This window comes from Rhamphochromis sp. 'chilingali' (assembly GCF_963969265.1).
Source record: "Rhamphochromis sp. 'chilingali' genome assembly, chromosome: 8".
In the NCBI taxonomy this organism is placed as follows: Eukaryota; Metazoa; Chordata; class Actinopteri; order Cichliformes; family Cichlidae; genus Rhamphochromis; species Rhamphochromis sp. 'chilingali'.
Window position 1 is genome coordinate 29010013 of NC_137935.1, and position 101584 is coordinate 29111596.

The 101584-nt window shown below is 40.8% G+C and overlaps 9 protein-coding genes across 11 annotated transcripts; 4 read left to right on the top strand and 5 right to left on the bottom strand.

The window, feature by feature from the left end:
* The first annotated feature begins 1025 nt into the window (after positions 1–1025).
* On the top strand, positions 1026–5123 carry phox2a (paired like homeobox 2A). The gene is made up of 3 exons (XM_080888948.1): positions 1026–1659; positions 2736–2923; positions 3060–5123. The coding sequence occupies exons 1-3, from the start codon at positions 1437–1439 to the stop codon at positions 3552–3554; spliced, it is 906 nt and encodes a 301-aa protein (XP_080745074.1). The 5' UTR covers positions 1026–1436; the 3' UTR covers positions 3555–5123.
* Positions 5124–6164: 1041 nt separating this feature from the next.
* On the bottom strand, positions 6165–33926 carry inppl1a (inositol polyphosphate phosphatase-like 1a). Of its 3 annotated transcripts, none has more exons than XM_080888947.1 (27): positions 33459–33926; positions 26452–26515; positions 25833–25980; positions 25657–25738; positions 22740–22886; positions 21966–22062; positions 21150–21239; positions 19940–20041; positions 18428–18578; positions 18143–18249; positions 17373–17475; positions 17079–17275; positions 16394–16511; positions 15890–15986; positions 15089–15227; positions 14898–14997; positions 13496–13584; positions 13321–13402; positions 13125–13214; positions 12758–12871; positions 12190–12366; positions 11945–12100; positions 11676–11751; positions 10075–10161; positions 9247–9952; positions 8805–8938; positions 6165–8697 (listed from the first exon to the last, which is right to left on the bottom strand). In XM_080888947.1, the coding sequence occupies exons 1-27, from the start codon at positions 33641–33643 to the stop codon at positions 8598–8600; spliced, it is 3738 nt and encodes a 1245-aa protein (XP_080745073.1). In that variant the 5' UTR covers positions 33644–33926; the 3' UTR covers positions 6165–8597. The 3 variants fall into 3 exon arrangements, with proteins under 3 accessions (XP_080745073.1, XP_080745072.1, XP_080745071.1); XM_080888946.1 differs by having other exon boundaries at positions 6166–8697; positions 11667–11751; positions 21972–22062; XM_080888945.1 differs by having other exon boundaries at positions 6166–8697; positions 11667–11751.
* A 4340-nt stretch (positions 33927–38266) lies between these two features.
* On the bottom strand, positions 38267–41624 carry folr (folate receptor). The gene is made up of 5 exons (XM_080889369.1): positions 41498–41624; positions 39553–39683; positions 39232–39420; positions 38783–38918; positions 38267–38585 (listed from the first exon to the last, which is right to left on the bottom strand). The coding sequence occupies exons 2-5, from the start codon at positions 39679–39681 to the stop codon at positions 38320–38322; spliced, it is 720 nt and encodes a 239-aa protein (XP_080745495.1). The 5' UTR covers positions 39682–39683; positions 41498–41624; the 3' UTR covers positions 38267–38319.
* Positions 41625–44089: 2465 nt separating this feature from the next.
* Positions 44090–46424, top strand: anapc15 (anaphase promoting complex subunit 15). Its single transcript, XM_080889627.1, has 5 exons — positions 44090–44233; positions 44461–44582; positions 45152–45211; positions 45316–45456; positions 45630–46424. Exons 2-5 carry the CDS (start codon positions 44463–44465, stop codon positions 45675–45677), a joined length of 369 nt encoding a protein of 122 aa, XP_080745753.1. The 5' UTR covers positions 44090–44233; positions 44461–44462; the 3' UTR covers positions 45678–46424.
* Positions 46425–46658: 234 nt separating this feature from the next.
* tomt (transmembrane O-methyltransferase) lies at positions 46659–49124 on the bottom strand. Its single transcript, XM_080889635.1, has 4 exons — positions 48065–49124; positions 47764–47960; positions 47475–47597; positions 46659–47330 (listed from the first exon to the last, which is right to left on the bottom strand). Exons 1-4 carry the CDS (start codon positions 48324–48326, stop codon positions 47133–47135), a joined length of 780 nt encoding a protein of 259 aa, XP_080745761.1. The 5' UTR covers positions 48327–49124; the 3' UTR covers positions 46659–47132.
* A 198-nt stretch (positions 49125–49322) lies between these two features.
* sfrp2l (secreted frizzled-related protein 2 like) lies at positions 49323–53648 on the bottom strand. The gene is made up of 3 exons (XM_080888918.1): positions 53056–53648; positions 51251–51331; positions 49323–51079 (listed from the first exon to the last, which is right to left on the bottom strand). The coding sequence occupies exons 1-3, from the start codon at positions 53567–53569 to the stop codon at positions 50664–50666; spliced, it is 1011 nt and encodes a 336-aa protein (XP_080745044.1). The 5' UTR covers positions 53570–53648; the 3' UTR covers positions 49323–50663.
* A 4979-nt stretch (positions 53649–58627) lies between these two features.
* On the top strand, positions 58628–62264 carry lamtor1 (late endosomal/lysosomal adaptor, MAPK and MTOR activator 1). Its single transcript, XM_080889244.1, has 5 exons — positions 58628–58884; positions 59736–59875; positions 59970–60047; positions 60271–60394; positions 60520–62264. The coding sequence occupies exons 1-5, from the start codon at positions 58843–58845 to the stop codon at positions 60610–60612; spliced, it is 477 nt and encodes a 158-aa protein (XP_080745370.1). The 5' UTR covers positions 58628–58842; the 3' UTR covers positions 60613–62264.
* lrrc51 (leucine rich repeat containing 51) lies at positions 61340–74935 on the bottom strand. Its single transcript, XM_080889243.1, has 7 exons — positions 74892–74935; positions 74669–74743; positions 65358–74448; positions 65012–65104; positions 64032–64237; positions 63801–63949; positions 61340–63239 (listed from the first exon to the last, which is right to left on the bottom strand). The coding sequence occupies exons 4-7, from the start codon at positions 65061–65063 to the stop codon at positions 63107–63109; spliced, it is 540 nt and encodes a 179-aa protein (XP_080745369.1). The 5' UTR covers positions 65064–65104; positions 65358–74448; positions 74669–74743; positions 74892–74935; the 3' UTR covers positions 61340–63106.
* Positions 74936–80528: 5593 nt separating this feature from the next.
* On the top strand, positions 80529–81995 carry LOC308400966 (uncharacterized protein). The gene is made up of 3 exons (XM_080889031.1): positions 80529–80657; positions 80802–81084; positions 81212–81995. Exons 1-3 carry the CDS (start codon positions 80566–80568, stop codon positions 81881–81883), a joined length of 1047 nt encoding a protein of 348 aa, XP_080745157.1. The 5' UTR covers positions 80529–80565; the 3' UTR covers positions 81884–81995.
* The last annotated feature ends 19589 nt before the right edge of the window (positions 81996–101584 follow it).

The window sequence follows — 101584 nt, forward strand, 5'->3', positions numbered from 1 at the left end:
ATCTGGACGTTTCCCCTCACATAAAGACTTCTGTGGCTGAGCCGCGGATGGTTCCAGGAGCTCGCAGGGACACTATTGACCGGTTATGGAGCATTATTATTATTATTAGTAGTATTATTATTATTATTATTTGGGGGGTGAATCTGTTTGTGCATATTTCAGTCGCCTGTGACGATATTAAGCAGACCGTTATGGCTTAAAGTCGTCACATATGTCTTAATATCGCAAAAAACGCTTCACTAGAACCTCCCAGAACAGCGAGGATGTCTATCCCGAGGGTGTGTTTCTCAAGCACGGCGCACATTTTCTTTATAAAATTAGCTTCTTTGTATTCATGTTTTAAAAATAAAATGTTTCCAAGCTTGTAGGCCTGATGTGTTGTTTGGCTACATTCGTGCTTTACTTTAGTTCCTAGAAGACCCATCCTAAATAAATAAATAAATAAATAAAAATCACAGACAAGGTTTCCAAAGCGATCATGCATATTCTGTAAGGTCCAAGTTTTTTCAGAGCGAGTGGCTTCAAAGTATAGCTAGGAGTAAAAAATGAATAAAAATGTATTCATTTAGTTGTTCAAATAATTTCCACCTGTAAACTTTATTCACCAGCTGAATTTTTCATTCAAACAGCTGGAATGAATTAAGCTAAGCACCTACATTAATTTCATTAGTAACACCTGTGTTCGCCCAGGCGACAGGTAGGCCATTACTATGACGTAAACACTGATTGTAGTGTCGCGTCAGTAAAACTCTGAAACAGAGACGTTCGGTTTTGGTCACATTACGGCTGAAAGAAAAACTCTGAACTCACCGGAATCACAAACGTCCGATTAAGGATGCACGCGCGTTATAGCGCGCTGTAATTCTTTTTAGACGCGCGCGATTTAACTCCGCTGACACCTGCTAGCTCGCGATGCTGTGGGCCGCGTGGGCGGTGCAGAGAGCGGTGGGAGGGGAGCAGAGGGGAGGGGGGCTGTCCGTGTCCGTGCTCGCTCACTGGTGGCATTGTCATGGAAACAAGACCACCGCCTTCGCTATTGTCTCGCGCTCTGCCAAGTTTATTATAAACAGCGCGCGAGCCGCTGCGCGCTGTCAAACGGAGCGCGAGCGCAGAGCGAACCTCAGTCCAGGGAGGGGAGCCGAAGAGACGGACAGAGAGAGGGGAGAGTAGGGAGAGAGAGCGGAGCTGCAGAGAAAACATCTGGATTACTTACCAGCCGCGTGACGGTGACATACAAACCTTAAAGCCCACAAAAGCCTGGAGAAACAAACCAACCGCGTCAGGAGATTCTGGAGAAAAAAGTCCAACTCTGACTGGTTTAAACGACTCACAGCAATCCCAGAAACTAACAGCAGCCTCAGACCCGACTGAAGCCGCCCTGTCCCGAGTTTCCAGCGCACTTCTTCACAGACCGGTGTCTGCGCCGGCTGACCTCCATGTATAAGATGGATTACTCATACCTGAACTCCTATGACTCCTGCATGGCAGCCATGGAAGCGTCGGCCTACGCGGACTTCAGCTCCTGCAGTCAGGCCAGCTCCTTCCAGTACAACCCGATCCGGAGCGGCCCTTTCTCCAACCCTGGCTGCACTCCCCTCAGCACGACCAGCTGCACGCTAGGAGCCCTGCGAGAGCACCAGCCCACACCTTACTCCTCAGGTACAGGAACCTCTCCTTGTGTTCCCGTTTCAAGGTCTCCGCAAGATTTCATTAAGACACCAAAAGATCGGCAAGAGAAGGGCGAAATATATGATCATATTTAACTTTTTTATATGACACAAATTTTAAACCCGAGGCCTTTTTCCAAACTATCTTTATTTTAGTGGAAATGACTAATTAAATATCATGCTTATGAAGGAGATGATGATGAAATAATAATAATAATAATAATAATAATAATAATAATAATAATAATAACAACAACAACAACAACAACAACAACAATAATAATAATAACAATAGAAAAGGCGAATCATTCTTTATTTTTAGCGGGGATAATTATATCATTATTTAAACAAGTAATTAATGTTTGTTGTTCCGCAGTGTCTGTGGATTTTAACTGACTAAAGTGCTGGAGAATCTTATAGTTTCTGTTTGCATTAACAATCTTAGACGGCGAATTATTTTTGTGGCAAAACTCTGTATAAATTAATCCAATAACCCGGCTTATTTAAGCTTATAACAAGGTGATTTTGATTTATTTTTTTTCAGTAAGGAAGAATGGTTAACACTTAAAAATGGGTATTAATAACTTTTAAAAAAAAAAGAGAATAAACAAACAGTTAATGGATTTTTCCCACTAAACATTTTATTATAAATCAACCGATTGTACAGCCTCCCGGAGTCCGGGTTGGTGTGGCCAGATGTCAGCTACGGATGGGTTTAAAACCAATTAATCAATTAATCCTCCTTATTCAGTAACCTTACAAGAGCTATTTTTTATTTATTTTTAATAACTATTTTAAGAACAGAAAATTTCCCAAAACTTTTTTACAAAACAAAAATAAACGTAAAAAAAAAAAAAAAATTATATATATATATATATATATATATATATATATATATATATATATATTTTTTTTTTTAAGTTAAATGAAAAAAAATGCGGCGAGATGAGGCGTGAAATGTTTCGTGGCCTCTGCGACTCAGTGCTCGGCCTCCGCAGTTTTACGCGCTAGTTTAGCCCTATTAAAAAAAAAAAATTTTATTAAATGGAAACAATTATTCCCTTTCAGTCCCTTACAAGTTCTTCTCGGACCCATCTGGCCTGAACGAGAAGAGGAAGCAGCGGCGCATCAGGACCACGTTCACCAGCTCCCAGCTGAAGGAGCTGGAGCGCGTGTTCGCAGAGACGCACTACCCGGACATCTACACCCGGGAGGAGCTGGCGCTGAAGATAGACCTGACCGAGGCCCGAGTACAGGTGTGCCATCAGGCTTTTAAATCTTCAGCACGACTGAAATGAAGTGAAAGTCAGGACGTCTGACACTTATATAACAAATAAAACTGTGTATCCGCCTAATGCCCCGTCTTCACCTGTGTATGTGTGTTTCTGTCAGGTGTGGTTTCAGAACAGACGTGCCAAGTTCCGTAAGCAGGAGCGTGCAGCCAACGCCAAAGCCAACAGCTCTGCTGGCACCACAGGCAGCAGCAGCAACAACAGCTCTGGAGGGAAAAAGGGCGGGGAGCCAAGATCTTCATCAGATGATGATGAGTCTAAAGAGTCCACCTGTAGCCCCACACCTGACAGCACGGCCTCCCTGCCGGGCTCAGCCAATGGAAACTTGGGGAGCCCTGCCAGTCTGAGCCCCAGTCCGGCTCCTGCCAACAGCAGCTACACCAACACCTCCAGCTCTCCGGTTCTCCAGGGGCTGAAGCCTCCCAGCTGGTCCAGTCTGGGGCCCTCCAACCCGGCCGTGGCGCAGCCCGCTGCCCAGACTCAGGAGATTCTGAAGGCCTGGCAGCCAGCGGACAGTATGACCGGGCCCTTTGCCGGAGTTCTGTCCTCTTTCCACAGAAAACCCAATCCCACCATCAAGACGAATCTGTTCTGAAGAACAGAGCAAGACAAATGAGAAACAAACTGTAAGCGAGAGGAGTTTCTAGCCTTTGTGGAGAGAGACAAGACTTGCCCATTAAAACACTGAATCCGTTGCTGTAGTCTGCTGCGGTCCAGCAAGGTTCTCAGTTCTTCTCTTACCGACTCAGAAAATAAAATCACAGGTCTGCTCACCATCTGCCGTCCAAAAATATTATGCAACAGTGCACACTGTACCTGTAAAACCTACCTTGACACGGGCAGTTTCCTCCCTTTCCTGCAATGACTCCACTCTCACTCTCCGATAAAACAAAGAGAAATACTTTACTTAATAACGGTAAACTATACAGGCCCTTAAACTGTCCATATTTGCATCGTCTTTTCGGTCTGTCTGGTGCACCTACATTCCCACACTCACTGCACTGCAGCAAACTCGGTGGTGCATGGCAGCAGCTCTGATGAGTATGGCGGTCAGGTACGAGTTTAAAGCAGAAATCTAAACATCACACTCCGAAATCTGCTGGGGAAGCAAACTTTCACCCTCAAGCACAACTTCCTCTAAGCCCCCCCGACACACAGGCTTTCACCAGTTGGAATAGGTTCCCCCCTAAATCTCTTTGCCAAGCAGAGCAGGGGCACCCAAAAATCCAATTAGACCTGCCGGGTCTAGACCAGACATCCCCAGTTCACCTCATGCTCCCCCCTCCTTCTTTACTGTATCAAGTCCTCCAGAATCCCACACTCTCGCCGTCCCATCATGCCTTTATCTATCAAACAGTTTGTCAGACTTTTGCAAGGCAAAGAGTTGGAGACTTTAAGGTGTTTCGACTCCATTTTTAGTTCATATGCTGCTACTTCCTCCCCCGTTCTTTGTTCGGAATAAAGCAGATTGTAGCCTGATTATATCTGACGTCTCTGACCGGACTGAAGCGAACAAATGAGTTTGTACAGCAGGTCGCAGTCCGGGTTAGGGTCTTTAGCAGGCTTACGAGTCATACGTTTCTCTCCCATAGGTGACATGTGGGGTAATCTGGCAATACACTGAGAGATGGAGTTTTGTACTGTATCCGCATTAATACTCAGATTTTGTTTCTTATTTCCTTTTTTTTTTTTTTTTTAGCTTGCGAGAGTTGCTTGTAAATCACCTCTATTGCATTTTGATGAAACTCACTGGTTTCTGAGGAAGAAAAAAAAAAGTATTTAATATTTTTATTATGTCAGTGAGAAACCTGCGCATTTATTTGAACTGCCCCATAAAGTTTTGTGACTGTAAATTCTGTAATTAGTAATATAAATATTAGGTAGGCTTTGTTTTTGGTTTTTTGCTTTACAGATCCATTTCATTGCAGAGCGCCTGTCTCACGGACCAACGCGTCAACGACAACTACAGACTGACAGAAAGCTCGAGTGAATGAGATGTTATAGCACTACTCTGAATATTCTAATAAATCTACATTATGGAGGCATTACCTGGCGCGCGTGGTGGTCTGGCTTCTTGTGTGTGGCATCACCATAACAGTGTTGTGTTTTATGTGCAAACATATACAGGTTGTCATACAAATCCAATTCCAAAAAAGTTGGGATGCTGTGTAAAATGTAAATAAAAACAGAATGCAATGATCTCCAAATCTCAATCTCAGTTAACAACAGAATAGAAAAAACAAACATATGAAATGTTTAAATTGTGCCTATTTTATAAAATATGAGCTCAATGAGAATTTGATGGCAGCGATGCATCGCAAAAAAATTGGGACAGGGGCAACAAAAGGCTAGAAGAGTCAGTGGTCCTAAAGAGAAACAGCTGAAGGAACATTTTGCAACTAATTGTGCTAATTGGCAACAGGTCAGTAATAAAAGATGATCAGGTATATAAAATAAAGCATCTTAGAGAGGCGATTCTCCAGTCTACAAATTGCAAAATTATTTTCTAATAATCTTCCTGAACATAAAATTGTGAAGACTTTACTATCTCACCATTCACAGCACATAATATCACCAAAAGATTCAGAGAATCTGGAGAAACTTGGGATAAAAACAGGCCTTATTCTCTCATGGAGATCACAGCATGGGCTCAGAAACATCCATGAATCATTATCTGTGAGCACCGTGCCATCCACAAAGGTTAAAGCTCTATCGTGCAAAGAAGACGCTGCATGTGAAGATGATTCAGGGGAACAATGCACATTTAAAATGTCATCACAAACTGAAACGTGAAATGCTGCATCCTCAGGATGAAAGAGAGGAAGATATTTTCCCATACTTGCATATTTTAGCAGGATGATGCTAAACCGCATACTGCTGCAAGACTGCAGGTGCTGTACTGGCCTGCCAGCAGAACTTTCACCAAATATTTAAAAAAAAAACCAAAAAACAACCCAAACAAACATCTGGAGCAATGAAACAAAAACTATGACAGAAGAGTAAGGACTGCTGATCAGCCAGAATCTGATATCAGACAAGAACAGGACAGCATTCCCCTCCCAGAAGTCTGACAAGGTTTACGGACTGTTGTTAAAGGAAGAGGTACAGAATGTTAAACGCGCGATTTGTAAACCCAGCTCTCTCTTTTTTGAAGCAGGTCTACAGCTCACAGCTTCCTCTGCTGACGACAAACCAAGAGAATAAGTTCATGTTTAAATATGTAAGGGTATTACAATTTAATTGAATAAAAATACATGGGTGAACAACTTACATTAATTTAACATAACCGACGTAGACTGCATGAAGAAACAACAAGAAATGGAGTGTCAGATAAAACAACAAGTCTCTTTTTTCCACTTACAAACACACACACACACACACACACACACGCACACACACACACACACACACACATCACTGAGAACACTGAAAAGGCTCAAAAAGACTTAAATTTAACACAACTGAACGACAGATCCAGAGTCTCTGTGCTGTGACGGTTGGGCCGTTAAAGGATTAGACACATTGTAAATAAACAAACATAAGAGGCGAGTAGAGTCAAAGGTTATAATTCAACAGTGTATTTGGGTGGGAGGGGGCTCTCTTTGAGGCGTGAATGAAGGTCTCATTCACAGAGTTAGAGATGAATGCTTTACTATGTTGACAGCAGTAAACACACATGACATTCACATCTTAGTGTTGGTGATCCCCCTTAGAAGAAGACAGGTGTTAGGCATGTGGAGGTGAAGTCACATCTCTTTAAGGTCTTTTCTTTTTTAAATTGAAATTATGAACAAATAAAACTATCCGACTTTTAACTGCTTGAAAACTAAATCTAAAACCAAATTTGACTAAGGAGTGTAACCGCTACTGGCATACTTCGTCCTGTGTTCCGCAGGTTTCCAGGGTCAGGTTTGTGGCGCAACAGCGCCATCTGCTGCTCACATCCAGAAACAGTAGCCCTGACGTCGCACCTGACCTGCAGAAACCTGAGTTTTCTGTTTTCAGTCAGTTGACAGCGTCTCCCATAAGAGTAAAAGGTGCCATGATCCTAAAGCTAGGCAATGCGTTGAGTAATTTAAGAAAAAAAAAACCCAAACTAAATGACAGTAAAATGTCAGAGAGAAAACAAATGTTTTGGTGTTGAATTAGTTCATGTATTTGGCTACCTTAACCAATTTGCCTGAACGCTGCTCCATTTATATATTTGAAAATGAAACGCAGAAAATATGCTGACATGTTTTCAAGGCAACAAACAATAACATACATTTTCTTCTGTGAATTCCAATTCAGCATCTTCACAGGCAACATGTGAGAATGAGAAATGTACTTTGCTAAAATCTTTGACATATTTCACCTTGGTACAGCATTAATTACACCATTTAGCCTCCTCATTTTATTGACCTATACTGACTGTTTCAATAACAACCAGCTGCAACAGGCCACTTAAAAAAAGGCGACTTGACAAGTTGATGGCTAACACAGTCACCTAACATGCTGCACCCAGGTGGAATACACCTTCAGCTCTAACGGGGTTAATTTGGTTTGCTCGATATTCCCTTTATCATTAAAAACACTGATAAAACCATAAATGCACATCATTAACTGAATACACAAACTGAAAAAAATTTTGAGTTTATCTCACTTAAGCCTGACTTTCTAGTTTCCTTTCGATCACCGCTTCCTGCTCTCCTCCATCACACAGGTTAAAAGGTTCCTCTGCCCGAGCTCTGGGGCGGATGTTACTTCCGACTGTTCTAATTATTCCCACTGATGTCTTGTTGTGACTATGAGTGGGAGGAAGAAAAATCTGAGACTCGGAAGAACCCAGTGTTGTTAACTCATTCACTGCCAGGGTTTTTGAGCATTTTTACTCATTTTTGAAGAGCCACAGAAAACTGTGTGTTATGATCACATAAACGCTGAACCTACCAAAATGAAGAACAGACTCTCTTCTTCCATCCAAAAAAAAAAAGCTTGTTTCTACCATTTTCCGTTTTTTAGTAATCAGCTGTAGAAGAGTGGTGGGTTCCACCAAAAATGCCTGTTTTGACCAAAAAAAGGGAGAAAACGAGCTTTTTGTGAAAAATACATTTCAAGCAGTCTGATGTTCACTGACAAGCTGCCCGAGGTTGTATTCTAGCCCCTCCCATTGAAAACGTAATTGACGTCTATAGACGTCAATGGCAGTGAATGAGTTAAGAGTCCAAAGCGAGGGTGTGCAACACAGGTGGTGTGTTTTCAAAGCCCTCTTTTCTCTTTCTCAAAGTCATCCTCTGTTAGAGGATTCTCAGGCCGAATGGAAACAAGCTTTAAATGCCAACTTGAAGCTGCAGGTTGGGTCTGACCTGATCTCCTCTCTGGATTTAAAAGCCAAAGTTATGTAGTGATGCTTGAAGGACTGAAATGATTATCATTAAATAAGGCCACGTGTATGAGGACAACACACATAAAGTACATGTGAAAATCAAAGGACGTTGGTTCAGAAAGTGTTTTTGAAAGTACAAATGGAGTGCAATTTCTCTCAGAAGGCACAGTCTGGCATCGATTGGCACGTTCCAGCTCGGTTCAGTTGAGCTGAGATTGGGCCCGGTGTGGTACCAGGCCGGTTTGGACCAGTCATGGACCAGTTTGATGCAGTCTATTTCTGCTGCTGCTGCTGCCTGAGGCTCTCAAGCAGGATTCGCTTGTGGGCGGGGTCGTGCACTCCCGCCTCCTCCAGGTCCTCCTCAGTGATGTCACTGGAAAAAGGAGGGGGGAAAAAAGGGAATCTAATGATGAAGAACTGCTTTCATTTTTATTTATTGTTGCATTATCAGAGGAAATAAAAGCCTAGATCTTCATGTACCTGAGGAACTCCAAATCGTCCCAGCCGTTGTGTAGAAGACCCTGCTCATACCGCTCCAGGCCCAGCCTCTGCAGCCACTCGCCCACTGACGATTCCCCCACAGACAGAGATGAGCTACTGCTGCCCCAAAGTGCCTGCAGAGGAGAAATGCAATGCAGGAGCCACTAAATGCAGGAGCCACATCTGCCACATCATTTATGCTAACAACATTACTAAGAGCTTAAGACTGCCTCTACTTTTCTGCACTCTAATAAGGTGACACATCTTACAGTAAAAGGCTTTGATATTTAACATCAAAGTTGAAGATATTCGTGTTTTTGTGAGAAACTGCACAAAAACTGGAGTCACCTGAAAGAAAACTACGCAAAACTCACAGCATTGCTTCTTCCAGCCTCTGAAACGGTTTTACACTGAACAGAATTACTTCCCATGAACTGCTTACCTCCTCAGGCATATCCTCTGCTATACTTTCTGTGATGGGATTTCTAGGTGGGAAGGTGCGGCAGGCATCCAGACCTAAACCCATCGGCTGCCCCCTGAGAGGAGGCGGTGCTGAGGGGGCACGAGGAGGCTGTCCAGGAAACTCACTGTCACTCAGTGTCTTTGCCATCTGGAGCACAGAGCACGACTGGTCGTCTAGTGCCCCTGCTCCAACTCCTCCTCGCCTGAAAGCATCTCCGTGGGCAGTGGAGCCAGCTGCGGGGATCCTGACCTCAGCCAGGTCGGGGTAAAGGGAGCGAGGTTTGGTGAAGGGGGCCTCGGGAACCATCTCCAGGGCTCCCTTTGGTAGAGGAGGTGGGGGGAAGTCAGGAGGAGGTCGATTCAGTGTGCTTCCAACACCTCCTCCCTGTGCCCCAACAACACAAGCACCTCCATCGTCTTCTGAGGAGCTCTCCTCGCTAATGGCACGAACCTGTCTGCGTGGGTGAGGGGGCCCCGAGGCTGTGCCGGGGGGTTTGGAACGCGCCCCGGCAGAGGGAGGAGGGGGTTTAGCTGCCTGGGGGTTGGCTGAGGTAGGAGAGGGCAGAAGCTCAGGTGAAACGGCTGCAGCTGACTGGTTGGGAACGCCCTCCAGGATGTAGTAGGCAGGATTATTGTAGCTGTTCTTGCTGATGGATGGATCGCTGTCTGATCCGTCCTGTTTAGGTCTTCATTATAAACACAGAAACTGTTGTAAAAACTCTTTTCATCTGCACACATCAACAATGCATCAGACGATCTAACCTAACGTGATAGTTAAGTGTTAAGTGAAAGTGTCTGTCATGAGTACCTTGCAGCGGTCTCCTCTTTGCTGTTCCTTTCTCCCTCTTCACTGACCTTTCCCAGCTCTCCGAGGGGCTTACGAATCACAGATGGCCTGTTTTCAAAACACATCGTAACAAGTCAGCAGGCGGGACAAGAGAGAAGTCACGACAGTTTCAGGACATTCCTAACACGATGTTTGCAGGATGTTCGAATAGATAAACGTACAAATGGAGAGACTGCACCCTACAGGTGTGTCTAGTTGCCATTCTGACTCAATGTTATAGCGTGTGACACAGCGGACTATCAAAATGTGCGAGGTCTGTTGACACCATCTTTTGTTGTTGAGGGCAAACTCTTCTAATAACTAATGTTCAATAACTAATGAATGTTGTCTAAAGGTGCCGTAGCGGTACTTCTGAAGACTGCATAAAGATTCATAGAAAACATAAAAGACCAAATTTTATAGTAAACAAAACAAAAACATGAACACGTGGTTTAAAATGTGTTTTGTGTCGTACTCAAGTCACACTGTGCAGGATAATCAAGCATCATCTTTATCAGTGTTTTTTTTAATGCAGATATTCAATATAACACATAAATACATCTAAATAGAAATAAATACTAGGCCACCTACACACTGCACGTACAGTATTTGCTCGGGTGTGGAATCCCATGCACCGAAGCTCCTGGTGCACATTTTGTATCATGATGGTAATGCCAGAGGAAGTGTAGAGTTCTGAGTCAGCAAAGTGTGTGTTTTATGCACTCTGTGCCTCAACACTTGGGGACGTGCTCTGTAACTCTGTCACTGGTCTGAGTTGCTGTGGATTCTAAAAACATCCCCACCACCCTGATCGCCAGTGTTAGGGTAAGCGGTCACACGAACTGTCTAAGTAAACACAGGGTTTCCCGATCTAGGTACCAGCACATTCACATGAAAAGGTTCATGTTGGCAACATCTGACCAGTCCCACTGATTATTGTACCAGCAGATGAGTGGCTGATTTTGCAAGGAGTAAACTATAATATGATAAATCAGGAAAAGCACCAGATATGTGTGCATGCTATAAATCTTATGGCCAGTAATGCTTTAAAAGAGGTTTAGCCTATTTGAAGGAAGGAAGAAAAGCCTCAATCATTAAGGAGAATCTGATGGGTTATAATCGAGTGTTTTTTAAAATAAGGTGCAAATTTGCATGAGACAGTTTTAGTTGTTAATCTTTCAGCTGCAGACTTCAGACACTATTACAAATCTTGATACCATCCTATTATCTGCACACAGAGGTATGAGAGCTCTTTCAGGATTAGTGATGCAACTAGATCTGTCAGCAAGTGGTGATTTTATACCTGTTGATCTATAATCAGTGCAAGTCACCCACTCAAGAAGAAACCCACTCAAGGTTAACCCTGAAGTTACCCGGCTCAGCTGTTCAAACGCATTCATCAACAAACTCACAAAAAGACCTGACTGCTACGACTCAATCCCTTAAGGTATTTAAGCATCGATATTTAGGTACATGCCAGCACATCATCAACATACGCTATACAGAAAAATCCCCACTGACGTGTGGGAACTCTAAATAAAAATCAAGTGCAAAAAAAAGGAGAGTGTACTGACTTCACATACTCATGCCCCGATCTGCATACCACAGCAGATTTCCCTTTAGGTCCACTCGTCTCATCCTTATCCACGCTGATCCACTCTGAAACACAGCAACAAAATCAGTTTTAGAACTAAACGTGACATGCTTGTAACCCTAGATCCATCACTTCCTGTCTGCAAATTTGAAAACATGCAGGCAGGAACTGTTCAAGTGATGGATGCGGCAAGCTTGAAAGACATTTAGTATCTCCTCTCTTTGTAGGTAATTGGTGTTAAGGTGTAAAATGCATTACCGTACAATCGCTCCCTGGTTCCCATTCTTTCAGAAGGGACTCTGACCCTCATTGACCCTCGGATATTTCCTGTTTCCTCCCCACGGTGAGACAGGTAGGTGTGGAACTGTTGTGCTGTGCTGCCAATCATCGACTTCAGAGCCAACACGCACTCGCCTAAAAAGAGTGGGGGAGATTTGTTAGATTCCAGCAAACTAGATTCCCTTTAAACTTCAAAGAACCACAAGCACAGACAATCTTTATACCGTAGGACTCGTATCCATCCAGTGATTTCACTGTTAGCAAGAGATGCTGATCCTGCAGGTACTCGATCTCTGACAGAAGAGGTTTGAGTGTTGTTAACTGCTTGTTGGACCAGCCCACGCGCAGGAAGTTCACGTTATCGCTGCTCTGACTGTCGTTCTCGTAACTCTTCTTAAACTCTAAGGATTAGAGACAGAGAGAAAGACAAAGAGAGAGAGATGCAGGGACGAGAGGAAGGGGAAGAGGATAAAGGGAAGACGGTGGGGAAAAGAGCGGGGTGAGGATTCAGGTACCCATTGCATTTTAATTTAAAAGTACATGGTGGACAGGTGGCAGGGGCACAACACAGGTGAAAAATGGATTTTATGGATTCTAGTTTAAAGGTAATACTGACTGCCTGAGACCAGGAGGGAGGGAGAAAGATACAAATAAGAAGAAGCAAAAACATTTTTATTGCATCCATTCTGGGTCATGTTGCTTTACTGCAACTCCTTCTGTCAGACTGCTCATTATATTTATGTCTATGAGCATGAAAGAGTCACTGCAAAGGTGCAATCACATTCACCTCACCTTCCAGACAAGTGGAGTAAAACTCAATGAAGAACTTGGTCCTGCTCGCCGTCTTTACTATGGCCTCAATGCTCTCGAACTCGATGTAAGCCTGCTCTGAAGACTTTGGCAAACCTGTGCAGAAGTATGTGGACAGGAGGGAGGAGGAGGAAGATGGAAAGAGGAGGAAAGATCTGTGTGGGTTGTGCAGACAGGCATGTATTTAATCACTCACTTTTAAATGTTACTTGTTGAACACGGAGCGCTTAAATAACATGAATAATAACAATAATGAACTCCAAAAAGATTGTGGGAGGAAGAAAAGCCAGATAAAGTGAGACCAGGAAGTAGAGGAAGTGACAGAAAGGAAACAAAATTAAATTTGTACCTTTTTTGGAGACAAACTGGGAGGTCACGCCCACCTCAAATGTAGCAAATACAGGGGAATGATCACTGGTCACAACATCATCTGTACAGCCTGGCAAAAAAAACAAACAAACAAAAATAAACAACAACTTTAATTTCTGTCCACTTAGCATTATGAGGTGAAATTATGAAGGTTTTCTTCTTCTGATGATCCTCACCATAGGAGTTGCAGACTATGTGTGTTTCTGGGTAAGACTTCCACAGAATCCTGTCGCACCACGATGGAACATTAGTCCTCATCTGGGACAGACGGAAAAGCAGAATTATCAGGACGAGGCACAAGAACAGAAAGAATTTATCAGAGGTGGCTCTGACGTAAGAAAGGGAACGTACCCCTGTGGCCTTCTGCTTCTGCCAGACATACGTATCTCTTGAGCCTCGTTCGTAACGGTAGGTGGGCGGAAACGAGATTTCTTCCTCCGCTGCACGCAAAGAGACACACATCCACTTCAGTAAAGGTTCGAAGTTTAGCATTTCATAACAATATTTATAATTTTGATATAACAGCAGGTGCGATTCACAGTATTTATGACCCCGGGTTAGCAATCATGACCAAGTTCTCAGTAATCGGTTGGTATTTAAGGATTTATTACATGGCATCATGGATCACTGGACAACATTGCAGGGCAACGGCTGATTTTTAGTTACCTACTAAAACAAATAATCCCAGTGATATCACACACTGATCACAGTGTTAGTGCAGACTTCATTGCATTGAGTTAAGATTAAATAATGTTTAAAAGTGAAAAAGGCTTCAGCAGTGAATGACTTGAATTACTCACTTCAGAAGATAAAACAAGTCCACACACCCACTCTATTGTTTGGATTAATCATTAACATTAAAAAAGGGTCCAAGTTCAATTCCAGTGTAGTAAATGACAGCAAACAGCCAACGTCGGTTCACTTTCTCAGTAAAAATCATAATTATCCAACTTTGTTTAACTCCACATTGTTACGGCCCTAGCAGGGCCTCCTCCTGAAGGTGCCTGTGTGGGCGTGTCACACTACCTCTTCTGCCTGAGGTGCCACCTTTCCCTTTTGTGCAGCTGACTCTCGTCAGTAATCAAGGAGATTTAAGCCCAGGGAAAGGTGAGCTCTGGGCCAGAGTGCCATTTTGTGTGGGCCCAGCTAGTGAGCTGAGTGTCTTGTGGTGTTTCCAGCTAGTGAGCTGTGTATTGTGGTTTCCAGCTAGTGAGCTGCGCTTTCCTTTTGACTTTTTGCCTTACTGACCGACGCCTGAGTTTTTGTTTGTTTCTTTTATGGTGATAACGGCTTGTCCGTCTCTTTTAGTTGAATTACTTCAATAAAACTGTTTTATTTAACTGTTTTGCCTCCCTGACTCCTTTTTCTGACCCGGTCACTTTTGTTACTTCCCCCTCCCCGCCTAGACCCCTCAGGGGAACGTAACACACATCCTCCCCCCTGGTTACACCCCTCCTGCAGTGGCTCTGTGCCCCACCACGAGGGCACAGCCCACAGTTTAAGAACCACTGAAGTCTGGAAAGAAAAACCAGAGCTGATGGTGAACTATTCAGGGAACAACAAGAGTGCTGAGCAGGTGCTTTTGGTAAGTGTGAGTCATCCCTTCGGTTGTGTTTATAAGACCACTGAAACTCTGCTTTAAGGACAGCAGTCTTTTGTTAGTGTTGACTTTTCACTGGTATTACTGTTATATTTCTGTACACTGAAACACATCCTGCTCTGACTCGTGAGGATATTCATAACCAGCACTAACCAAAGCGTAAAAACACTTTATTCTTCTCTCTCTCCAGGTTGAGCTGGTCCACTTTCAGCAGGGGGTCAAACTCCTTCCTGTTAATGTAGTTTAAAATCTCCTGCACACACAAACACACACGCAAAAAACAGGGTCAGACAGAAAAGTTTCATCCACGTTTTGGAGGCTGCCTGTATTTATTTCTGCTTCACCTGTATGTCCATATCCAGCCTGTAGTTAAGGTCTCCCAGCCAAAAGAGGTGCGTGAAGCGCAGCGAAATGTCAAAGGAGCTCAGCTGTTTGTCTCCCAGTGAAAGCAGCCGCAGGATATCAAGGTAGTTCTGGTTCCTCCTGCAGAGGTCAAAGGTCACACGTAAGAAGACATTTAAACAAGCTTTCACCAAATTATAATGAAAAACCAAACCAAGTTTACACTTATGGCAAACAGAAAGCACAGCCTCTTTCAATTACTATGATGAATTATTAGATTATGAATATTACCCAGTGTCATTATTGATTTGACAAGAAAGACAAAATGCAGAAACTATGCGTGAAAAACAAAGCATCTCTGATTCTGAAGCTTGTGGAGCCAATTTTAGCAGCAATGAACTTGCAGTAATTCTGTTTGTATGATTGTACACGTATACGCTCATCTCTTTAAGGTCCTGCCACAGTATTTAAGTTAGGTTGAGGTCTAGACTTTGACTGGGACATCGCAGCACCTTCATTCTTCTCTTTTTCAGCTGTTCTGTTGAAGATTTGCTGCTGTGTTTGGGATTTTGTCCTGTGTTCTAAAATAAATAATCAGAGTGTAACATGTCATCTAAGGTTGTATTTACCTGGTTCTAAGACGTGCTAAGGACCGGATGATTTTTTTGAATTATTTCCTGATATAAAACCTTAGAATTAAAAGGGGGTGTGGTTTCTTTTGCTTTAGGAATTCTCTGTTGTTGATATTGAGAGGCTTAAAACAAACAAAAAAATAAAAATAAAAATAAGAGCGTGTTGGGCACCTGGCAATCTTTTCATTCCCTGATGTCAAGTGACAGTTGACAAAGCCAAACGACGTCCCATTGAACATGAAAGACACGCCCACTGCTCCTTTGTTACCTAGAAACCATAAAATCAAACATTAAATCAAAATACAGCAAATTAGGTGCAATTACAAGCATTACTTAACAGAAACTTTTAAAGGATCACCGGGGATCTGGCTGTGATCAGTTTTATATTAAAATATGAGAAACAATGAACGGCTCCAGTTTGCTGAGCTGAAGGAAATCTGTGTTTTTTTCTCTTATGAGTTCAAGATTTTTGTGAAAGTTTAGATTTTGATTCACATTTTCTTACTAATACAAGTCCCACATTTTTTAATCAACTAACAAGTGATTCAGTCATGAACACTGCTCAAGGAGGCCATTGTTAAGACAGGAAATCAGAGCTATTTCCTCCTACATTTGAAGCAGGAAGCAAGACATAGGAAGGAATAGCAAAGACGGAATACAGAGTAGAGCCGTTACCCAGGGTATTGGCGATGCCCGTCTTGACACTGGACATCCCAACGTGGCTTATCCGGTTCTCGTGTTCAGGTTTCACCAACACAGCAAGTTTTATGTTCCACAGAGTCTGCACGGCGATCTGCAGACGAGAACGAGACACAATGAGGAACCTACAGTCATCATTTCTGTTTTCGCACCATGCAGAAATAGCCTTTTTCCCCCCTTGTCTTCAGTTTTTTTCCCCTTCAAACAGGGTCATTTTTATGCAAACCGCAAAAACTTCTGCTTGTATAGAGACAGTCCTATACTTAGCTCTATATTTGTTACAGGAACTAAAGTGTGGAGAGGATAAAGGAAAGTTGTGTAACCTCAAAAATAACTCTGTTTTTTAAGGTTTTGAAATTATTGTATTTTTTACAGGAATTTTTTTATAACTATGCATTACAATAAAACAAAAGTTTTAAAATGTTTCTTTTCTCATACTAGTCAAACATAAAAATGCAGTTCTGAAAAAACGATCAGACAAGAACTAATGTGGGAAATTTGTCTTTTTCTAAACATGATGACATTTGCATAATAAAAAAAAAATCAACTTTTTTTTCATTCAAGTACAACAACAGCACTCGCCTGAGGGTTATCCGCAACACCTCCATATGTTCTTCATACACATTCATCAAGCCATAAACAGTTGGCTTTCTTTCCTTACCGGCTTATAATCCAGTTCTGTCTGTTCTTTCAGCAGGGCGCGCAGTGACTCCACCCACTCCCGATCGCACACTGAATTTTCCTGGCTGCCAAACACATACAGGTCATGAGGGATGGTGACGGTCATCTCGTCCAGTGTCTTCCCGAGACCACGACACAAAACCCACGAGGCCACGTTTTTGGGTGCAGGTACAGAGCCTAAAGCGACAGGAAAAAGGTCAAACTGTTTCCTTTCTCTTTGAACACTTTCAGATGTATTTGTAGCCATTAAGGCGAGTCATTCAGTGTGACTAACCCATATTCCAGGTGCCTATGAAGATGGAGATCATGTCTGGCTCGTCCTGGTTGGAATGCTTGTTCTTCATCAGCTGCAGCAGCTGGCAGAACGCCTCCCGTTTCTGGCACAAACACACATCAGTGAGCGGATGATGCCACTGATAGCCGTCATTCTGAAGTTCCTCTGAACATCTTTATATTCTATACACTTACCAACCACGTCACTGGTTACACTCTGCTAATAATACCAGCTTGGACCCCCTCTTGCTTACACAACTGACTTAATTCTTTATTCTTCTCTTTTTCAAACCATTATTTGTAAACCCTAGAGATGGGTTCGTGGGGGAAAATCCCAGCAGATCATCAGTTTCTGAAACACCCAGATCTGGCAACAATAATCATGCCATGTTCAAACTCACTTAAATCACCTTTCTACCTTGCTCTGATGCTCACTTTGAACTTCAGTAGGTTGTGATTGTCATATCTACATGTATAAATACTCTGAGTTTCTGCCACATGATTGGCTGATTATATATTTGTATTAACGAACAGCTAAACAGGTGCACATGACAACATTACCTCACTGATTAACAGCAGGTTTTTAATTTTGTACAAAGAGTCTCAGTGCAGACTGAATTCATAGCAGAGAAATGCATATAAGCCTGTGCAATAACTCTGGCAATGTTACTGCAAAATCTTCAGTTTGAAGGCGGCATGTTAACTGTAAGTTATCTATGAATAGCTGTAAAATAGCAGTTTTATGTGTCCATTTGTTTCTTGTGTGCAGACCTTGGCACTAGCAAAGATGAAGTCTTTCCTCTGGCTCTTATCCTTCTCCTTCTCAAACACAATGCCCAGTTTATTCTGCACCCGCTGAGACTTGATCAGCTGACGTACTGAAAGACACAGAGGCGAACGGACAGCGAGTTAGAGATGGGAAGTTGCAGATAAATTCAGGGAAAAAAAGGTCATGTAACAGATTTGGAGGGTTAAAGAAGGTTCAAGTTGGATGGCGAGATTAAAATCCTATAATGGACATACTTTTTTCTGTGTGAATGGTGCCCCAATCCTTACTTTTGTCATGTGTGTAGGTGATCCAGTCCTCTTGATTGTCCTTCACCTTCTTCATTACTACCAGCCTTCCTCCCTCTACGTCCACAGACAGCGTGTACTTCTGACTCTTTCCGATCTTCGTCAGCTCCGCCAGGTAAACGTCGAGCTTCACCTGCAATGAGCCACAGGAGAAAGTTTAAACTCACTTAAACGCATACTGAGCATGCTTCTGTAAACCCTATGTGTCTACTGAGATAATCTACCCTCCACCAGGGGTCTCTAAAACGAAGCACAGAGCAGTATTAGATCTACTTTAGTCATACGCAGCCTCGAAGATGAGAAAACGCATGAATAAAATGTTGATGATCATAGTAAATATCCAAATTCTGGTTTTAGATTCATATCCACAAAGAGAGATGATCTGATTCTATTCATAGAGAAACTTTCTTTCACACATCAGTTATCTGGGGCAATTTGAGGATCAGTGTAATGCCCAAGGACACTTCAGCAGACAGACTGGAGGAACTGAGAAAGACGGCCACCAAACTGCCAACCTCCTTTAGCAACACACCAGCTTCTTCGCACACGCATTTTTTTTGATGTATAGGTCTTACTAAGAACCGCAAGACTGGAAAAAAGTTTAAACAGATGGCGTACACTCACTCTTACTCTGAGTCACTGAGTGCTTCTGTGTTTGGGTGTCACAAGGCAGATCAGACGCCGCATCTCCTTAGCGTAGCACTTGTGTGCAACAGGAAACTACTGAAAGGATGTCGCCACAGAGAACGCAGGCTTAGCCAACAGCCAATATTTCAATCAAGCATCTCTCGACTCATCTCTCAACTCTGTGTGTCACCTCCTTCCCCCACGTCCTCCCTGACATTTTTTCCTTCTACCCTTTTCACACTTAGTTCACCACTTTTCTCAAAGTGAAAGCCATTTATATCATCTTAACGTGTTCCTTTTTTCCCTTTTCTCAGTCTTCCTTCAGCATTAACATTTGCACTCCATGCAGCTGGTACTTTTCATAATAAAACTATTACAGTCTTATACACAGCACATCAAAACTGCCTCACTTAAATTCATGCTTTTACAAGGAAATGTGATAAAATGCTGCGACAGTGATGACGTAAGCTGGAAATGCATTTCAAAAACATTCTTTTGGCCTCACATCACATCTGCTGCTAAAATTCCTGTGCTGAGAAATGCATGACCTTTTAGCCTATTTTACTTCAGTTTATGCCATCTGTCATATTAAATACCACTGCCTGACAATAACATTTCAGAAATTAAATACAGAAAATAAATCTCAGGGTTTTCTACATACAAAAAAAGAAAGAAAAAAAAGATTGCTTAAAAAGATGCTTACCCAAATTGGCAGAAGGGAGCTTTAATGTCCACAGAGCAATTTGACTTTAAGGGCAATACTTAATTTCATTTGCCATGATATTGACCTACATCACATTGCAGTGAGACAGCCGGTAATGAAGTACAGTATGTAGGCGTGCATGTTTGGTGGATGTCGGTGCATACCTCGAAGGCCTGCACAGGAATGGATTTGCTGTGACGCATGGAGTGCAGAGGAGGGGGGGAGCATGGAGAGGTCAAACTCATGTCCTGTAGAGCTTTCAGGGCCTGAGGGGTATCAGAAAGAGGCAAACACGCAGGTGGAGAAACAATTAATTTAAAGAACAGAATAAAAAGAGAGTTGGAGGATAAGAATAAGGTACAGAAAAAAAAAAGAAAATAAAACTGTAACATTTTGAGTCTCAGGGTTTGTGTCAGCAAGGAAAAGGTTTCCTATTTCCTGGATGTGATCTAACAGGAGCAGGGAAGGTGGAACCAGTATCATCGTCTGGACATGTAGCCTTACTACATTGAGGCCATTTCCTCCCGAGCCAGTGAAAGCCCCCCCCCTCTCAAGTGACAAAGTAGAACAAAGTAGAACACAGTGCACCTTGTAAACAGGAGATTTAATTTATTATTATTATTATTATTATTATTATTCTCTTCTGGCTCTTTATAATGTGAAACGAAGGCATCATCCTTAAAACGAGTCTCAAACCTTGTGTTTGTAATATAAATAAGGGTTATTCTGAACTGTGAATCATGGACAGTTACTCTAGCCGACTCCAAGAATAAAAACAGTAACCTGAACATGAGCGTATTGGGTCCACTTTTCTACTTGTAAAGTCTCAGACTCTCATTAACACATCAGGTCTTTGCTGACTTGTAGGGCTTCTAAAGGGAAGTCGAGCGATATCCCAACCCTGTCTCTTTCCTTCTGCGTGGTTTATATGTGCTGTATGTAAAAGCCTCAAAAGGAGAGAACGTCACGTGTTGCGCTACAAGCACACCCTGCAGGGCTTCTAGACAGATGATCCATCATATGGAGAGGGTTATCTAAACAAACCATCTCCAAACTACTAGACTAAGTACATAGAGAAAATAGAAAGTAAGGTGAGAGCACACCAATCTTCACACTCGATGCTCACTTTTTCATTTAGATTTTTTACTCTAATCTCAACTACAAAGCAATAAAGTTTCATGACTTCATCTGGCACCACTGAACTCTACTGTGCTGACAAGCTTTTGTTTACAGATTGCAGAAACACCTGTCAGAGGACTCAGAGCCGTGGCAGATCCTGCTACTGTACCACATTTTTTCCTGATGACTCACAAAGTGAAAACAATAGCCGCCATGTTGTCCATCACAGCTGTTAAATGTGCCGTCTGTGCGTACCTTCTTTTCTATGGAGGACAGCAGGTCTTTGAGAATCGCCAACTTGGTCACAAGGTTCTCCAGTTCCTGGTCTCCACCCTGATTCACTGACTGATGGAGACAAAAAAAAACCCATTAGAGTCCATGTAATCCGCAAAAAGAGTGCATGTAAAAAGAGCAGCCTTAAAACTGCACAGCAAACACACTTACTTATATACAGAGCAGTCTTAAGGCTATTCAGTCTAAACCAGCCTAAAATCGGTTTTTATTCAAATTTTAGTCAAACTCATTGTCAGTCCTTGCTTGATGACTAAAGTGACTCCTGAACTTCAAATCAAGAATTTTGCTGGGCCACTAATCGGCTCTACTCTCTGTCCAACCACACGAAAATGTTTTTAATTACAAAGAATAACACATGCATGCAAAATCAGATTATATATTTTATTTGCCTGTTCTGTATACAGAAGCTTTCCTTAATACCAAGTTTCTAGCAGGAGCGCTACGGGGATATTTAAAGGACATCATGACTCACACTCTATCTTCTCTGAAACGAAGCGTAAAGCCCACCACAAGCGAGCAATCCTCAACTTTACGGGTTGGCAAATATAATAATTTTAGCTATGATCTGGAAGAAGGGCTTTAATAACAACACTGTTAAGTGTTAAGAAGTTACCAAGGCTTTTACATGTGTGTGATAAAGTAAGGGAAAAAATAATAAAATCACCGCGTGTAACAGTTTGTTATGGGATATAGGATAATAAAAAGGAGGGTAAGATTCTGCGATTGCGCAAACAAAGACACACACAACCACACACTTTTAAAAAAAGCGAAGAGTACCTGTACCTGTTGGATCATTTTGGAGACCATGAAAGCGCTTTGCTGATCAAACACTTTAGACAGGATCTCCAGGCCTGACAGAACTTTATCCACCTCTCTATTTGAGGGAGCAGAGAGAGATTCACATATTTACCTCACAGCTTCTTTCTGCACTTATGTCTTCATACAGTAACATTTCTGAAATCAAGCTGATTTCCTGCGGATCATCACAGTGTTTAAACGTGCAAAAAAACCCAAAAAAACCCCTAGAGCTGATTTAAGGAAGCAGATAGCTCTGTGGGCCGAGAGGTGTGAATCTTTGGCAGTCAGTCAATCAGAAAACCGACAGAATATAACACTACATAATATACAATGCTTCACAAGTTTATTAGACCACCACTAATGTAAGGTTTATGCCACAGATGCCCTAAATTAATTATACTCATAATCACCAAAATCATTTTTGTGTGTCTTTTAATGCACAACCCACCAGTCTGTACAAGCTCTTTAATTATAATGATATTTTTAAATAACAAAATGCAAAACAAAACAAAAAGAGGAACAGCTATTAAGTGCATTATTATTTTTAATGCCAAATTACAGATAACAGTGTTTTTTTTACAATCTTATATTTGATTAATTTCTGACTTTTTCAGGTCTCTGTGCTCAAATTTGGGTATAAAAAGGGAATTCAGTGTGTTACTTGCCTATTAAATACCAGTATGATTTGCAGTTTTAAATTCGTTTTGACAGCTTTCTAAAATATTGCACATGTGCAGATGTGCTGCTGCTTACCCATTAAGGCGTTTGCAGGAGGCCACTAGTGTCTTGTTGAGATGAGGCAGGGATGAGGCCCCCTGTTTGACTGCTTCAAGGTCCAAAGCGTAGCTGCCCTTCAGATACTCGTGGGAGATGGTGCTCAGGCCATTAGCTGCTGGAGTACTAAAACATATTCAAAGAAACCATTTATAACCACCACATGAACATCATTTCCAAATGCTGGTATGTGTATGAGAATACAAGGAGGCTTCAAATAATAACGATGCATTAGTGATTTAAAGTCCAGGAAGGCACAGATGGTTTTGGTGTGTTCAGGGAAAAAAAACAAAATAAAAAAGTTTTAGTGGCGTTTATTTAAAGTGATTGAGAGAAAACTAGACTCTTTGATGTGTCTCCTCTGGGCTCCATTTAGGGCTGGGTCATATCATACCGTTCACGGTAATACCGGTATAACGTTGGGCAACGATAAGAAAATGAAATATCGCGATAGAATATGGGTAAAACGCACATGCGCAGTGCCTTTGTTTTCATACGCACATGGCGTAAAAAGCATGGCGACGACGCAGAATGAGAAGGGCGAAAGCGGATCGTTAAATGAAATAGATGAACCAGAACTGGTTTGTAAAAATGCTGCAACTTCAGTGGTCTGGAACTGGTTTGGCTTTCATCTGTCAGATACACAACAAAGCACTATTTTTGGTAGAACGTGCTAGCGGGCCGCCGTTATTACCTTGTTTTTTGGAAAATACGGCACACTTAAAATCAATCCTTTGATTTTTCTGAAAATCGACAGTGCCCCTTATAATCCCGTGTGCCTTATGTATGAATTCTGGTTGTGTTTACTGACCTCGAAACGATTTTATGTCGTACACGGCGCTCGAAAATCTGTCAAATGTTTTAGTACGACTTTGCTAAGCTGATTGATTGATTTGATGGATTTTCGGAGCATTACGGCTATCGTAGGCAGGAGCCTGGTGGAGTGATACGTACTGTGCTTCAACATAATATTACCGTATTGTGTGTGTATAACCTTTTTTTAAGTTTTGTGGATATTATACATGGTTATGCTGAGGATATGTCAGCCAATTTCCACTGGAAATGCCTTTTGCTTAAATTGTTAGCAAAGAATTTGCATTTGCACTGTTACATTTTTATATAACTTTAATGCACATAAAAGCTGCTTGTTTAAGTGAAAATACATTGATGGGGTTTTTTGCACTAATAAAGTTGTGGAGTTGTAAAGTAATTTGTCTCGTGTCAATTATATATCGTGATAAATATTTTTGGTCGCATCGCCCTTCTCTAGCTTCATTTTCTGTTTTTTTTAAACAACAGATTAGGTGAGAGGTATAAAGTAGCGGTGAAAGAACAGTAATACAAACAGGAAACCAATGTAGGACGCAAGCTGCAGTGGAACAAAGGCCAAGAATTACTTATTTCTATCTATACCTGTGGGTAGAAGGGAGAGCTTCAAGACGGGCCTGTAAATTTCCACATTTTGTCTTTTATAAATTAACACCTACTGCAGCTTTGACGATGGGCTACACATTTTATACACACGTGTTCTCCACTGCCTTGGGCAAAGTTGCACCATAGTAATTCTGTAAAGGCATGACATAAGCATGAAAACATTTTGGGGCCTACTTAGAGCTTTTTACCGTTCAGTTTTCTGTCTGCCATATTTCTTGATTTTGTTTATTTGCTCTGTAGTATTACATTGATGCATTTACTGCTAGAAGTCACACGGAGTTATTTAAAGTTCCAGGTGATACTTAAAAAAAAAGAATAGTTGCTAAATCTGCAGATGCTCCACACCCCTTGGAAAGGAAAATAAAGATGGACGTCACAGTTTGCCAGAAGTAGGATGAGTGTGTGCGCCCGTCGGCGAGAGAGTTGGCATCTGTGTAGTCGCGACTTTGTTTTTTTTTTTTGTTTTTTTTAAAGAGTCACATACTTCCTCTGAGCTAAATTATGCCCGCCTGAACACTCATGGACACCCTGGACCACGTGAACTGGCAAAGGGCCAACCTATAAAAAATAAAACACCTTTTACAGACTAATTTTCAGCATTTACAACCCTTTCATACGATCCACACCATGGCTTCCATGTAAGCTATATTTTGCTGTACCACGCAAAGTCCCTGAGGATTTTTAAAGGACATGCATGTGTGCTCCCTTTACTTCCTCTAAACTGTAATGCATTTTATGCTCATTTTGCATTGTTGATTTCCTTCTATGGCAGCTCGAGAGAGAACAACTAAAAGAACTGAAAGGAAGATATTGTTTCACTGGCTGACACTTTAACCAAGGTTAGGTAATGCATAAGTTTCTGTTACTTCACCAACTGTTGTGTGAAGTGGTTTGGTTCCCACTGAAAAAACTGTAAAAGTGTATTTATTTATCACATAAGGGAAATGTCAAAAATTTATTAGTAGTATTATTAACTGACAGGGATTTGAAATGTACGCGTCTGTGTGCGCCCGACAACTAGAGCCCGCACCTCATCAAAGCCGCACACCATCCGTGAACGCCGTGGTTTCTAGCAGGATGTGGTTTACCTTCTTAATGCAGACAGAGAGGAAGTATGTGTTAATGAGCGTGCATGAAGTTGTGTGAACGAGTGCTTTTAATAGTTGATAATCTGTGTGCGCGTGCGTGTGTAGCCATATAAACTGGAACAAACAAAGTCACTGAGTAACGTGTGTGTTCATATCACCATAATAACGCTTCCTTATTATTTTTGTGAGCATGTGTGAGATTATGTGATTTTCAATACGTCTGTGACATAATTCACAATGAAGCGACATACTTCCCCTGTGTGACTTCCGTGACTTCCGAGTGACGCGGTTGGTGGTTGCAGGTAGTTTGTGATTAAGCTCCCTACAGTTATAAACAGGACACAATCAGATGTTTCTCTCTGTGGACTTTGTACCTGTCTGTGGGTGTGTCTGGTCCAGGGGGAGTGGAGGTGGAGGAAGAGCGAGGGGGGAGGGGCGGCTTCTCATCCTCTCCATCTACCAGTCAGAAGTACACAGAACGTCACGGTTAACATGCGATGACGAGGACACCCCATCTGGGCATGTGTGTTTGCGTTAGCTCTGAAATTACCGGAATAGTCCCTATCGTCACTGACAGCTGTCTCCTCTCTCTCCACGGGGTAAAGCAGGGTGGTGACCAGACCCTGGCTGGGCTGCAGGTACAATGACACCAGCTCTGGCAGAGTCTTAAACCGCTTAGGCTGCACGCCCTGAGAGGTCTGAGAGCGCGAGGAAGGAAGGGAAACAAGAGACAGATGCATTAAGTTCATCCAAACACCGTGGCTACAAGAAGTCACATTGCCCAACCTTCTGGTAGCCTCCATTGTTCCACAATGAATGTTTTGTAAGCAATTGCAGCCCTGTAGGCTAAATATAATTCAAACCAGGAAGAAGCCACAAACTCAATCGGATAAATTAAAATGAGACTTTTCAGCGTCACAGCTGAAGACCCCAAAACTCATACAGCAGTGAGACAAGACAGCTGTGCTGTGGCCACATGATTCGAAGCCCTGTGTTGTGTTTCGCGTGTGTGAGGTTGCTGGTAGCTGGTATTCACAGCTGTTGAGCACAAGGCACAAAGACCCTGCTGTTGGTGTGTGTGTGTAAGAGAGGGAGCTCAGAGCCAACGAAAGCATCTCTGCCTGCCAGCTGCTGCTGAAAGCACGAGTGTGAGAGTGTCTTTACTGTACCTGCACTGCCAGAAAACCTTCGTCATCTGGTAATATCCTGTATGTGTGGACGTGCTTCTGAAACCTACAGGCAAAGAAAGAGAGAGTAAAAAGAAGTCAGGGGAGCTGAATCAAAGAGAGGACAAGGGCAGAAAGTGGCAGCAAATGAAGTGGAAATAAAACACAGGTGGACGCAGAAGTACAGAGAATTTTTTTCTATTTTTTATGACTCTACGTAAATTTGAATATCTTTATTTTCAGTTCACACACACACACACACACACACACACACACACACACACACACACACACACACACACACACACACACACACACACACACACACACACACACACCACTGTACTCGACCTTAGTGGACAGCATGTGTGATTGTATGCATGGGAGTGAGGAGGGTTTAGACGGCGTAGCTTAAACCTGTTGCTGTCTGTCACAGTGAGCATGCTTTATACTTACAGTAGCACGGTACAGTAAAGCAGAGCTGAGTGTTTGTACATCATAAAGTATTGACAACAGTTAAAAACAAAACTAAAATGGAGTAGACGTCAGAATCTAAATGATAAATGAAAGTACGCCTCTGTTGCATTAAACCACTGCAAATCAGACTGATTTGACTGAACCTCAGGCTCCTTTTTCTCCCCCATCGACCAATCACAGATCAATGTTCTGACACTGCGGCTGGCCCAGGCGTGACTACACGCCCACAGCCACAAGCTAAAGCTTAATGATTTTCATGCCTGTGCTTCTGCCGGTCCAGTGGACCGACCGCAAAATTTTTGATTTGCCAAGCAAACATTGTGGTTTTTGATTCATTGGTGTTCTCAGTTCAGAAGTTTCGAAGTTTCCAGCCTAACACCAAAGTCTTTTTTTTTTTAAACTTCTGCTTCAACACCACGCTTATTTACAGTATGCCTGTGTGTGTATAAATGGAGGGAGGGATAAATCCATGTTGGGAATTCAAAACCCAGCTGCTTTTCCGGCTTTTCCAGGTCAGTGTGCTGCAGGAGCTAAAACACGGACTGGAATAAAATATAAAATGATCTCAACAACAATGTATAAGAAAGTTAAAAACTAAACTTTTTGTTTGGTGATGCTTCTCACATTCCTCTCAGACCACCATGCAAATGGTTTTGATCATGACCAGATCCCAACGAGAGTCACAGTCTGCTTGAGCTGTTGGATGTTTAACTTGGTTATTAAATAGCATTTGTAGGAAAATGATTGGGCCTGTATTGAACTTTTAATGGCATCTTAAAAAAAAAAAAACATTTTGGGAGCTTCATCATTGTCATGCTGCAGAATTAACTAATGATTTTTGATTTGCACTTGCAAAATCACTATTATTTTAAACCTCTGGACTTGGTTGTTAAATAAGCGATTTAACTTTTGTCTCACAACAAGAGAGTCCTGGTTTGAACCTGGCAGGACTGTCCTGTGTGGATTTTGCATGATTTCATGCTTGTGCAGGCGTTTACTAGGACACTCATATTCTCCCGTTTATAAAAACAAAAACAAAAAAAACTAGGTTAACGCTGCTTATCACGGAGCAGGAAGCTCTCGTAAAAGAGATTCTTTATCTCACTTCACTTCCTGGTCAAAAAATAAAAAATAATATAAACACTCCATTTAAGATAGACTTTAGTAAAAAACAGATTATTTTACACACAAGCGTAAAAATGCAAAGCTACTCTAGTAATATCCAAAAATTTTTAAATTTAGGCGCTGAAAAGGAGCAAAATGTTGAACCGAGCACAAGTTCCCACGTTGACCGAATTCATAAACAGCGCATTGTTTTGCAAATTGTTGCAAATAATAGCTCCATATCAGCTCAAACTAACGGGACCAGATAAATATTTGTTCCTCTAAAATCAAACCCACATTCAATCCTGTCACATTTTAAACACAATAGCATGAAGACCGAGTGGCACAAAATCCATACGCAAGCGTCACTGCGGTGTACAATGTGTTTGTGTGCCTCTGTGTGTTTGTTTTCCTGTTGGCAGCTGATGAGATTCTCTGCAGGTCTGTGAAGTAAATACTATTGTTTCAACGGCCGTAAAGTTAACAGAGGGGAAGGGGGTCAGAGAAAGAGAGTGAGGGTTGTCGTGGGCCAGAGATAGGCTCACAGTATACAGCTTATGAGTGTTGTCAACAATGGCCTGTGTGAAAGGATAAGGACTACCCTACTGGCTCACTCTGTTCTGTTAGTTTAGAGGGAAACCTCTTCTAAGAATATACACAGCGTGAATCTGTCTTCAAAGCTCAAACAGAAGCCTATCTTGGCAAAACCCAACTAGGTTTTCCTTGAAATACAACAATCAAAAGCTAAGATTACTCCTTACAGCCTTCTCCGTCCTTGTCGTCACGTACTACCAAAAATGCAAGAGGCCATTCCTGAACAAGCACAGTAAATACTGTGTGTATTACTGCACTACAGTGTGACTTACACTGACGATTCATTTCCTGCTATCACTGTATTGCTAACAATAGCACTATGGAGACGTTGTTTTTGATTAAGACACTTCATGGAGCATGTGATTAGCAGAAAAAAAAAATCTGCATAGAAATATTTGGTATGAGCACAAACAATAGATATATGCATACTGCTTTTTTCCCCCCTTCACGTATTTGGCAGGCATGTTGCTGCAGCCAATTTGGGAAATTACCATCGCTCTTCTGGATTTAGAAGAGCAATGAATTTAGATTTAGGGTTTAGCCTCAGTCTCTTCTGTCTGATCACGTGACCGCTAAATACATAATTAATACCCATTCATGCACCGCAGCCCTGAACTACCAAACAGAGACGTATGTGAGAATGCGAATGTCCCACTCATTCACTTAGGACATTGAATAGCCTTTAACTTGCCAGCTAGCTACTGGAAAGTCTGTGTCATGTCCAGTTGCCCCCATGTGAGAAAAGTGGAAGTAATACTGCGGTCAATTCACAGCTAGCGAGAGGGAAACATTCAATTCAATTCTGTTTTATTTATATAGCACCAATTCACAACAGCCACTTCAAAGCACTTTACAGTGTAAGGTGAAGAGCCTACGGGATTGAGAGAGAAACCCAACAATCAGAGGACCGCCTATGAGTGAGCACTAATCAATAGTGGAAAAGAAAAACTCGCTTTTAACAGGAAGAGACTTCTGGCAGAATCAGGCTAAAGGAGGCTTCTCTCCTGAGAAGTGTCTGAGGCAGACCATCTCCTTTCCTTTCCACTGTTGCCAAGTGCTCACTCAAAGGATGCCGTATGATTGTTGGGGTTTTCCTGCTATTATTCTAGGGTCACTACCTTACAGCATAAAGCGGCTTGAGGCAAACGCAGTTGCAAGTCCACAAAGACATGCATGTTAGGCTACCTGTAGGTATGAATGTCTCTGTGACACCAATGTTAAAGACTGGGGTATGCCCCATCTCTCGCCGCATGTCAGCTGGGATTCGGCACCCACACTTTACTTTAACTGACTAAGCAGAAGAAAATTAATGGATAGATGAATGTGCGTAGCCATAGTTGGTAGTAATAGTAATGACAGTTCATTTGGCAATCAACATCAAGTACAAACTGATTACCATAGCAAAACAGAAAATACATGTGAAAGTGAACTTGAGTCTTGTTTTCTGAAGAAACTGACAAGCTAAATACATTTTATAAAAGAAGAAGATGTGGTTAAGGAGAAACGAGTCTCTTTCAGAGGGATTTTTCACTCAATGACAACTGACATAAGGACAGTAAGCAGACAGCAGATATTGTTTCAAATTACTTAGATAGACAATATCAGACTAAATGGGAAGGGATTCTCTGTGTACTGGAAAGAAGTTTAGAAAAAAAAAAGGAGAATTTGAAAACTCTACAAAGAGCAAAACACACTTTCTACATGAGGAATGTCTGCACACAAACTTGTACGTTTGAAATGCACACACACACACACATACACACAGTTACACAGAGGCATCCTGAACCCTGGCAAGTTAAGACGTGTTAAACTGATAGTAACGACCGTATTCCTGACAGCAAAAACAGAAAACAGCTGAGAGACAGGGACTAGCATACACTCAAAACTATTAGCATATAAGCTCATCTCACTGCCGGCACCTTTCCCGTCTTATACAGAGTCTTAAAATGTGTAAGCCAATGATGTTACAGAACTGTGTGCTAATCATTGAGAGCTTTAACATGCTACATTGGACTCGTACTGCATCCACGCAAATTAAAACATTCATAGCTCACAAATACTAAACACGAGTATTAAACTTGCATGCAGACACACAAAATCCAAAGTCACTATAAGAGGAAGTGAAAGGCTAATGCTTGGCTAACGAAAGTATCAAGAGTCAGCCAGTCGAAACAAGTGGAAACACTTCTTAAATGCACCAGGGTCTCCTAAGACCTCAAAAAGGAAGTGTGTGTGTCCCTGTCTATAAGTTACACGTCCGACTTTGAAAAGACTTGTCAGGTAAAAAAAACAAACAAATCCTTGGTTTGTGCATTTCGTGGGTGTCCACTGTATATTCCACTGAAAGAAGTCACATTCGTACTCATTGGACTTTATTTTTAATTCTGTATAATAGAATTAAAAGCACCATTTCAGTGGATTAAGTGGGGGGTATAGTGATCAGGTGAATGTGAGATAAAGAAAACATTGAGCGGATGTGCTTCACTCACATCAGCCCTCTGAGCATCCAAAGTGGCACGCTGGCCCTGTGACAAAAAAAAAGTGTGCCGTTCGATGGTTAAACCTTTCCACACATCTGCTGATTCACATTTTACTTCCTAGAAACGCTGGTTTACACAGCAGCGAGTGCAAAACTTGACAAAGGCGACAAATAAATGTCTTGTCTGACCATCGAATCGTTTTCTCTTTAGCTGGAGGCATTACTGGGAAACACCAAGTCATCCGTGTTCTCGAGAAGTGAGCCACTTCTTTCTGGTTTTCCTAGCAGCACTGGTTCATCTCTGTGAGTGGCCTACAAGGGTGCTTTGCAAATAATGTTCAATTAATCAGTGCGATTCGCACTCACAATAACATTCACAGAGAAAATGCTTTACAGCAAATATGCTCCACCTTTATTTTAAATTGCACATTCATCTTCTTGTTTGTGGGTAATATAGGCACATAATTAATGCTCAAGCTTGGGTTTCTTGGCAAGCAATGAATCACAACAACTGTCACACACGCCACTAGGTAAGCGTAATTATTGAAAAGATATGTGTACATTTTGTCAAACTGCTTCTGACATTCCCGATTTGCACTCAGAATCAAATTACTTCTCTTTTTTTTTGTTGCTCATGTGAGTCATTGTATTCAAATACAAGGAATTTTTATTCTCGGATAGTCATCCGTCAAAGGCCTTCCTCTAAGCTGGAAAAAACCCTCTGACTTACCACTTGCTTTAATTACAGCCAACGTGGGAAACGACGGGCGTATAATGTCAACAATGAAAAGTTCATCTTTGAAGATTATAGCAGTTTCTGTTCGTGTTAGTGCCAATTCTTGCAGTAGCTGTCATTTGTCTCAACGGTACGGTAAACTGTGAAACTCTGTCATCTTATTTTTGTGTATGTGAAACCAAAACTTCTGGATTTAAAAACAACATTCGCATTGTTTGTCTGTAATTTGCCTGGAAGTTGTTTTTCGTTTCGGAGATGAAACAAAGTCAGTACTGTGAAAGGTGAAAGGGGAGAGGAAGGGAGAGGTGGAGGCACTAATAAATCCGGAAACTAATGATGCATGGATGCGAGGAATGCTGTCGGTCACAGAGTGACCCACTGAATGACGAGCACAATTAGCGGTGACATATCTGACCTACTATACGCTTTTAAAAGAGATGTGAGAACGCATGACCATAGCAGCAATCAGTTTACATAACAAAAAAAATATTGCATTATATTAGCTGCACTTTCCAAAAGCCCAAAAAGATATTTGATATTTTTGGTTGACATCACAGAGGAAGCACCATAAGCTGTGATTATTTGACTTGCTTACTTTAAAAGAAGTTAGTGTTCAAATTTTTGTGGATTGAACAAGCTCACTGTTTCAATTCTTTTGCAGTCCATCAGCAGGTGATGTATATGAGCTGTATACTACATGTGTAAAAACTACACACCCAGGGATTCAGCATGGGGTAAACTTATCAGATAGGGGATGTAGGTGAAGTGAATGTCAGGGGCCTGATATTTCTCTGAACCTGAACAGTGTGTATTCTATGTGTGTCGCTGTAAGTCCTTTTAGTCATTTGTAGTTAAACACCCCTTTGCCATGGTTCATTTAACATTGCCTCAACCACTGTTGACACTGACAGCACTGTTCCTGCATCAGTTTCTCAGGTGAATGCACTGTTGTGTTACTGTTACACATGTAGGTGTTTGGTGGAAAAGTCCCCATTGTGTAATGAATGGGCAGTCTTTCGTCATTTATTTAACAAGGTGGCTGCCCTAACTCCCTCTAAGTACAGACGCTCTTAACTGTCCTTTGATATTGTGTCATTTCATGATATACTATATTATGTACAGCTCCTCGGATAGGCCCATTCTTTCACCACATCTCCGACCTCAAATTAAAGCAAAGCTTCACCAGCCCATGCATGCTTATATTTACCTCCACGACCATTCAGTTTAATGCCACTGCTCACAGCCCGCAGGCTGATTGCAGCAGAGTCCTGTAAAAAGGGCGCTGCAGGCGACCACATCAGACACAAGACAGACAGGGACAGCCCTAAAGTTGTGTGCCATGCTGGGGTTTCACTGCAGGGCAGACAGGCAGTCTCTCTATCCCTGTCTTTGGCTTCCAGAAGAAAGTAAACAAACAACTTAACGCTTTGCTAGGCACACTTCAGCTACAGTTTGATCGCGTCTACTGCAGAAAAGTTAATGATGGAGTAAAAAAAACAGAAAGAGAGGAGTTTATAAAGTTTGCAGAATTACAGAGAACACACCATGACCCCTTTTGGTCATGTGTGCTAGCTAAAGCCAAGGTAAACAAAGCACAACGAGGCCGACGAAGTTACTTACAGTACACACAAAGCGTAAGCCCCGTTGACACTCTCACTGTCCCGCACCAGGAAGCTCCCGTCTCTACCGGCTCGGGCAAGCAGCTCCTCGGCCGCCGCTCGACTCAGGTCCCGGTGATACCACATCGGCGGTGCGTGGCCCAACGGAGAAGCCCCACTGCCGCCGCCACCACCACCCCCGGCCATGGCCACAGCCCTTCCAACCGGGTTAAACTCAAGCTGCTTCCCGTCTCCTCCGAAAAAACTCCCAGCCCTCCTCCAGTATAGGAAAATGATCCAGCGAGAGAAGCGAAGAGAGCCAGAAGAGCAGAAAAGCAGCCGTTATTCCGACAGAAGGCAGGAGGCGCCACAGAAGCGACGGCGAGCACACAAGTTGTTAATTTGTTAAGTTATGCCGTTTGCGCCTGCTTCCTCAGTTCCTGAAAGGTTCACCGCCCTCCCCCTTCTCTTCCCAGTCCCACGGAAATCAGGGTATGTAAATCCACAGTGGAGAGCAGGACGAAGTCGGTCAAGTCACCGTGGGGTCGGAAAAAAACCATTTCCTTTCGGGCGTTTCAAAATAAAACAAATTGTGGGCGAATTTCCACTGCATCATTTTATTGTAAAGAAAAAAGCACGTAAAGTGGGTTTTACCTTCATGTCTGTCACTAACGAACTTGACAAAGAAGAAGAGATGAAGATCTCATGTGATGGATAAACATAAAGAGAAATGAGGAAAGAAGATAGAGAATAAATGAGCACAAGTATAAGGTAAATTCATTTTAAGCTTCTTTGCGCCTCTCTCCACTTCAAGAGAAATATTTGGCTTTACTCCACTACAAAGCTTAAGATATTGGTTTTATACACATCAATAAACAGTATATAATGCATTAATACAGTATATTATGGCTCAAATGATCGGCACCTTAACAATCTGCAATCTTAAAGTGCTTTGTAGACCTTTGAGGTAAGTACCATAACTACTAAACACTTTGGGTACAGTATTGGCTGTTGTACTTGGATAAGTTTTTCCTATGAGATTACTAACATTTAAAATGTGGTTTAGATGTTTTTTTCCAAAGTGATGAGTAGTAGTTTTTCATTCAAGTTATTAAAAAGCTTTCAGTAACTGAAAGACACACTCCTACTCTTGTGTCCCGGTCACTTAGCCTGCATAGTCAAAGCCTTGACTAATGCCAGAGGGCTTTCCTCTTTGAATATCAGTGTGACCTACAGCCACTGAGGAGGCCCAGCTGCAGTCATTTCTCAGCCCAAGCTTAAATCCAGTTATGCAATCCTTTTCTTTTCCAGACCACACACATTCACATGCACTCCCACAAGGTGTAACTGCCCACCTAAGGGCCAGTCTCACAAACCACAGGAGTAACCCAGCATTTTGAAATATTTGCTCGTTACTCTGATTTAGCCTTTTTCCCCTGCCCAGAATCAAGTCTGACTCTTGAAGGATGTTATGGAACAAGCAAGAATATGGGCATAAAGCGAGCGAGAGAGAGTGAGAGTTGGGCAGAGCAACGTGTGTTGCCAATGACCTCAGAAAAGCTGAGTATTAATAGCCACGGGGACAGCAGCCATCCCAGTGCTATTTCTGGTTATGGCATCACACTGTGTGTGTGAGATGAATGTGAAACTGTAAAAGTGTGTGGCTTAACAATGTGTCTGCATGCGGCGATCATAAAAGCATATTGCAAGATGTCTCATGAGTTTAAAACTACACTGTCAGCAAAATGTAGCGTAAATAACTCATTCTTGTCTTTTTGGCTAACCACAATTGTCTGCTGCAGTTGTTACAGCACACAGCACACCAGTAATGGCCATTGCTGGGCAACACAGGAAAGACAACTTCATAGACACTTGATTCTTGAGATTTTAAGCCTGTGGAGGCCAAATTACTGGCTATTTCTTAGTACTCCACAATGTTAGCGTCATTTGTTATTGTAATTCACTGATGCCACACTTTTAGCTTTAGTTTCTCTGTTTACTCTTTGATATTCACATGCAGAATTTGCTGACATTTAGAGAAATGTATCTCCTTTATTATCTGTAAAACATTTTGTCTACCACTGACTGTAACTCTGCTGCTTTGTAGGCATTAATTAGCCCAGTTTAGTTGCGTAGAGTAGCTAATGGTTGCTGGTGTCAGGGGAATGTTGCAATTGGTATCATTTTTAACATGATGAAATGCAAAAACTCCATTAATATTTCAAGAATGGCTTTTTAAATTATTTCTTAGTGGACTGATTGTCTTTATACTGTCTTTATACTCACCTGCAGTCACTTTATGTACACCTGTTCCGCAGGTTGTGAACAAAATGATCTAATAAGCCATCATGTGACAGAAACTCAGTGTGTTTAGGCATATAGGCATGATCAAGTGGAGTTCAAGCTGAACATCAGAATGAGGAAACAAGGTGATTTAAATGACTTTGAATGTGGCATGATTGTTGGTGCCAGCTAATCTGAACATTTAAGAAAATGTTTTCCCCACATAAATGTCTCTAAGGTTTGCAAAGCATGGTCTGTAAAACAGGAAATATCCAGCCAACGGCAGGTCTCTGAGTGAATGTCAGAGGTCAAAGGAGAGTGGCCAGACTGAGGCTGCATCTGAGGCTTCACACAGTGTCAGCAAAATTGGACAAAAGAAGTTTGGAAAAACATTTAGATCATGGGATGGATCAGAATCTGGTCTAAACATCATGAAAGCATGGATCCATCTGTCTTGGTCAAACACTGGGTTGTTTGGTGTTTATCAGTCTCATCAGTCACTGTTTAAATGTAGCTGTTTCTGCTCCCAGCCTCCACCAGATTATCAACCTCCTCATCAGGTTGTTTTGCAACACCTTTGTTAACTTACCCTCTCAGTGTGTTAGTGCTCTTTCGCCACATTTCTAGTTCCTCCTGGCTACATATGTATGCATAATTTTCTCAGGGATTAATAAAAGTCTGATTCTGGCTAAATAAGTGGTCTTCACATGTGCAGAACGAAACTGTTTCCTTTCTGCTGGTCAACTTCTACTGTAAAACTGTTTTGGAGCTCTCACCTCATTTCACCACATGCCTGCTCTCCTCTATCAATGTCCACCTCTCCTGGAAAAGAACCAATGGGCCAACTCCCCAGGGTCCCCTCAGCGGTACCCCTCAGTTACAGATTCCCTCTGAGTGGTACTATTGGTCTGACCAGCCCTTGGTACCATCCTGCCTGACATCAATGGTTCAGGGTGCTTTTGATAACTTAGTGGTGTGGGGGATAGTTCCTTGGCACACTTTGGCATCCTTAGTACCAACTGAGCACAATTTAAACACCACACCCTTCCTGACTATTGTTGCTGACAATGCCATGCCCCTTTATGACCATGGTGTATCCATCTTCTGATGACTGCTTCCAGCTGGACAATGCTCCATGTCACAAAACTCAAGTCATCTCAAACTGATTTGTATAGCATGACAAAGAGTTCACTGTGCTCAGAGTCCCTCCACTGTCACCAGATCTAAATCCAATAAAGTACTGTTAGGGTGTGGGATGTGGTGGCACAAATCTGCAGCATCTGCATGATGATGTCATGGTAATATGTACCAAAATCTCTCAGGAATGTGTCTTTAAAGCAGTTGTGATTGAGCGGGCACTGAGTGTACTTTGTTTACCATAAAGAACCAACATAATTTGGCAAAAATTTGGCAAACCGTCTTCTGTAATTCAAACTCTTATAGAAGTTCTGTGGGTGTTGTTTATGCTGTCAGAAGAAACAGGAAAGACTAGGGTGAGATACACAGACTAAACTCGATATGCTAAATTAACAGTGGTATCACGAGGAAGGGTGTTGTTATCAGTACGTTAAACACAACAAGTTATAGTTATAGTTTTTTCAAGTACTTATATGAAGTCTTGATTAAGTACAGGGTACATAAAATATGCATCTCAGTTTGATCCTTAAGCCTCCAAAGGCATCCGTGGTTACATTTTAACCAATCAAAAGCCTTTATCAGAGACCTGATGGAGCACATTCACATGCGGCATTGATAGGCACACATCAAACACGTGTACACATGGAGGGAGTTAGGCTCTCACTCTTTTTCTCTGTCTTTCTCTCTCTGCCACAAACACACACACTCAGGGGACTGGAACCCCATAATTACCGAGCAGCAGAGCCCACTAACCACTGGCTGGCCCCGGACTGATCATGTGATGGTGCGATCACTGGGGCCCAGCACGGAGAAACATTTTCCCAGGGTCAGTTTTACAGTTTCCCTCCTGGTCATTGAGGTTGTGAAGGGGTTATTAAGCTGATCCATAGACTGCACTTAAGAGAAATATCATTCCAGAGCTGTGCAGTAATACAGAATGTGGCATGTGTCTCTTCATGGCTTCTCCAGGAGCACAAGTTTATTTTTGTTTTATTTCCCCTGTCCACACAGATCTTTGATTGTACAGCACTTGTCTGGACACAAAATTGCTGTGTTGGCTGATGAAATTATAATCTTGTTCTTCATGTCTGTTTTCTCTTTTTTTTTTATCCTGAAGAGGAAGACAAAAAAAGAGAACTGCCAGCTGCTCCCCACAGTAATGAGAGTAGATGAAACAAGTTTTATGTATTGAGCATTATTAACTGATTTGGACTTCTGATGGTGATTATGCTGCTGTTTAAACTAATTACCTAGTATATTCCCAAGCAGGTAACTTTTGTTATCAGAATATTTTTTGCATCATCAATACCTGACATTTTCTAGTTGATGAATTTTACTAGAATGCCAGCCAAAGGGGTCTTACTGTATATGAAGTGGCTCAGGGACTGACAGAAAGGTTTAAGAAATCTGTTTTAATTCAAGGTGATACAGCAATGGTCAGAAATATTAATTTTAATGAATCATTACAGAGAGAGAGATGTGACAGCCAGGAAGAGCAGTGTTGGCAGAGCAGAGCTTTGCTGTTGCTGCCCATTGTTGAGGTAGTACTCAGCAACCTTCTTGTTGGGGTTTGTGCCGGTGAACCAGAGCTGCATGCATTTCCCAGAGGTTTTGGTGTATGTGGTATAGATGTAAGAGTTGGACCAGATTTCTTCACACATGGATTTGGGTGTGGGAAAAACATCAGTCCACTTACTGCACTTGCTACCTTCAGGACATTTGTTGATACCTGTGACAGAATTGAATGCATTTGATAAATTTTAATAGTGTTGTTTCTGCATAGATGTAAATGTAAAAGCAACAACAACAAAAAATCTCTGTGTGAAAATGTTTTTGCAAAACTGGGAATATGCTTGCTGTGGTTTATAAGAGAAATGCAAGCGCAAACATGCATGTCTGCTTTGCTTTTCCAAGTGTGGGCCCCACCTGAGCTCCAGTCCCATCCCTTGTGCCAGTTAGTTTTGCAGGTGAAATCATTCTTGCAGTCTTCCCACCAGGTTTCACAGTCCTCCTTACATAAAGGCACATCTAAGATGCGCTCCTTACGCCAGCTCTGATCCACCTACACAAATGCACACCATTGGCTGATTAGTATAATCAGTAATGAACTAAATAAGCCCCTTTCCCTCATAGTTCTAACTACTGCGTGTATGTATATATATATATATATATATATATATATATATATATATATATATATATATATATATATATATATATATATATATATATATATATATATATATATATATTCTGTTTCCTCAGTTTGAACAACAGACCATTTCTGTCCTTTCAACTTCCTGTGCTGCCATCTAGTGACAAAAATATAGACAAACATTAGACACTCAAATGCACACGTGGATGAGAATACTCACTGGTTGTATCCAGGGTCCCAAGTGTGGTGAGCACTCATAAAAACAAGTGTCCTGGATGAAATGTTTTTTGCACTCCTTGCTCATAATGCCACAGTGATTCCAGTTGAAGTTGTAGAGATAGGAGGCATCGTCATGGGCTTCTGCAGAGGTGTTGGCTGTGCAGCATGCATTATCTCGCCATGGAGAGCACTGGAAAAAGGAAACCAGAATCACTTTATGGATTTAGAACTAAAAAAAATGTTTTTTCCACCAAGCTCCTTGGGGTTTAAATCAAGACAAGAAGGGAAACGTTAGCGACAGTGCTATGTTTGCAATTATCACCTGCTGGTACAGTTGTCCCTCAGGGCCAGGCTCTGTTTTGTGATGTTTTGCATCCATACACATGTTCAGTTTGTCCAGAGACATGGCTCCACCAGAGAGGGCAAGCAGCAAGGCCAGGACGGACCACATGACTGTAGGGGAGGGAAGCATCAACAGCAGGTTGTGGGAAAAATCTTAATACTGCTTATAAAGAGGCCAATAATGGGAAGAAGGAAATAGTATGGGATAGCAGCCAACTCCCTGTGACCTCTAACCCGAGTCTGACGAACAGCATTTTACTGACCTTAGTTAATTTTCTACCATCAGCAGGCAGGTGTCTGGATTGTTTGGTCATAGGTACTAATTTAATATTTTAACAGTATTTACAGTATTTAACAGCCCTGGTGTAGATCTCTTTCAGTAACAGACCTAGTGACAAAGTTTAGAGTTTATGGTAATCCGGACAGTCCTTGTTTTTGCTTTTTTTGTAAGAAGACAACCTGAATTCTCCAAAGCTATAGAACTCCAAACTGGACAAAAAATTTACAAGGAAGAACAGCTAAGCAAAGCTGATTGATGTGGTGATGACTTAATAAGGGCTGGGTATCCATTTCGATTCCGATTCACAAAGTCCTGATTCGATTAGATCCCCGATTCCATTCAATTCGATTCAATTTTGACTCAGACAGTGAGAAATATCATAATTGTCATCATTTATCAGTACATATCCATATTTTTATATCTATGTATAAAAACAAAGCTGAAACTTGTGAGACTTTACCAGAGGTGTAAGCATCACAGGAGATGCCTCTGTGTAAGTGGGGATAAAACTTAGAAAAACATGAAGGAGATTTTCTTGGCCTGGCTTTTTATAGCAGATAACCTTTAAAAATATTCTGCAGTAGGCAAAAGAGAAGAAAACCATGAATCAGCAGATGAACATTAAACTTCTTAAAATTATGCCGAATTGCAAAACGCTCTCTAATAAAACCTCTGTAACTTTGCTTTGCTTTGTTCAGCATCAGGTAAATTTCTTTATTGAACAGCAGAAATTAGGTTTTCTTGTCGGTGGTCATTTTTTAAAAAAACCCCCCAAAAATCCAAAAACCAAAACAAACAAAAAGCGGCTGACAGCACTGAACACAACGGTAGACTGGTGCATAATAAGCAAGCGAATAATGCAGAAAACAGAGATATTTCATGGTAACTGGGCTCTTGAGTACACTGAGAAAGAGCTGTGCAGGAAGTTTGATTTTATCGTGGTGGAAGCAAAAGAGCAAAAGTAAGAGGGAATTCATGACGATGTTTATCAAACGTGAAGCATAGTTTTGATCTTCTTTTGCAGCTGGTTCAGTGAATTGTGGCCAGAGAGTAATGAAACCTCCAGCTTCATAATCTTTCAGATGTCGGTTTTCAGCACCGACGGCACACACGTGGACACGATCCACGCTTTGTGTTCACTTCTTTTTGTGGAATCCGTTTACCTGCACTTTGTGAACTTTTTATCCAGAAAGGTGCTATATAAATAATACTTTACTTACTTTCTTTTACTTACTCTGTCCCACGTGTGATTTTTCTCTCTGCTAATCTGACTTTTGGGTTCTTTTAAATACTAAATATAAGACATGAGGAAGTTTTACCCACAATACCGCAACAAATAAAGTGTGGCTCCTGAATGCAGCATAAAAATGCAAAAGGACACAATGTAAGCTATAAAGTGAACTCTGTCAGAGAGCAAATGTGTCTCTACACCTTTTTGCGTTTAAAAGCCAAACATTAAAAAACATGAAAGATAAACTTGTCAACGATTTTGTAAAGCTCTAATCATCATATATAGATAAAATAATCCATATGCATGTAAATAGAAGTAGCTGTGTATTATCGTATAGTTTAGAAATACAAAGTAGATGCAGCTGTGGTGAAAATTCATTTAGAGACAAAGTAATAATGAACAAATTCCCTTTACCTTTGGATTTGGTGATGACTCCTTCTTGAAGGGATGATCCTACAAAGCTGTATCTGCAGATGCCCTTTAACACACTTCTCAAGACCAAACAAGAATTTCCAAACACAGATTTGTGCCCGACTGCGTGTTTGTGTGTGTGCACGCGTCTGACTGTGTGGGTAGAGTGTGAGCGAATGAATGTGAAAACTTGCTGTGCTTTTGACTAATTAGTTTTCAAAGTCCAAAGTCCATATGAAGTGTGCGTGTGTGTGTGTGTGTGTGTGTGTGTGTGTGTGTGTGTGTGTGTGTGTGTGTGTGTGTGTGTGTGTTTAAGATGTGACAAATTCAAAGACACCCCCACCTCCAATGATACGGGTATCCAGGTCTGGGTCCCCTGGTCCCTTCAGAGTGGTGGGTCACTTTGAATGACTATAATTACCATGTTCTCAGTTATCTCCATTATCCTATGATGAAATACTTCTGGCCTGATTGGACTAGTATTCTTCAGGTGATTATGCCTGCGTCTGCAAGGTACAAGAGGTCACTAAACTACTCTCATAATTATGAAAATGAAGTCAGTTATATTTTATGGCTTTCACAATCACATGCACTCAGTCAACATCTATGGGAGATTTTGGACCACCATGTAAGACATTCCTCTCCACTGCCATCATAAACACCAAGGGCGGGACTATCTCATAGAAGAGTGATATTGCATCTGGTCAGATAACTGTAGAACCAGTGCCAGGCTATCTATAAGCTACTTTAACACTCTTGATGTCGGATTTTTCTTTAATTTGTTACCAGTCAGCAGTTCCTGTGAGCATGTGATTTTCCAGTTTTATAACATCTGGCCATGAAGAATATCAGTCTTATCTCAAGGTTTAACCTGCTCACCACCACCCTCTCTTACACACACACACACACACACACACACACACACACACACACACACACACACACACACACACACACACACACACACACACACACACAAGCTGTTGTGACAGGGCAGCGTGACCTGGGATGACAATAAGAAGATCAAAAGGATGGTAAGTAAGTACTTTTAGTGCTCTCACCATGACAAAGAAAAAAGAAACTTTACATACACCCTCAAGAGGGTAATTTCTTTGCATGTGCATGAATGTGCTTATACTTGAGGTTAACGCTCTGAACCTACTGATAAGAATGTTCAACTTCAGCAGCATTTACAGAAACCAGCCGTGAACTACGACAAAAATTCTGTTATCTCAGCAGCTTCCTATAGTTTGAAAGAGTGTTTGTGTTATGGGTTGCTTAAAGCTGATATACACTAATCACATAATACACAATACTACTGCTACTACTACTACTAATAATAATATATGGCAGATGCTACTCTTCCAGACAGATACAGTACTGTGCAAAAGTCTTTACTCACCTCTCATTTTACTCACTACTTTTTTTTCAGTCACTTTGTTACCAGCAACATGCCACAAAAATGCATTATTTATTCCCATTTATTCAGTCGAATCTATTTGACTGGGACAAAGTAATATTTTTGCACAAGGAAGATAATTCATCTTTGAGCTATTCGCTGAAAACGTGGCATATCTCAGCTTGGTGTGCAAAAAGTCTGAGACAGGACTTGAGAGATGGTTCAATTGATCCATCTACTGTTCATCAAAGTTTCATCAGAAATGGTCTTAGTGGAAGGGTGGCTGTCGAGAAACCATTCTTAAAGAAAAGCAACAGGGAGAAAAGACAAATTGCACAAGCACCGGACTGAAAACCAGTGGAAACAGGTCTGATGGAGTGATGAATTCAAATTTGAAATTTTTAGTTTAAATCACCATTTGTACACAAGAGGTCAGGAGAGGTAAAACAGTGAGTGTCTGAAACTATCTGTAAAGCATGGTGGAGGCTATGCAAAAGGGAGCCAACATGCTGAGAGGAGCTTTGAATGTCTTTCAAGAAGCCTGGTGAACTATTCCTGAAGTCTACTTAAAGAAAGGACAAGAGCACTTGACTAAAAAAGTTCAGGCTGAAGTGCACTAAGTGGTGCAGAGGTATACGCCATGATGGATTACAGCTTGTTCAGTGACCTTCTCTCCACCGCAGCTTCAAATGTGTCCAGTTTGCAGGCATTCAAAGAGCAAATCTTTCTAATCTGTTCTTTTCTAATCTAGTTTGCTGGTGTCACCAACAGTTACTATTGGAGGGCACTGGGTGTGACCAGTTCCTGAGTGACTGAAAGTCTCCATCATTTTACTGTATAGGCTGAGGGATCTCTTTATCCTCTTTTTATATGCAGCTTCTGTGTTGGTCTTCCAGTTTAACCTGTTGTTGATGATGATGATGACATCCCAGTTCTTCTTCAGCTTGTCAACACCATGTCATAAAATTAAATTAAATAAAGACAAATAACATGTTTTATTGCATATACCGATCATTAAAATAAAAACATGGTAAATGGCCTGTATTTGTATAGCGCTTTTCTAGTCCCTAAGGACCCCAAAGCGCTTTACATAACCTGTCATCCACCCATTCACACACATTAATATCGCTGTGACACATTTTAATTAAAGCTCATTAGTGTTTCTACTTTATTTAGAACCTCTCGTGCCACAGACGTGGCTCATGCTCCGAAAAGGGAACCTTTATGGAGAGCCGCTGGAGAAAGGAGGACTCTTTATGGGTGAACACCAGCAGTTTCCGGTAAAATTTGTTTTGAATTTTTGTCGAGCCACTGACAGGGACTCAGACTGTGGATTTCGGGTAAGGTTAAGCACGAAGTTATTTTATTGTTTGATTATATCACATCATTTTCAATCCACAATATCAGGGGAGTGTTAGATTTTAGAGTCTGTGAGTCTTAAACTGGAGGACTTTTAAATCGACCGTTAATGACGTATTAGCTGTTCCTCTGTCGTTTGTTGTCTTAACGCAAACTCCGGCTTCAGTTTTCTTTCTGTTTTATGGGATTCATTTCTGTTGTGTGACAGAAATGTCCACGCTGTTTCCGTCGTTGCTGCCCCGGATAACGGAGTCTCTGTGGTTTAATCTGGACCGACCGTGTGTGGATGAGACCGAGCTGCACCAGCAAGAGCAGCAGCACCAGACCTGGGTAAAGGCTCCCCAGAGCAATTATAGACTTGTATTTTCCATCTTTATGCTATTTTTTTGCTTCCATTTCACTTACGATGAGTTTATATACTCTGCGCGTGTTAGTTTATAATTTATTAGTTTGAGTATTTGCGAATGGCTAAAAGTCATATAGAAGTCCTGTAGTCTGCTATAATTACTGGTGGCTCTATTATTTTTCCTTTATCAGAATCAAAATAATAAATAAACTTATAAATACATCTTAATCCCAGGAGGAAATCGTTCTAACTTGAGCTATAAATGTGAAAAACAGAAAGTGTAAACACTATATATAAAAAAAGAGTAAAACTAAGGCACTCAAAGTGCAATGTTTAGTCAAAATTAAATGTTACAAAGTTAAAACAATACTTTACACAGTACGGTGTGAAAGATTGTTCAGTACTTAGCATAACTTGGACAGTATTGTCCTTTCTGAAACCTCAGATCAGTCAAGCTCCACAGCTGCAACATCTCTGGCCATGCATGATCAGTCTATTGATCGTATTATGAGACTTCATACACTTTAATATGTGCAAACTGTCTCTACCGTAGCTGCAGAGCATTGCTGAGAAAGACAACAATCTGATGCCCATTGGAAAACCAATTTTTGAGGTAACGGAAAAAGATTTTTAAACACAAAATAGACACAGTGTGAAACAGACTGGTTACATACTTTGTTCCCCTCCATTCATGCTGTCTGCATTTACTGGGTGCAGGCAGGCTACGAAGAGGAGGAAGAAGAAGATGACGAAGATGAAGAAGACAGCGAGGAAGACTCAGAAGATGAAGAGGACATGCAGGACATGGATGAGATGAACGACTACAACGAGTCACCTGATGATGGCGAGATAAATGAGGTGCTTTTCTTTATGATTTGAATAATTTTTTTTCCAGGCGACAGTATCACAAACCCTACGGTCATGAGGTTTTTTAATGTTAAGACTTGGTAAAAATACATGTATCTAAATTTAATTCAGTTTCTTTCCATTACCAAAACTGCCTCTAATCTAGCTCGGTTTCTTTCTGTCAGGTGGATATGGAAGGACCAGACCAAGACCAAGACCAGTGGATGATTTAAGACAATACTGGTTTTCATCAGGCTGGCCCTGGGTTTCCACTCCATGCTTAAAATACAACTGCTGCTCTTCAGTCTCTGACATGTTTTTATGTGTGAAATTAGTGAAAGAACAATGCTGAAGAATCACCATAAGATACTTTGAGAAATCAGTGCATTTTTTCTAACTTCAATTTAATTACAATTGACAGTGTGTGACTGTGGAAAATACTTTAAACCAATCAAAGTGGCTCCAATTGTGTGGTGCTCTTAAGTAGTGTTGTTTTTGTATCAAGTCGGGAAAACCTTCACGCAGTGGTAGCAGCAGGCCCACTGATCCGTTATGTAAACCTTGAACTTTTGCTATCTACAGTTATGCAGAGCAGCGTCTGCAACCAGCAGACTAAGCATGACCATAACGTCAAGTCAGCAAAATAACTTATTGACCTATGCAAGAGTCATCCAGTTGCTTCACCATATAGTCCTGTTCTGTTTCCCAGCAGTGTTTTGTATGTTACAGAAATACCTTCAGCAGAGCATTCATAAAACCCCAGGACATGTATTCTGATCAGACACTTTTTATATTTTGAACTATGTCAGAAGCAAAAGCTGCTAACAAATATTTAAATATGAGACACAGAGTTCTGTCATGGTTATGTTGTAGAATATTTAACCATGGCATTCCCTACTTCTGCTGAAGTTGTAAATTATTTTAACTGAACCATGTTTCTGTTTTTGTGTATTTGAATTTATTAATAAAATCTAACAAGATGTGACGCGTCACTTGTAGTTCAATAAAAAGTTTGGTGAATTTTGGTGGTGGGATGGCCAAGGTTTATATAATTAGACTTTAACTGCAGGGAAGATTTTAAGAATTAATGCTTGCAGTTCAGCTGAAGGAAGACAGGTGATTAATATTAACATGTACTTTAATAAAAATTTTATTTTAATTTAGGTTTAATTTGCATTTAGATTAAATTTTGTGAGTCTCAAATTTGGGAGTAAGAAAAAAGAAGCCTTAAAAAAATTGTTTATTTGAGTCTTTTAAACAAAAGAAAAGACATGAGATGCTGAGAAGTCACAACAAAGTCCCAGTAGAATAAAAGGTGATTGGAGCATATGAGATACCTAAACTGGGGATTGTTTATATTTCTCTATATAGAAAGTGTCAGCCTTTTGTTTTAAGATTTAATTTAGCTTTGTTTTGTTTTTGTGGGTAAATGTTGCAGTAAATTATCTCTTGTGAAATCGGTGGGGCACTTGGTCAAACGGGATCTGCAGTAAACCTTGAAGCTCCTTCTTTACCCAGTATGCACTAGTGAGTTATTTTGCAAGGTATTTCTTCACAGGTTGAGCTGTATTGTTACACAGACTAGAAATTGAAACGATACCCCTTTAGATGAAGTAAGAATTTGGACATTTCTGTTTCTGAAGTGTGTGTTTGAGTAACAATATGAAATCCTGCCATGATGTCATGATCTACTTGATTCCCTGGTACACCAGCTCAGCCATCCCATCCCTGATGCCCTTGCTATACTCTAGCATGGCCCGGTGGATCTTCCATTCATACAGGCCACTCTTGCGAATATATCTAAGGAACTTTGGAGCACCAGGAAACAGCACGTTGTCTGCCAGGATAATAGATCCTTTTCCCAGTAGACCAGAGCCCTCGAGCATCTGTAACACACAGGGACAGCGAGTGAGGCAGCTGGGTGGGTAACAGTAGGAAAGCGCAAACCTTTAAGTCAAATATATAATATAATATAATATAATATAATATAATATATACAAATATCCTGTCTAGTAATTTATTCTTATTACTTGCAGGTCAGGGAGGTAACATTTCTTCCAGTGGTCCATGAAGACAAAATCCAGTCTTTCTAAATTGTAGTCAGAGCGCAGCTGAGGGATCACTTCATCAGATGGATTGACAATCAGCTCCACCTGAGGAAAGCACAGCATGATTATCAAAAGTATGAAACTCTCATTGTTTAGTAAAATTAGAGTAATAAAGCCCCAAATGTATCTGGTCTTTCAGACGGCCTGCTGCACATGAAGTGTACTGAACAAAGAACATTTTTTAAATTGTTTAGATGCTTCTCTAACTCACCGTGTCATCATCAAACCCTGCCAGGCGGATGACTTTCTCAGCGATAGCGGCATTTCTCTGGTCCATCTCGATGCTGTAGAGCCTGGCGCCCAGAGGCAGAGAACGGGCAATCCGCACAGTGCTGTATCCACAGTGGGCACCCAGCTCCAGCACTGTCAGAGGGCTGTGCTCCATCAGCAGCCGGTCCAGGATCTTTCCTAAAAATCAAGGAAACCATACACGCAAATACACACCTAAAGGTGCTTTTTACTTTTTAAAACAAACAAACAAAGATTACGTTTGCTGTGTTCAAACTCTGTACCTTTTTTAGGTCCAATGTTGCTGATGAACTCCACCTTGCTGCACCAGACATCAAAGGTGTCCAGGATACTGTCAGGGTCTCCGGGGGTGGCATGAGTGAGGACGTACTGAAAGGCACGCTCCTCTCGGCTCAGACCAGTAACGCAGTCCTTCCATATCCTGATGAGGACTGCCCGATAGAACAGCACAAAGAAGTAACGGTACCTGATAATCAGCGTCAGCAGGAGTGGAAGGAAGGCCAGAGCAATAGCAGGAGACACCATCCTAGCATCTACAGACAGAAACACACATGCACAGGTCGGTTATTTGTCAGATATATTTTAACAAAGTGAGCCCTGTATTATTTATCACAAGAAGTATAAGTAAACACTGACTACAAGGGTTTTTGAAAGATGTTTTGATTGACTGGCTCTGGAAAACCTAAAAGAGGAGACCTTTGGGAACAAATAGTCTATACACACACACACACACACACACACGTTTACAGCATGTCATTAAATTATGTCTGCTCTCTCCCATAGTTTGTGTCTTGTCTCTGTGTGCTCCTCTTTTCTCTCTCTTCTTTAACCTCACCCACCACTCGGTCGCGGCTGATGGCTGCGCCTGCTTGAGTCAAATTCTGCTGGAAGTATCTATCTTCGGCCTGGTGTTTGCCATAGGGGATCATTAAATTGGTGTTTTTGTGAACTGGCAAGTCCTTTAATACCTGAAGTATACTTGTTGCTCTCTTTCTGATTCCCACAGAATTTATGCACCTGCAACACCTTATAAAAGCACTGAATCATTTTGATTTCATGGTCAACAGCATAAACAGAGAAAATATTACTACTCAACTTCAATTTAACATTGATCGGTGTCTTAGACAACACTGGGCGTGCGTTCCTTTAAAATTTAGAAATTCCATGATTGGCACAAGGGAATTTATATTATTGCATTTTTTCTTAGCTCAGGTTCATTGAGGAAGGCACTTGTCTTTTTTAAATAAACATCAACTGATGTTCTCATAAAAGTAAAGAATCATAATTCAGGGGCAGTGGTATCACTCTCCAAACTACAAAACCACTTACTTATTCTGTTTATGCACTATGTGCTTAAACTATGATGTACTGGCACGTAAAACAACAACAGAAGGTAATACTGCACTGGATTAAGAAAAATTTCCCAAAGTGTGTCTCTGTTGTACATTTTTCAGTAACGTAGTCTGGTTTAGCTTTTAAATATGACCTAAGCTGTAAGTAAGGACAACAAGGACGCAGAAAAGCCACAATTTTCATTTAATCATTATTTCTTTACAGCAAAGAAATAAATGTACATACACAGGAAACTGTTAATAATTAAAACACTGTGATCTTTATTTGTAATCACAAAATATTTCTGAGCTGAATGAACTTCTAATACTCATGTATGCAAAATGACATCTGCACAGAAACAGGTGTAGCCGCCATAGTCTCGTGCTAAATGTGAAAGAAAGTACTGTGCCGCTCTAGATGTTTCTACTGCCCCACATAAGTGTAGACTTCACCGACTTTCTGCATCACACTGAACAGAATCCATGTTACTCGGAAAGAAAAGACAAACTTACCTGTTTAATAAAAAGCAGAGTAGACTTTGAAAGGTGGCACTTGAGCTGAGGCAGGTGCAGAAACACAGAGAGAAGAGCGTGTGTGTTTAAGAGAAGCTCAGAGACACAAGGCTGTGAATAATTTATGTATCACGTGCATGACAGTATATATATATCCTATAAATATTCCCATTTAACAGAAAAAAACTACAACTGTTTAACATCAGGTTTTGCCATTTTTCATGTGACATGAAGAAACCAGTATATTTTAAAAAAATAAAATACAAATAAAATGAGCAACAGGAGAAACAAGGGCAGTGTGAAACTGACATTTGATATCTCAAGTTAACGTCAACAGGTGTGCGTCTCTGTGCGGAGTCCAATTTCTTTCTTTACTAAGTCATGATGGAAGGATCAAGAAAAACCTTATTGATGTATCAAGTAAAATACAAGATTAAAAAAATAAATTGAAGTAAACAGATAAATATATTGCTTGTGTGTGCATGGACATGTCACCACAGAGAGGGGAGATCGGTCTCCACCACAGCGATCATTACAAAAAGATCTCTTAATTCAGTGAATAATTTGATAATGGAGACAAAATGTAACTCATTTATGTACAAAAAATATATATATAAAAATAAAATGCAATGTTCCTGCCGGTATGATTTTGGGTGGTTCAGCAGTGTACACAAACACCAGCTCTCTTATCTTTGTCGATGAGGTGATGATCATTTGTAAAGTCTCTGGCTTCTCATTTTGGTAAAAATAATGCTCCGTTTTAATGGAGGAAACTCAGTGACAATAATAATGCAAGGATACATTTTGTAACAAATCAAGATGATGCTGTGGTTTAATAAAAAAATGTTACTATTTTTTTAACGTAGCTATCTGAAACTGTCTGAACTATCAGCTGTTCACCAGTTAGCAGCTGGCTCCTTTGCTGGACTTTGTGTACATTACTGCAAAGCGCTGGTATTCACGCAGCACAATGAAAGCATCATCTGCAGGGCAGGAACAGATGTGGATGACTCGCTGTTTAAAGCTCTGCACACGGCTGCTTGAGGAGAGCTCGGATGAACTTCTTCAGCTCTTTGTCCCCTCTGCTCCACCTCACCAGTCGAGTCAGCACCAGTCTTCCCTCTTCAGCCTGAGCAAGGGAAAGGTACCATCCACCTTTCCCCACCTTTTTTCCTCTTTTTGTCAGTTTCTTATCCATCTGCACCTCCTCTTGACTTTTCTCCTCATTCTCGTCACTCTCTGCAGAGTCTAAACCAGGACAGTTACACGTGCCGCCTTCTTGGAGCCACAAAGCGCTGTGGGCCATGGCGCCTCCGACTCCTTCTGCTTTCTCAGCCCCTCCCCCCGCCCATCTCAGGATGCGACTGCTGGCCGTAGGCACCAGCTGAAGGTCACCCCCCACTGTCATCATGCTGCCCAGACGCATCTTAAATGCTACGACAGAGACACGGAGAACACTATTCAACAAGTGTCACTTCATGCATGTTGTAAATCACCCAGTCTCTGTGACTAGATAAGCTGTCCTGTTTTTGCAAGAGAAATTGCATGCTACAAAAGAAAAGGATGCATTTGGAGCCCACGTTATCTATAACACTTTGTTCTCACCATATGGACTGTGGCAGAAGTTTTCCTGGATGTCAATCTCTCCTTCTGCAGCCAGACTGCAGGCTTCACAAATAACACTCCCTGGGGGGATGGAAAACGACAATGGTTAAATGATTGCAGCAGTCTGCAGTGGGGATATAAAAATAATCACCTTGGTGGAACTTTTCTCTTTTGTTTTCTTTCGTCCATTAAACCCCAGCATCAAAGCAGGCCAAACACCTTAAGGCTTCAGTAAGAACCTTAAGTAAAAGTGGATTAAATACAACTTTACAGTCTAAAGTGTCTTGAGGTGGCTGTTGTAGTGATTTGTTGCTATATAAATAAACCTGAGTTGAAACTGAACTGAATTTTTTAAATGGATGCTGTGAAAGAGGCGTGATTGCAGTACTGTAAAAATTACATTCAGGGATGAATAAAGAGTAATACTAAAACTTAAGTAAAAGTGCCAGTATATTAATGTTTTTTTAAAAATCTGTTCTAAGTAAACGTGCTGCATTTAAAGACAAAAATAAAGAAGTAATATGAGAAAAATGTAATAAAGCAGAAAAATGGCTTCAGGAAATGTAAACTACATTTATAAAAATGAAGTAAAACTACAGCACTCCAAGTGCAATGTTATTAATTAAAATGAAATATCCCAAAGTTAAAACAATGCCATGTACAGTACAGAGAGTATATTATAAGTGAAGTGTAATTAGTACAGTTTACATATGACTGGAGTATTATTGATGCAGCAAAGTGGAAGCACAACCTTTCAAAATGGGTGACATCACAATACAATCATGTAGTTTTCTTAAAAATTACTATTGTTATTATTATTATTGGACGATTGTACTTGTCGGAGGCTTCAACAGTTACTCCATTAAAGTTAAATGTGTCAATTAAATTTCAGTTCAATTACATTTATATAGGAGCAAATCAGAAAAATAGTGCTTCGTAGTGCTTTATATTGTAAGGTAAAGACCCTACAATAACAGAGAGAAAACCCCAAAGATCAGACAGCGTCCTATGAGCAAGTATTTGATGAGAGTGGGAAGAAAAACCCCAGAATAAAACACCTTTTAACAGGAGGAGACCTCTGGCACAACCAGGCTCAGGGAGGGGCCCTGACTGGTTGGGGGTGAGGAGAGGAAGACAGGACAAAAGAGAAGAGAGCCAGAGATTAATCATAACTAATGATTAAATGCAGAGAGGTGTAAACTATGTGTAAAAGCATAGTGAGTTAAAGTCCCCCAGCAGTCTGGGTCTATTGCAGTCTGACTAATGGAGGATTCAGGGTCGCCTGATCCAGACCTAAGTATAAGCTTTATCAAAAAGGAAATTTTCAAGCCTAATCTTAAAAGTAGAAAAGATGTCTGTCTTCTGAATCCAAACTGGGCGATTGTTCCACAGAGAGGGGCCTGAAAGCTGAAAGGCTCTGCCTCCCATTCTGTCCTACGAACCACGAGTACGCATGCAGTCTGAGAGAAAAGTGCCCTACTGGGTTGATACGCTACTAAGAGGATTATGATTATGGGACAAACACTTGCATTTTAAAGACTTATTAAAATCTTACATGAAACACTAGAAGAGCTTGTGAACATTTACAATGAAAAAGAAAACATGAGAAAGTTCAGTTCAGTGTTTATGAGAAGCTTTTCTGGAGTAAGTGAGCAACATTTCCTTAATGAATGCAGTGGAAATAAAGGAAAAGGATAAACTATAAGAAAAACACAGTCTAGCAAACCGCATCCTCAGAGCTGTACTTGAGAACTTCCCAAAACAAAAGTGTTTTGGTGGAGAATGACACAACTTTGTGCACTGACCTTTGGGCACCTCCTCGTGCTTCGCCTCCTCTGTTTCCCGCCCATCCTGCCCCTCGGATACGGGGATGCAGAGTTCGGTTTCGTGTGGGAACCGGGTGCAGTTAAACATATAAGGCCAGGGGAAGCCGAACGCGCTCATCACTGGCACGCAGCCATCCCGTACGGCCTCGCACAGGTTCCTGCAGGGGCTGACCGGCCCGCTGACCTCCGGCAGACACACCGGAGCGAAGAGCGAGCATAGAAACTTCTTGGTGTCCCGGTGGCAGTGCTTGGAGATGAGTGGCAGCCAGGCTGCAGACTGCTGCTGGACCTCCCTCAGTGAATCATGGCCGAGCATGTTTGGAATCCACATGCTCCTGTAACCGATCCCGTGGCACAGAGACATAGTGCTCGGAATGGGTTTGCACACGGAGCGAAAAGTGGGCTTGAACCAAAGCGACGGTTCCGGAGGCGCGCTGTCAGAAGCGTGAGAAACTCCAAAGAGCGCAATGAAAGAGAGCAGAAAAACAGGCATCGTTTTGTCTACAGTCTAAAGCGCTTCTGCTCTTCTGTCTGGACTTGACCGGCATGTAGGTGTAAACAGAGAGGTGTGGAGGAAACAGGGGGTTAATGAGAGGCCAGGCGCCTCCCAGTCACAATCCCACCCCATCAAACCGCTGCTGTCTGCCTCCACGGCAGTGTCAGTGGGGGCGTAGGGATTGTTTACTTAGTTTGGGTTGTCAGTAATGTTGAAAACATTTGTGTGCAGCGCCACAAGACAGAAAGAATAAACTTCTGCAATGCTATTTGAACTTATAAGAAATATTCACCAGCCTCCAAACGTCTGTGTATTGACAATAAGGTTAGATTAGATGAAACTTTATTAATCCCTCGGGTGGGTTCCTCCGGGAAATTCTAATTCCAATAGCACAGCACCAACAGAAGTTACAGAATGTGAGCAGAAATATACCATATATACACATATATAAATACAGAGTATACAAAAGGGATGAATAGAATAAATAGGAATAAGAATACAAGGGAATTGCACATTTCAAGTATGTGAGTCTATTGCACCGTTGACTATTAACAAAAAGTATTGCACAGTGAAAAGGCACTACAGCTTAGTTGTTCCCCCCTGCTTTGTCCTCCTGTTTCCCCTCCCTCTCCCCTCCAGAGAGGAGTTAAAAATCCTTTGTGTGTGGGACAAAGGAGTTTTTAAATCTGTTGGTTCTTGACTTTAGGAGAAGCAACCTGTCACTGAACAGACTCTTCTGGTTGTTTATGACCGTGTGCAGAGGATGCCCAGCATTGTCCATAATGTCCAGAAGTTTCTTTAGTGTCCTTTTCTCTGCAACTGTCACCAGAGTGTCCAGCTTGATGCCGACCGCAGAGCCAGCCTTCCTGATCAGTTTTTCCAGCCTGGGTGAGTCCTTCTTTGCTGTGCTGCTCCCCCAGCACACCACAGCATAGAACAGTACTCCAGCAACCACCGACTGGTAAAACATCCTCAGGAGCTTCCTGCAGATGTTAAAAGCGCGAGGTACTTGTATGTGTTGACCACCTCCTCTCCCTCTATCTGAACTGGCACTGGACCTGCTCTGGACCTCTGGAAGTCCACAACCACTTCCTTGGTCTTTGAGGTGTTGAGTTGCAGGTGGTTTGTGTGACTAAATGTGACAAAGTTCCTCATCAGACTCCTGTACTCTTCCTGATCATCCCAGATACACAGTTTATAATTTAAACTGTTGCTTTTTATGCCATTCTGCTATGTGTTTTAATGTTTTTTAATTGCTCTTATTTGATACTTTACAAAATATAAAAAATTGGAAATGTATGTCTAAGTAACAAACAAACAAATAAAGTAACAGTGACAGTGCAGCAGTATGAAATTAATTGCTGGAAATAAAATGTAACTATCGTGCGTTTGAGAAGCTGAATGTGTTTGGTACCCTGTCATCGTACACAACCCGAGGATATATCAGCGAGCCTTTAATCTTTCCCAGCGAGTCTGCCACATGTACAATGACATGTCCTATCCTGCCCCATCATCTTACACTTTGCTACAGTAGCTTATTGTAAACGCAGGAGCAGTTCATACTTGCTTAAATATTTGTAGTTTGGTTTATCCTAATTTCCTATCTTACTTCAAAGCAAAAAGAAAGAAATACAGTGTTCAGACAAGTTAGAGTCACTCAATACAGAGCAGAGAATTAATGACAGAGGCACAGCACTTTGCTACTTCGCCTAAAGATTGTTATGGACATTAAAAAAGTACTCTTCAGGGCAATACAGAACAACAAAGTGGGATACTTGTAAGCTGATTCATCAGTAATGTAATACTCTATAATTAAATCCAACTTAACCTGCTTAGACCCAGGGAAGTCCCTTTATTGAACCCCACCTATATTGTGTCCTGTTGGTTCTATATGTTACGTAAACTTCCTAATTACTGTCCACATATACAGAACTGGGTAATAGTCTTCAGCCAACCCATATTTTTAATGCTCTGTTTCCAAAGAGCCAAACTTCTTTATGTTTATTTGTAGGCTTTTAGAACAAAAGTTCTTCAGTCTTCCTGAACATCTTCCAGAGTTTTTCTTTGTACATACAGTGGGGCAAAAAAGTATTTAGTCAGCCACCGATTGTGCAAGTTCCCCCACTTAAAATGATGACAGAGGTCAGTAATTTGCACCAGAGGTACACTTCAACTGTGAGAGACAGAATGTGAAAAAAAAATCCATGAATTCACATGGTAGGATTTGTAAAGAATTTATTCGTAAATCAGGGTGGAAAATAAGTATTTGGTCACCTCAAACAAGGAAAATCTCTGGCTCTCACAGACCTGTAACGTCTTCTGTAAGAAGCTTTTCTGTCCCCCACTCGTTACCTGTATGAATGGCACCTGTTTGAACTCATCATCTGTATAAAAGACACCTGTCCACAGCCTCAAACAGTCAGACTCCAAACGCTGCCATGGCCAAGACCAAAGAGCTTTCGAAGGACACCAGGAAAAGTATTGTAGACCTGCACCAGACTGGGAAGAGTGAATCTACAATAGGCAAGCAGCTTGGTGTGAAAAAATCAACTGTGGGAGCAATCATGAGAAAATGGAAGACATACAAGACCACTGATAATCTCCCTCGATCTGGGGCTCCACGCAAGATCTCATCCCGTGGGGTCAAAATGATCATGAGAACGGTGAGCAAAGATCCCAGAACCACACGGGGGGACCTGGTGAATGACCTGCAGAGAGCTGGGACCAAAGTAACAAAGGTCACCATCAGTAACACACTACAACGGCAGGGAATCAAATCCCGCAGTGCCAGACGTGTTCCGCTGCTGAAGCCAGTGCATGTCCAGGCCCGTCTGAAGTTTGCCAGAGAGCACATGGATGATACAGCAGAGGATTGGGAGAATGTCATGTGGTCAGATGAAACCAAAGTAGAACTTTTTGGTATAAACTCAACTCGTCGTGTTTGGAGGAAGAAGAATACTGAGTTGCATCCCAAGAACACCATACCTACTGTGAAGCATGGGGGTGGAAACATCATGCTATGGGGCTGTTTTTCTGCCAAGGGGACAGGACGACTGATCCGTGTTAAGGACAGAATGAATGGGGCCATGTATCGTGAGATTTTGAGCCAAAACCTCCTTCCATCAGTGAGAACTTTGAAGATGAAACGAGGCTGGGTCTTCCAACATGACAATGATCCAAAACACACCGCCCGGGCAACAAAGGAGTGGCTCCGTAAGAAGCATTTGAAAGTCCTGGAGTGGCCTAGACAGTCTCCAGACCTCAACCCCATAGAAAATCTGTGGCGGGAGTTGAAAGTCCGTGTTGCTCGGCGACAGCCCCAAAACATCACTGCTCTCGAGAAGATCTGCATGGAGGAATGGGCCAAAATACCAGCTACTGTGTGTGCAAACCTGGTAAAGACCTATAGTAAACGTTTGACCTCTGTTATTGCCAACAAAGGCTATGTTACAAAGTATTGAGTTGTATTTTTGTTATTGACCAAATACTTATTTTCCACCCTGATTTACGAATAAATTCTTTACAAATCCTACCATGTGGATTCATGGATTTTTTTTTTTTTTCACATTCTGTCTCTCACAGTTGAAGTGTACCTCTGGTGCAAATTACTGACCTCTGTCATCATTTTAAGTGGGGGAACTTGCACAATCGGTGGCTGACTAAATACTTTTTTGCCCCACTGTATGCTGCTTTTTCAATCACTTCTTTTGCTTTTTACATTGTTTTTTTTTTTTTTTTTAATCATTTATTTATCCAGGTAAAAGTCTCACTGAGATTCAATTTTCATTTCCAAGAGAGACCTGGTATTTTTCAGTACAATCCTTGTACCTGACCATTGTCAGAGGAATGTAAGCCACTTAATACTGACGTAGGAAACATTCAAACATAAAGTCACCTAGCTTAAGAGATGAACTAATGTTGTGTCTACACTTAACAGGCAATTTAGCAAAGAATCACAGAGATCTTATCACTGCCAGCTGGTTGCAAAAACAAATAATTTGTTCCCATTTATTAACTTAAATCTACAGACACAGTTTGATGGGCTTAAATTATTATTTTTGCAGCAATGACGGTGATTCCAAAAGAGATATTAGCTTAAAACTTGGTGTGCAGCAAGTCCTTAACAACTTTAAGGAAACTGCACAAGTTGAGGATAAAAGAAATTAAAGCAGAGAAACAGTATCTGAAAATCATAGTGAAACAAAAATCCAGCAAAGACCTGACACGGGGCCTGAGAGATACAGTAGATACATCTACTGTTCACTGAAGCCTCATCAGAAATGGTGTCAAAGGAAGGGTGTTTGTCAAGAAGCCGTACGTTCTTCACAAAGGGAGTCAGGAAGAAAAGTTTGAGGTATGCCAAATTACACATGAACTGGACTGAAAATGAGTGGAAACAGGTCTGATGGAGTGATGAACCTTTTGCGTCATAAGATTGTTCTGTGTAATGTGTATACAGCAGGTCAGGAAACAAGTACAACACAAACTGTTTATAAAATATGGTGGCGACTCTGTAAGGTTTTTGGCTGCATTTCAGCCAGTGTTAAACCTGAGATTTCTTTCTGATATACGCATTTCTAATCCTGCCAATCCGTTTCACTTTCAATTTTAAAAATCATATCATCTGCAGCTCTGCCACCTCCAGCTCTCTACTTAAAATCAGGTCTCATTACCATCTGGCACAAATCTCACAGGACGCTCGTCTTCACCCACTTCACCCCGGCTCCACTCTAACCCTAACCTCTTTTGTGCACTGTCCATTGATTTGGATGGTTAACCCCAGGTATTTAAACTCATCTACCTTCATTGCGTCTTCACCGTTACAAAAAACAGTACGTAAACAAAAAATACATAATGAAACCATCAAAAAGCAACATACTAAAAATGTCGTATATTAGTATTAATATATTATTCATTTCCTCGCGACCCTGAAAAGGATAAGCGGAAGCGAATGGATGGATTGATATTATCTATTTATTTATCATTCATTCAGTTCACGTTTAAAGCTTCCTCTTCACGTGACGAGGTCCGACGTCGCTTCTCAAAAACCGGAAGTGGTTCTTGTGTTGTTGCGTTAGAGCTACTGTCATGTGATAGCTCGCCCGAGAAGCTGCTGCTGCTTCTGACAGTAGCTCCTTACCTTTAGATGAGGTTATAATACAACCACGCTGGAGACAACTTTTATGTTTGCTAGAGAAGAACAGCACGACTGGTTTCTGACGGAGAGAAGGGACGCCGGGGTTGTGTAGTGTCGGCCGTCGGACGTTGCCATGGGTTGCTGTTACAGCAGCGAGAACGAGAACACAACTCAGGTAGTTAGCTGTTAGCAGGCTAAACCCAATATGTGAAAGCTGGGCAATTTAAAAGTGGAGTACCTAATAGTATATTATCCCTTTGGGCATATTTCCCCGCAGACGGTACACGTGAGTAATGCGTGACGACGTTAACAAGTGGTCGTTTTCTAGGGGCTAGCAGCTTGCTACTGTAAGCTAGCCTTTGGCTAGGCCTTTTGTGAAGTACAAGCCAGTTAAGTTAGCCAAGATGATAAACAGTCTGACTTCAGAAAGCTTTAACAGATCCAGAGGCAAAGAGATGTGTTTTGATGGTTTAAAAAAAAAAAGTTATTTACTTATATAAATGGTTTTAAAGCGAGGTGAAAAGTAAAGAATAAGTTGCTAACGTGTTAGATAGGACAAACGGCAAGGTGAGGGACATTTGGGATTTTACTTTCATGTAGTCATATGACCCTAAAGATTCCCAGCTATTTTTAGTTTAGAGAAACAAGTCATTTCTTCCTCCATGCATCTTTCCAGTTTAAAGGAGCAATGGGGACAGAATGAAGATCTATCTTTCTCTGCCTGCCTGTGTTGTGCTCATATATTTGTTTTAGACTGAAGAAATTACTTTTGGAGTATTTGTAAGAGCACCACAAGTTGCAGAAGTGATACTTTGTGCGTTGTTGCATTACTATAATGTAATTATATTAACTAACACACACACACACACACACACACACACACACACACACACACACACAAAATAATGAAGTAAAATAAATAAAATAAAACAAAATAAATGATAACTTTAAAGTGGTCTCAACTGTCATAATTAGCTTTGATTTAGAAGGAAAAAGAAGTAAGTTAAATTTCTTGATTTGTTTAAGGAAGAGACAAAGCCGCTCATCTCCCCGAACCCTCCCAGCAAACCACTAAATGGCGTGACCGGCTGGAACCCTGGAACTAGCTCATCAGCGCTGTCAAATGAACAGGCCCTCCTTTCATCCATCCTGACAAAGACGGCACAGTAAGACCCTCCTTAATGCAAATGTAGCCATGCCACTGACAATAACGCAAGAGTGTCTGTGTAATAAACATACCGTTATCCCCCTGTACATCAGGAACATCATCGACGTCTCAGCAGCAGACGCCATCATGGTGGAGCCGCATGAGTACATGGACAGAGCTCGACAATACAGGTGTGCAAATAGACGGTTTATGGCTTGATGGGTTTTGTTTACTGGCTCATAATAATTTTGGATGGCTCTTCAGCATGTTGTTTGATTTCTACCAAACAGAGCAGCCTCGTTTACACTAAAACACAGGTGCAGGTTAAACACTAGCTCCTCAAAGCACAGTCTACTGGTTTAAGAGAACTTAAATAGCAGCACAGCTGATTTCTTTATGTTTTTCTCTCTTCAGTACAAAGATGACTGTATTGAGCACCAGTCTGCCTCAAAACAAAGCCCTCGCTCTCCCCTCCCTCACCAGCCAGCCCCACCAAGTACTTGCGAGTGACCTGGTGCCATACTCAGATGTTCAGCAGGTATCCATCCATATGTAACATACTCTGATTGAATGGGGCTGTGTGATTCCTGTGCAGAATCCCCAGTCATGTCATTTTAAAGACAGCTAAGCGGTTAGAATTTGACTTCTCTTTTTTCTTTGCAGGTGTCTAAGATAGCAGCCTATGCTTACAGTGCAATATCTCAAATCAAAGTGGATGCTAAAGAAGACTTGGTGGTCCAGTTTGCCATTCCCTGATTCTGCAACTCTGGCCTGCATATTGTTGCTCCAGTCCCACTTTCTTCGTGTCACTCCTGCATCCTCAACTTCCAGCCCCACCCGTCATTAAACATTTTGGTCCTCCTGCTTTCTGCTTTAAACTGCTTCAAAGACGAAGACAATGTAGGGTCTTACCCCATGGCTGTCCTCGAGTGTAATTAATTTAGTGACAAATGGAAGATGGGTTTGAGCTCGTATGTACATCAGCGAGGCCTCCAGCTGTGGAAATCAAACTTTTTGATGATCTCTTAAAAAAAAAAAAAAAGTTTTCCACGGGTGTTTTTAGTTTCTTTGTTTTCTGAGAATCAGAGCTAGCTTGTCACCTTGCTGATACCTATGTTGGACTCACCTGGGATAAAGCTGTTGGATTTTTGACACAAAGCTGTTGGCTGCTGGTTAATACAATGCATTTGATAAAGTCTCCACTGAAAAAAAGGGATCACTGTGGCGTGGAATATCGCAAATAATCACTGCACCACATGTTGAATATGTTATTTACCAGGGGAATAAAAAGCAAAACAAAACCCCCAAACATGATTTAATCTTAACTCTTCATATATGTTTAGCTCTGTTTTACATCCTTGATGTCACCAGAAATTCTTCAGTCTTTATCCCTGAGCAACAAAATGTTAATGTTAATATTAGCACCAGTAAAAAGGAATGACATGCTTTTTCTCCCAAAATTAAAATGTTATCGTTTAGTGGAGTATACTGGCAACCATAAACAACTCACACTAACCTAGTTAGAGTGAATTTCAATGACATTTGACAGTGACGGTGGAGTAATCTGTTATTCCAGTCGAGGCCAAACCTTAATAACCTTTCCTTGGCTGGTGGGTGAGGATGCAGCTTTTCTTGGGTCACAATTCTGGAGTTTACAGGTGGCGCTGTGTCCTCTGCGCTTATCTAGCATTAAATAAACGAGCAGGCCAGAAGTTCAAGTGTAATATTCAAAGATGAAAGTGCGTGGTTGGGTGTGTGCGAGTGTGTGTAGGGACAGATATTGTGTCTTCATGCCTTTGTACAGAATTTTCTGCTTGAATATAAAAACTAAACATGATGGATTGTATGAAGTCCCTCCTTTTTGTAGAGACTTCACTGGTCAGAATTGGCTAAGATCTTGTGGCGATAAGTTTTTATGAAACACAAGAACCCTTTTAAGGCCTGCATTTGTTAAGCTTTTAAACAAAGAGGTTTCCCCTGCAGATTGCAATATGATTGGATTCGTTCATAATCAGAAACTAACCGTTATAGCAGTGCAGCAGGGGGCAGGGTGTTAACAATCAGTCTATAGCAGCAAATAAAACGAATTGATCCCTTTTTGTGATTATTTATTTCTGTTTCTCGAGTATATATTTGCTCCTCGGAGGAGAGCACGACTGTATGCGTGGGCAGGGAGCACGGTGAAGCGCTCTAGACACAAAAGGGATAATCTGCTAGGCTTTGATTATTTAAACCACGCAACTGATCTGAGCTTTTTGCAATGGGTTCTTGGCATTTTTTCCCCCTTTATGTTTGTTACTCAAAAGTGTAATACTACCTGAAATATGTTTGTAATGTCTTAGGCTAGTACCAAAAAGTTTTAGTTTTGTTTTTTGTTTTGTTTAATTCATTAAAGACTTTTAACAAATCGCTCCTGTCCTGACCCCAGTGTGCTCTTATGTGAGATGTAATTATTCAGTGATGCTACAGAGATGGTCAACAGCACTTTCTTTAATTTAACTTTGTTGCAAACAGTATTAAAATATTTCCAAAACCCACATTAATGATCAGATATCTGGATGTGAATGACAACATTTTGTGATCTATGGATAAAGAACACAGTAATGTACTACAACACTACTAATTCTGAAGAACGGTTATTATCAGTGGCCTCATCAATCAGCCACGCTTGAGTTAACTGATTTAAAGAAAAGTCAGGTGTCTCTTTTTTTATGCTTTTTTTGTATACTGCCTTTAGTATATTTAATAAAGCCATGCAAAATTACTATTAAACTTAGTTCTGAGTTATAGGCCGTGCTAGTAAGCAGAAGTAGGCTGAATTTTGTCACTTTATGGCCTGTTTTGAGCTCATACCTGCTCAGTACAAGAGATTACTACACAAAATGCAACACATATAAGCTCTTTTTTTTTTTTTTTGAGAAAAAGGTGAGAGATTGTGACATACCCCTTGATATTAATGCTCAAAGGGTCATTGTTTCCCAGAGCCTCTCCCTCTTCTTTTTTATTTTTCTCTCTGTGACCCTCCTGCTTTCTCTGCAGCTCTCAGTCACCTTCTCATATACTCTTAGTATTTAAGGACTGGCTTGCCATCCATACAATGCCAGATCATACAGCTAGATTTTTAATAGTAATGTCCGCCTCTTTATTCAGTGTTTGGATTAATCCCTTTATGTGTGCTTCATGCTTAATAAAGTGTGCACTTGACAAATAGGTAAAGAGTATCAGTTTATGGATGGAGACGAGCCAGCAGTCACTGGTTAACCTTGCTGCTCCTGCAGCGGCTGTTGCTCTGGTGCCAGATCTTTGCCAAGACTCGCTCCTGTCGCGTTATGGCACTGAAGTCCATTGTCTTTAACCGAGGCAGGACGGTAATCACACGATTCCTACATACAGAAAGACGCCCAATAAATATCTCAGGCACATTTTGTAGACATTTATACAGAAATAACACTGAATACTAAAAAGGCCTCGTCTTTGCAAACGCATCCAAACTTTATCTTGTGTAACCAGCACTGCAAACATGCTCTAAATGAATGAAGAAGCTGCTGTCACTCATTAGAAATCGGTTTTAAACAGAGGCGCCTCTGTCTGCAGATGGACATGAGCCTGCAGTCACTGCACTGTATGTGTTTTTTTAACCGGTGTTGCTATGCAGACTAGGACAAGTAATATGAACCCTATCTGCATTTAAGCACCTGTTACAATGTTATGAACTTAGATGCTTGCCGTGCACTCATGTCACACTTACAGACATCTGCAGAATGAGAGCAATCCCTCATTCTACACCTCTGAGGTGTCTGAGCTTCTGATTGTCTGGACTTGGTTCTGTAAACAGCAAACTATCATCAGCTTCTATAAAATATCTCCCATTTAAAACACATTAAAGCTCCCTGGGACATGTGTGATGAGTGTTTAGTGTAAAATACAGTTGAGAAAATCTCCACCTGTATGCCTTGTTGGTTTCTATGACATTTCCATGCAGAGTGATGGTGTGCAGATGTGGCAGCACTCCCAGCCTGTCCACCTCTGACAGAATAAAAATGCTGTTTCCATGAAGGTACAACACACGCAGTTCACGCAACTCACACAAGACCTGGAACACACATGTGTACACCAGCTTCAGATGTACTTCAGATGTAAAAGAAAGACAAGCAGCTGCTGATAACGACACTCACGTGGTCTATGTGTGTGATTTTGTTGAAGGAAAGATCCAACCAGGTTAGATGTGCCGGCTGAGCCAGGAAATGGCTAACAGTCTTCTGGAGGTCATGAAGCTCAGTGATGTTGTTGTTGTTGAGGCGGAGCGAACAGCTGAGATATTTCATCTCTGAATTTTTCTTTAGAGGCCGCAGACCGCTGTTGGGCTCCTCTATCCATGTGTCTGAAACCCCAAATAAAATAAAACATTATTTTATGAATATTAAGTGAATATTAAGTGCTACTAAAGTACGGGCCTGTGATTGTGTTTGACTTTGTGTGCTGCTGTATTAGTGTTGCCATCTTTTTCATTAATATAAAGGACTTGAGGCTTAACGAATCCCTCTGACGTAACATAAAATTCTCATAAAAATGGTCAGAAATTATTTTAAAAATCTTAATCGATACTCACAAATATATTTAACATTTCTCTTGGGGAGGGGGGGGGAGGGGTGCTTGTAGTGAGATAAGGACAGACTAGAAATCTAAAGAGCAACTGTTCCAAACTTCAGGCTGCCATTGTCCAGTCTGAAATGTGATAATCTTCTGAGGCCCACCCAAACCCACTGTTAGAGCTTTGATCGTCACACAAGTGGAAAAATAAGTAATTTCTTTGTGTTATTCAGTTGGATCTTCTGACAATTTACTTCTTTAACTTAAAATTCCGACAACAGCTTTCCCCCCCAACTAATGTAAGTTATGTATAAATTTTAAAGCGCCATGACCCTGTTTTATTACTTCAGTTTCTTTTCAAAACATCAATATTTCAGAGTGACTTTAAATTATACATTTTAAATGGATTTGAATTACCCCAAAAAGATTATCATTTGATTTGGACTATATAAGTGCATCCTAATAGGTTCATTAAGTCAGAGAGAACTAATAATTTATTTATTGTAAATGACCTCTTGCAGCCCTTAAGATCCTACATAAAGAGCGATATAGCAAAGAGTATTACCTGTTAAACTGCTGATGTTTTTAAAAGATAAATCCACTGGAGCTGCATACATAGTCACCCGCCAGCAGGGGGAGATGATGTTACGGTGAAGTACTGCGTTTAACAAGAACGTCTTTAAACACAGCACGATCATAAACACAAACAGCACGAACGAAAAGTTTGTGATATGAGTGAATAACACACACTCACTGCTGCAGATAATGAATGAAAGCCTCTGTAAAAGCACCATAAACGTGTCATGATCTGTCAAGTCATGCTAAGTATGCTAAGCAGCACATTTGAGCCATAAACGATATTTCTAACCATACTGATCAGTTTTAATCATTTATGTGGATATTTCACTTACCCAGAGTGTAAGGTATATTATACAGCTACTACACGTCACGGTGGCACAGCTTCCAGTAATGAGACAACAACCCGTTTCTATAGAAACGACCGAGTGCCATATGGAACTTGTAGTCCAAGCCAGTCTTGCCAAACGGCAGACATCTTGAAAAACACTTTCCTGTTGTGCAAAATACAATGAAATGGACTAAATCTGTTCTCCACTTTGGATCTGTTTTGTCTGAATGTGAATCTGTCCGTTTCAGCTTCCTTACAGGAAGTTAGCAATGCCAAAGTAATGCTGGAAATGTGGACTCTGCTTGGATGGAAATTTCAAAGGTGGATAAGGTCAGAGTATTTAATGAAAAAAAATTAAGTAATGTGATGAGTAAAATATTTTTTTTAAAAAGCCAAAGGTCAGAAAATTTTCTTAAAGCATAGTATTTACAAAGAAATGAACACTGTTCTGATCACGTATATGTGTTAATATGATACATTTTAATTTAACTGCATGAGATTAATGCAAAAGCTATTTAGTTGTATGTATGAACACAATGTCTTTGACATAAAGCTCATATCTTTGACAAATTGTAAAAGGTGTAATGCTAAAGAGTCAATATATAATTTTGATTAAAAAAACAAAAACAAAGCACCCCCCCTCCCTTATGAACATTAATTGTTGTTACCATCAAATACAATATTATGTCGAGTTGAAACACAGTCCAATATGCATTTTGAGGAGAAAATTACTTTCAGCGAAGAAAGGTTTAACCTTTTTTATGCATGAATTATGACATGAATTATCATCGAAGAGGTGGTGGCGCTCCTCGACAGAGAGGTGGGCACAGACAAAGAGAAAGAGGTGGTGGTGCTCTTCAACAGAGGGGTGGTCTTCAGAGAAATGTAGGCAGAAGACAACGCACCATCATCTCTAATGAAGTCCGGGCCATCATTGTTGACCATGTGGTTAACAGAGGCTTTACCATGGCTGAGGCTGCCAGGTTGGTACAGCCTAATTTACAAAGGTCAACTGTCAGCTCTATCATCAGAACTTTTCGCCAAGAAAACCGGTATGTCTGCTATAGCAACTTCACTTCAGATATAGTACTCTATTGTATAGATGAACAACATGTAATTGTCAGTTTACAGTAATGTAATTTGTAATACTTCAATATTGACAGTATATGATTGTCCTCAGAATTAACAGGAGACAACCTGGTGGTGGTCGCCCATGTGTTTTGACTGACCAGCAGGAGTTGGCTGTGGTGGAAATGGTCAGGGCAAGGAATGACATACGGCTGTCTGAAATCAAACAGGCTATTGAGAACAGCAATGACACCTTTGCCAATGTGCCACCAATTAGCCTTCCAACGATTGCCCGGCTTTTGAAGAAGCACCAGGTTTCCATGAAACAAATTTACTTGGTTCCTTTTGAGAGGAACAATGTCCGGGTGAAACAACTTCGTTCAGAATATATTCAGGTACAACACTAAACTGGCATGCAATTACTGTAACAGCACTGACAACTATTAGTTGTAAAAAAAAAACCCGAACTAAATTATCATTTTAGAGGGTGATGGAGCTGGACGCTGCTGTGAATCATCACAAGTATATTTTTGTTGATGAGGCCGGTTTCAATCTGGCAAAAACTAGACGCAGAGGACGTAACCTTATTGGACAAAGGGCTACCATCCAAGTCCCTGGACAACGTGGGGGAAACATCTCAATGTGTGCAGCTATATCTGAAGATGGTGTGGTTGTGGCTGTAGACCAGTTCTAGGGTCATACAACACTGAACACCTGATAGTTTTTTTTGTTTTTTTTTACATGAACTGGAGCAGGCCTGTCAGGGAGAAGACATCGTCTATGTTGTTGTGTGGGACAATGTCAGCTTCCACCATGCACAGCTGGTTCAGGAATGGTTTCAAACACATCCTTGCTTCATGACCTTCCATGATCTTCCACCATATTCCCCTTTCCTCAACCCAATTGAGGAATTCTTCTCTACATGGAGGTGGAAGGTGTATGATCGCCATCCCCATGAGCATGTCTCCCTTCTTCAAGCCATGTGTGAAGCTTGTGGTGATATAACTGCTGGGCAATGTCAAGCCTGGATTCATCATGCCAGGGGACTTTTCCCACGGTGCCTGAACAACGAAGACATCCACTGTGATGTTGATGAAAATTTATGGCCCAATGTTAATGTTAATTTTGCTTATGTAAATGACTTTTGTGTGTGTGTGTGTGTGTATATAATTTTTTTAATGTCTGAACATAAGTGTAATATTTGCTGTGTAAAGTTTTACAGTTCAGTTACACTCATTCATCACCAAGGACAATTTGAAATGCTTACCTTGTATTATTTGCTCCTGAATGAAATGATTGGTAAAAGTACTAAGTTGAAAAAAAGCTCTTACTGTTTTGTTTGGGTGATTAAAGCAAATGTTCTCAAAATATATCCCAATGATCATGTGTTCTGAAACAATGATTAAGTTGAAAATATGTGCAAATACAATGAAATCATGACATCAGATTTGAAAGAATGACTAGTTGTGTTACAAATGTGATCAAATGTGAGTTTTGTACTGAGAGATTTGAAAATGCACACTTTAGTTATGAAAATAATACCAAACCAATTAAAAAAAAAACTGTAAATGTGCCACAAAACCAACCAATCACAGACTTGGGTGCAAAAATTCTGATTGGCTGTTTTGGTCTCCAATCAGCTCGGTAGCTACTGCATGCTGGAAATGTTATTCTATTTTAAAATATGTAATTTTTTAAGACCATTGTTGGTTTTAATCTAATTTAAACCAAACCACTCCACTGGATTTAGCTACACTTTGTGAATATTTGATGTGGTACAGATGGAGAAGGCTGTGAGTCATTCCAACAGCCAGAAGCAACTTCTCCAGAACAGCAAAGAGGAGGTGGATGTACTCAAATGTTCTCTACAGGTCAAAGAGTGGGAAATGCAGGCTATTATCATGGAAAAACTGGTACTTCAGCTCAGGTTGGGCAATGCCCAAACCAATGAGAGGATGCTTGCAAACAGGGTGGCCAGCTTGGAGGCACAGGTTGGTATTGCTGTTTGAAGCACTGAGCAGAAATATGAGCACAGATATAAGCACGTACACTTCTTTTTCATTCTAATATGTTTTCTATCATTATATCTTTACTTTTAGTTGGGTTCTGCTGACCATACCTTTAAAGTGCACAATGAGACTCTGTTCACTGGAGGCAATGCATCAGGCTCATCCTTCTTTGACATCCTAAACACAAACTCGGGTGTTTCCAAGAGAGCACAAGAGAAGAGAGCCATCAACTCTGACAGCCTGGACCAGAGCTCAATGGAAGGCACCCTGAACTGTAAAAGGTGGGGACAGAAATGATGGCCTCCCAGAACTTTTTTTTTGTACCAGTGGGGGTTGGGGGAGTGGGTGGGTATGGGCGGGATTAAAATCATGGCTAGCCTGAAGGAGGGCGGGGCACAAAGATTAATTTATTTTTATTTATGACAATATAGAAAGAAAAAATACAGAACATTGTATTAATCTCTGAAGCTTGTAGGCCAATTCAAAGTATAAAGGTACCAGCAGGATTATTGCGTAACAGGAGAATCAAATGTAAGCACAAAGGTAGCCCAAGCACTGCCCCCCCCAATAAATAAATAGCTACATAAACAAACACTTTATTTTTGTGAAGAGGTCATTTCAGTTTGGAACAAAATATAGTAATGCACCAGATAAAGTTGCCTTGTAAGTTACAAATGTGTTACAAATGGAAAAGAGTATAGGATGACAAATGTATATGCTTGTTGGGGCAGTGTTTCTGACACCCCTTACTTTGCTGAGTTCCTAGGCTGAAACACACATTTTTCAAACTTGTCTTTATTTCAGTGTCAGTGACTCATGTAAAGTTTCATGACTGACTCCCGTGTGCTTGTGATGTTATTGCAGTGACAAAAAAGACCACAAACAGCTGCTAAACTACCTTAAACTACCTTTGTGGTAGTTGCAGTAGCTATCAGTCACCAGGACCATGACGAGCACATCACAGAGGACACCTTAGAAAAAATTAAAGAATAACTCGTGAAGGAAAACTCAAGTGCCCAGTGATTATTATTATTTTTTATTATTTAGCTGTTTTGTCTCTTTCTCTCTGCATTTACAAATCACTGCCTACACTTACTGTAGACCCTTCCAATAATTAACAAATAACTCTTCTTAATTGTAGGCAAATGTTATAAAACTGGATTACAGGATTATTTTATTTATATTTAATTTCTTCACACACCTTTCAGAAACCTTGAGCTATTTGTAAGTTTTCCTTTTCATCTTTCAGGACCTGTGCTGAAGATGAGATGGAAGTGGATTCAGCCCTAAATAATTCAGCTTCATCTTTTAAACTTTGCAGAACTAAACAGGTCATGAACTTTACTGGGCACTAGTTTAGCTCAGTGAGTGAGCAGGCACCAGGTGCCGCATGGCTGCAAGGTAGCGGCCTGGGTTTGAGTCCGATCCATGGCCCTTGCATGTTGCATGTCTTCTCCCTTAAAAAACAAAACAAAACAAAAAAAACCCTCTCCTGTCTGTCTATACTGTCTCTATCAAATACAAGCTAAAAAATCCTCCCCCAAAAAACCTTCACTCAAGACTACTGTGGATGAAATTCACACTCTTGCTGCATGTTCCCAATAACATACTGAAGTGGGCATATTTAAAAAAAAACTGTACTTGGATTTAAAGTTTTTTCATAATCACTCTTTATATTAATTTTGTCATGTCACTGATAAAGAGTTCAATTTTTTTCTTTTAAACTGTTTTTAATTTCTGTAATACATTTATCTGTACACTGAAAAAAACAGTGTAATAAGTAAAGGTGGTCTTTTATGTTCTCCCATCTTATACTTTTTATTTGTCCATTGCACTTGAAGTGGAATGAAATGCTTTTTTCAGGTGTGCCAGGTTAGTTGGTTTCACCCCTGTATTGAGTTCTGTGTTTGGCACGGGCGACGTGTAGACGCGCTGTGTTGTGGAGAATGCTTACGCCCTTGCTCAGCATTCCTCTTCTCTGATTCTAAAGTGCCCTTTAGAGTTCTTACAGTGTTTCACAGTACCTGTCAGCATTTATTGTGGCCCCAACAGTCAGAAAGTCAACCAACAATACCTCCTTTTGGTCCCAAAGCACAGTTGCGCACTGCACGCCCTTGTGTGCACTATGTGTAGCCATACTCCGTGACACTACGCATCCACACGTCGCCTGTCAAATTGTCACTCTCCTGCAAAACTTTGGCTGGAACTTCACTGAATGCTTAAACCCTAACTGTGATTCTTACAGCACAATTTCTAAAACTATTAATACTTATAGCAAAACCACTCACCTAGTTTGCAAAGCTAAAAGCACAAACACTGCTTTGCACTCAGTTTTTTCCATTTTGTAACACACACTTTGCAAACCTGTAGCTACAATCCACTGCACAGCACTCTTTTTGCAGAACTCACAACTCACTGCTTTACACTCAATTCCCAAATGATCAACGCACTCCTAGCAAAACTATACACATTTACGGCCATTATTTACACTATTTTGCCAACTGTCTGGCACACTGTCACATGTGAAAACTTTTTTAGATAATTAGTTCACTTTGCAATCAGCCTAAGCCCTATAATACAGGCAAGCTCTGTCTGTGGAGTACAATGGAGGGAGCAGGAAGAGTGAGAAGTAGAGGAGACCGAGGAGGACGTGGAGGTGAAGAAGTAGGATGAAGAGGACGACAAGGACGAGCATTTCTGTATTAGGTCGTGTACTTGCCAGGTTAGTTGGTTTCATAGAATCCGAATGAAACAATTGAGAATCTGTGGCAAGATCTGAAAACTGCTGTTCACAAACGCTGTCCATCTAATCTGACTGAGCTGGAGCTGTTTTGTAAAGAAGAATGGGCAAGGATTTCAGTCTCTAGATGTGCAAAGCTGGTAGAGACATACCCTAAAAGACTGGCAGCTGTAATTGCAGCAAAAGGTGGTTCTACAAAGTATTGACTCAGGGGGCTGAATAAGTATGCACACCCCACTTTGCAGTTATTTACTTGTAAAAAATGTTTTGAATCATGTATGATTTTCGTTCCTCTTCTCACGTGTACACCAATTTATATTGGTCTTTCACGTGGACTACTGTAATTCATTATTATCAGGATGTCCAAAAAACTCACTGAAAAGCCTTCAGCTAATCCAAAATGCTGCAGCAAGAGTCCTGACAGGGACTAGAAAGAGAGAGCATATTTCTCCTGTTTTGGCTTCCCTTCATTGGCTTCCTGTTAAATCCAGAATTGAATTCAAAATCCTGCTCCTCACATACAAGGTCTTAAATATTCAGGCCCCATCTTATCTTAATGACCTTGTAGTACCATATCACCCTATTAGAGCACTTCGCTCTCACACTGCAGGCCTACTTGTTGTTCCTAGAGTATTTACAGTTTTTTCTGAATGCTTAAACCCTAACTGTGATTCTTACAGCACAATTTCTAAAACTATTGATACTTATAGCAAAACCACTCACTGAGTTTGCAAAACTAAAAGCACAAACACTGCTTTGCACTTAGTTTGCCATTTTGTAACACACACTTTGCAAACCTGTAGCTACAATCCACTGCACAGCACTCTTTTTGCAGAACTGTAAACACAACTCACTGCTTTACACTCAATTTCCAAATGATCAATGCACTCCTAGCAAAACTATACACATTTATGGCCATTATTTACACTATTTTGCCAACTGTCTGGCACACTGTCACATGTGAAAACTTTTTTAGATAATTAGTTCACTTTGCAATCGGCCTAAGTACTATAATACAGGTAAGCTGTGTGTGCGGAGTACAATGGAGGGAGCAGGAAGAGTGAGAAGTAGAAGAGGCCGAGCAAGAGGACATAGAGGTGAAGTAGTAGGATGAAGAGGACGACAAGGACAAGGAGGAACAAGAGGAGGACGAGGAGGGGGGAGAGGAAGGGTAAGAAGAGTAAGAAATAGAATTGCTGATGACATCAGAGCTACAATAGTGGACCATGTAATCAACCGTGGAATGACCCTGAGGGAAGCTGGCCAACGGGTCCAGCCTAACTCGAGCCGCTACACTGTAGCAAGCATCATAAGGACATTTAGAAATGACAATCGGTTAGTACAGTCACTTTGCACTAAGATTTGTAGCACTGCCATATGCCAATGAGAAACACAACAATACCACAGATGTAAAAATACTGAAATTGTTACTTTACAGAATTGCTAGACGACCAGATGCTGGGGCAGAGGAAGCATGTTCACTGCAGACCAAGAAACCCATATAGTCATTATGGTGATTGCAAATAATTCCATTAGACTATGCGAAATTCAGCAGCACATAGAGGGAGTGCAGAATTATTAGGCAAGTTGTATTTTTGAGGGATAATTTTATTATTGAACAACAACCATGTTCTCAATGAACCCAAAAAACTCATTAATATCAAATCTGAATGTTTTTGGAAGTAGTTTTTAGTTTGTTTCTAGTTTTAGCTATTTTAGGGGGATATCTGTGTGTGCAGGTGAGTATTACTGTGCATAATTATTAGGCAACTTAACAAAAAATGTCATTAGTTTTTCTTCTTTTATACCCTTTCTTGCCAGCCACGCTGTGGAGTACTTGGACGCGTGTGATGGAGCATTGTCCTGCATGAAAATCATGTTTTTCTTGAAGGATGCAGACTTCTTCCTGTACCACTGCTTGAAGAAGGTGTCTTCCAGAAACTGGCAGTAGGACTGGGAGTTGAGCTTGACTCCATCCTCAACCCGAAAAGGCCCCACAAGCTCATCTTTGATGATACCAGCCCAAACCAGTACTCCACCTCCACCTTGCTGGCGTCTGAGTCGGACTGGAGCTCTCTGCCCTTTACCAATCCAGCCACGGGCCCATCCATCTGGCCCATCAAGACTCACTCTCATTTTATCAGTCCATAAAACCTTAGAAAAATCAGTCTTGAGACATTTCTTGGCCCAGTCTTGACGTTTCAGCTTGTGTGTCTTGTTCAGTGGTGGTCGTCTTTCAGCCTTTCTTACCTTGGCCATGTCTCTGAGTATTGCACACCTTGTGCTTTTGGGCTCTCCAGTGATGTTGCAGCTCTGAAATATGGCCAAACTGGTGGCAAGTGGCATCTTGGCAGCTGCACGCTTGACTTTTCTCAGTTCATGGGCAGTTATTTTGCGCCTTGGTTTTTCCACACGCTTCTTGCGACCCTGTTGACTATTTTGAATGAAATGCTTGATTGTTCGATGATCATGCTTCAGAAGCTTTGCAATGTTGAGACTGCTGCATCCCTCTGCAAGATATCTCACTATTTTTGACTTTTCTGAGCCTGTCAAGTCCTTCTTTTGACCCATTTTGCCAAAGGAAAGGAAGTTGCCTAATAATTATGCACACCCGATATAGGGTGTTGATGTCATTAGACCACACCCCTTCTCATTACAGAGATGCACATCACCTAATATGCTTAATTGGTAGTAGGCTTTCGATCCTATACAGCTTGGAGTAAGACAACATGCATGAAGAGGATGATGTGGACAAAATACTCATTTGCCTAATAATTCTGCACTCCCTGTAATTGAGGATGACACCACCTTCCAAAACATACAAAATGTGAGCATTTCTGTATTAGGTCGTGTACATTAATACACGACAACAGAATCCGAATGAAACAAATCTACAGAGTACCTTTTGAAAGAAACAGTGAACGTGTAAAACAGCTGCGATATGACTATGTGCAGGTAAGCTATAGTATCATTGGTACTGAATCTGGAAGTGCATACTGTGGAGCTGTGTTTGTTTTGTCTTGTCTAGAGAGTGATGGAGCTAGAGGCAGATGCCATGGGTCATGAGCAGATTTTTGTGGATGAGGCTGGTTTCCACCTCACAAAGACAAGGAGACGTGGCAGGAACATTATTGGACACCGTGCCATAATCAATGTCCCAGGACAACGTGGTGGTTGTAGCTGCCCACTTGGAATTACCACTCGTGACGCAGAGAGCTTCGACTGATGCAACTTTATTCTCTCCTCTTTAAACCACCGACAATATGGCACCGTGAAAACTATAAAGATGCACAAACAAATACCATTAAACATTCAAGTAGAAAGTGTAGAAATGTTCACATTTTACTATAGAAAATTATTTTGATTAACCCAAATAGTGACATTGACATAAATCAATAGTTTTTAAACTATTTATGTTACAGCATTTAATAAAATGAATTAACAACAACCTTTCTGTGTCTTAAATACATAAACAATCGTTTGCAATCATTAACCAACCTCTTTCTGCTTCCAAGGGTGCTAATCATGCTGAATCAGCTAGCCAACCTCCTCCATGCACATCTCTTAGCCAGTCTTTCCACACCACAAACAAATGACATGCATACACAATAAAAAACGAATTCAACCACATTGAGTAAACTTTCAAAGTTATAGCATGTGACAGATAAATAAAACACATAGTTTTGCATGAGTACCCTCAAAAACAAACGCTTTTACTCACTCTGAAGCAACATGTTTGCGTCGCCTCACCGAGAACAGAACAGGAAGTCTGACACAATAAAAGAGGAAGTGCTAGGGCACTCTTCAAAATAAAAGTGCAAAGTAAAGTGGCTTTGCCGGCATTTACAGTGGTAACATAACTATGTGTGCAGCTATAAGTCAAAATGAAGTTGTTCACCATCATGCAACCCTGGGCCCATATAACACTGCACACATTATTACATTCCTGGACACCTTACATGACATGCTCACCAATGTTCAGAGACCAGAGCAGACCAGATACGTCATCATATGGGACAATGTTAGTTTCCATAGGGCTGCTTCGGTCCGCAACTGGTTTACAGATCACCCACTCTTTACTGTACTCAACCTCCCCCCATACTCTCCATTCTTGAACCCAATTGAAGAGTTCTTCTCTGCCTGGCGCTGGAAGGTCTATGACCGTCACCCCCATCAACGCATAGCCCTTTTACAGGCAATGGAGGAGGCATGTGGGGATATTGACCAGGCATCATGTCAGGCCTGGATACGCCATTCCAGGAGATATTTTCCCCGGTGCCTTGGACTCGAGGACATTGCATGTGATGTTGACGAAATTTTGTGGCCGGACCCAGAGAGACAACACGATGTAGACTGATTTCTTTTTTTTCCTCAGTGAAATTACTGTTTTGTTTGGACTTGGGAATAAACACTTGTGTTTGTTTTGATGTGTGTAAATAAACACCAGTACTTGAAGTTTGGATCCCTCCATGTTTACAGACCTATGACAAAAGTATGAGCTCAAACTGACATAGCCTACCTTGTGCACAGAGAAAGCAAAAGCCAGATGTGTTTTTTATTCATACCATCAGTGTTTAGTTGGTGCATTGTGTGCTTATTAATATGATGGCTTGTGTTAACTGTTGGATACGAAAATACCAATTTTACAAAGGTGTGGAGAGTTAAGCAAGGGTTATTCGCTTTTACAAGAAAACTACAATGTTTTGCTGATTGGGTGAAGGGGGCCGAGGAAGAGGACGTGGAGGTGAAGAAGTAGGATGAAGAGGACAAGGTGTTGAAGTTAGAGGAAGAGGACAAGGAGGAGCAAGAGGAGAATGAGGAGAGGGAAGAGGAAGGGTAAGAAGAGTAAGAAATAGAATTACTGATGACATCAGAGTTACAATAGTGGACCATGTAATCAACCATGGAATGACCCTGAGCAAGCATCATAAGGACATTTTGAAATGAGAATCGGTTAGTACAGTCACTTTGCACTAAGATTTGTAGCACTGCCATATGCTAATGAGAAACACAACAATACCATACATGTAAAAATACTGAAATTGTTACTTTACAGAATTGCTAGACGACCAGATGCTGGGGGCAGAGGAAGCATGTTCACTGCAGACCAAGAAACCCATATAGTCAATATGGTGATTGCAAATAATTCCATTAGACTATGCGAAATTCAGCAGCGCATAATTGAGAATGACACAACCTCCAAAACATACAAAATGTGAGCATTTCTGTATTAGATTAGATTAGATTAGATTAGATAGAACTTTATTAATCCCTCGGGTGGGTTCCTCTGGGAAATTCGATTTCCAAAAAAGCACAGCACCGACAGAAGTTACAGAGTTACAGAATATTATATATATATATATATATATATATATATATATATATATATACATATATATATATATATATATATATATATATATATATATATATATATATATATATATATATATATATATGTATATATATATATATATATATATATATACATACACACACACACACACACACACACACACACACACATATATAAATACAGAGACAATATAAATAAAATATACGAAGGGGATAAATAGAATAAATAGGAATAAAAAATAAAAATACAAGTGAATTGCACATTTCAAGTAGGTCGTACTTGCCAGGTTAGTTGGTTTCATAGAATCCGAATGAAACAATTGAGAATCTGTGGCAAGATCTGAAAACTGCTGTTCACAAACGCTGTCCATCTAATCTGACTGAGCTGGAGCTGTTTTGCAAAGAAGAATGGGCAAGGATTTCAGTCTCTAGATGTGCAAAGCTGGTAGAGACATACCCTAAAAGACTGGCAGCTGTAATTGCAGCAAAAGGTGGTTCTACAAAGTATTGACTCAGGGGGCTGAATAAGTATGCACACCCCACTTTGCAGTTATTTACTTGTAAAAAATGTTTTGAATCATGTATGATTTTCGTTCCTCTTCTCACGTGTACACCAATTTATATTGGTCTTTCACGTGGACTACTGTAATTCATTATTATCAGGATGTCCAAAAAACTCACTGAAAAGCCTTCAGCTAATCCAAAATGCTGCAGCAAGAGTCCTGACAGGGACTAGAAAGAGAGAGCATATTTCTCCTGTTTTGGCTTCCCTTCATTGGCTTCCTGTTAAATCCAGAATTGAATTCAAAATCCTGCTCCTCACATACAAGGTCTTAAATAATCAGGCCCCATCTTATCTTACAGTTTTTCTCGATTGCCTAAACACTATAACCAGGCCTCTAAACTAAAATTTCAAAACCGTAACGCTATTGTTCAAAAAGCTCACCCATTTCCCTGAACTATAAACACTATTCCCTGCTTTGACACATCACTCAAATTTGGTGAACTGTTACTGTAAAACTCTACACACAAATCCCTACATTTTACAGTGCTTACACCATGTAGTCATTTAGAAAGCACTAGCATGCAATAATGTTAACTTAAGTCAGCATAGCTTGAGCTCAATTAGCACACAATTAACCAGGTGGAAACACTAGGAGTCAAAATTTAGCACACACCAATCAGAACCTGCGATGGATAGATAAAAGGGCCAAAGTCAGCTCATTCAGGTTTGAAACAATGGATCCAAAGAGATGCAAAGGAAGAGGACGTGGTGGAGAAAGAGGACGTGGTGAAGGAGGAGGACGTGGTGGAGGAAGAGGACATGGTGAAAGAGGAGGACGTGGTGGAGGAAGAGGACGTGGTGGAGGAAGAGGACGTGGTGGAGGAAGAGGACGTGGTGAAAGAGGAGGACGTGGTGAAAGAGGAGGACGTGGTGGAAGAGGAGGAGGAGGTGGTGAAGGAGGTGGAGGTGGAGAACGACGGCGACAAGGAAGGGGAAGAGCAAGGGCAAGAAGACAGTCAGTCTCGGATGAAATTCGAGCCACTTTAGTTGACCATGTCCTTGTCCATGGGATGACTATGAGGGAGGCTGGGCAACGAGTACAACCAAATTTGAGTCGCTTCACTGTTGCCTCCATCATCAGAACCTTCAGGGAGGAAAACAGGTAGGTGTACTTGCAGTAAGACTGCTCTGTACAGTAACGTTTAAGTTACTGAACTTATGTGTCTTGAGTTTCAGTATGTTTCCATTATTTGCCTGTAAAATGAATGTGTGACAGTTACAGTAATGAGTGCTTCTATTTTTGTAGGACACAGAGACGACCACCTGGTGGAGGCAGGTTAAGGCTTTTGTCGGAGGAGCAAGAGAGGGAACTTGTAAACATGGTAATTGCAAATAATGTAATCCGCCTGCAAGAGATTCAAAGGAGAGTGATTGAGGATGATCATCTTTTTCGAGGCATAAATGCCATCAGCCTCTCCACAATTGACCGCATCCTCCGAAAGAATCAATTCTGGATGAAACAGGCATACCGAGTCCCTTTTGAACGAAACTCTGACAGAGTGAAAAACCAACGTGTGGAATATGTTCAGGTATGAGTTTTGATACTGTATAAAGTATTGTGTACCATCACAGCATGGCAGTTTATGCTGCCATTTCAGCACTCTTGAACTGTGGTTCAGGGTACCGATTGACTCTACTGTGTTATGTGTTTTGCAGAGAATCTTTGAGACTGAAGGACGGCCTGTTCCCCATGAAATAATCTTTGTGGATGAGGCAGGTTTTAACCTGACCAAAAGAAGGAAAAGGGGGAGGAACATAATTGGCCATCGGGCTATTGTAAATGTCCCTGGTCAGCGTGGGGGGAATGTCACTATGTGCGCAGCCATCAGCCAACGAGGGGTACTCCACCGCCATGCCGTACTAGGACCCTATAACACTATGCTTCTCCTTGCTTTTCTTGATGGTTTAAGACAACATATGTTCCAGCTGGACTACAGGGAACCAGCACAGCCAGAGCAGCCTCACTACGTTGTTGTGTGGGATAACGTCAGCTTCCATCGCGCTGCTCTGGTTCGTGACTGGTTTACCAATAACCCAAGGTTTTCTAATATCTTTCTGCCTGCATACTCTCCCTTTATAAACCCGATAGAGGAGTTATTTTCGGCATGGCGGTGGAAAGTGTATGACCGAGAACCTTATGTCCGTGTTCACCTCCTTCAGGCCATGGAAGAGGCCTACCTAGACATATCAGTAGATGCATGCCAGGGGTGGATCAGGCATGCAAGGGGATTTTACCCCCGCTGCCTGGCTGGGGCCAATATAGCCTGTGATGTGGATGAGATTCTCTGGCCTGACCCAGACCAAAGACAAGATGCTGAGGTGGGATAATGTTTCTGGTGTGTGTTGTACTGTATAGTACATGAATGACAATGTGCCACTGTACATACATTGGTTGCGTCTTTTGTGTTTATCATGTGACAAGGGTTTTGAAGGGGAGAACCATAAGCAACCTAATTGTTTTGGAACTATTGTTTTGAATTAATTGTACCAGTGTGCAAAACTGTTGTAGTGTGTGTGTTTTTGAGGGCTTGTGTTTGATGTCTGAGGGCAACGTTTGGTTTTTCAGCAGGAGTGAATAGTTTTGGGTGTAGAGCTTCATTTTGACCTGGAAATAGGATGTTTGGGAAATTGAGTGAGAGGTTATGGATTTGTGTTTACTGTTGTGAGGATATGAGGCGTAGTTTCAAGAAATGTGTTTTAGCAATCGAGAAAAACTGTAACACAAGCCATCATATTACAGTTTTTCTCGATTGCTTAAACACTATAACCAGGCCTCTAAACTAAAATTTCAAAACCGTAACGCTATTGGTCAAAAAGCACACCCATTTCCCTGAACTATAAACACTATTCCCTGCTTTGACACATCACTCAAATTTGGTGAACTGTTACTGCAAAACTCTACACACAAATCCCTACATTTTACAGTGCTTACACCATGTAGTCATTTAGAAAGCACTAGCATGCAATAATGTTAACTTAAGTCAGCATAGCTTGAGCTCAATTAGCACACAATTAACCAGGTGGAAACACTAGGAGTCAAAATTTAGCACACACCAATCAGAACCTGCGATGGATAGATAAAAGGGCCAAAGTCAGCTCATTCAGGTTTGAAACAATGGATCCAAAGAGATGCAAAGGAAGAGGACGTGGTGGAGAAAGAGGACGTGGTGAAGGAGGAGGACGTGGTGGAGGAAGAGGACATGGTGAAAGAGGAGGACGTGGTGAAGGAGGAGGACATGGTGGAGGAAGAGGACATGGTGAAAGAGGAGGACGTGGTGGAAGAGGAGGAGGAGGTGGTCTAGGACAACAGGAAGGTGGTGGAGGAGGAGGGAGAGGTGGAGGAGGAGGAGGACGTGGTGAAGGAGGTGGAGGTGGAGAACGACGGCGACAAGGAAGGGGAAGAGCAAGGGCACAAAGACAGTCAGTCTCGGATGAAATTCAAGCCACTTTAGTTGACCATGTCCTTGTCCATGGGATGACTATGAGGGAGGCTGGGCAACGAGTACAACCAAATTTGAGTCGCTTCACTGTTGCCTCCATCATCAGAACCTTCAGGGAGGAAAACAGGTAGGTGTACTTGCAGTAAGACTGCTTTGTACAGTAACTTGTAAGTTACTGAACTTATGTGTCTTGAGTTTCAGTATGTTTCCATTATTTTCCTGTAAAATGAATGTGTGACAGTTACAGTAATGAGTGCTTCTATTTTTGTAGGACACAGAGACGACCACCTGGTGGAGGCAGGTTAAGGCTTTTGTCGGAGGAGCAAGAGAGGGAACTTGTAAACATGGTAATTGCAAATAATGTAATCCGCCTGCGAGAGATTCAAAGGAGAGTGATTGAGGATGATCATCTTTTTCGAGGCATAAATGCCATCAGCCTCTCCACAATTGACCGCATCCTCCGAAAGAATCAATTCCGGATGAAACAGGCATACCGAGTCCCTTTCGAACGAAACTCTGACAGAGTGAAGAACCAACGTGTGGAATATGTTCAGGTATGAGTTTTGATACTGTATAAAGTATTGTGTACCATCACAGCATGGCAGTTTATGCTGCCATTTCAGCACTCTTGAACTGTGGTTCAGGGTACCGATTGACTCTACTGTGTTATGTGTTTTGCAGAGAATCTTTGAGATTGAAGGACGGCCTGTTCCCCATGAAATAATCTTTGTGGATGAGGCAGGTTTTAACCTGACCAAAAGAAGGAAAAGGGGGAGGAACATAATTGGCCATCGGGCTATTGTAAATGTCCCTGGTCAGCGTGGGGGGAATGTCACTATGTGCGCAGCCATCAGCCAACGAGGGGTACTCCACCACCATGCCGTACTAGGACCCTATAACACTATGCTTCTCCTTGCTTTTCTTGATGGTTTAAGACAACATATGTTCCAGCTGGACTACAGGGAACCAGCACAGCCAGAGCAGCCTCACTACGTTGTTGTGTGGGATAACGTCAGCTTCCATCGCGCTGCTCTGGTTCGTGACTGGTTTACCAATAACCCAAGGTTTTCTAATATCTTTCTGCCTGCATACTCTCCCTTTCTAAACCCGATAGAGGAGTTATTTTCGGCATGGCGGTGGAAAGTGTATGACCGAGAACCTTATGTCCGTGTTCACCTCCTTCAGGCCATGGAAGAGGCCTGCCTAGACATATCAGTAGATGCATGCCAGGGGTGGATCAGGCATGCAAGAGGATTTTACCCCCGCTGCCTGGCTGGGGCCAATATAGCCTGTGATGTGGATGAGATTCTCTGGCCTGACCCAGACCAAAGACAAGATGCTGAGGTGGGATAATGTTTCTGGTGTGTGTTGTACTGTATAGTACATGAATGACAATGTGCCACTGTACATACATTGGTTGCGTCTTTTGTGTTTATCATGTGACAAGGGTTTTGAAGGGGAGAACCATAAGCAACCTAATTGTTTTGGAACTATTGTTTTGAATTAATTGTACCAGTGTGCAAAACTGTTGTAGTGTGTGTGTTTTTGAGGGCTTGTGTTTGATGTCTGAGGGCAAAGTTTGGTTTTTCAGCAAGAGTGAATAGTTTTGGGTGTGGAGCTTCATTTTGACCTGGAAATAGGATGTTTGGGGAATTGAGTGAGAGGTTATGGATTTGTGTTTACTGTTGTGAGGATATGAGGCGTAGTTTCAAGAAATGTGTTTTAGCAATCGAGAAAAACTGTAATAAGCACACAATGCACCAACTACACACTGATGGTATGAATAAAAAACACATCTGGCTTTTGCTTTCTCTGTGCACAAGGTAGGCTATGTCCGTTTGAGCTAATACTTTTGTCATAGGTCTGTAAACATGGAGGGATCCAAACTTCAAGTACTGGTGTTTATTTACACACATCAAAACAAACACAAGTGTTTATTTCCAAGTATAGGATTATTTGCAATTGCCATATTGACTATATGGGTTTCTTGGTCTGCAGTGAACATGCTTCCTCTGCCCCCAGCATCTGGTCGTCTAGCAATTCTGTAAAGTAACAATTTCAGTATTTTTACATCTATTGTATTGTTGTGTTTCTCATTGGCATATGGCAGTGCTACAAATCTTAGTGCAAAGTGACTGTACTAACCGATTCTCATTTCTAAATGTCCTTATGATGCTTGCTACAGTGTAGCGGCTCGAGTTAGGCTGGACCCGTTGGCCAGCTTCCCTCAGGGTCATTCCACAGTTGATTACATGGTCCACTATTGTAGCTCTGATGTCATCAGCAATTCTATTTCTTACTCTTCTTACCCTTCCTCTCCCCCCTCCTCGTCCTCCTCTTGTTCCTCCTTGTCCTTGTCGTCCTCTTCGTCCTACTTCTTCACCTCTACGTCCTCTTCCTCGGTCTCCTCTACTTCTCACTCTTCCTGCTCCCGCCATTGTACTCCGCACACACAGCTTACCTGTATTATAGTACTTAGGCCGATTGCAAAGTGAACTAATTATCTAAAAAAGTTTTCACATGTGACAGTGTGCCAGACAGTTGGCAAAATAGTGTAAATAATGGCCATAAATGTGTATAGTTTTGCTAGGAGTGCATTGATCATTTGGAAATTGAGTGTAAAGCAGTGAGTTGTGTTTACAGTTCTGCAAAAAGAGTGCTGTGCAGTGGATTGTAGCTACAGGTTTGCAAAGTGTATGTTACAAAATGGAAAAAACTGAGTGCAAAGCAGTGTTTGTGCTTTTAGTTTTGCAAACTCAGTGAGTGGTTTTGCTATAAGTATTAATAGTTTTAGAAATTGTGCTGTAAGAATCACAGTTAGGGTTTAAGCATTCAGAAAAAAATGTAATACATTTATATTACCCAATTTCCTTCAGGGCCAACCTTTGGGATCAATACTTTTTTTTTTAATTGAATTGAATTGAATTGAATATGTAACTACATTTTTGTGAGTAATTTCTGACTGAATTCCTGTTATTACTGCAGCCCACCTGCAGTATTTTTTGTGATCCACCAGGGGCCCCTGGTAAAATAATATGATTTCTTAATACTGAAACTATGTAACATTTATATACAGTGTGTGTGTCACAGCATAGGAGCACCATTGGTGATGGTACTCTCACCTTTTCTCTTCACCTTGTACACTCCTGACTTCCAGTATCACTCTCGGCTGAGTTGTCTTTAAAAAAAATATTCTTGTATAAGTCTGCAGCTGTGGGGATTTGTCAGAGGTGGGAAAGAGACGTTACAGGGAACGTGTGGATCACTTTGAGATTACAATCACTTCCAACCGTAAGAGATGGTGACAGATTTTGGGAAGACCAAGGCCAATTTAAATAATTTAATTTTTACACTATTTTTTCCCCTATTTTTTTTTAAAACCACCTTGCTGTTGCTGGTGCAGTTTTCTTTGCGCACAGTTGTAAAAAGAAATGCACCAGGGTAGCAAATTCAGAAGTCTGGCTTACACAAGAAAACACTCTGTAACCCTCTACAGTGAGTTAGGGATTTTCTTACTGGTTAAATATTCTAATCAATTTATGTAAATACATATTTATAATCTATTATATTGAAAAGTAGTTATAATAAAAATAATATATCACAATGAAAAAGACAATATTAGTAATATTTCAAATTATTTCTATTCATATTTTCTCACACGCCATTGCTGTTTTACATTAAAAATAGTACAGTACATATTTAAAGTAGATTATGATGTTTGGCAAATGTTGCACTGAGACCCCAAAAGGGGTAATTGTTAATGTCAGGCACCAGAAAATGATGTGACATGTTTGAGGATTTTTTGCAATAAAGGTGACATTTATTAACAAGGATATTACAGTTTTTCTCGATTGCTAAAACACATTTCTTGAAACTACGCCTCATATTCTCACAACAGTAAACACAAATCCATAACATCTCACTCAATTTCCCAAACATCCTATTTCCAGGTCAAAATGAAGCTCTACACTCAAAACTATTCACTCTTGCTGAAAAACCAAACTTTGCCCTCAGACATCAAACACAAGCCCTCAAAAACACACACACTACAACAGAGTTTTGCACACTGGTACAATTAATTCAAAACAATAGTTCCAAAACAATTAGGTTGCTTATGGTTCTCCCCTTCAAAAACCTTTTCACATGATAAACACAAAAGACACAACCAATGTATGTACAGTGGCACATTTTTATTCATGTACTATACAGTACAACACACACCAAAAAACATTATTCCACCTCAGCATCTTGTCTTTGGTCTGGGTCAGGCCAGAGAATCTCATCCACATCACAGGCTATATTGGCCCTAGCCAGGCAGCGGGGGTAAAATCCTCTTGCATGCCTGATCCACCCCTGGCATGCATCTACTGATATGTCTAGGCAGGCTTCTTCCATGGCCTGAAGGAGGTGAACACGGACATAAGGTTCTCGGTCATACACTTTCCACCGCCATGCCGAAAATAACTCCTCTATCGGGTTTATAAAGGGAGAGTATGCAGGCAGAAAGATATTAGAAAACCTTGGGTTATTGGTAAACCAGTCACGAACCAGAGCAGCGCGATGGAAGCTGACGTTATCCCACACAACAACGTAGTGAGGCTGCTCTGGCTGTGCTGGTTCCCTGTAGTCCAGCTGGAACATATGTTGTCTTAAACCATCAAGAAAAGCAAGGAGAAGCATAGTGTTATAGGGTCCTAGTACGGCATGGCGGTGGAGTACCCCTCGTTGGCTGATGGCTGTGCACATAGTGACATTCCCCCCACGCTGACCAGGGACATTTACAATAGCCCGATGGCCAATTATGTTCCTCCCCCTTTTCCTTCTTTTGGTCAGGTTAAAACCTGCCTCATCCACAAAGATTATTTCATGGGGAACAGGCCGTCCTTCAGTCTCAAAGATTCTCTGCAAAACACATAACACAGTAGAGTCAATCGGTACCCTGAACCACAGTTCAAGAGTGCTGAAATGGCAGCATAAACTGCCATGCTGTGATGGTACACAATATTTTATACAATATCCAAACTCATACCTGAACATATTCCACACGTTGGTTTTTCACTCTGTCAGAGTTTCGTTCGAAAGGGACTCGGTATGCCTGTTTCATCCGGAATTGATTCTTTCGGAGGATGCGGTCAATTGTGGAGAGGCTGATGGCATTTATGCCTCGAAAAAGATGATCATCCTCAATCACTCTCCTTTGAATCTCTTGCAGGCGGATTACATTATTTGCAATTACCATGTTTACAAGTTCCCTCTCTTGCCCCTCCGACAAAAGCCTTAACCTGCCTCCACCAGGTGGTCGTCTCTGTGTCCTACAAAAATAGAAGCACTCATTACTGTAACTGTCACACATTCGAAGGTTCTGATTGGTGTGTGATAAATTTTGACTCCTAGTGTTTCCACCTGGTTAATTGTGTGCTAATTGAGCTCAAGCTATGCTGACTTAAGTTAACATTATTGCATGCTAGTGCTTTCTAAATGACTACATGGTGTAAGCACTGAAAAATGTAGGGATTTGTGTGTAGAGTTTTGCAGTAACAGTTCACCAAATTTGACTCATGTGTCAAAGCAGGGAATAGTGTTTATAGTTCAGGGAAATGGGTGAGCTTTTTGAAAAATAGCGTTACGGTTTTGAAATTTTAGTTTAAAAGCCTGGTTATAGTGTTTAAGCAATCGAGAAAAACTGTAATAGAACAAAGGTAAAAACCCCGAAACCCCAAACAAAATGAAATAAAAAGAATGTATGATAAAACTAAACAAAATGCAAATTCATCTACCTGGTACCAAAACAAAAGACCACAGTATAAAGAAACATCAAACAAATCTATTTTCCCCCAATAAAGCCTTTAAAAAATATCAGATTCAATCCTTTGACCAAGTACCTACTAAAATGCACAACAAACTGATAATAACAAACCACACTGATAATATGTGGGAACTCCTCTTGGTGCCTTTTGTTGGACAGGCCAAAGATAACACAGTTTAACATCCATTAAATTGTATTTTTGCACCTCAAGGCGATTCCCAAAGACGTATTTGCTACACAGCATGCTGAACTTTTAACAAAATATAAGGAAATGGTACAAGTGGAGGACAAAATTACTAGTGACAGGCCTAAAAACAATCTACAACAGATGAAAGTATCTGAAAGTCACATTGTTATGAGATAGGACACAAATCCAGCAAAGACCTGCCACAGGTCCTGAGAGATGTAGCTGGCCCTTTAGTTGATCCTGCTGTTCAATGAAGCCTCGTCAGGAACGGTCTCAATGGAAGTGACTGTCGAGGAGTCATTCTTAAGAAAGGGAAATGGGAAGAAAAGCCTGAGGTATTCAACATTATACAAGAACTGAAAAATCAGTGGCAACAGGTGTGATGGCGTGATAAATCCAAATGTGAAAATGCTGGCTCAAATCATTGTTGGTGTGTATCAAGAAGGTCAGGAGAGAGGTAAAGCACTGAGAGTCTGCAGACATCTGTAAAACATGGGGGAGGCTATGGCATGGTTTGGGCCTGCAGATAGGCATGTTGGTGATCTTGTCAAAATTAATAAATTTATGAACAAAGAAAAGTACCATCGGTCTTTGTTCCATGGTGCACTACGATCTGGAAAGCATCTGATTGGCAACAGCTTCATTTTTCAGCATGAAAGTGAAACATTGCCAATGCAGTAAAAGCATACCTTAATATCAGAACCTGGATCTCAACATTATTGAAACAGCGTGGGATCATCTAACAGACAACAGAACAAAAGGCAGCCAACATCCCAAGGAAAACTTTGAATGTCCTTCAAGAAGTCTGGAGACCTATTCATGAAGACTGCTTAAAGAAATGACAACAAACCTTAACTAAGAGAGTTTTATATATACAGCTGTGGTCAGAAGTTTGCATACACTTATCATGGGAATGATATAGTAATTTGACTGATATTATTCATGACTGAATTCAGTGTCTTCCTGATGCTGCCACTTTTTTCGCCAAATGAGTAGAGGTCACAGTGCATCTTCTCCAAAATCTGTAACCCAAAAACAACAAAATTAATTTAATGTTCAAAAGCAATGAGTGGTGTCATTTCTTTATTTCCTTCATTGTTAAGAGACACCATACAATCTTTTTATAGGTAGATAAAAGCATCATGTTTCAACACTATAAGAGACTAAAATCTTCTGCTTTCAGGCTGTAAGACTAATATATTCAGATTTTTCAGCTATCGCCATCATTATGGCCAGGCCTTAATTATTATTTTTTTAAGCATGAAACTGACAACAATATTATACCAGACTGTTCTTTAATGCTCACCTTGACAGATGAAAGGTAGTCTGTCATGGCAGTTGGCATCCAGCAACTGAACTTGTTGCTCAGTCAGGATCATCTTTGCACAGTGGTTATTTGAGTCAGCTATGCTTCTGTTACACTCAGGATAAATGTCTTTGGACTTTGAAATCCACATCCACTTCTTATCTTTGCCAAAAACTGAGCGTTCCAGGCCAATCCACACCCCTCGTTGCAAGTCTGTCTCATTTTGCAGGAGACTTTTCACTTCATCATTCACTGTTCGGTTGGTGATTTCAACCAGGGAGGTGTAGTCTGTCTGGCATTGCTCCAAGGCATCAATCCAACTTTTGCTTTCATTGTAGAACTTCAGGTTTGTAACTTGAGACAAAAAAAAAAAAGAAAGAAAGTGACATTTAACATAGGCTAACACTACAACAGGCCACAGTTTCCTGCTGTCTCCTTATTTATGCAAAGCTCTGCTGACTCACCCTGATAGTCAGGAATGTTTTGTATAGATTAAAGTATTGAGTCTAAGGCATTATAATATATTAACATATACTTTAATTAACAAGGTAAATGACTGCTTCCAGGCTGAAATATAAAAAAAATTCCACCTGATGTAGCTGTACTCCTTGTAGGGACAATAACATTGCAGGGTTGATTTGACGCTGCACATAAGAAAAAAAGTAAAAATGTAAGCTTTAAAAACATATTTCAGTTTTACAAAAGAAAAAAAATGTTGTAACTATACAGTTTTTTATTTGTGTTTTTTTGTTTTTTTGTGTTTTTTTTTTTTTTTTTAGGAAAGGTTGATTATGTTAAAAAAAAAAGTACTTGCCTGTCTGAGCATCTATACAGACACTGATATTGTATTCTTCATGAACATTTTGAAAATGTATCTTTACTGTTTTTTTATCTGGCTTAGACACTGAGATGTGTATCTTTCTTCTGTTTTTTCTTCTGAAAGAAAATTACAGAACTGTTTAAAAAGCATATGACAAACATGATTTTATAAGAGATAACACATCTGCATCTTCTGCAGTATTTTATTTAAAAAGCTAAGTGGACAAAAAACATATTTACCCTAGATTACAGTTAATGGTAGAGGTAACTCCGCAACGTCCACAAATTTTATTATGACCAGAAACCTCTACACACCCTGCAGAAAACATAACAAATGAATCTACATGAAGAGGCACTGCAGGCACCTTTAGAAATGTCTGTGGCACTTCAGATGTTGTACTTGCTGAATGAATTTGTCACAGCAAGTATACTTTAAAATCCATTTGCTGTACACACTTCTTTATTACAGGAATAAAATAATTTTTAAGCTACTAAAATACTGTCAATAGACAAATATGCCGTGAAGTTGAGATTTCTTACCATTTTCTACCTCCACAGACAAAAGAAAATGGTCTGTTTTGTATGTGATTTTAGGACATGTGTTAAGATAGTCCGTCATCCCAGTGCTACTGAGTTTAGTGGCTTCCAGTGTGACTTGGTTGACTCTGGGATCATCACATTTAAATTTCCAAATCCACTTGCCAACTGTGCAATTGCAATTTTGTGTAATATTCCATCCAACAGTGCACAGATCACAGGGAGTGATTTTGATTCCTCCATCTGGAAAGTCTCGTATGGCTGAAACACAGGGCAGCAGGCTCACTGCTGTAACACAGGAAGATCACATCAGGTCTGAGTACAGTTTGCGTTTAGTTGTTTGCTAAAGTGAGACTTTTCTTCTTCTACAATAAATATACAGTAATTCATAGTTTTAAGGAAAATATAAAGAAAAACATGTGCAAAAGTCAATATTTTTGTAACTACTCTTTTTTCATTGTCCTTTCATCTATTTTCCTTTTTCCAAAACGTTCCCATGCCATAGAAAGAGCCAAGCGATGGGATCAGTACCACTGTCTGTTAGATCTCTCTCAAAGTGCACATTTATTTATTTATGTATTTTAAAAACATCTTTGTTTTATTATATATAGATACATTTGTTTGTTTAATGCATTGGTAAATAAAATGAATAATATAAAGAAATAGATACTGGCAAACAAAAATCTAGGGTCAGATAAAATACAAGAAAAAAGAAACAAAATGTGCCATGAAAATTACAAACAAATGATCTGTCATTCACATACTTTTGAGAGATGAATGACGGTGATAAAATGTGTTAAAATGGATCTGCATGGCTAGATCCAGAGTAATTATAACCTTTCAAGCAATGTTTTAAATTATAAGTAGTTACTGTTTTAACAATGAAAAGTAATTTAGGTACATATCTAGCAGTAATGATAGAGTAATCACATGTGCCATGGTCTGTAACATGCAAAAAAAAAGTAGAAAATTGAGTGCTAATTAATCATCATATCAAGAGTTTATTTAGTTTATTTATGAAGTTTATTTCAACTTCAGTACTTACAGTCTTTGCAGAGATCTTTGTTAACTGTAAATATCAGGTAAATATCCAGAGTGTTTGAAGAAACCTCCCCACTGTCCTCTGGCTTGTTGCTCAAGTCCAAAACGGAAATTCATGGAAATGTCAACAGGAGTGACTTTGCATTGCTGATTATATCATCATGTAAATGTGTTCCCATCCTCCTCAAATCCAATAATGAGGGTTTTTTTTCCCTTTAAGGTACTGTGGATGTGCAATATTACAAATTTAATAAGGTGAACCAATTTGATTGATTCAGAAGAAGATTTAAATTTTATACTGTATCTTGCTTAAGAAAATCCATACAGCACAAAAAAAAAGTTTTTTGTTTTTTGTTATTATCCATCCATCTTCATCCGCTTTATCCGGGGCCGGGTCGCGGGGGCAGCAGCCTAAGCAAAGAGGCCCAGACCTCCCTCTCCCCAGCCACCTCCTCCAGCTTATCCGGGGGAATACCAAGGCGTTCCCAGGCCAGCCGAGAGATATAATCTCTCCAGCGTGTCCTGGGTCTGCCCCGGGGCCTCCTCCTGGTGGGACATGCCTGGAACACCTCACCCAGGAGGCGCCCAGGGGGCATCCTTGTCAGATGCCCGAACCACCTCAGCTGGCTCCTTTCGATGTGGAGCAGCAGCTGCTCTACTCTGAGCCCCTCCCGGATGGCCGAACTTCTCACCCTATCTCTAAGGGAGAGGCCAGCCACCCTTCGGAGGAAGCTAATTTCTGCCGCTTGTATCCGCGATCTCGTTCTTTCGGTCACTACCCACAGCTCGTGGCCATAGGTGAGGGTAGGGACGTAGATCGACCGGTAAATTGAGAGCTTCGCTTTTACACTCAGCTCCCTCTTCACCACGACGGACCGGTGCAGCGTCCGCATTACTGCAGCTGCAGCCCCAATCCGTCTGTCGATCTCCGGCTCCCTTCTCCCATCACTCGCGAACAAGACCCCGAGATACTTGAACTCCTCCACTTGGGGCAGGAACTCATCCCCGACCCGGAGTGGGCACTCCACCCTTTTCCGGCTGAGAACCATGGCCTCAGATTTGGAGGTGCTGATCCTCATTTGCGCTGCTTCACACTCGGCTGCGAACCGTTCCAGTGCGAGCTGGAGGCCCTCACCCGATGAAGCCAACAGAACCACATCATCTGCAAAAATCAGAGATGAGATTCTGAGGCCACCAAAGCGAAAGCCCTCCGCCACTTGGCTGCGCCTAGAAATTCTGTCCATAAAAATTATGAACAGAACCGGTTTTTTGTTATTATGTTAGTTTTAATTGCAAGTGTTCAGTAATCATCATGACCCCATAAATGAATGCACAACATGCTAAATCTCGCAGTGGTTGCCCTGAAAGTGTAGTTGTTAAACTATGAGGACTTTCGAAGGACTTCTTTGCCACGTTAGCTTAAAGCGAGTTCTAACGCTTCTCTCAGCTCTGAAAATATTTAGATTTCATTTGTTGTTATTTGTTTCTATTTGTCATTATTATCTGGTCCTTTTATCAGTGTGGTCCCATTTCCAATCAACAGCTAAGTCCACATTAAATTTTCCATGTAATGAGTTGAGAAAAATGTCCCTGTTTCCACATTCAGTGGTGTTAGAGGTAGATCGTATGCCTAGTCAAATAGGAAGCAAATATATCCTTATCAGTTTTGATGTTACAAACAAATGTATCACATAACCAGGGTACACTGGAAAAAAGCCTCTTTCATGTTATGAATGACCAGTTCATCCATCACTACATGATTTCTGTTGCTGAACTGACTTAATACAATATGTTTAAATAAATGATGCTGACTTTTGACCTTTAGGGATCTGATAGTTTACTATACTTTACAGAGATGTGAACAGATCTATAAAACAAACTATGTTTAAAATATTCTATTTTTCCCCTCTTGCAAAATTTAAGATCTGTGTCTAAGCTGTTCCATGCACAGTAACATATAACCACTTCATGTTCTAAATCTACTAATAAAATGTACACTCCTTGCAACAATCTCAATGGTAACAATGATAATAAAAACAGAACTGCACTTATAACCTTTATTTCTTCTTTAATAGTGGCCAATATATTCATTTATATTTATTGGAAGCATTTAAAGTATCTGTACTCTGAGTTGGCGGATGGGATTAATATTTTTTCACTTTGTCTGATTCATCCCAAACATGTTCTATCAGGTTGAGGCCAGCATTAAGAGATCCTTTCACTGGAACAAAGGGGCTGAGCCCAACCCCTAAAAAACAACCCTACACTATGATCCACCAAACATTATACTTTGTACAATGCAGTAAGACTAGTACCATTCTCTTTGCAACTGCAAATGGTTGCCTCAGGAAAGGCATCTGATTAAAAGCTCATCGTCAAGAATGAGACTGCCATAATAGATTGGTGGAGGCACGCCCACCACCAGTGCTGTCGGCCAGCAGGGTGTTGGTGGACACTATGACACGGTTAGCTAAAGACAAATGCAAGGAATAGGGTGAGATGGAGACAGATGATCCACTGTGGTAACCCTTAAAGGGAGCATCCCAAGAGACATATTTATATCTTTGTATGTCACAGAAATCTTATATACAGTCTGGTGCAACTAAACATGACACAAACAACTAGAGCCTGAACTGGATCAATATCACTTGAAGTATGAGTATTTATTTTGTTGAGCTATTTTAATAAAATTCAGAAAAACAGACTTACAAGTGTACCTATAACCAATAAGTTTCCTTGGTAACTTTGGATAATGGTCTAATCTGATAGAGATGGATTATTTTTAGTAATTGCTGAATTTGAAACTGTTTTCAGAAGCATGTGTCCATAAAAGAAGAAAACCTCACTTGAAGTGTGAGAAGGTTGATTTACAGTAACTTTAACTCATTTTGTGGTGGTTTGTTTCTCTACTAGCTTGTTGGTGGATCTCACACAACACTGTCTCACATTGTGACAGAACAACATGGTGTGTTTCTTACATAAACACACAAATAGGTGTCCACTCTTCTTTTAAACAGTACGAACAGTTTAATAATTATACATTTTAATAAACGTTCTCTTATGGAAATGCATTTTTCTTTAAGTTTTGATTTAACTTCTTTTTTGGTTCTTCTAAATTAACAGATGGTGCAAAGGATGAAAATCTGAAGACTGGTTCATTCACAACAACACAGACGAAACACAATTTATTTTAAAAATCATCGTCCGTTAGGACTTCTTTTTACAGGCATCTTTAATTTTTTTTTATTGTATAAATGTTGTTAATAAAATAATTTAAATGATCTGGTTTTTGCTATCAGATTGATCTACATGAGAATTTGTTTATCACACAACAACTTCATTTTGATGGTTAATATATTTGTGATTAATGAAAGTTTAACTACGTAATTTCACTGCTAACCTATAAAACCAAGAGTGCCCAACCGCGGCTCTCGTGCTGTTTGTGGTTGTCTTTTTTTTAATGTGCGTGTTTGCTTTGTTTGTGTTTAATCCGGTATTTTCATCAAATACGCCTGTGCATGTGAAAAAATACCGCAAAGTTTTCCAGTAGGGGCAACATCATTTGAGTATTCAAATTATGTCATGCTCGCTCTCAAAACAGCAGGGAAAAAATGCACAGCAAAAAAAAAATATGAAGAAGAACACAGAATGTTTTTAACAGAGTGGGAGAGTTTTTGTTGTTGTTGTTGAATGTAATGGCAAGTCATCCTGCCTCATATGCCAGGTGTCATTAGCGCATTCCAAAGCTTCAGATCTTCATTCAGCATCACTTCAGCTCAAGCCATGCTAACATCGACCAGGAATTTCCAAAAGGGACTGAACTTTGCAAGCACGAGTTGGTCACTTTGAAAAGTCAGGCAGAAAAGCAGATACAGTTTTTCCAAAAATATACAAAGTGCTCTCTCTGACCTTCAAGCATGTGCTTATTTTAATTTTGCAATGGATGGGAGTTGTGACACACAAAACAAGCCTCAGTTGGCAGTATTTGCATGGTCTGCGTCAAATGAGTGTGTGATCAAAGAAGAACTCCTTGATATTGTGCCATTAAAAGACACACCCCGAGCCATATAGGTGAAAGAAACAATGATGGCTGTGTTTGTGAAAAGCAAATCTGCACATACCGAAACTAATACAATAGCTACAGATGGAGCTACTGCAAAAAAAAAGCTATTCACAAAACAAACTTTAAAAAAAAAAAAAATGTTTATTAAGATTTTGATATAAATGAAAAAACACAAACGGACAACACACCAGCAAGGACAAAAACACAAATAAGGCAAAAGATTACACTGCAGCAACAAAAATACTACTTCAACACTGACAATAAACAGAAGTAAAACGCTGCGATCGATCAAAGAGAACTTTGTTTTAATACATGATCTAAAAAAGGTTGTCACACATCAAAGAACTTACTAAGTTTGCCCTCTAATGTATACCTAATCCTCTCCCTGTGCAGTAGAGCAGTCAGTTCTCTTAGCCACATTTTGAATTGAGGCACAGTGCCAGACCTCCAGAGAGGCAAAACAATTTTCTTAGCAATTATCATTCTGAACAAAACTGTAGTTTATGCAGCAGGGCGGAGGTGTTAAAGATGAAGAGGAAGACTCAAACAATGCAGTTATTGGGTCCGGCTCTAATGTGTAATTGTACATATCAGAAAAACATTTAAAGATGTCCAGCCAATAGTTGGACAATTTGGGGCAAGTCCAATGAGTAAGAGAGCCTTCTCCAAGTTTACAACGATCACATATAGGACTAAGAGAAGGAAAAATCCTGTGCAATTTAGTTTTTTAGTAATGAAATCTGTGAAGCACTTGGAATTAAATTAACTGAAGCCTTGAATTTATAGAACAAGAATGGATCCTACACAGACTCCTCTCACACACCTCATCTCCAATTTGCAAACCCTGCTCCTCCTCCTGTCTTCAAAAAGTCAGATTTACAATTCAAATACTCAGAAAAAGCGTTCACAAAACCAGAAACCAACTTTTCAGAATCCTGGGAACTAAAAATTGACCCCTCTTCCGGAAGAGATGGAAAGTTGAGGACACTCTGACGAACATAGTATCTTATCTGTAAATAAAAGAAAATGTGACGCATGTAATATATAAGTCTTTGAGAGTAAGTATACATTTTTGTGTCTAGACCTCAAAAGAGGCATCTAAACCTGAGGGTAGAAATGCATGATTACAATATATTGGAGTATGAATCGAAGTGTCTGGTAGAGCACAACCTTTTTTGATCCGACAGATTTTAACGCAGTTGTACAAAATCTCACTAGCTAACTGCAGGGGGTACAGAGTGGTTCCCAATCTGCTACCCTGCTCCATAATCCATAATAATAATAACAGATGTGACCCACAGAAACAGTTGGGAAGACAATCAAAAGATCAAACAGTCTTTTGACCAAGCCAATAAGCTCATAATGACAGACCACACTGATAATATGTGCAAACTGCCCTCTGGCCTTAAAGTGGACAGGCCAAAGACAGCACAGTTACAGGCATAAAATAGTATTTTTGAACCAACAAGGTGATTCCCCAAGAGCTGTTAGCTGGAATGCTAGAAAATCTGGACATGGCGAGCGGTGGTTCCTTAACAATATTGAAGAAACCAGACAAATGAAGAAAAGAAGTGTCAGGCCCCTACAGCAGCAGATGAACAGTATTGTGTCATTAAGAAATAGCTTTATGACTCGAGCTTAATGAAGAGCTTTGGATGTCCTTCAAGACGCTTGGAGAACTATTCCTGAAGACTACTTAGAGAAATGACAACAAAGCTTAACTAAGACAGTTACATATAGAGCTGTAGTCAGAAGTTTACATAAACTCACTGGGCATGAATGGTAAGGTAATTTTGTGTTTTTAATGATTTCGTTGATCTTATTTGTACACTTTCCTCCCAGTGTGAATTAGAGAAAGAGAATCCCAATTCATGTTTTTTTAAGTCATTAAAGATGTATGCTATACAATGTTTACACCCTTTCTGGCACATTATTTGACATGTCTCCATGACAACAGTTCAATGTCTAGACCACAGATGCTTTGTTTTTGACTAAAGCACAGGTCCTGCAGTTGTTGATGACTGAATCCAGAGTTTTCCTGTTACTTTGAGTAGAGGTCACGAGGGCCTTCTCCAAGATCTGTAAAAAAAACAACCAAAAAAAAACCCCAAACCGCAATATTAATTAAAAGTTAATAATATCCAAAAATATTCTTTCAGAAGAAGCTTCTGCTTTCAGGCTGTAAGACTAATATTTTACATTTTTGCATCAACATCATTATGGCCATGTCTCTTTTTTAAATGGAAAAAAGAAAGAAAGAAAAAGAAGCAGAAAACTGATAACAGTATTATACCAGACTGTTCTTTAATGCTCACCTTGACAGATGAAAGGTAGTCTGTCATGGCAGTTGGCATCCAGCAGCTTAATTACTTGTAGCTCAGTCAGGATCATCTTTGCACAGTGGTTATTTGAGTCAGCTATGCTTCTGTTACACTCAGGATAAATGTCTTTGGACTTTGAAATCCACATCCACTTCTTATCTTTGCCAAAAACTGAGCGTTCCAGGCCAATCCACACCCCTCGTTGCAAGTCTGTCTCATTTTGCAGGAGACTTTTCACTTCATCATTCACTGTTCGGTTGGTGATTTCAACCAGGGAGGAGTAGTCTGTCTGGCATTGCTCCAAGGCATCAATCCAACTTTTGTTTTCATGGTAGAACTCCAGATTTTTAACTGGAGACAAAAAATGCAAAGTGACATTTAAGATATGCTAACACTACAACAGGCAGTTGTAGTGTTAGCAGTGGGCCCACAACATTTAAATTTCCATATACACTTTCCAGCTGTGCAATTGCAATCATGTGTAATATTCCCTCCAACAGGGCACAGATGATAGGGAGTAAATTTGATTCCTCCATCTGGAAAGTCTCGTATGGCTGAAACACAGGGCAGCAGGCTCACTGCTGTAACACAGGAAGATCACATCAGGCCTGAGTACAGTTTGCATTTAGGTGTTGACCTGTACGTTGGAAACATACCTAGTAGTAATGATAGATGAATCAGACGTGCCATGGTCTGTAACATGCAAAAGAAAAAAAAAAGATAGAAAATTGAGAAGGAATTGATCTTTCACATTAAGAGTTTATAAATAAAACGTTCACCTTCAGTGCTTCCAGTCTTTGCAGAGATGACTGTTAAATATCCAAAGTGTTTGAATAAACCTCCCCACTGTCCTCTGGCTTGCTGTCTTTCTCCAGAATGATAACTCAGAGAAATGTCGGCAGGAGTGACTTTTTATATTGCTCTTTATATTATCATATTTTTGATTAAATAAACACAAATGTGTTCTCAGCTTCCTCAATTGGAATAATGTTGCTTTTCCCCCCTCTAAGGTACTGTGGATGTGCAGCATTACAAACTTAATAAGGTGAATCAACTTGACTGATATAGAAAACATTTGGATTTTAAATGTTGTTTAAATGTTGTTAAAGCAAAAAATCCACAAAAAAAATATTTTTTTGTTACACATTATTATTATATTTGTTTAAATGGAGGTTTTCCTGTGATCAGTAATCGCCTCCAACCTGTTTCATGAATGCACAGCACATTAACTCAGCGTTTGCTCTTAAACTGTAGTTGTTAAAATCTGAAGGCTTGCCTAGTCAAACAGGAAGCAAATATATCCTGATCAGTTTTTATTTTGATCTTATAAACAAATTGGGTATGTAACCAAGGTTTACTGACAAAAGTCTCCTTTATGTCATCAGGTACAGAAACTGGTAATAAATAACCAGTTCATTCACCACCACACGATTTCTGCTGCTGCATTAACCCTCAACTTAATACTTTCAATAACTGACACTGACTTTTCACCTTAAGGAAATCGATATAGTCCCCATTCTATACAGCGATCGAAACAGATCCATAAAACAAACAATTTCAAATATAGTATTGTTTTTCCTCTTGCATGATTTTGACCTGTGCCTACACTGTTGTAAAGTTTTAAGTACACTCAGTACAACAACCCGGATGGTAATTGGACATGTGTAATGACAATACAGTTGAATCCTAATCCTTTATTATGTCGGCCCATTCTTTGTAGCTATAACATCTTCAACTCTTCTGGGAAGGATTTCTGAAGGGTTTAAGAGTGTTCATGTTCATTTCTGATCATGCAAGCAATTGTGAGGTCAGACACTGATAATGGACAAGAAGGCAATCCACCCCAAAGGTGTTCAGGTCGAGGGTCAGGACTCTGTGTAGACCAGTCAAGTTTGTGCACTAGTGTGCAGTCATGTTGGAACAGGAAGGAGCCATCCCCACGCTGTTTCCACAAAGTTGGCAGCATGAAATTGTCCAAAACGTTTTGGTATGCTGAAACATTAATTCTTTCTTACCCACGATACAGTCAGAACAAAACCCAGACTCATTGATCAGATTGCCAGTTGGAGAAACATGATTCATCACTCCAGAGAACACATTTCCACTGCTCTAGAGTCCATTGGCAGTGTGCTTTACACCACTTTATCTGACATTTTGCATTGCACTTGGTGACATAAGGCTTGGATGCAGCTGCTTGGCCATGGAAACCCATTCCATGATGCTCTCTATGCGCTAATCGGAAGGTCGGGTAAATACTTTGAAGTTTGGTAAAAGTTTGTGATGGTGAGTTTGAAGTGTTACTAAAAACAAACAGCTGGACGAATAGTTTGCAACACATTAGTTTAACTGACAACAACATGGTAACATTCTTGGGCATAAAAAGGACAGGTGGACAGATTTCACCCTAGGTGTGTGAATGGCGTCTGTGACAGATTGGTATACCCCACTATCTCTTGAATCAAGATATCGCTGAAATAAACACAGTTTGCATTTTGTTAACTTTACATTTTATTATTAGCACAGAATTAATATTCTTTAGTTTTTTGTTTGAGAGAAAAATAAAATGTTATTTCTTATAACCGCTCAGTTAAATTAGCCAGATATTTAGGTTTTTAATGACAAAAATAATACATCGACTCTTTACATAGAAGCATCTTTGACAAACACAGGTACTTCTGAGAAGTGGTGGGTAAATGGTTAATTTAACAAGGCTTGCAAATGATAGTAACCAAAGCAGTTTTCCTGTGAAACACAACACTACAGCTACAGCATACAAACATACAAACAGCATATATACTGTTATGAGTTCAAATATTGGGGATGGAGACAAGAGAAAAAACCACAATAACAACACTGGTCCGGCCGGGTTAAGTCAAACGATGATTTTACAGTTTTTCTCGATTGCTAAAACACATTTCTTGAAACTATGCCTCATATTCTCACAACAGTAAACACAAATCCATAACATCTCACTCAATTTCCCAAACATCCTATTTCCAGGTCAAAATGAAGCTCTACACTCAAAACTATTCACTCTTGCTGAAAAACCAAACTTTGCCCTCAGACATCAAACACAAGCCCTCAAAAACACACACACTACAACAGAGTTTTGCACACTGGTACAATTAATTCAAAACAATAGTTCCAAAACAATTAGGTTGCTTATGGTTCTCCCCTTCAAAAACCTTTTCACATGATAAACACAAAAGACGCAACCAATGTATGTACAGTGGCACATTTTTATTCATGTACTATACAGTACAACACACACCAAAAAACATTATTCCACCTCAGCATCTTGTCTTTGGTCTGGGTCAGGCCAGAGAATCTCATCCACATCACAGGCTATATTGGCCCTAGCCAGGCAGCGGGGGTAAAATCCTCTTGCATGCCTGATCCACCCCTGGCATGCATCTACTGATATGTCTAGGCAGGCTTCTTCCATGGCCTGAAGGAGGTGAACACGGACATAAGGTTCTCAGTCATACACTTTCCACCGCCATGCCGAAAATAACTCCTCTATCGGGTTTAGAAAGGGAGAGTATGCAGGCAGAAAGATATTAGAAAACCTTGGGTTATTGGTAAACCAGTCACGAACCAGAGCAGCGCGATGGAAGCTGACGTTATCCCACACAACAACGTAGTGAGGCTGCTCTGGCTGTGCTGGTTCCCTGTAGTCCAGCTGGAACATATGTTGTCTTAAACCATCAAGAAAAGCAAGGAGAAGCATAGTGTTATAGGGTCCTAGTACGGCATGGCGGTGGAGTACCCCTCGTTGGCTGATGGCTGTGCACATAGTGACATTCCCCCCACGCTGACCAGGGACATTTACAATAGCCCGATGGCCAATTATGTTCCTCCCCCTTTTCCTTCTTTTGGTCAGGTTAAAACCTGCCTCATCCACAAAGATTATTTCATGGGGAACAGGCCGTCCTTCAATCTCAAAGATTCTCTGCAAAACACATAACACAGTAGAGTCAATCGGTACCCTGAACCACAGTTCAAGAGTGCTGAAATGGCAGCATAAACTGCCATGCTGTGATGGTACACAATACTTTATACAATATCCAAACTCATACCTGAACATATTCCACACGTTGGTTTTTCACTCTGTCAGAGTTTCGTTCGAAAGGGACTCGGTATGCCTGTTTCATCCGGAATTGATTCTTTCGGAGGATGCGGTCAATTGTGGAGAGGCTGATGGCATTTATGCCTCGAAAAAGATGATCATCCTCAATCACTCTCCTTTGAATCTCTTGCAGGCGGATTACATTATTTGCAATTACCATGTTTACAAGTTCCCTCTCTTGCCCCTCCGACAAAAGCCTTAACCTGCCTCCACCAGGTGGTCGTCTCTGTGTCCTACAAAAATAGAAGCACTCATTACTGTAACTGTCACACATTCGAAGGTTCTGATTGGTGTGTGATAAATTTTGACTCCTAGTGTTTCCACCTGGTTAATTGTGTGCTAATTGAGCTCAAGCTATGCTGACTTAAGTTAACATTATTGAATGCTAGTGCTTTCTAAATGACTACATGGTGTAAGCACTGAAAAATGTAGGGATTTGTGTGTAGAGTTTTGCAGTAACAGTTCACCAAATTTGACTCATGTGTCAAAGCAGGGAATAGTGTTTATAGTTCAGGGAAATGGGTGAGCTTTTTGAAAAATAGCGTTACGGTTTTGAAATTTTAGTTTAAAAGCCTGGTTATAGTGTTTAAGCAATCGAGAAAAACTGTAATAGTCACACGCGTGGGAGATGGACACTGTATGCAGACAGCCTCAGATCTCAAAATGGTGGAGCATTAATCAAACTCTTATAGCCTCTGGTGCCCCCACCTTATCATAAAAGCCTAAACATTCACATGCTTTTCTCTCACACGGCGCCTAAGCTACGACCTTGGCTCCCCGTTTTATCTGCTCCTGCTGAGATGGGGCAGAAAACTCCAGCATGCTCTGTTCTCTTCTAATCAGAC

Bases quoted from the DNA above. Each gene is read 5' to 3' on its own strand.
- phox2a (XM_080888948.1), top strand. From the start codon at position 1,437: ATGTATAAGATGGATTACTCATACCTGAACTCCTATGACTCCTGCATG. The intron at 1,660-2,735 runs GTACAGGAACCT...ATTCCCTTTCAG, and splicing joins GCCCACACCTTACTCCTCAG to TCCCTTACAAGTTCTTCTCG. The intron at 2,924-3,059 runs GTGTGCCATCAG...TGTTTCTGTCAG, and splicing joins TGACCGAGGCCCGAGTACAG to GTGTGGTTTCAGAACAGACG.
- inppl1a (XM_080888945.1), bottom strand. From the start codon at position 33,643: ATGGCCGGGGGTGGTGGTGGCGGCGGCAGTGGGGCTTCTCCGTTGGGC. The intron at 20,042-21,149 runs GTACGCACAGAC...GATACCCCTCAG, and splicing joins TGTCCTCCATAGAAAAGAAG to GCCCTGAAAGCTCTACAGGA. The intron at 15,228-15,889 runs GTGCCCAACACG...TGACCTCTGCAG, and splicing joins GGGAATGAAAAGATTGCCAG to GAGGAACCAGAACTACCTTG.
- folr (XM_080889369.1), bottom strand. From the start codon at position 39,681: ATGTGGTCCGTCCTGGCCTTGCTGCTTGCCCTCTCTGGTGGAGCCATG. The intron at 39,421-39,552 runs GTGATAATTGCA...TCCTTTTTCCAG, and splicing joins AGGGACAACTGTACCAGCAG to TGCTCTCCATGGCGAGATAA. The intron at 38,919-39,231 runs GTGAGTATTCTC...GCATTTGTGTAG, and splicing joins TGGGACCCTGGATACAACCA to GTGGATCAGAGCTGGCGTAA.
- anapc15 (XM_080889627.1), top strand. From the start codon at position 44,463: ATGTCCACGCTGTTTCCGTCGTTGCTGCCCCGGATAACGGAGTCTCTG. The intron at 44,583-45,151 runs GTAAAGGCTCCC...TCTCTACCGTAG, and splicing joins AGCAGCAGCACCAGACCTGG to CTGCAGAGCATTGCTGAGAA. The intron at 45,457-45,629 runs GTGCTTTTCTTT...TCTTTCTGTCAG, and splicing joins ATGATGGCGAGATAAATGAG to GTGGATATGGAAGGACCAGA.
- tomt (XM_080889635.1), bottom strand. From the start codon at position 48,326: ATGGTGTCTCCTGCTATTGCTCTGGCCTTCCTTCCACTCCTGCTGACG. The intron at 47,961-48,064 runs GTACAGAGTTTG...CTTGATTTTTAG, and splicing joins CAACATTGGACCTAAAAAAG to GAAAGATCCTGGACCGGCTG. The intron at 47,598-47,763 runs GTGAGTTAGAGA...TGCTTTCCTCAG, and splicing joins CAGGGTTTGATGATGACACG to GTGGAGCTGATTGTCAATCC.
- sfrp2l (XM_080888918.1), bottom strand. From the start codon at position 53,569: ATGCCTGTTTTTCTGCTCTCTTTCATTGCGCTCTTTGGAGTTTCTCAC. The intron at 51,332-53,055 runs GTCAGTGCACAA...CCATCCCCCCAG, and splicing joins GCACGAGGAGGTGCCCAAAG to GGAGTGTTATTTGTGAAGCC. The intron at 51,080-51,250 runs GTGAGAACAAAG...TCTCTGTCGTAG, and splicing joins CTTCTGCCACAGTCCATATG to CATTTAAGATGCGTCTGGGC.
- lamtor1 (XM_080889244.1), top strand. From the start codon at position 58,843: ATGGGTTGCTGTTACAGCAGCGAGAACGAGAACACAACTCAG. The intron at 58,885-59,735 runs GTAGTTAGCTGT...GATTTGTTTAAG, and splicing joins AGAACGAGAACACAACTCAG to GAAGAGACAAAGCCGCTCAT. The intron at 60,395-60,519 runs GTATCCATCCAT...TTTTCTTTGCAG, and splicing joins CATACTCAGATGTTCAGCAG to GTGTCTAAGATAGCAGCCTA.
- lrrc51 (XM_080889243.1), bottom strand. From the start codon at position 65,063: ATGTATGCAGCTCCAGTGGATTTATCTTTTAAAAACATCAGCAGTTTA. The intron at 64,238-65,011 runs GTAATACTCTTT...TTGGGGTTTCAG, and splicing joins AAACATCAGCAGTTTAACAG to ACACATGGATAGAGGAGCCC. The intron at 63,240-63,800 runs GTGGAGATTTTC...TTCTGTATGTAG, and splicing joins GAAACCAACAAGGCATACAG to GAATCGTGTGATTACCGTCC.
- LOC308400966 (XM_080889031.1), top strand. From the start codon at position 80,566: ATGACTATGAGGGAGGCTGGGCAACGAGTACAACCAAATTTGAGTCGC. The intron at 80,658-80,801 runs GTAGGTGTACTT...CTATTTTTGTAG, and splicing joins ACCTTCAGGGAGGAAAACAG to GACACAGAGACGACCACCTG. The intron at 81,085-81,211 runs GTATGAGTTTTG...TGTGTTTTGCAG, and splicing joins AACGTGTGGAATATGTTCAG to AGAATCTTTGAGATTGAAGG.